This window comes from Strongylocentrotus purpuratus, unplaced genomic scaffold (genome assembly GCF_000002235.5).
Source record: "Strongylocentrotus purpuratus isolate Spur 01 unplaced genomic scaffold, Spur_5.0 spur5_scaffold_1, whole genome shotgun sequence".
Classification (NCBI taxonomy): Eukaryota; Metazoa; Echinodermata; class Echinoidea; order Camarodonta; family Strongylocentrotidae; genus Strongylocentrotus; species Strongylocentrotus purpuratus.
This window is the reverse complement of record NW_022145594.1, coordinates 44,365,797-44,509,975: the sequence shown is the minus strand read 5'-3', so window position 1 is coordinate 44,509,975 and position 144,179 is coordinate 44,365,797. Positions and strand designations below refer to the sequence as shown.

The 144,179-nt window shown below is 37.8% G+C and overlaps 7 protein-coding genes and 1 long non-coding RNA gene across 10 annotated transcripts in view; 2 read left to right on the top strand and 6 right to left on the bottom strand.

Annotated features, from left to right (window-relative positions):
- LOC105445209 (cell adhesion molecule 3-like) overlaps positions 1 to 314 on the bottom strand; it is a 32,841-nt gene extending 32,527 nt beyond the window's left edge. Inside the window, exon 1 of the mRNA XM_030978295.1 lies at positions 164 to 314. Within this exon, the coding sequence (XP_030834155.1) occupies positions 164 to 266 (103 nt within the window). The 5' untranslated portion in view covers positions 267 to 314. The remainder of the gene's footprint in view (positions 1 to 163) is intronic.
- Positions 315 to 11,150: 10,836 nt separating this feature from the next.
- LOC105445208 (proto-oncogene tyrosine-protein kinase LCK-like) lies at positions 11,151 to 12,794 on the bottom strand. The gene is made up of 3 exons (XM_030978999.1): positions 12,711 to 12,794; positions 12,122 to 12,221; positions 11,151 to 11,593 (listed from the first exon to the last, which is right to left on the bottom strand). The coding sequence occupies exons 1-3, from the start codon at positions 12,785 to 12,787 to the stop codon at positions 11,534 to 11,536; spliced, it is 237 nt and encodes a 78-aa protein (XP_030834859.1). The 5' UTR covers positions 12,788 to 12,794; the 3' UTR covers positions 11,151 to 11,533.
- Positions 12,795 to 15,160: 2,366 nt separating this feature from the next.
- LOC115921504 (receptor-like kinase LIP2) lies at positions 15,161 to 17,636 on the bottom strand. Its single transcript, XM_030978998.1, has 4 exons — positions 17,535 to 17,636; positions 17,057 to 17,227; positions 16,313 to 16,417; positions 15,161 to 15,519 (listed from the first exon to the last, which is right to left on the bottom strand). The coding sequence occupies exons 1-4, from the start codon at positions 17,566 to 17,568 to the stop codon at positions 15,329 to 15,331; spliced, it is 501 nt and encodes a 166-aa protein (XP_030834858.1). The 5' UTR covers positions 17,569 to 17,636; the 3' UTR covers positions 15,161 to 15,328.
- Positions 17,637 to 23,403: 5,767 nt separating this feature from the next.
- LOC105437365 (adhesion G-protein coupled receptor G6-like) lies at positions 23,404 to 36,617 on the top strand. Its single transcript, XM_030978818.1, has 12 exons — positions 23,404 to 23,473; positions 24,566 to 24,679; positions 25,196 to 25,323; positions 26,248 to 26,394; positions 27,174 to 27,549; positions 28,086 to 28,282; positions 31,176 to 31,340; positions 31,778 to 31,879; positions 32,736 to 32,845; positions 33,736 to 33,998; positions 35,576 to 35,645; positions 36,086 to 36,617. Exons 1-12 carry the CDS (start codon positions 23,404 to 23,406, stop codon positions 36,564 to 36,566), a joined length of 2,223 nt encoding a protein of 740 aa, XP_030834678.1. The 3' UTR covers positions 36,567 to 36,617.
- A 20,256-nt stretch (positions 36,618 to 56,873) lies between these two features.
- On the top strand, positions 56,874 to 60,162 carry LOC100892946. 2 transcript variants are annotated; one of them, XR_004062914.1, is made up of 3 exons: positions 56,874 to 56,943; positions 59,008 to 59,319; positions 59,860 to 60,162. It is a non-coding gene; the product is annotated as an uncharacterized LOC100892946 (long non-coding RNA). The 2 variants fall into 2 exon arrangements; XR_004062913.1 differs by lacking the exon at positions 56,874 to 56,943 and adding an exon at positions 57,847 to 57,903.
- A 10,720-nt stretch (positions 60,163 to 70,882) lies between these two features.
- Positions 70,883 to 77,125, bottom strand: LOC105438000. Of its 2 annotated transcripts, none has more exons than XM_011665263.2 (5): positions 76,963 to 77,125; positions 75,818 to 75,892; positions 75,109 to 75,433; positions 73,931 to 73,933; positions 70,883 to 72,599 (listed from the first exon to the last, which is right to left on the bottom strand). In XM_011665263.2, the coding sequence occupies exons 2-5, from the start codon at positions 75,869 to 75,871 to the stop codon at positions 72,496 to 72,498; spliced, it is 486 nt and encodes a 161-aa protein (XP_011663565.1). In that variant the 5' UTR covers positions 75,872 to 75,892; positions 76,963 to 77,125; the 3' UTR covers positions 70,883 to 72,495. The 2 variants fall into 2 exon arrangements, with proteins under 2 accessions (XP_011663565.1, XP_011663564.1); XM_011665262.2 differs by having other exon boundaries at positions 75,818 to 75,889; positions 76,963 to 77,124.
- A 3,499-nt stretch (positions 77,126 to 80,624) lies between these two features.
- LOC100887895 (zinc finger protein 91) lies at positions 80,625 to 91,975 on the bottom strand. The gene is made up of 3 exons (XM_011665264.2): positions 91,876 to 91,975; positions 85,227 to 85,530; positions 80,625 to 84,189 (listed from the first exon to the last, which is right to left on the bottom strand). Exon 3 carries the CDS (start codon positions 83,627 to 83,629, stop codon positions 81,161 to 81,163), a length of 2,469 nt encoding a protein of 822 aa, XP_011663566.2. The 5' UTR covers positions 83,630 to 84,189; positions 85,227 to 85,530; positions 91,876 to 91,975; the 3' UTR covers positions 80,625 to 81,160.
- Positions 91,976 to 95,035: 3,060 nt separating this feature from the next.
- On the bottom strand, positions 95,036 to 109,683 carry LOC588567 (RNA-binding protein 7). The gene is made up of 3 exons (XM_788244.5): positions 109,482 to 109,683; positions 97,386 to 97,869; positions 95,036 to 96,960 (listed from the first exon to the last, which is right to left on the bottom strand). The coding sequence occupies exons 1-3, from the start codon at positions 109,566 to 109,568 to the stop codon at positions 96,470 to 96,472; spliced, it is 1,062 nt and encodes a 353-aa protein (XP_793337.3). The 5' UTR covers positions 109,569 to 109,683; the 3' UTR covers positions 95,036 to 96,469.
- Positions 109,684 to 144,179: the final 34,496 nt, after the last annotated feature.

The window sequence follows — 144,179 nt, the reverse complement described above, 5'->3', positions numbered from 1 at the left end:
AGTCTAAAAATGCAATTTAAAATAGATCCCTTCTTGACATCTACTGTCCATGGATCCTCTTTTTAGGTACTGGTAAACAATACTAACTTTAATGAAAAGCTACAAAGGCAGGAACTACATTAACATTCAGTAAAATAGACTGTTCAAACTTTCTATGACCCACCTTCTACTGTTAGTTCTGCACCATCAATGTTTCCTGTTCCTACAGGAAGTTCAACACATTTATACTGCCCTTCATCTTCTACCAGAGTATTAGTGATTGTCATAGTGGATGTACCCTCATTTTCTGATACACCAAAGTTGACATATTTTGGATGAGTAGAGGGATTTGTAACCGCTTTTCCATTAATGAAGATATTAACAATTGGAATCACTGAAAGGTCTTCCCATATAAAGGTATATGGCGCTGCTCCTCCAGTACAGGTGTAAACTGTGTCAGTACCTTGCTGTATTAAGGAAGGACCTGTCAGAGTCACAGATTGGCCGTTTGAGAATTTCGTGATCTGAAGAAATAAAGATAGGTAGTTGAATCAATCGTTACAAAAAAAGCGATCTAAAGCAGCAAACCAATTTCAAATGCTGGTTTAGAAAAGCAAGGAAGATTTCAAATGACTTTTGCTCCGTCTGAATTTTCGATTTTGAATTAATACCAGAATAGTCTCTGATTTATTTTTTTATTTGCGAAAATGGAACTTAGTAGCTACTTACTCGTGCATGGATAATGTGAGCTGATATTATTATTTTCACTTTATATAACGCTTCTTCTTGTTTTTGCTAACGTCATTACAACTTTGTTTCTAAAGAACTAATCTATGAATATGTTAATTTAATATAGAAGACGTTGGCTTTAAAAAATCCATTCATTTACAAAGAGTCCATTAAATTCTGTTTCTACCCTTCTTAAAAACTATACCGAGCGACCTTCGAACAGAAAAATAACAGATATCTTGCAGTAGTGTATTCTTCATCCATGTTCTATCCAATGGGAATGGTGCCTCCTGCATGAATGTTCCAATTTGAGCTAAGAATAATATTAATAAAACCTACTTTATTATGGACTGTATAATTTTTCCTAATCAAAATACACTACATAAGATATTACCATTTCATTAATTTAGTGTGAACATCCCTGCCCGCCTAAGGACATTCGGGCGTCTTGTTGCCCGAATGTGAGTTGCCAGTTATATTACCCGCATATTGGTATTTTACAAACTAATATCCTCAGAACTGCCAGCACCCCTCCCCCATCAATGTTATTATAGGTAATACCAAGTTTTGGTATGAGGACATGACTTTGGTTCAAATGAACATATTGGAAGCATATGCGATCCTACAATATTCAGTGATCGTTGTCGCGGTTGAAATCGTGTCTAAAGATGAAATTGTTAATCATAAAATCTTTACGTTGTATAGCTCCCTCTCAAGATCAAGATATTAATGTAGCTTTAAACAATGTTTCTTGACTAAAAATCGACCGTTTTGCTATATCCCCGTTTGGAAATTATATATTACAACTCCACATTCTGAGATTTTCATGCTCGCAGCTACCATTGGATGGCCGTATAGGCACTCTTTTAAATTGATCACAATTTACCGGTAGCACCGATATTTTTTTTTATATTCAATTGTTTTTCGAGAGCAGAAGTGTTTTAGGGGCTAAATTTTCTAGTGCGTATTATACATCCTCGTGGGCATCCAAATATATCAACATTCTAAAGAATCGCTATCCGCATAATTTTCTAAATTTGAAAAAACTTTGTATTACCTTTAACTAACTCTATTTATCTATATTATGATTTTAAGACACTGGAAGACTTTAGGAGAAAAACAAAACACCCATTTAATGACAAGTGTTTTCTCCTAAATACTGTTTTCTTCTGTTTTATTATAAGCATTTTAAGAGTATTTTTGCCCTTGCATGTAATGTGTTTACTGTAACCGCTTTCAGCACCATCTGGGTGTATAATGTTAGACTCAAATCCTCAATTTCTAAAATGATAATTCCCAAGCGGAGATTTATTATCTACATTAATATTCCCATGTGTGTATGCACAATACGTTACGAAAATGTAGAAGTGTTGTTGTCTTGTGAACAAGTCTCCTGACTGTGAACCGCAGGGTACAGGGTTCGAGTCCCCGCCGAAGTACTTATGTTCTTTGGCAAGACATTTATCTATATTTTGCGCATTTTCCCCCAGGTGAAGCAAATTGTTACCTAGCAGAAATTAAAACATTTAAATGATTGAGCGCTGTAATGGCAGCCGTGTTTAAGCCGGTGTAATAACAATGCTGCGCCGTGATATTGCATTGTGCCAGACATGATCGCTATGTCCCCCACGTACTATATATGCATGTGCAATAGTTTGTATTGTTTTGCAATAACGAAGACAACTTACCAGTATTAACAATCCGATGAAGTGCAAAATGGCTCTCATATGTTGGATATCCATTTTAGAACTGGACAGTCGACTTCTGTATTAATAATCAATTTCACGATTTGTTTGTTAGCTGGTTAAAGACGATCTATGTAAACGCAGTGTTCATGCATTCCTTAGCCTATAAAGCTAAAGGGGGAAGTCCAATACAATCAACAACAACCTACGTAATATGATTGCACGCGAGATATACAGAGTGAGTCAGAAAAAATGTCCCACTTTTTAAAAGTTGAATTGTTTGAAGTATGGATATTTAATCATGGGTTTCATGATATGTCTTGATAGAGTTAACCTCCCAGTACATTTAGGTACCATTTTCGTTTGAATCTCTGCATGCATGACTGAACATCAGACAATCTTTACAAGACTGCCAGATCTCACTTGCGCCAAGTTGCTGGGTGAGGAATAAACTAGTGTTTTGAACAAAGACAGCCAGACAGATAAAAACATACACACACCCACAGGCACACACACACGCACATACACACAATTGGGGTAAAAACTATTATTCCACCTTAATGACCAAAAGAGAACAAAACTGTAGATTAGTGCATTAAAGTTGTAGTATTTACAAGAATACCAGTCATGTTTATTTCTTCCACATCTAGGTGAAATTTTCTTTGATCAACATTTCTGTTTCTGTTTACAAATAATCTCGCCCTTTTTGTACTTTGGTTTTGAAATCAGCAATAGTGTAATCCTTGAATGCAGGGGTGGTGATCCCGGGGGGACGGGGGGGGGGACACGTCCCCCCTCAACTTTTTTTTTAGAGGGGATCGTCCCCCCCCCCTCAACATTTGAAAAAGTTCACACAACATTTTATAGCTCTGGAGGGCCCAAGAGTGCAGCGTTTAGACAAATAAAAATGCAAAAATCTTCTTACTCGGTAGCTACGCCCCCTTGCATAATATCCTTCAAGATGTACAAGTAAATACCGAGAAAATCGAAGTGTGAAAAAAGTATCTGCTTTTTTTCATACTATAGTTTTGCTAAGGAATGTAATTTTGTAATACAACAAAACTTCAAAAACCTTTGAGGGGGTAGTCACTTCCGTCACCTTCACCCCTCTTATTCACTGTGCTCCCTCGCACCTGCGTACTGATGGGGGGGGGGGCTTTGGGGGCAGTTCTCCCTAAATTAAATTCAAGCGGGGTTTATTTCTAATTCGATACCAGTGATTTACAAATGTTGTTGAAATGGCATGATTTTCCCCTGAGCTTCCGAGGGCTCTGCCCCCTGGCTGCTCATCTGACCCTAATTAAATGCCTAAAACCCCTGGGCTTCTGAGGGCTCCGCCCCTGGACCCCACTCCAATAAGTGACCTGCATGCCAGTGTCACAAATAAGGTATCAAAATATGCTCATCTGACCGTAATTAAGTGCCTAAATCCCCTGAGCTTGATGAGGCTCCGCCCCTTGACACCCGCCGGGGCTTTGCCCCTTGACCCCACGCCAATTTACGCTCCACTTTGCTTTGCTTTGCTCTACCTGATCGTAAATACTTTAACCCCCCCCCCCCCCACTTTGAAAAACGTTCGAAGGGCCTGCGTAACATGTAAGAGTGGTGGTGATGCGGATTTTTTTCTGCCCCCCCCCAAACGTTTTTGCTCATTACGCCACTGCTTCCTCGTCCCTCACATTTCGTCCCCCCCCCCCCCCGGTCATGAAAAGAAATCGCCGCACATGCTTGAATGTTTAACTCTGAAAAATATGAATGAAGTGTAGAAGGCATGATAGTATTTTTTTTTTTATATACCTGGATATTTTTGTTTACATGTCTGCGTTCTCACTTTTATTCTTTTCGTGAAGAAATCTTGAATCTTGAAGCTTTATTTTGTATTGGTGCTTGTAATTTTGTTTGCACTATTACAAGGTATTTCAGAATAACATTTTTTGTTATGTTATGGTTTATTCAATTTGTGATTTTGACATCTCAGCTACTCTGTTGAAATAAAAAACGAGCGTCTATTGCATTTTGTACACGGCGCATTTGCATAAAGTAAGCAACCGTACGCAACTGTAAGCAGCCATACGCCTGGCCTATGCAAGCGTACGCAACCCTACGCCTGTCAAACGCAAGCGTGCACGTATGTACGCCAATTGCATACGCGTAGGTACGCGGTGCCTACGCACAGGGTACGTAACCATACGCCATCGTACGCCAGCCTATGCATACCCTACGCAGGGATTACGCCGAAGCATAATTTTGTTCATGAATACGCAGCCTAACTGCGGCGTACTCGGTACGCCACACTACGCAACTCTACGCAGATCCGGTGTAAAAGGGGCTTATTTGTACTACATAGCAATATACAGGAATATATGGCTACCAGAGTACAGGAGATACAACTAAATCCAAAAACTGATATAAAAACAACGCTTCATAAACTCCAACTTGTCTAGTAGTTTCCAGATTACTAAGTGTCTAAGAATAACGAGCAACCAGGAGCTCTTTTTGGAGAGCAAGCAAAATGCATGTGCAAATGCCTGTGTGCTCATCGAGTAAATATGTTTAATTTTCAATTGACCTATTTTCATTAAAAACTAACACATATTTACATGTGATATAGTACAGACAGTTCAAAATCTAGAAATCATGAGCATTGTGTAAAAGGGGGTGTAGCATGATGAGACTACGTGTCTTTCTGGTAGCCTAACTCGGGCCAATCGGGTATGACTACAGACGACGCGACCGCAGCTTTCACATGCGTGCAACATATGCGAAACCGAAGCGTGAGGAGAAGTTCGGTCTGTTTCGCGAACGCTTGCGCGCGCTGACCGTTAATCAAGTCCATTCGTGTACGTGCAGTTGTCCAAAAGAAGTCATGGATGATGTTAACCACTATTTGCCATGCTACACCCCCTTTAACTCTTATCATGCCACAGTGCTAATCCCCATTGTGCCAAGCCCCGAGCCACGGAGTGCCAAGTTTATATTGAGATAATCTGATTAACGCGATGGTTCTATGAATAGCTAGTGCAAAACATAGCACAGACCAATGAGCATGAACAATAACTGCTACTACAAAAGTGTGCACGCACGCACATGGCAGCGTAGCAATAGCTTGCTCGCTTGTACAAAGCACTATAACGATAGTGTGCATGCACCCTCATGGCAGGCTATGAGTTAAGTTAATTTACACAAACTGTGAGCACCTGTAGAAAGATTGTTTTACCTTGTTGATTCAGGCGTCCAAATGAACAAAATAATTACACAGATACGATAACATAATAATGAGTACAGCGCATGGATTCATCTACTCACCCCCTCCCCTCCTTAAGCTGTAATAAAGCCCCACTGCACTATGTGTAGCTATACTTGCGCCCTTTATACAGCCAACAATACCTATGTTCCCCATGATGCCCTCTTTCTTATGTTAATTGAGAGCTGATTTGATGAGATAACCACCTGCCAGTGACCTTGCAGAGAGGTCTAATCCCTCCATGCCAAACTTAAAGGGATAGTTGAGTTCTGTTTCCAGACCGCAAATGCCTTCAAAGTGGATGGTTATTGCTGTTATTCTTATCTGCGACATTTCTAGTGCCCTTTTAGAAGCTAAAAGTGCTATGAAGGTAATTTTAGACCCCAAAATGTGTAAAATTTAGCCAATACGATCATACCAATTCAGTTCCACCTTCAAAATAATATTGTGACCGTTAATTAATTATTTAATTAAAAATAACAATACATGGGCCGGCTGGTTGTGCGTACTATAAGCAACGCGAAAATGCCAACAAAATAGCCAACATCGACATTGGCTGAAATACGACGTAAAAGGCGTTATTCCTTTTTTTCAACCGTTTTTTTTTTTAATTTGTCAAAATATCTAATATTTGTGGTGGTACACAAGTTTTAGAAATCGCTATTTTTCAACCTTCTCTGAACCGATTCTAATCAAACAAAGATGATTTTGTCATTTAAATATTATGTTCTTTCATATTTGACACTCAGTTGTTCATTATCTCACAACAAAATTATTTTGTGTAGCGCCCTCTGCAACAAACTCAACTATCCCTTTAATACTCGGACGCAAGCATTTTGAAACGCAACGGTACATCTGCAGTACACGATTTTTTTTGCTTGCCGGTATATCGACTATTTTCTGCCGCGATTCACCGCAAAGTCATTGCATTTCAAGTTTAAATGTATATGTCGGCACCGCACTACGGTCGCGCCACAATCGTTGAGCAGCACGCGACGACGCAACGCATCGCAATGCTAATATTGTGCATAACTTCTGGTACAGCAACACTTAGCCGTTTGTGATAGCAGTGGTTTACCAGCGGGGGTGGGGGGGGGGGTTCCTATGACAAGCAGAGTTTGGCAATATCAAGGGGAAGGAGAGATTAGAGAAGAAAAGTGTAAACATCTGGCAAAATCGAGAAGGAAGTAGGAGGAACCGGAAAGAAAAATAAACACCGGGAAGTCCGTGGACTGCCCCGGCGGAAAGGTAGTGTACCTACGCATACGCCACTGGATGGTGGGCAATGCAGTAAAAACACTCTAACCCATACCTAGGATTTTTGTTTCAAGTAAATGTTTCCTCTTTTCTCTTTCTTTTTGCATTTTAGCCGCCAAAGGGGAGGAGCACGGGCCTGTATTGAGATTGCATGAACAGATCACAGCAATTTATGTTTAAAATTCACATTAGCAAAAAAAACCAGGCTTTACGGGAGATATAATGTTATGTTGTGGACAGTCAATTGACTTTTCTACCGATGCTGTTGACGGTACATGCTGCAGCAGTAGGCTTACATTGTTTGATGACGTATTACGACTGAGGGCAATATAAAGCTACTTGTCCAATAACTGCAAATTTGCTTGAATGATGGAAGGAATGAAGGAATGAATATATAGGCCTAATCTTGGCAATGCCGATGCGGCTATCCCGTGTAAATAAGACAATTCTATTCAATTAAATTCAATCAAGGTTTATTAAATACATGAATGACAGTCATATACTGAATTGTACATGCTTTTACAGTGCAGGTAAAAAACAATGTAAGTATAAAATAATAACATGAGATCAGGAAAAATGGAATTAAATGTGTACAAGCATAATTCTAAATTATTAGATATGATGTTAAGCAACAGTATTTATGAATATATGAATACTTGGACTTCGATTCATCGGGTCATCGCGTCGGGTCGGGTCTATTTGTAAATAAAAGGGGCCTATTTTACAACATAACGCCGATATTTCGTAAATAAAGGGGCATGTTTCCTGAAATTTCTACCTGATAACAAGTATATTAATAATAATACAAATAATAGTGGGTTCTTGTATAGCCCTTACTTCTGTCAGACATGACACACCTGGCGCTCCACAATTACTACTCTGGCTTTAGCATGGCTGCCATTATGGCGCTCTAGCATTTCAAGGGATGTATTCCTAACCGGTACCCATTTATCTCACCTGGGTTGAGGGTGGCACATTGAGACAAATGTCTTGCAAAAGGTAATAAGAGCCGCGTCGGGACTCGTACCACGAACCATGGGATTGGCAGTCCAGGGCCTTATCCACTACACCACGAAACCACTTCTGTTGCAATAGAATGCAATACAAATATGTCATGTTTAAAAAAACTGAACAACCTTCCTCATTGCTCATCTCTCTCGCTCTCTCTCTCTCTCTCTCTCTCTCGCTCTCTCTCTCTCTCTCTTGTTCATTCCGTTTATAACTTTGTTATGTTCCTCCTCCCAATATGTTTATGCCTCTGACTGAGTTTCAATTGTTTTACTTTGTAGTGCAATAGGGTCAGGGGTATTACGGAAAAAAACATTTGCCTTACATCATAAAGTTCCCACATAATTACAATATGCCCTCATTGCTATTGTGGTTATGCTTATAATATGAACTACAGAAACCCTATTTGTTTTATTAGAAACCTTTATTATTTTTCGTGCATATTTTGTTATGGTCTTCATAAAACAGAAATGTAATATCAGTGAATCCATTTTGAAGGCAGATAAAAATGAAACTAATACTAAATAAACTGCTTTTATCACATTTATTTAACTGTATTTTTGCAATATTTACATTTGGTAGCAGCAATATTTCCTCGATGTAATCAATGTTATAAACCCTTTAGAAAATATTGTAGACTTTAAATAAGCCTAGTCATTAAAGGTATACACCAGTTTTGGAAACGCCCCCCCTCTCAAAAAGCTCTCATTACCAATCATATAAAAGAATATGTGTTGACTTATACGTGATGATACAAATTCTGCCGGTAAACAGCCTACTAATTGATATATTTGGTAAATTATTATATCTATCCGGACTGGATAGATATCGCGTAGTCCAATATACATTTTTATATGTACAGTGCTTGTAACTTTACCAAGACTCGGTCAAATTTCTTATCATTATGATGGTTCTAGAACCTTGCAGTACACTCTAATACTTATATGCTAGATGATCAACCTTTTCTGGTCGATTCCACAACGTTTATTTTACAATGCAATCGCATGATCAAACCTGGTCCATACCTTTGATATAACATCATGATCATTTGTCAAATTATCGTTAGTTTGATTTAAATCATCAGTGTCAAAGGTAAATTAAAGTGTAATATTTCTAGAATAATAGTGCCTCAAGGGCAATATCAAATACAATCAAATTTCTTTACCAAATAAGCTTATAAACAAGAATATGTTGATTTCCTTTAATCCATTGCAATAGTATGCTCACACTTATGGGTTCGCGATATAAATGAAGAATAGATATTATATAAAAAACATAGGGAGAATATATTTCATATACATGTATATTTTACTAAAGGCGTCATTAGAGGGACATTTGGAGTGAAACAATGATTCATTAAGTAGACATTGTCATTAGCAGGAAATTTTGGTGTCCTCTTAACGGGTTGTATGTTTTATTTCTCATAGAAGGCCCAATTTTGTTATATTTATCCCTCTCTTTATATGTAATATTACTAAAGGTGTCATTGGAGGGATATTTGGAGTGAAAAATTAGTCATTAAGTAGACATTGTGGTAAGGGTTAGGGTTAGGGTTAGGGTTAATGTATAATGTAGGGTATTATATATATATATACATATATATATATATATATATATATATGAAACCCTACATGTTGTATTAACAGGACACCTATATCTAACCCTAAATGGTACGTTAACCGGACATCATAAAAACTGGTATATTACCCTAACCTTAACCCTAACACAAACCCTAACCCTAAAGTCAAAACAATATAACTAATCAAACTAATGACTAGTGATTAGACCTTTTGATTCTAGGCAGGTCTATAAGTTTGCTCTGCCTGCAAACGTACGTAGAGGGCAGTAATTCTATTGTTCAATCGTTAACAAGACACAAAAATGTATAATAACATTGACCATGATAATAATAACCATGTCTACTTAATGACTTGTTTGTCACTACATATTTCCGTCTAATGACGCTGTAAGATGAATATACAGTATAAGGCTACTTACTTCACATTTCAAATCATACAAATCAATAGAACATTAATCTTACAAACATCAAATTTAACTTACAGATATCACTCAACTTTTAAAAGTGTACTTACTTCATTGAGGTAAATCATCTTTTCGTTTTGTTTCTTTACTTTTCTTCCTGCTATTTTGTTTTCGTTTTCTTTTCTCTGATTTCGCTTTCAAACAAATGTTTCAATACAGATTCTCTTTTATTTTTTTACAATTTGTTTGCGTTGTAAAATAACTTAATGTACACTCCAGAATGATATGGTCAGAAATAAATTAGACTGGCAGTTACTTTATATTTTTAGTAAGTGCTAAGATTTGTATGAAAACACGTTGAATATGTAACACACTATACTCATTCTGTATGAAGAGAATGTGCAAATAAAGAAATAGGTGAATAATTCACACGAAACCTATTGACAAGTAGGCGACATTTTACCATCTTCAAACATTGGCATGACCTTAGCACATTTACTGTAAAATAGACCTTAACACATACCCTTCATATTTATAATTAACGCAAAATACACCTTCATACATGCACATGACTATACAAACACTGTTGCTCATGAAGTTTTGAATATATTTTATTACGTGTTTCCATGAAAAGATTGTAACAGTATATTTGTTTCTTGATAAATTCTCATAACTGTATTGATGGATCTTTATGAACCTTTAGATTAATCAATAAAGTTCTAAGAAGATATAAACTGTATCTATCAAGAATAAATGATACTATCACAATTATCTCATGAAAATAGGTAAGAAATGTTATTCCAACTGTGTAGGCATGATAAATATACATATGGGGTAAGGCCAGCTCAGCCTATGGCATCGCGAGGCTACTTAGTTTAAATCAAGAGTTAAAGTATAATGATAATAAATGTCTTGATTTTAAAGGAATATGCATTGCAGCCCGGTGGCTTAATTATAAAATATTTTTGCAAAAGTATTTACATGATAAATAATACACTAAGAAGAATCATAAAAACACATAAAAACAATCTATATCCAGTTGTAAAGCACTCATGAATGTAGTATATACAGGTGAGTCTACTATTAAAAGGGGAAAGAAAGGTAGAAGAGAAACAGAGGGAAAGAGAAGGATAGAGAGGGAAATGAGAGAGAGAGTGGGTGATGAACAGGAAGAAGAAAGAGGGTAGGTGGTCATCCACTTACAATACTATGAAATAACACAAACATTAACAAACGTAGCAAGGTGAATTAGAAGTAAGTTTTACACAGTATATACACACAACATAACCGACAAAAAAATCATGAGAATATGCTGTTGAATGTTTGAGATCGGCCGCTATAACCTTGATATTCACAAATTTCGTGTCTTCTAGAATATTTCGACCTCTTGACAGTGTAAACTTAACTTTTTAAAGTAACTTTTTTACACATTTTTACCAAATGATCTTAAAAATACAATTTTTTTCAAACAGACGTATACTTGATGCAAGATTCATACAAGTATTTGCGATCTAGTCTGATTCAGCATTCTTGGCTAAGTTTAACACAAGTTATTCCTTCTAAAGTCCCTATACTTATCCAACCAACGTACGGTTTACAAGATGTAGATGCGTTGTAGTACCGCTGCACATCCGAACACGGCTTAATTTCACATGTCGAGTGTAGACGCATACAATCCTTCATCCAAGTCATTGAGAGACAGATAATTCTGTGAAAATCAAAAGTAATTAAGATAATAATGATAATAATAACAGCATCTATATTCACCTCAGGAGACAATCATTGGAAGTACAAAGTAGTATTACGACATGAGATTTAGCCCAGCTGTTTTTAGGCGTTGAAAGCATTCAAGGAATAAACTCCAAGTATCACACTAACCCTCACTCTGTCAATTTTATGTTGAAAATAAGAAAGGAATTTCCCCTTTTTTTTCTTTCTTCAGAATTCTATTTAAATTTGAAAATATGAAGAAGAGAAACTTATATGATCATATATGAATATGAAACACACAAATATGTACGGTAGGATATAGTAAATGAATAAACTAAATGACGTAATAAATCATTCCATAAGGAAAAGAAGCTCCAAAGATCACTATTGGTTAAGGGTTAAGGTTATTTTCACGATTCCTTTAGAACTGAGGTTAATGCACTAACGGAATTGTAAAAATTGATATGTAATAAGGAAACTTAATTCTGCATTATACATGTTAGAAGGTAATTTGAGTCAATCTTACATGAGTCTTTTCTAGAATCCTTTCCAAACTCTTGAGGATATGATCAAAGTTACTCCGATTTGTAGCTTCCTTCTCCCAAGAACCAGTCATGACCGTATACCTGAAAGATACGAAACATACGATCCTTATCTAATAGAAATCTAATAGAACTACCGAATTGAATCTAATACAAATACAAATACAAAATTCCGACAAATCTAAAGTTCATGAGCAACAGCAGTTTTATCACTATTGTTTCATTATTTTATGTACGCACCCAGTCCGAATCATTTTACTACACCTTATTGTTTTATTATCATTCTATCAATTTCTGTCTTTGTCTTTCCCTATGTTATTCTTTGTTTTTCTTTTATGACCTTCTCTTATATTATTCATTGTTTTTATCATTCTATCATTTTCTCTGTTGAGTGTTTAGACGTATTATTTTCAGCTTCAGAATCATATTCTTAGGAAAGATTGCAAAATCAAGTGTAATCGTGTTTCTTGTTTTTTGGAAACATCATCATGACATCTAGGAAATACAAAAAAGCATCGAGTGAGTCAAATTATGACGTTTACAGAACAATTCGCATGAAAGAGTAATATTTACACTTCTTGTCCACAATGGCGAGGGCGTGGCATCTGATAACCATTGGCAACCTCCGTTTGAACAGTGTCAAAGGTCATTTTAGGGTATGGCCTTGCACCTTTAAGAAGCGAAGAAAAATAACACTGAAAACGTTTCTTTTCCAAAATACGAAAATGTGACATCCAAAGCTATGGAGAAAATTTAAATTATATCGCAAATATTATTGGTGGGTCTTATAGAGGGGAATAAGTGGCTTGAATTCTTCATCTTTAAAATGCTTCGAACTAGTATTAAACATGGTCTATTTTAATTATTTAAGTGCAAAGGTTTATTTCACTTTTCTTCATAACACCATATGATACACGTGAAGTGAAGGGGTCTTGGTATGGTGTCTAATTCTCTTGACTCTAAATCCGAGGTTCAAGGGTTCGAATCCCAACTCGACACTTACTTCCTTTGGCAAAACATTAATCCATATTCACCACTTTCCACCCACTCCACCAACCTGGCAAGGGTAATAATAATGGGAGGGCACTGATGAAGAACAGCTGTAACGCTTATAAGGCTTCCTATGTGAATGACTTTAGGGTCTTTACGATGGTACACAAAATTATATGTGATATTAACATTAATTTGTTCACCTAATGTCACAATTTCCCACAAGACGATACCAAAAGACCAGATATCTGCTTCTGTTGATGGGTCGCCAGTAACCATGGTTTCAGGCGAACTCCATCTTGTTGGTTTCTGAGATGTTGGAAAGTACAAAGAATGCTAAAAATCGTGTTAACTTTAAAGTTTAAAAGATGGAGAATTAGCGTCTTTCTTTGCATTTTTTTTTTATTCATTTTCATTAAACAATGGGTTAATACAAATCGTGAGTAACACCTGATGGCTGAACTGTTCATAATTTACACACGGCTTTGAATATTTATATTATAAGCAAATAACTACCGTTGGTGAAGGTGATGGGACAAACTATCACTTCCGAGGCGATCTGGAAGTAGCTATTTTCCGAAGCGAAGCTGAGGAATATAGCGTATACATTCAGATCGCCGAGGAAGTGATAGTTTGCCATCGTCTGAAACCAAAAGGTGATTATTTGCTTTATATTCAACATCGGAAACATTTCACTTCTTCCGTCATTTTAGAGCAACAAGTCATCAATTAACATCTAGCAAACGGTGTACGAAACGTACAGTGTATGCAGTATGGTGGTGTGACCATAGTTCGCGCGTGACAAAAGTTCGCGTACTAACACTAAAAGCGCTTGAAGCCAGAGGAGAGCAATACGCAGCGTATACAATTAAAGTGCATTGCACTGTGTAGATACTACTTCTATATTCAGTGAAAGTGCGTTGCACTGTGTAGATAGTACTACTATCTACACATTAGAACGAACTTTTCTTCTCCCATCAATGAAGGGCGAACTATCTTTCATCACGCGATTTATTTTTTACCAATCGTAGAGCAAGAGCACCGTTTGCTAGCTGTTAATTGATGACTTGTTGATCTGAAATGACGGAAGAAGTGAAATGTTTCCGATATGGAATATAAAGCAAATAATCACCTTTTGGTTTCGGGCGATGGCAAACTATCACTTCCTCGGCGATCTGAATGTATACGCTATCTTTCATCAGCTTCGCTCCGGAAAGATAGCTACATCCAAATCGCCTCGGAAGTAATAGTTTGTTCCATCACCTTCACCAACGGTAGTTATTTGCTTAATATTGCAAATGGCAAAACTATTCAAACACCACGGTCAATCAAATTAATGATTAAGTAGTTTAAGGGGAATTGAATAAACGTCATAAATCATAAACAAATATTCCATGGTCGCGATTTCCTAGTTTAAATTTGTTAGATATATTTCTTTTGAGAAAAAAATGTAGTCCTCATTATTGTATACGTGCCATATCTATGCTGATGATATATCATTAAATGTCAGCGATAATACTCACACCTCTGGCGCTAAATAGTGATGAAGATAGTCCATAATCTGATAGCTTGCATTGCTTTCTACCGCCTAGTAACACATTGTGAGCGCAGACAGTTCCATGGACGATCTTAGTACGAAAAAAAAAATTGAATAACCATAACAATAGTAGTAATAACAAATAAATAAATACATAAAAAACGATAATCTGGATGTCTCACCCTAGCTCATCATCACCATCTTCCAACTATACTCGCTTCCTTATCTCCTATTCTTCCACTTTCTACTTCTACTATTCTCAGTCTCATCCTCCTCGCACTTATCGTCGACCTCAACGTTCTTACTATCAACCCCCCCCCCCCCCCCCCCCCCCCACGGTCTCCTCTTCTCCGCTTTTCTAACATTCTTCATGCCATATACTCTTCGGTAACCTCGTCATCGATAACTCGATCCTATTGCGGCTTTCTCAATTGCTCCTTATTGTTCTCCTATTGTGTTTTTTTTTTTTAAATCTACAGGTTACCTTCATTGATTCAAGAAACTGTATCTCTCTGACGTATTTCCTAGCAAAGTTTAGTGGACTACTTTCATCTATGCAGCTCCTTTTCACCCATGCTTCCATTTTCCCATATTTTTCTCTCCTATCCCCTCCCATCGGTTCCCCTTTTCTTTAGTACCTTCTCTCTTATTGCAAGTCATTAAATCAGGTTACCTTCTTCGATGCAAGATACTGCATCCCTTTTGCGATTTGCCAAGCCAGGTTGAGTAGACTAGCTTCATCGATACGAACCCTCTTTGGTTTGAGATTGCTGTATGTGGGCTGGGATTGCACCCCTGTGGTCTGTAGATGGGTAAGTAGGGTACCCCCACAGATGAACTCATACATAATGCTACCTGCATCGTGGGGAATTCGTTAATTGAAAACAAAAATTAATGAAACTGACCGTAACATTATTGTAACGAACCAGTTCGCCACAATTGTAGTTATCTTGCAGAAAACGTAGAGGGCGCAGTAAGCTTTTGGGGCGTAAGGGCTCAGAGCGCGATTACGGACGCACCATGCATAAAGCAGCTCTCGGAGACTATAAATAGTGGTGTTGTGCGGGGAATTCGTTACTTCGACGCTGGCTCTCGTCGTTGTCAGATAGCGAACTCTCCGCTCCGCTCCAATGGAGCTAAAATAAGGAAAAGGATTGGAAACGAGAATGGAGTTCCTACAAAAGGCAATTCCTGCCTTTACTACTTGTTGAGATTTATCAAGGTAATCGGTGTCGGTGTTAAAAAAACCGCTCGCGTTAGTCAGGATGGCAAACTTTTCGTCGGATGACGGTGATAGAGGCAAGGGACAGGCCAGCCCTCCAGCATCCAGGACCCGTTCTAGGATGGAGGGCCGTAACATTATGTTTCATCAGACATCATGTTACAGTATAGGAAAATATCTTGCTTAATCTTTTAAATACTTTCCACTGTCTGTTATTCCAAGGTCCTCTTGTTTTACTGGTTCAATCGTTTTGGGTTCCGCGAAGCCTACTCAAATTGCTATGTACTTTCAGGGTTGCTAGAATCGATAAACTGAACTTTTGTCCTCCGAATTATCTGGAAAAGACGCTCATATTCCTAATAATATGTATAGAATTAAGCAGACCAAAACAAAACTTTTTGTAATTGCGAGAGGAGATGTTTTTACCTTGTTCTTGACAATATCCGAGGCACTTGACAACATTCGGTTGATCCGGTAGCTCAGAAAGGACCTTCACAGCTTCAAGAACGTTATTTGATTTGGTCACTTGATCTAAGGGAAGATACATCCTACATATAACTACCACATTTGCTTTCAATTTCGAAGGGAGTAGTGGGTTAAAGTCATTGCAGAACAAGTTAATCATTCATTTGTTATTAAGATCGAGTGAAAAACAGTGTAGACAAGTGAATACAATATATTTTTACTGCTACCTTGTTTGGCGTTCAACAATAAGGGATAGAGCAACGTCGATCTGGCGCTACTCAGCGGCTGCCGGGCTCACAATCAATTGGGCAAAAAGAATTTCCATTTTCGGTTTATCTTAATAAAATATGGAGTGGACTTTAAAAGATTATTATTATTATTTTATATTATTATTATATACAAATATATATTTATCAATTGAAAACCTAAATATGAATAAATATATATATATTTATTCATATATACACACATATATAAACATACATACATGGTGTACTTTTAAACCGATGTGTTACTTTGTACGCTTGTTTTGGTCCTACTGAAATAAAACTTTCTAGAAAGCTGAGAGCATCTCTGCTTATCAATAATAACACAACATCTGGTAAAGTTCCAAGTTATTTTAGGCTACATTGATATTTATTAAAGCGATTTGCCTGTCGGTCTTTTAAAATCATTTTTTATAGGGAGTTGTTGGCAAAACCCCACCTGGAATCTGCCTTATACCGACGTCTACTTGACTTTGATTCGAGCGGAGTTCTCCCTTCCATACCCCACCGAAGTCACCCCGTCCAATCGAACCGAGTCTGGTGAAGAACGTCAGGTTTTCAGGAGCAATGATGGGAGAGTGGGATGGACCGAGTTTGAGAGATGTGTATGCTATAAAAACATAAATAAATATTATAACGAGGCTTCTAATACTTGAATGATTAAACACGTATAATATTTCCCTGAATACTTTTCGCACATTCGGGGAACTGGGCTAAAGCCAGAGTAATATAGTACTGTGTAGGCGCTTTGAGCATCCCCTGGATAAAAACGTGCGTTCCTATGGTTATGAGAGCTTTTTCTATGTTTGTTTTAGTATCTTTGCTTATTTTTGTTAATTGTTGATTATTTGAATTTATGTTTTTCTTTGTAGCATTCTTCATTATAAACACTGTGATGACTTTACACATTTTCTCACCTCTATCTCCGTTCTGAATCATCTCAAACGCCATGTTGTCGTTTGCCTCATGAGATACATTTCTTCCTTTTCTGTGAAAAACAAATAGTGAGATGTTTCTTAATAAGGCATTTATATTGATAGTGTACTGTTTATTGTACAGCGCCATCTCATAGCCATCTCACAGTACTAATTTCCAAATAGTCGTAATCATCAGAGCAGTTTTGCTCGGTGTATGTGTTATAGTACATAGCTAATCATTTTCATTTGAAAGTTGTAATAGAAGTACAAACTCGAGTTTCACTTTATTTTTTAACATATTTAACATGTAAACACATAATAAATGATATCATCTATACATTTGGTGGTTTCTCATATTTCACTACATCCGAATATTGGTGTATGTGTGTGCGTGTGTGTGATGGTGGTGGGTGTTTGAATATATACCTGTGTGTACTGATGTGCACATTTGAGTCCTCGATTAAAACCAGAAATGTGTAGGTGTGTCAATGCGTGAGCGTGGGCGCCCACCCATACGCACTCATGTGTTTGTGTGATCGATATCAATATATACTGATCAATATTACGAACTGCTATGTACTAACCTTGAATTGGTTTTCTGTGACTCTTTAAAACATGTAAAAAGAAACAAAAAATGAAGAAGCAAATATAGAAATCTTGATAAATTTTCTACGCACAAAAGAGGTATATGGCACATTTATCAACAAGGAAGTAAACTTTAGTCTCAAGTAGATATGCATAATCCTGAGGTATTGATATGGTATGGGTCAATACATTCAGGAGATGATAGACGTTACGATAATCAAGAAAAAAAAAACTTCGCTATCAATTTTCAGTATCATGTTCAATACTAAGTCAATGAAGAGTAAATACAAACATATAACGTGAACCGGCTTTATACACTTACAAGCTATCAGTTTCGTCAGCTTGCTCAGGATATTCTGATAATTATTAGTTTATCATTGATGATTAAATTCCTCATACATTTTATAATCAGAATTTACTTCGTCGAATGTGTATGTGAACAGCCAAGAAACTGCCTTAAAAATCCTCCATATATATATATATATATATATATATATATATATAGTAGAATCAAATCATTACATTTCTATTCATGTTCATGAGAAAGTAATGCAGTAGCTATGACTATTACGCACCTCATTTTTTTTCCGAATGATATTCTGTGAAAGTATAAACAGCTTTCATTCCTATGAATTGTTTGTTAATACATTCTGGCGTTATTCATTATATAGAAAGCTAAGTAAATCAGTAATACAAGTTGAAGAACACACATCATTTACATGGAAATCTGATAAGTGATATTATTGATGTGCACCTATATTCAGGTTTCTAGAACATATCAATATAAGGTACGTTTTAGGGGTAAGTCTGCCAATCTTTCTTGAAGGGTAACCTTTCCATTAATAAATAAATAGATTTGTGGGTTTCAATTCTAGGACTAGTTCGAGGGCTATTCCCCACCCCCTACCAAACTCCACTCTTTTTAATTAAACCAAATTCATAATAAAAGGAAATGATGTCAACTTTATGAAAATATAGTTATAGCCATTGTTATCTCGAAGGTGGGATCTGGTTCAAACACAAGTCGAGCATGCGTGGGGTGGGGGGGGGGGGTAGCTTAGGTGTAAACCTGATGTTGTTGCTTGTCTTCTCCACACAATGACTTGAATGACGGTGATGATGATAGCTACAACTAACAGGGTGGCAAAGACAGCGATGCCTGCAGAGGCACCAGAACTCAGACCCTTACAGTCACACGGAACAGGAGCCGGCTCTGTTACAATTAGGAATATCAATTAAACATAATTAATAAGAATAATACAAAATAAAAATTAATACAAGAATAATAAAAACAGAAAGCAAACGAATCCTAACTGCCCTTTCAGTTCATGATATATTTTAACTCATCAGATAACCAGCAAAAAAGTTCCCTATTCGTATTAAATCAAATACAGTTTAACACATATAATACATTGTACCAAAAACGGGAAATCCCAAACCCAAAACCCAATTGAAAAAGGAACTTCGGGGGGGGGGGGGGGGGGGGAAGAATCAGACCCACTCGATACGTAGTTTATGACTCGATATTTGATAACTATTCAACCTTGCCACAATAGTATACATATTCTAGACTTTGGGAAATACACAAAAGAGTCTCCGAATCAATATTTACACACTGTGTATTCAGTTTCACGTGCAATACATACATGTACAAATCGGCGTTGGTAGAGCAATTTAACGAAATCGGAAAGGAAGCCTATAAAGGAAACCTATTGAATGCTTGTTAATATGCAGAATAGTTGTTTTTGACAACCTTATCCTCTTTAGTTTCAAAATCGAAATTTGTTTAGGGTCTTATATCACAACAAAAACTTAATCAGGTATTTGTTGAAATGTCTCATATCAAGAAACAAAAACAAACAGTTATTTTAGATTTTCAAAAACATATATTTGAATTACTACTTACGTTATCTTCCCTTATTATTCCACCACCACCACTACTACTAATACTACTGTTCCTTTTTACTACCTTTTCTCCTACTACTAATACTACCACTATTCCTACTACTACTACTAATCTTACTACTACTACTACTACTACTACTACTACTACTACTACTACTACTACAAACAAATCATAATGCTACTCCTCCTCCTCTTCCTACTACTACTACTACTACTACTACTACTACTACTACTACTACTACTACTACTACTACTAATACCACCACTACTAATACTACCACCACCACCACCACTACTACTACTAATACCACTGTTCCTTTTAACTACCTTTTCTCCTACTACTAATACTACCACTATTCATACTACTACTTCTACTACTACTACTACTAGTACTACTACTACTACTTCTACTACTCCTACTACAAACAAATCATACTGCTATTCCTCCTACTCTTCCTACTACTACTATTGCTACTACTACTACTATTACTACTACTACTACAACTACTACTACTACTACTACTACTACTACTACTACTACTACTTCTAGTGCTACTACTGCCACTAATACCACCACTACTAATACTACCACCACCACCACCACCACTACTACTACTAATACCACTGTTCCTTGTTACTACCTTTTCTCTTACGGTTCTAGGACAACTACCCCCTGGGCAATCACCCCCCGGAAAATTACCCCCCGGAAAACTACCCCCAAAGGACAATTACCCCCTGGAATATTACCCCCCGGAGAATCACCCCCCGAGGACAACTACCCCCCAAGGACAATTACCCCCCGGAAAATTACCCCCCGGAGAATTACCCCCCGAGGACAATTACCCCCGTAGACAACTACCCCCCGAGGACAATTACCCCCTAGGACAATTACCCCCGAGGACAATCACCCCCCGAGGACAATTACCCCCTAGGACAATTACCCCCCGAAGACAATTACCCCCCGATGACAACTACCCCCCCCCCCCCCCCCCCCGATGACAATTACCTTCAAGGACAATTACCCCCCGAGGACAACTACCCCCCGATGATAATTACCCCCCAATGACAACTACCCCCGTGGACAATCAGGATTCAATAGCAAAAGACGATCTGACACATTGAGAGATGGCTACGAGCCCATAAGATCCCCTGCATGACCCCATATTCTTTCAAATACTATAGCACGTTGTCTTCCTCATTACTACACATTTCCCTTTTATTATAATTTATGCAACGCCAGCGCGGTTGCTAATTTCCACGAAGGATGTAAGTTTTAGGTAATTGTCCAGCGCTTTTCAAAATACATAGAAATACATTTCTCTGGAGCAGCGTTATTTTAGCTTTTTGTTAGTCACGGTACCCTCTTAAGAAATGACAAGTTTCTCCCAAATCCCAAAGTCTTTACAGACTATTAATTTTGCATGACTCTGGCTCTCGTCAAGTACTATGCACACACGTATGGGCACATTTAAGAATAAAAAGACATTTTTAAACTGGTAAAAAAATAGTTTGTAATCCACACACTAGAAACTATTTAAAGTACTGTATGCGGGCACCTTGCCGCCGAATGTTCACAAATAAAAAGTGATATATTCGGTCATGACCTTGATACACTAATATGAGAATATTCGGGCCTCTCGTTGCCCTTATTTGCCTTGCTGTCAAAATATTGTCAGCGAGCGAGGAAGGAAGACACTTTAGTATCTTCCAAATTTTATTTTCTCTCGTAATTACATATTTTAACCGTTTCTGGTATTTGATTTTTTTTTACAAAATCAACGTTTTCCAAATCATTCTCTTGCGGCACCCCGGTTGAAAAACGCTGTGCTGGAGTTACAAAATCAAATGAGATGAATTACCAGAGAGCAGATATTTATTTTCTTTTGACATGGCAATTTCTATTTCAAAATAATTTAACGTACACGAAAACATATTACACTTCAACAGAAATAAATAAATAACGTGAAGAAAACCTTAATTATGGATCACGGCATGGATGAGGGCCCATTATACATACTAAGACAAATACACGATCAGCTGATGAGAAAGTTACAGAGGGTGCATAAAAGAAATCTTACATCCTAATTTCTTTGTTGTGCCATTGATGGTGAGAGAGGCTGTAACGCGTAATCATCTGCGCGCAATGTATTGTTTAATTTCTAAGAAATGTAATTTCTGTTCTTTACTCGGTAGCAAAACTACAGGGGAATTGGGCAACCTCAACAACCCCCCCCCCCCCCCCTAATTGAATTGAATAATTTGAAAAGACTGAAATGAACTTCATAAATCACAAAGAAAATGAAGGTTTATGCAATTTTCTGTAAATAGCAATTTGGAGAGAAGCTTGCGTTATACGTCACAGTCTTTAAATTCCTCGGGATTGATTGTCATTGGGGGTAGTTGTCCTTCAGGGGTTATTGTCCTGGGGGGGGGGAGTTGTCGTCGAAGGGGGAGGGGTAGTTGTCCTCGGGGGTAGTTGTCCTCGAGGGTAATAATAATAATAATAATAATAATAATAACGTTTTATTTACCCAGGGTAGCCACTTCAGTTATGAAACTGCTCTTCCAGCGGGCCCTGCATAACATAACATAATTATTACTACCCTTCTCCAATCTAATATGCTGAGCGCCTAGCTAGAAGGCAGAAGGTCCCATTGTTATAAGTCTTTGGTATGACTCGGCCGGGGTTCGAACCCACGACCTTCCGTACATGAGACGGGCGCTCTAACCACTGAGCCACTAGACCCAGTAGTGTCCATGGGGGGTAATTGTCCTTGGGGGGTAGTTGTCCTCGGGGGGTAATTGTCCTCGGGGGGTAATTGTCCTCGGGGGTAGTTGTCCTCGGGGGGTAGTTGTCCTCCGGGGTAGTTGTCCTCGGGGGGTAATTGTCCCCGGGGGGTAGTTGTCCTCGGGGGGTAATTCTCCGGGGGTTATTTTCCGGGGGGTAATTGTCCTTGGGGGGTAATTGTCCTCGGGGGGGTAATTCTCCGGGGAGTAATTTTCCGGGGGGTAATCATCCTATGGGGGTAGTTTTCCGGGGGGTAATTTTCCGGGGGGTGATTGCCCAGGGGGTAATTGTCCTGATACGGGACCAGTGGAAGACTGTCGTATATACTACCCCATCTAGCGGCGATAAAACATCAGTCTGATGGTGACTGCGGCAACGAGTAGGCGAAAGTCTTTGGTACCATTCACTCGGATTTGTTTTGGAACTTTGGCTGATCCTGCCATGACTTTAGCCTTCGTCATGTTTATTTGGAGACATGTTAGTCGGCTTCCATTGTCCCGTTCTTCCCGCATTATTTCGAGGTCGTTTAAGTTGTCAGATATGATGACAATAACGTCATCAAATCTTAAATCGCTCATGTTTTCCCCAATTATGTCGATTCCCTTTGATGACCAGTCTAATGTTTCGAAGATGCTCTGTAGGCACGTAGTGAAGAATTTTGGTGAGCCGGTGTCTCCCTGCCGAATTGTTAATATAGATATTAATATGGGTACTACTACTAATATTACTACTAGTAGTAGTACACGCAAAAAACAAATCTTCTTTTTTTATGTGTTTGTTTGTTATTTCTGTTCTCTCTGTTTTTCTTAACTAGCTTTTCTAATTTCTGCTAGGGACATACCGTCCCTAGCAAAAATTCCGACTATACCAGTCGGAATGTTTTTGATATATTTTCAAATATGTCTTTTATTGTTTCTGTAGTTTAATTTCAAATATTTTTTCACAGCCTGGATTGTATCAAGCTTTTATGCATTTAGAATAACATATTTGGTTACGATAGCTTGTCAAAAATGTGTATTAAACTTTAAAGTATACTATAGGCCTACAGTTACGCAAAATATTGGTATGGATTAATGTCTGTTTCTGAAAAAAGGACTCATGCTACCAGCACACCTCCGTGAGGAAATAACACCAGGAAGCAGGAGTTATATTATCATTATAAGTAGGATAATATCAATGATAGACGTCGGCTTCCATAACCTGACTGATATCACGAAACTATGGTTCTATTAACAGCTTGCCATGGTTTATATATTGTTTCAGACGGTTCGAGGAATCGCATTTTTTTTTACCGTGTAAAAGGGTATTTAACATTAAACTAAAATTAGCTTTCCTTGTATGTATCCTTTTCAAGTCATGATTTTCCTGAAAGGCGAAATCGATCACATGTTGTTCTTCAAATCGTCAACAATAACATTTCTTTTGTTTTGTATTAAGTCATATCCTGCCAAAAGCTTGCATGCACGCTACCGTTTTAATGCCCTTGTACACGCGAGCTAGCTATCGCTTCGTTGCATCTTGTACTAGTGGCAGATAATGACGCCATCAAAATGACACCTAGAGTGCAACGACTGTTGAAATAAGAGAACATGAACTAGTGTTGACACGCAGCTTACTCCCCAAATAACTGCTCCTGAATGTTCTTTTGAGTTATTCCAACGAATCAGTTTCATTAATTTACCTCAAGTAAATCTCATCAATTTGTTGTCCCAAGTAACTTAACCCATTCTCTTTTTCTGAATGACATGCTTAGCATCCTGCCTGGAATCGGTTGTCACGGGTACTTTTGGAACCCTGATATTTCCCCCTACACCTCTGGACCAGACCGCTGACAGCCAAGAACGGTGCAGTGAATACAGTAACAACAGTAAGTCGTCAATCAGTGATGTAGCACGTGTTAGCCATTGAGCGGGCACTTTTATAATGAGGGGGTGGCATCGATTGGCCTTACTTGGTGGATGGCCAATGCGATTTAACTAGGCATAGTAACAAGGCCATCCCTTTCTGTGACACCGTACCCTGTAGTTATATCCCTGATCACATCACATATAGTATCTAGGGAAATAATGAAATTTCTCATAATTAATTTTAATTAATTAATTTGAAGAAAACCTCAAGGCATAAGCAAATAAGGCAAACGAGGGGGGGGGCGCAGCCCCTTAGGAATTTTTAAAGGACTAATATTCGGGCAACGATGTGATGTCATGGTAGGGGGTGAGTCAATTAGTCTTCATAGGTGGTGCATATCATCTTCTTTACATTTTACTTTCCCTACGTTTCCTGTTCCTTTATTTTCTATCTCCCCCTTTCGTTGTCTCCCTTTCCTTATTTAATTAGGTAAATTAGTCACTTAAATATATTAGAACATATTTGTTAATTGCAGCCTCCCTAGCAAGAGCTAGACGGACATGTCGTGGGGATCTCTTGTCGTCAGCTGTCTGGGAAGATCCCGTGTTCCTCGACTGCTTTGTGGGAGAAGATATTAATGAGGTTCTGGACAACATTGCAAGGGTAAGAAATTAAGTCGTTATGTATTTCATACTCTTAAAGATGTAACGCTCTCAATGAATCCATTGACCGGGGTAATAGTATATTTGTAAAGCGCTAAGAGACATTTGTATATTAAAGCGCTATATAAAAATTAAATATTATTATTATTATTATTATTATTCTTATTATCATCATAGTATGCATAATGCCAGAGATAACTACTGAAATGCAGGGTAAGCCGGGGGAAGGGAGGTATACTACTAGTAGTAGTAGTAGTAGTAGTAGTAGTAGTAGTAGTAGTAGTAGTAGTATCAATATTAGTAGTATTAGTAGTAATAGTAGTAGTAGAAGTAGTAGTAGTAGAAGAAACAGAATAAGAAGGAAAAGAAGAAGTATAAAGAGGAGAAGGAGGAGAAGAAGAAGAAGAAGAAGAGAGAGAGAGAGGGGGGGGGTGTGAGAAAGCGAATGGGCGACAAAGATAAAAGGTATTGTTATACACCATCGGGTCAAAGCTAAACTTATATATAAACTATGTAATCAAATTGGTAAAGGTTTTTTCCTATAATATTCAATTTTTCTTCAAACTCTTGTAATGCGTTTATTCGGCTTAAAAATTACGCAGTGTATGCCTTCAGTCCCGACATCGAGCTGCTTACATCAAATCATCAAATCCCCAGCAAATGATTATTATTTTCATCATTGTTCATCGAAACTGAACTTAATCATCTGACTCACTTACGCGAATGTACTCCATGTAGTTAAAATGAATGGTAGGCAGCGGCAAATGAGAAGGGGGTTGGGACACACTTAGCCGATTGTACCCCCTTGCCCTGTGTCCAACTGTTGGCGTACCTTAAGTAAACAATAACAATTACTCCCCCTCCCCCACAATTTCTTTCTCGGAATTACATTCTTGAATATATGAATCCGTTTCTCCAATTACAGGGAGTTGTGACGTCAGAGAATGTAACCGAATATTCTTACGACGTTGCTGAAGCAACCGCAAATGTCGCCGATATCAATGCGAAAGGTCTTCGAGCCATCTCTGATGCTCTGGAAAAAATCGTCAACGTCGGGAACTCATCGATAAAGGTAATAACGCAGATTGTTCGTGATCTGACATAATATTTTTTGGCGAGATTAAATATTTTGGTTTTAGAGCTTGAATAGGGTACGATTAAAATTAGATTTGGCCAATGGTTAGTGTAAGCTAGGTTTTGTGTTTGATCCATGGTTGAAGTTAGGAACTTGATTATTAACTGTTCATTAATTTTCGCCGGAACACTATACTACACAATTATTATCATGATTAATATAAACTAGTTTTGTCATGACATTTACAGTATTAGTGACTATACTTCTGACGCCGAGTTCCTACAGAGGGGTACTTGCAAAGAGGAAAACTGGGGATAGTTTCCAGGAAAATGCCTCTTTCTGAGTGCGTAAACCATGTGAAAGCCATTCTTACGACTCTGTTCACCAATGTATATCTTTATATTATGTTTTGCGACACAACCCACGCCATTAAATACAAGTTTATCAATGGCTCTCAAAAGCACTTGAATATTTTAAAGCCCCATTGCACTACTTATAACTACTTGCGCCCTCTATATAGCAAACAATGTCTAATCGGTGACCATTGGTCCCCCATGATCCCCTATTTCTTATGTTTATTGAGAGCTGATTTGATGACATAAACACCTGTCAATTACCATGTTCGAAGGCCTAATCCCCCCTGGCCAAACTAGTGCAGAGGGGCTTTAAGATTATTGCCATGAGGGTTTCCAATCAGAGCTAGCGCCCTTTGTTGAGGTATTTATATTTATTCATTTCGGGTTAGGACAAATCAATCAATTAACTGTTTCTACCAGGTCACCAACAACACCCTCCAGATCGTCGACCACGCTCTCGGTGCTCCCGAAGAGGAGTTCGTAAACGCCGTCGAAGTCGAAACTCCGACGAGGATTCTCGATTTCCTGGAGCAACAGATCACCCTCTTCCAGACCCAGGGCGACGGCAATAACCTCACCATCGTCGGAAGGAGCGTAGCTGTGGTGGCCCTCCAGCTCCCGAAGGAAAGTTTGTTGGAAGGTTTAGGGTTCGCTACCCTGGCATCGCCTGACGGTGAAGAGAAAAGCAGCGTGCTCAACGAATTAAATGAAAACGAAATGATTATTTACTTCAATCCAGACAACGTCCCGGACACAACAATTGATGCAGCCATTCTTTTGCCACCATATGTATTAGGTGCGAAACACTTCATGTTTAAAACCCAAACATTAAATATAATTGCATAATGAGACTGTCCCCAAACTAGAGTGTAAACTAAAACCATGAACTTTAGATTATGTTTCCTTCAATTTGATCCAATAAACATTAATGAAATCTATTAGCAATCATTAAAAAAAATATGAGGCTCAGGTTGCAAGCGAGCAGTATTCAAAGCGTGAATCCATGAAGCAAGACGGGGTCATGTAATGTTAACCTGTATATTGATAATTAATAGTGATATTGCCAGGTCAACTGCCTGAACAACGACAACAACAACAATAAAACCCAACAACAATAACATTAACATAAATCGTACTATGGTGAGATTAAGAGAACTTTATATCAGACCGAAAAAAACGTTATTTTAATCAGTAATTTTAATATGTGAGAATACAGGGAAAAACGTAAAACCATTTGACCAATATAAAAATTCACTAGTAAGAATCACGCAAACATCCCCTTCTTGAAAATCCCTGAAAAGCAATTATTCTCCCATCTTCTCTTCCATGCAGAAAATGGAACTGTTCCAGTGACTTTCTTCCTATTCCAGACCAGTAAGCTCTTCTTAAGTCCAGAGCAAGCATACGATCTCGGCGGAGTTCGTCGACTAGCGGTCGGAACCCGGGTCATATCAGCGACCGTCGAGGGTGCGGTCATTCAAGGTTTGCCGCAGGGTGGTGAAGTGGAGACAACCTTCCTTGAACTGAATGTGAGTTATTTTGATTTATAAAAAGAGCAAAACTACGAACTTTTATCAATCTGACATGATTTATTTACTGTCAACAATGCTGTATACTCGAATTTTATGACAGCTAATGTGAAATATAATCTACAAATTTTCTTTCAAATATAAAACTCAAAGGGCTACGATATTACGTTCATGCAAATTACACACGGGGCGTCAATTCGATTACGTCATTACCTGAACTATTATCCCGTGCGTCTGGCAAATGACACCTTTTGTGCAACAGGTATTATGCCCATTGCACACACGGCATCATTTCATTAACGGAGGGGGAGGGGCAGAGCGTCTTCCATAGTTGGGGGCCAAATAGGGCACTATATAGAAGAAAAAAGGCATCTACATAGGATAATTTCAAAGCGAAAATATACATTTTGTTTAGTATTGGTATAACCTTTACATTGTGATTACATTATCAGGGATGATTTCAATATTTTTTTTCGCTTTACATGCCATACAACATATTGCTTAAGCATCATTATATTTTCTCTTATCCTCAAGTGAGGTTCTTATTTTCAGAAATTCAATACATATTTACATTAAAGGGATCCGGTAACTTTGTCTCAGATTCTGAAATTAAATTCTGGATTTAGCTCATGATGCAATGATAATTATAAACCTTTAGGTCAGTCAGGAACCCCATGACCTTTACAAGCCGATCGCCTGTCTGATTATCAAGATATTCATGATTGGAATTACAAATTTTGAAAACCGTTCGCCTGACGGTTTTCATAACACTACAGTCTATTAGGGTAAACGAGTATGGTAAAACCGGTCACTCAAAGATTTTTTACTTTTTGGAGGCACTTCTTCATCATTTTGAATCGCAATTTTTTTAGGGCTTCAATATTACACCATATCACAGACACTGATAACACGTAGGGTCGTGTATCTCAGATTTAACATTGTTAAACGATCCCTTTAATAATTTAATGAATGAGTGAGTGAAACATAACATAGGCTAAAAATTTAAGTATATTCAACAATTATTCCAGCTTAGTATTGTATTCTTTGCTAACAAATTCATATCTTAAAAATAATCTAAAGCAACGACTTGAATTTTAAAAAAACTAAGTGTGTGGGTAATAATCAGAACCCTTAAAAATCTTCTTAATGTAACATTTATAAATTGCATATTGTGCATAATTTTAAATAACGTTTAGGAGAGAATATTGTTTGTTTCCAATATCCTTACCTACAACTAATATCTTTTGGTCTATTTGTATTTTTGGGGGGAATAGGTTAAATATCATGTTATATATTATTTTCCAAAACAAAGTCAAATCCTTGCAATATAACATTAAGTAAAAAGTTGAGTCTACTTGTCCACAAGAGTTGCATAAATCATTATTCATAATTTGCCATTTATATCAGTTTTCTTTTGAGGCAATAAACCTATAAATCAACTTGAAATTAAATTAATAAAATCATTAACATGACTTAATCTATCTAACCAACACTGCGGAAATGTTTTCTTTAATTTTGTATTTTAAAATCAAATAAGAGCTGTTGTGCTTTCACTTTTAAATTTATTAATGTAGAGTCATGCCATACTTTGCTATTGGATGTGATGTTTATTTGCGAGAAAGCGAAGCGAGCGAGGACAAAAATTGAGATTTGTGAGAACGCAGTGCGAAAATTACATCTTATGAAGAGGAAAAACCCCAATCCTGATGGGGTTATAAGCACATTCTCAAGACAGAAGAATGAAAATACCTTTGATAAGTAACATAATTTTTTTAATATAAATGCGAGCACGAGCGAGCATTGGGTGAAATTGATCTTAGTCGCTTAAAATTAGAGACGCGTTTAATGATGAGAGAAAAAGCGGACACTTATCGAAAGGGATAAGACACTTATTAAAAAAGAAAAGGAGCACGTGTCAAAGTACAATAGGTAATTATCAGAGGTGAAAATGGGCACTTCTTACAGATTTCGATAGGGGCATTTATTAGAGGTGGAAATGGGCATGTATGAAAAGGGGATAGGTCCCTTTAATAAGAAAGGGAAAAGGCACATATCATTGTTAACAGGGAAATTATCAGATGTGAAAATGGGCACATATTGCACCTAGAAGGTAGCACTGACCAAATATGAATATCGACACTTATCTAAAATGACAATGAGTATTATCGTCCATCAAACTGGTCATTTACCAGAGATGAAAAGGGGCATTTATAAGAAGGGAAAAGTGCTCTTTTTAAAAATGGAAGCACTTATCATTAGGAAAAGGGACACATAGGAAAATATAAGGTGCGCTTATCCGAGTTACAAAGGGGGTAGTTACTAAAAGGGGAAAGGGCACTTCTTACAAAGGAAATTGGGAGCACTTATCAAAGTAAGATGGGCACCTCTCAGATTTTAATAAGGCTGACATCAGAAGTAAAGGGGGCACTTATCAAATAGTAATAAGGAGCACTTCTCGTACTAAAGATTAAAACGGGCACTTATGAGAATGGAAAATTGACATTTATTGCAAAGGAAAATGGAAACTTGTCAAAGGAAAAGGGGCACGACCCGTGTCAAAATAAAAAGGGGCACTTATCAGAGGTGAAAAGGAGAAGGGCGCGATTGACCCGTTCAGCGTCAAATTCTAAACAAAGTCTTAATTTTACTTTTGGCTTAACACCGGCTGGTCATGATCTGAATCTTACTTTTTGATTCACGCACCCATCTTATGTAAACTAATCAACGACGGCATGTTGCATGATGGTGGGTTTAGAGAACCATAAAGAAACCCAATAACAAAAGTGCCACATGAAATTATGGTATATTTTTAAAACATTTAACCCACTTTTATAAATATAAAAATCTTGACTCTGCCTCTGTATGTGTGTCTGCTTCATCCCGGTCCATACAGGTGACTCGAGACAATGAAACAGTAGATAGCAGGACATGTGTGTTCTGGGATAAGATTGATCAAGGTGGAAGATGGTCGTCAGAGGGATGTCGACGAGAAGACAACCCCGAAATCAATATGATACGATGTCTTTGTGATCACCTGACAAGCTTTGCCGTTTTGATGGTACATTATTATTTCTTTCGATGGTATTTAATTTCATTAGTAAAAAAAAACGCATAGGACATGTGGTAAATATTTGGTAAAAAATAGCCAACTTCCTAGAAGTGTCACTTTGGAAAATTTATCCATATTAAAACCGCTATCGTATATCATTCCGTAAAATATTGCGGTTATTACTATCTATTTTACGGTTGTTCATCTGTCTGCATAAATGGATTTGCAAGGTGGAAATTTCAGGGTCCTACAGCGGTATTGAATTTTACATTATCTCCACCAGAGTGTAATGTTCGGTCTAAAGACAGATCGAAGACGGAGGCGGCATAGCCAAATGGTTTAAACATTTGACTAGATATACGAATGTCGTGGATTGGAACCCTCCTGTGGCACTATTGTCCTTTTGCAATTTAGACATAAATCTTGTTTTGCCACTCTTCAACCAGGTGTTAAATGGGTGTCGGTTTGGGAAGCAATTCCTTGAACGCACCGGAATCGACGGGGTTCGCCTAGCTAGTTCGAGCTTGGGTAATATTGGAGTGGCTTGGGTACCCGGGGGTCTCAGTCATGTAGAAATACTATTTAATCTATTTTATATAAACTTTCTCTGAAAACAAGAATTATATTTTAGGTTTGGGTTGGTATCGTGTGCATGCACCTTAGCTACATATAAGATCGTTTCAAACAACGCGCGCTTATAGGTAGCTAAGTTGCATGCATAGAGATTTATAATATGACTCAATGGGTGCATGCGATATGCATGACATGCTACCGACTCATGCTGAATAAGCTACCTCTCGCGGCCATCGTCAACACTATGACCAAAGATGAGAGAGCACCGCACGTCTATCATCTTTGCTATAACTAGCAGGCGGCGGCCGGTAATCTCGCCAATAAGCAATTATTCCCCCCCCCCTTTTTTTTTCCCTCTGTCTGGCCCTGAGGGCTAGAAAATATCCCTTAACGCGTAAATCGGCGCGTACAGCAGGATTTTGAAGAATTTTGAAAAAAAGGGTACTCTTTTCATTGAAAATGTCCCAAAATTGACGTTTTTGAACCCCTTTAATGCGGCACCACGCTGACCGCGTCCGATCTTTATAATAACACCCCTTTGTACGCGTTTCCTTGGTCACGCGTTCTTACAATATTTATATTTGACTGAGATCCCGGGCTTGGGTACCGTAGGTTGTAGATGTGAGCGCTTTAGAATATTCAATATTAAATGGATCATTCATTTGGTATACCCATATACATGCTTTCACATTTTTAGATCATTAACTTTGTCTCTCTTCTGTTCCTTCCACCCTCCTTTCCTACCTCCCTCCCTTCTCCCATCCTCTCTCTCTCTCTCTCTCTTCCGCTCCCTCTCACCCTCTCTTGCAATGCTTCATTCGTTAATTAAAGGATGTATCGGGAGATGTGGGTCTCTCCGTTTTAGATGTGTTGGGTATGATCGGCTGTATCATCTCCATCATATGCCTCGTGATCACACTTGTTAATTTTATGAGCATGAAGTAAGTGATGTTTCCCTATATCCCTCACCAAACGTCAATATTTAACATGTTTGTGTAATCTTTGATTAATAAATTGGAGAGCCTGAGGACAGGTTAAAAAACGGGTTTGAAGCGGTATTTTGAACAATGTTCTCTAAATCAGAGCATTATTTATATCAAATATAAATGGATAGGAATGGATATAGCTATGGAAAAAGTTAGGCTATACTATTGCTCAGGAAATGTTGATACTTTTGTGTTTTTGTTATATGACTTATTAAATTGTGATTGATTTTTATTTAAAGCAGTACTATCGCAATAAAAAATGATGGTTATGGTGCAAACACAATTCGGCAGGAATTGACAAAACTACAAGAATTGTTATTTATAAATAGTGACAAAAAGAAGTAATAGTTGATAGTGCTGACAGAAAGGAGAACTTGTGCTCGTCGATTCTGGCCCCTTTGACGCTAAATATCATCCGACTTTCAAGTTGTATATAATACTTTGCGACTTTAAATGTGGCATTTGTAGGCCATAATCACTTGTGTGAAAACACATTCTACCATCTTATCAAAATGTCAAAAGAACAATTTATATGGGTGTAAGTCTGCATAATTGGAAGGATAATTGCTTGATAATTGTTTGATAATTATAATCTTTCGCATGTGAAACTTTTCGGAATTGAACAAAATATTGGAGCAGCTCCCTGAAATATTTGTTAAATTTCTGTGGAATTATTCCTAATCTCAAAAGCTTTACATTTTTTTCTTTTTGACATTACAATCCAGACATTACAAGAACGGACCCCTAAAAGACAAACTGTACGTGTCACATGTTCTTTTTTAAGTTCTACAAACTTTAAACAAATTTTGACAATCAAATTTGATCAACCTTTTCAATGCAATTAGGAAACTACGCTCGAAGCAACCTCAGCGGATCCTGATCAATCTTTGCTTCGCGCTCCTCGGGCTCTATCTCGTGTTCGTCGTGGGTATCGACCGCCGTTACCCGACCGCGGGTTGCGTGGTGGTCGGTTTTCTCATCCATTTCTTTCTGTTATCGTCGATGTCGTGGATGTTGGTGGAAGCTATCAATATGTACCTCCTCTTTGTCAGGGTCTTAAATGCCACCGTGTCTCATTTTATGCTCAAGGCCGCGCTTTTTGCTTATGGTGAGTGTCTTGGTCTACTAAGAAAATGATGTAGAGGTGTCGTGGTATAGAGGGTTTTTTATTTGACTCGGAATCGTAGGGTTTGGGATTCAAATCCTATCCCAGCATTATGGTCCTTTGGCAGGACATTAATCCACAATTGCCACTCTCCACCTAGGTGTTTTAATGGGTACCTGGCAGTTGTTGGGAAAAAAGCTTTAATGCTGATGTAACTTTCATATTTAAACAGAATTATTAGTATTATTATCAAATGCTAAAGAACATGTAACTTTAAGGTTACTGTCCCAGCGAAAATGAACACGCTCTAATTTGATTAGGGATGTCGGGTTAGGGTTAGAGTTGGAATAGGGTTTAAAGTTACGGTTAGGTTAAAGTGTTTGTTTTAAGGTTGAAGTTAGGAATTTGATGAGAGTCACCGAAGCATAGTCCTACGTCGAATTGTATCATACGTACTTCGATTTATTTTCCTGCATTGGGCAAATGCCTCCTCACCATATCCGGGAAGCGTGTTAAGATTGTCACAGTTTTAAAGAAGATATTCATTGATTTTGGAAAGTGTAAAACTAACTTTATTTTCATTATTGCAAAGTTGAAACTATGATTCGACAAGGTTATCAAAATTCAATGCTTGGAAACATTCGAAGTAATAATTATTATAAATTACAAAACGCTTAAATACAGCCCCAGCACAGCACCTGGAGAGCTCTCCGAACGCTGCTGAGATGTGTGAGATCACAGTATGGACATGATTTGCACAAGCAGACGATGTCCCATGACATCTCACACATTTTCAGTGCCTGTGTTTTCATCTTCTCTTGAGTTCTTTCTCTTACTTCGCTACCGTCAGGCTAAATATATAATCTGTTGCCTTACTCTAAATCCGCGCATGGTTTTATTTTGATGACAAATGCAGCGATACAAAAATAAAGGAAACTGTCGCTTGTAAACAAAATAAGACGCCATTGTATATTCAGCTGCACACACCGGGGTATGTTCGGCGTTTCAAGAGGGAACAAATGCCGTCCTTAATATCACGATTCAGGGTTTTTTCAATTTGAAAGTCTGGTTTCTTTGATTGTTAATTAACCCCTATCCTGTGTATTTACAAGCAAAATATTCTAGTTATCAGAATCGGGTCATATCCCCTTTTGAATGGTTTGACATGCCATTACATTTATGTCGTCTGCTTGGGCAGTATTGGTCCATATAGTGACGTCATTAAAAGATCGTTATTTTTCGGTGAATCTCTCGTATATCCCAGCTGCTATGATGGTGGTTGTATTTGTATTTTTTATAAATCACCCGATATGTAGTTGACCTAAAACGTGTACGATGGCCATCTGTTAGCTTATCAGTTTCTAGTGATACATTAGTTGACATATTTGTGATTTTCTTTGAATTTCACCTTTAAGAGCTCGCACAATTTAGAAAACTGGAGACAAACAATTACCTTCAGGCAACGAGAAGTCAATCGTCCTGAGGAAATTGGACCCTTTTACCTATATTGATTTTTACACATTTGGTCATAGAGTGTTAGACATTTTTAAGTCTTTCTGATATTATATATTTGTTTACAGGTTTGCCTCTTCTCGTGTGTATCGTAACTGTAGCAGTCGATAGATCCCTCTATTTGGGAGACGGGAATTAGTAAGTTAAATCTTTAAATTTTCTCATAAATCGCCATCTTGTTTTAAAGGCATACTAATATTTATGAGAACGTATGTTGAAGGTCGCCATTTTGTATCATTCATGGAAACTGTGTCGGCCCGTGTAGTTACATTGTATATTGAATTAATGATGAGTTGCTTTTGGTTTTCTGAAAACCCATGTCGACAAGGTCGTCACTTTGCGTCTTTTAATGGAAACTGAGTAGGCCCGTTAATCATGTAATTATTTCAAATTAATGATGAATTGTGATTTATCTGCTTCATGTTGAGGATTCACTATCACTTTCATTATATATGAATTCTTTTTTATTATCAGTATTGAGGCGTCAATATTTTGTTAAAGCGAGTAATACCTTGGTAAAATGGTCTCTCTGTTCTCGAACTTAAGTACGATGTGATTTTTTTCTCTTCGCTTAACAGTTGCTTTGTCAGACCGGGTCCAGCCCTGTATTACGGCGTCTTACTCATCGTTGCTCTCTTACTTGCCACCAACTTCATCATCTTTGGTCTCGTTATGCAAAGCTTGTCACGCCGCGAGTCCATCGCTACCCATAAGACCAACCAAACCAACAGCGGTGAGATGCGACGACGGGTCCAGAACGCCTTCGCCATCTCTGTCTTGCTCGGTCTGACATGGTTGTTCGGTTTCCTCGCCATCGGTGGTGCCCGTCTTGTCGTCAACATCCTCTTCCTCATCTTAAACTCCCTCCAGGGGTTCTTCGTCTTCCTCATGTTCTGCGTCCGACAGAAGGAGATCCGTGAGCAGTGGGTGCGATGGATGCACTGCAACTTTGCCGAGCTCAAGCCGGGGCAGCGTCGCAGCAACGATCTCGTCAGGGAGAAATGCAAGAAGACGGGGTTTTCCTTGGCGACGTCAATCAGTCAGAGTAGTCAACTGTGAAGTAGAGTGACTAGTTTGCAGGCACAAACCCTGGTCAGTCGTATTAGAGAGTGTGCACTATAAGACTACCATAGGTCATGTACTGTAGCTGCTCCTGACATTGACACAACCAGTATGTAGCTAGGCTAGGCTTCTCTCAAGGGACAATTACTTTTTGATAAAGTGTCAAATTAGGGTCTGTGCTTGCAGACTATAGAGGGACAGTCAGCAACAATACTACATAGTGACTTCCATGATACTAATACATTTGGTTTGAATAGATTGCTAGACCAGCTGAACAGTGAAAATCATGAGAATAAAATGGAATAGTAGTATCCTTATATGAGCTCTTTTAATTCCACTAACAAAAGTAATACCAACAGTCCTTTTCAGGACTCCCCAATCTTCCCCTCTCACATGGTGCAACCGTAAGCCTACTGTAAATGATTCCATAATTATTTTATTAGTGATTAACATCATTTAATTATACAATGTTGCATATCGAGACGGAAACATTATGTAAAAACTTAAATCTATCTTAAAGCCTATTATTCAGACATAAGATACAAATTAATCTAAATGTTGACATGAAAGTTAACAAACATGAATCTTGCCAGAAACTTAACCGCCATCATTTTCATTTGTTTAGTTGCATCAATGTTAGGAATTTTGGTTTGTGCATTCAGAATAATGAAAATCAAACTAAGAAATAGCTTTGTTTACAAATAACAAACAGGATGAATGAAAAATATATTCTGCTTTAGCACTAATTACTAAGAAAAGGAAGCAAATACACATCAGGGATTGGTTGCTGGTAAAAATGTAGTTTGTAGAAGTGTCAAACATAATTACAGTGTTTATAGCTATCTTTGAATCTTTGAGTATCTATAGGACACTATATGACATGTTTAATGCTGCGTTGATATTGATGAACTAATACATTTACGTCTATATTCAATTCAATTCAATTTATTTCGCAATAAAAAAATCAAAGTATACAAGGTATTTACAAAGGTTATATGCGGGGCTTTCCATGGAGGTTGCGAAAACACATTACAATAAATTAAGTAAAATAAGCAAAGTACATACACTTCAACTATCTATCAGATGGGAGAAAGTGAAATAGAAAAATATATATATGGGGGGGGGGAAGAAAACAACAATACTAACATAATTGTTTTGGCGGAGAACCGAGAACCAGAAGGACGTATAGGTCTAGTGTCGTATTTAAAATTGATACACGTGGGGCGGAATCCACTCCAAACAGTGAGCCACTATATTTAGTTAGTTATTTTGTTATTAATGTATTATTTAGTTATTTATTAAAACATATTTTAACAGGATAACATTGATCAGCTCGCAGCTGTTTTACATATTATGATCCTGCATAAGGATGGAAAATACAAATTCAAGTACTGACAGTAAGAGTAGTTACAAACAAAAAAACAGTTTTATATAAATGGCAAAAATCGAAAACAACACAAATCGGAAAAATAAGATCAAGGAAAAACGAAAAGAGGAGGAAAACAAGATAAAATAATGCAATATGACATTTACATTATGACATTTTACATTAGAATTATATATAACAATTAAGTTAATAAATATTTCATGTGGAGATTAAGCCCAATGAATTGTGAATATGGTTTGTATTGCATAATTATAAAAAATAAATATCAAATTTAAGACATGATGTAGGTATATGAAATTTATAGGTAATTGGGTTAGCAATCATTTTAGTTATTGCATATAGTGTTGTAGTAATGAGGAGAAACGTCAGTGAACACATTTCATCCACTGAATTGGCATTTTGGATATCATTGGGAAGCTTATTCCAATTAACCGCTCCAGCAACTTAAAAAATGGTTTGAATAAGGTCACGTTGGGTTTTGGCAATACTACATCAAGAGAGTTTGCATTTCCACCTCGTTTATCAAACGAAATAGAAATGTATTTCGACCGCCATGGCCTAAATACATTTCTATTTCGTTTGATAAACGAGGTGGATTTCATTACATTTAATATTACAGCTCTGGTCTTTAGACGTTGACACTCCAGAAATCTCATTCAATTCTGCCCATAATTTCTTCAAATTATTCTTGTTTATTATGTACATCCCGGAAATATTCCTGTTTTTTTCTTCGTATGACACAGATAATGTGTTTTTTGAAGTTTTGTATACTTTTATCAAAATCAGTACGAATTTCTTGTTCAGGAGAAGACACGGACTTTCTTTTAAGAAAATCTCTGGTGTACCTAAGTTTTACAATTTCCGGAGTCATCCCGGGACAAAATCTTTCTTTTACCCTAGTTGTTTTGATAGGTGCATGTTCGTTACTTATTTTTAAGAAATGTTTCTTTCCAAGCATTTCATGTTACTTCAATTGGACCATCTTTAGTTAATTGAAATATTCCAGCAACTTAAAAAATGGTTTGAAAAAGGTCACGTTGGGTTTTGGCAATACTACATCAAGAGAGTTTGCATTTCCACCTCGTTTATCAAACGAAATAGAAATGTATTTCGACCGCCATGGCCTAAATACATTTCTATTTCGTTTGAATAACGAGGTGGATTTCATTACATTTAATATTACAGCTCTGGTCCTTAGACTTTGACACTCAAGAAATCTCATTCAATTCTGCCCATAATTTCTTCAAATTATTCTTATGTTTATTATGTACATCCCGGAAATATTCCTGTTTTTTTTTTCTTCGTATGACACAGATAATGTGTTTTTTGAAGTTTTGTATACTTTTATCAAAATCAGTACGAATTTCTTGTTCAGGAGAAGACACGGACTTTCTTTTAAGAAAATTTCTGGTGTACCTAAGTTTTACAATTTCCGGAGTCATCCCGGGACAAAATCTTTCTTTTACCCTAGTTGTTTTGATAGGTGCATGTTCGTTACTTATTTTCAGAAATGTTTCTTTCCAAGCATTTCATGTTACTTCAATTGGACCATCGTTAGTTAATTGAAATATTTCAGCTGATTTTATAGAAGCAATAATGATTAATATACTTTGTATAAAAGCTGCGCTATATGAATTTATAATAATTATTATTATTAATAAATGATTTATAATCACGAAAACGACGAATTATACTTTTATCAAAATCAGTACGAATTTCTTGTTCAGGAGAAGACACGGACTTTCTTTTATGAAAATCTCTGGTGTACCTAAGTTTTACAATTTCCGGAGTCATCCCGGGACAACATCTTTTTTTTTCACCCTAGTTGTTTTGATAGGTGCATGTTCGTTACTTATTTTCAGAAATGTTTCTTTCCAAGCATTTCATGTTACTTCAATTGGACAATCGTTAGTTAATTGAAATATTTCAGCTGATTTTATAGAAGCAATAATGATTAATATACTTTGTATAAAAGCTGCGCTATATAAATTCATAATAATTATTATTATTAATAAATGATTTATAATCACGAAAACGACGAATTGTATGTTGCTTCCTTTCCATGATAGTGTCAATACAAGTATAAATCATATAATGGTCACTCCTGGACATTTTTGCAACATCACATATAATGTGCTTCTGGGGAATTGAACTTAACAAATGGTCTATACAAGTTGATGATGAAGTAGTTACTTTAGTTGGCTTATTTATCATTTTTGTTAGAAGGAATAGGTTTTCTATGAGATTAATTTGGTTTTCATGGAGTGGTTCGTCCATTTTATAATCAATATTAAAGTCCCCTAATATCATCAGATCAGATGGTTCATCAGTTGCTTTTTCAAATGCATCTAGCACGAAACTATATGGGGGAAAACCCTGCGTGTATCTGAAGTCTATAAACAGCCCCCCCCCCCCTTCCACTGTCACTATGAAGATGAGGAGAGAGTGTGTTGATTTGATTTGATTTGATTTATTTGTTTCTGCATCTTTTTTTTTTTTAATCATACATTTTCATGAACATATTATGGTGTGTGTGCGGGTATGTTTGTGTTGATTATAATGTCTAGTTCACAATAACTATGCTAAGGTTATGTCAATATTGTTTAGATGGTAAAATGTCACCGTATGGATCTACTTTTTTCCTCTCTGCAATGCATCGCTTAATTGCCAACAAGTTCCATGTGATGGATTTGTTTTATTAAACAAAAAATTCAAATAGCATTATTGAGACAAAGAACAAATAAGAATAATAATACAAGGTTAACGTTAACTGTAAAAATGTTCACTCCAATCTCTCTCAGCTAATTCCTGCGAATTAACAGTGGAATCAATTAAGTGAAATCATCTGTGAAATGAACTACATCTTTCATCATTGAGTCCCTAAATCGTAAATTGCTATTCCATGTCATAATAATAAAGATATAATAATTATACTACTACTGCTACTAGTGATAACCATGTGACGCTACATAAACTCGTATCATAAAATTGTTTCTTGTTGTAAAGAAAAGTTTGGCATGCACACAGTAGATTAAGATCGCGTTCTCCTTCTTGTAATTGAAAGCAAATCAGAAGTAAATGTTGCAACCAGTGGGATCTACTGAGTTCAAGCCAAAAATTTCATAAGAACAATTGAAACTCATACCAGGAGTCCTGACATTTACACTTTGTTAATTCAAATGAATTGTAGAGACCATGAACAAATGAGAAAAATAATACATTGTCAGGCCTGTGCAAACTAGGGGTAAGCGGGTTTCGCGCGAGCCCCCCCCCCCCCCACCCCACCTAAGCAAAAAATATATTAAACTTCAAAAACATTTGTTTTGAAAATCATTTCAGAAATGTATCTAAAATGACATCCTTTTGCACATAATGATACAATTTAAGTGAAATCTTGCCATCAAATTTGTTTGCGCACCACGGCCTAGAATGTCGGTATGGCATGACATGTACCAAATTGCATCATTGTAAGTCCAAAAATGCAAAAGCTCCCTAACATAAACAAATCCTATGGACGGCCATGCATTATGGCTCAGGGCATGGGCACACAGAGGATTTTTTTTATGTTGGGAACCGGGGTAAAATGCAATAAATTATTGAAAATTTATTGCATTTTCTTTGTTTTGATATATTTATGGAAACTGCCCTCTACCCTAGCCCCCACTGCGTACAGTCATGGTTCAGTGACAAAGCAATGGCCTCGTAACTGTGAGGTCCCATGATCAAAACCGTGTCGATGTGCTATATTAGTACCCTTTTGTGGGGCATTAATCCTCATTACTGTCATTTATGACTTAAGGTCGAAGGTCCCCTAGTTGATAAGCATTGTATTGTATTGTATTGGTTTATTGAGATAAAAATCATTGGACATGCAGCTAAAAGCTAAAATTGTTCAATTTACAGAGTAAAAAGTACATGGCATAACATTGCATTGATAACACATTAAAATATATAGAACACTTAACAAATATTGTGTATATTTAAATACGATTCACAGTTTCATTGATGATATAAGATTGTTATTGGTTTTACATGAGATAGAAAGTTGATAATTAACAATTTACAGGTTTATTGCAACAGTGATACGTAGGTGGGATAATATTAAGATGTTTATACAGAAAAAATACGATAAAAAATAAAATATTAAAGCTAAGTTTCAATATTGGTTAAACAAGGTGATGTTCCGGAATTAAGTGAAATTGGCAAATTAATATTACATCAGAGAGTATAAAGTGAAAAAAACCTTTAAATGAATTAAATATAGTGATGATGAAGATGTAATGTTGACATCGACAAAGATAAATAGTAACAAGGTGATTGTCCTGAATTCAGCGAAATTGGCAAATTAATATTACATCAGAGAGTATAATATAAAGTGAAGAAACCTTGAACGAATTAAATATAGTAATAATAAAGATGTAATGTTGACATCGACAAAGATAAATATTAACAAGTAAATAGGCTACTTCACATTGATTGACAAATGTTCAAGTTCTGTTATTAATTGATATTGCACATAGAAGAAGAGATACGAAAGTAGCAATCAGTAGATGAAAATGCATGTGGGAATATAATCAAATACATTTTTTTTGTTGACTCGATCTTTGTTAGTTTTAGTTCAAAGATTCAAGGTGAATTAAGCAGTCTAACAATAGGTATCGTTGAGGAATAATACCGGGTAGTCCGACAGAGGGGGGTATTGAGAAGATGTGAAGAGCGTAGGCGACGAGAGGACATATCACTACGTAAGGGAGGGAGAAGATCACGATGCCGGGGAGATTTCAACAGACTAGAGCAAAGGAATCCAGTAGTTGTTCATGACGCTCCGACATACGACAGATGGAGAGGTGCTCTAGAGCATGGTCGTAAGTAGCCTATAATCTAGGCGGAGTGCCGAGCTTTTTTCTTTGCTGCTAGACTTAACCCTTAGCAGAACGTCTGATACGGCGAGACTACGAACCGTGAGTCGCGAAGCGGCTCACCGCCTATAATCACTGGTCTAGCTAATCAATATTCATATATATTCAAAATGGCGGATCTATGAATCATTCAACAGCCCTACCAAATAAGGTACACCTATGTTACGTTCGACCAATCAGATATAAGAAACCGACTCGAGTCATCATGATCATAGAATCCGTGGTCGCGTAGAAAATCACAGCACAAGGGGATTGCTTGGTATATTGCGCTCTTTCCAAAACCAGTAGGTAATGCAACAAAAATATCCCTGCCGGCTTCAATAACGCTACGAATAGCGGATTCCTGCAGTTCTCTGAATTTTCCATTAGGAATGCCTAGTTTGTTGACCGCATATGATAAACTTTCTCGCAGAAGATCGTCGTCGCATGAACTACCCGCCATCTTGGATGAAGAAAATGACGTAATGTCACGTGATTTATAATATGCATATGCATAGACTCTTCTCCATACGTGTTTCTGATTGGTTGAGTTCATTTCGTATTCATGAGGTTTTTTCGTACGAAAAACTGCCACGGATTCATGGTCGATAATAAAAAAAAACAACGACTAAAGCTAGACCAGTGATTAGGCGGTGAGCCGCTTCGCGGCTCACGGTTCGTAGTCTCGCCGTATCAGACGTTCTGCTTAAGGTTAGTCTAGCAGCAAAGAAAAAAGGTCGGCACTCCGCCTAGATTATAGGCTAGGTCGTAAGAGACATACTGGTCCTTCATAATGATGCGGCAGACACGTTTCTGGATTTTCTCAATATCATTGTACTGATTTGCAGTGATGCTTGGGGACCAAAGGGGAGATGAATACTCCAAAAGAGGACGTATGTAGGATGAGTAGATGTTGACTAGGTCACAACTTGGGATGGATGCCTTTCGAAGACGACTTATCATAAATACTCGCTTTCCCGCTCTTGATACCATATCACCAACTTGTTTGTCCCACTTGAGATTGGATTGTAAGTGCACGCCCAGTATTTTCTGGGATTCCGTTGTTTTCAGAGGCTCATCATTGAGACGCAAACAAGGAGTGTTGATGGTATGTTTCGTGAAGTTGACAGACATGGCATTGCTCTTGGTGGTATTGAATTTCATGTCATTGTTTTTACTCCAATTTTCTAATTCGTCAAGATGGTCCTGTAGTTTCGGTGCCGATGTCGTGCGAATCTCGAGAAGGCTTAGGTCGTCAACATATTTCCAATGATGCTCGATATCATGTGCGGCATCATTCACCAGAGCTAGGAACATCAACGGGCCTAGTTTTGTTCCCTGCGGAACTCTTCATCATTTTGAGCCCACCCTGCTGATAGTCTAAAATCATTGTACTTCTTTTAATTTTATCTTTACCTCTCCACAAGAAATCAAAACATATTACTTCCATTTCTTTGTTTACCCACTCTGGAACTGGCATTAGTGATGTTACATATGTCAATTTATAATATCCATATACTTTCATCAATTGAATTTTACCCATTAAAGTTAGGTCACGCTGTTTCCACCATGTCAGTAGTTTTTTTAATTTTGCTCAATATTTCCTTATAATTCATTTTTTTCCTTGATATCTACATGTACTGAAAAATAAACACCTAATATTTTAACAGCATCTACAAGCTTCCCAAACGGAAATGTATGATCAGACACCTGTAGGCCCAGGGGCAGAATATATGTCTTATCTTTGTTTAACTTAAATCCTGATATTTTATTTTTTTTAAAAACCTTCTAAAACATGTTTTATTTCCTCAACTGAACTCATATCTTTGATGAAGAGTGTTATATCATCAGCATACAATACTTGCTTTATTTCTGTATTTCCAAAACAAATTCCTTTTACAAATTGATTATTTCTAATCATATGAGCTAAAATTTCAATGCATAAAATAAAAAAGTATGGAGATAATGGGTCTCCTTGTCTAATTCCTCTTTCAACCTTAAAATAACCTGTTGATGTGTTTCCATTCATAACACAACTTTCAGTATTAGTATAAAGTGTATTCACCCATTTACAAAACAATGGTCCAAACCCAAATGAATTTAAGACTTTGTATAGAAAAAAGAAGAGAAACGGAGTCAAATGCCTTTTCAAAATCTAAAGCCATCAAAAAAGCATTTTCCCTATAAAAAAAAGTATGAAAAATCATGTCATCTATTATTCTTATGGCTTCTCCAATGTTTCTATTCTTAACATAGCCAAGTTGATCAGAAGATACAATATCAGGTAAAATTTCTTGCAATCTCTTTGAAAGTATCTTTGTTAAAAATTGTATAATCCACATTTAAAGCTTATCTGCCGTAGTTTACAGGAGGGATTAGAGCACCCTGCAAGGTCACTGGACAGGTGGTTATCTCACCAACTCAGCTCTCAGTTAACATAAGAAAAAGAGGATCATGGGGGACCAATGGTCACCGATTAGGCATTGTTTGTTATATAGAGGGCGCAAGTAGCTACAAGTAGTGTAGTGGGCCTTTAAAAGAGAAATCGGTCTGTAATTCTTAATAAAGTCTGAATCTTTGTCTTGTTTATGTATCAAGGTGATAACTGCTTGTCTCTGAGAGGCTGATAGTCCTCGATGTTTAAAGGCTTCATTAAAAGATGCAAGGACTAGATCTTCAATTACCGGCCAAAATTTAAGATAAAACTTTACACTTAAGCCATCATTTCCTGGTGATTTATTTAATTTCATATTTTTTAATATTTCTATACATTCCCTTTCTACTATCTTTTCTTCACCTTAACCCCTTAAGGTCTCGTTCAATTTTGGCAGGTTACTAGGGAAAAATCTAAACATCCATCTAGTACAACTTCTATTTTTTTATACAATTTCTTTTTCCTCAGTAACAATCTTTCCGTTTACGTTTAATTTCTGTATAATACAGAAATTACACTTTTCTTTCTTTTTGCTTCCATGAGCTGTTTAACAAATGCTGTATTCTTCTCTCCACATTCATACCATGAGGCCCTTGATCGTATTTTCAAACCTTCATTAATATAGTCATAAAATACTCTTAGTTGTTGTTTCTTAATTTTCAATTGTTCAAGGAATCTTTATAACGTACATTATTAAATGATAGTAAATTCTCTTGCTAGTCTTCAATTTCTCTTTTTAACTTTTCCACCCTTTCCTTCCTTTCCCTTGCCCTTTTCTTTGAAAATTTAGTTGTAAACCTGCGTATTTCCATTTTGATATAGTTCCATAATACTCTCTTGTCTTTTATCTCAGATAACATTTGTTCTTTAAAGTCTGTATTTTCTTCCTTCATCTTTAAAACATAGTCTCTATCATTTACCAAGCTATTATTGAACTTCCAATAACCTCTTCAATTGCCAAAAAGGCTAATTCTCGCTTAAAATTTTTGTATAGATACCAAACTTGTATGAACATGAAGTCGAGACGTATTTTGTGTTTTGCTTTGATACAATGTTTATTTGATTATGCTAATGCTGCTTGGTACAGTAGTCTGGGCAAGATGGATAAGAAAAAGTTAAGAATAATTCAGAATAAGATGGTAAGATTTATTAATTGCTTAGGCCCAAGAACACACGTCGGGAAAATGAACTTGAAGAAGCAGGTATACTCTATGTAGGTCAAAGGTCTAAACAACTCGTGTTACACCATGTCCATAAAATATACTACTCAGATGTAGATCATTATATTACTAATAATTTTACTCGTGTCTCAAATATCCATGGATACGATACAAGAAATAGTCATTTTAATTTTGTTTTACCCAAGCGAAAAGGACAAATTGGAAACTCTTTTTATGTTAATGGTATCCAATTTTGGAATTCTCTCCCAAAACATGTCAAAATAGTTAAGAATTGTTTACACTTTAAAAGTGTATTAAAACAATACCTAAAACATGAATCCCTTAAAAAACAGTAATATCAGTTATCTTAAATCACAGTTCATTATGTGTAGCGCATGTTTTTAAGTTTAATCTTGCATAATATACCGTAGATCATTGTTTGCTATAAGTTCTAGAAATTTTTGTTGTTGTTTATGTTATATTATTTATTCGTAATATTCGTAGTAGTTATTAGTTGTGATATTTTATTCTCATGCCGTACTGTACACGTACTTTATAGGACCCCGTTGGAAATAAGCCTTTTCCGGCTTTCATGGGTTATCCTGTCAATGTATCTTCTCGTTTCTTTTTGCTTTATGTAAGCATTCAATGTACTATACTTGACGAATAAAATCAATCAATCAATCAATTTTACGCTGAAATTGTTCAGACGTTCTATCATGCAGAACCAAATTAACAGCTGAATGGTCAGGTGCTATGGAGGGAATAATGTCACATTTAGATGTTATCTGTTTTAAATTCTTTGATATAATGAAATAATCCAAACGGCTTTGCATAAATGGATTCCCTTGTCTATATGTATATTGTTGTTTATCTTTATTTTTATTTCTCCATACATCTCTTAATTTAAATTCATCCATGAATTCTTCTAATTTGCTACTGAATATTGATTGCTTCTTTAAAACTTGTCCAAAATAATCTAAGTTCTTGTCTCTAATAACATTAAAATTACCTCCAAGAACTACTGGGTTCCCTTTTGGATTGTTTCTACACAACAACTTACTTTAATCCATTAAACATTTTATTTGCTCCCCTTCGTTATTTCCAGTAGGAAAATAAACATTTCCTAGCAACATCTTCTGACCTTGTATACTACATATAATCAATACATATCTTCCATTTATGTCTGCACAAGTGTCACTAATTTCAATGTCTAACTTACTATTTATTAATACCAGAACTCCTCTACTGTGGCTTGTATCATGACTAAAGATACATTTCCCGCCCTACTCCAAGTGCCATTTATTTTCGATATCAGGTGTACTATATGTTTCTTGTAAGTATATTATATCTATAGACTTTATCCTAAACTAATTAAACATCTATATTTGAGCAGGGACACTCTATAAATTCCGACCTAAGAAATTTAGATATCGATCGCAGAAATATCGATGATCGGTGGAAAAGTGGATTCCGGAATGTACCCTCTCAAATTTATAGTCAAACTATACATTTTTCGTGCTCTGTACAATCGCAATGCAAAAAACTATACATGAGGGATATAATTGTTGTTATATACCTCACTTAAGAAATCCAGCCATCTGATTGGTCGAATTGCATTCATAAACTTCAACTGTTCCTGTAAAATTCCCGGTAACCATGCTTAAAACATTTCAATATTTTTAATAACCATGGTTATTAAAAAAATAGGTCAGCCTCCATGGTTACCCCATAGGTTTACATGTTAAAAAATGGTTTGAGCGATGGAGGATACCGTATGTGTGCGAAGGATTGGTCGGTAATTTCAATACAATTGAATCTCGATCGATCTTACCGACAATTTTATCTTGCATTGTTGACATGAAGACGAAAATAAACTTCCAAAAACAAAAAAACAACATCTGCCGATAGATCTTGATCTAAGTTCGTGCCAATATGCATTGCAAAAGTAAAAGAAGAGTCCGTATATGGAGCTTTTGCGAAGCATTCATCACACGCGAAGCCGGTTTCAATCCATTTTAATGTATATATTGTACAAAACTGCTAAGCATGTGAATAGCGCGCGATGGCCGAGAGGTCTGAGGCGCTGACTTTAGATACCTCACCTTTTGTACGCAAGAGTTCGAATCTCATCTTCGACCAAAAAAAAAAGTATTTTTTATTTTTTATTTTTTAGTCTATTTTTTTTCGGCATATAAAAGTATTAATGACTGCTTAAATATTCGAGAAATAGTTGTTTTCATACGCTCTCGGGAAGGTTACAATTGGGCTATTCCCCTCGGCAAGCCTCGGGGAATAGCACAATTCTAACCTTCCCTTGAGCGTAATAACAACTATTTCTCTCAAAGCAGTCATTAATACTATATTATAATATCCCTTATCGTAAAATTGTTGCATTAGGAGTGCACACAACAAGAAATGAATAGTTTTACTATAAAAGACTTTACCTGCCGACTACATCGGAATAGTTCATTTTTGTATTGCTGACGTCACGCATAAGGGAAAAGATGAACTATGCGCCACCCCCTCCCCCTTATTTGAAATGCTTGCGCATGAACTCGCGCAGTATCACGGCGCTCAAGCCATGCAATTTACGCTGTGAGTATACGGTACATGTTACAGAAACAGTAGCGTACGCAGGATTTTTTGAAGGTGGGGGGGGAGTAGAGTAAGAGCACATTTTTTATTTTTTTTTGGTGTTCCAAAATTTGGCCGATCGATATTTTTTTTTTTAATTTATTTATTGTTTTTTTTTTTTTTTGGGGGGGGGGGTAAGGTCGGTTCTTTTGGGTCATCAATTACCGCAATTTTATTTTTGTTACATTATAAAAAAATATATATATATAAACAAGGGGGGAGTTTTCTGGCATCCTGTTTCTGCAAGCATTGCGACAATGCAAAGTGAGAAAACGAAATTGACACTCCTACAATGCCCCGTCCATTATTGATGTTATTAAGTTGTTATCAGAGAAGGTAATCCCCCGGGAGGGGGGAGGCCATGGCCCAATTTTTGTAGTACCCAAAACTGGGAAAAATGACCCCTTTAACTTGTGGTAAGTGCCTCCGTTTTTTTCCATAAGAGCCCATTCCCTTTTCTTATAGATGCTCCTTTTCACCTCTGATAAAAGCGCAATTAAAATACAATAGGTGCCCCCTTTCCTTTAACAAGTGCCCCTTTTCATTTGCATTAAGTTTCCCCTTTCCATTCACATGTTTAGTGTCCTATTTCAAATATTATAAGTTCCCCCTTCCCCTCTGATAATTTACCCTATTCAAAATATTAGAGGTTTCCGTTATATTTTGATAAGTGCCCCTTCCCCTTCTGCCAATTGTTCCTTTTTACCCCTTGATAAGTGCTCTATTCTTTCTTTGACCCGTGCTCCTTTTTTTTCTAAAAAGTGTACTTTTCCTTTCTGATAAGTGCCCCTTTTCCTTTCCCCATAACATGTGCTCCGGCCTAATTTAAAGCGACTTAGAGCCATTTTTTTAATTTACCTAAAAGCTCACGCACTGTGGTCGCTCGCATTCATATTAGATATAACTATGTTACCTATAAAAGGTTTTTTCAGTCTTTCATTATAAGATTGTTCTTTAAACCCATCAGCATTTAATTTTTCCCCTCTTTATAAACTTTATTTTTTTCGCCCTGTTTGGGAATACAGCGCAAATTAATTTAGTGCCGCATATTTTGTAGTCTACAATTCGGGCACTCCATTACTGTACGCCCGCAAAGGTAGACTCTTGTTGGGTACATATACAAGGAGGTCATGAATATGCATGTTAATGACGTCGTTGTCAGTTTCCTGTATATTTTTGTTCTTGACATGTGCAGATCAGGGAGATGACATGGCTTGCCTTGTCACCTACCTGTGCAGATTGAGGTCATGTATGAAGGTGGAACCTGCAGCACAGTGGCGCAGTTAAATCAGGGCCCAAATTTGACCATAACATACAGGTGCATTGTTTGTGGACATGCTGTAGTAGCAAGCTTTTTTGAGGGTTATGCATATTTATTGAGTTTTTATTTAAATAACGTGTTTATACGAATTTTGCGATTCTTATTGTCATTTCTCCAACGAGCACGTGGTTAACTCGGTCGCAGATCAAACCATCTCCCTGCAGGTGTGCCTGTCTGCTTACCTCTATACATGTGCCCGAGGAGAGGTGAAGGTAATAAGGCATATAGCTAGAATTGAATATAGAATATCCGAGAGATAGAGGATGAAATAAAGCTTCCTAAGAGATACAAGTTAGTTTCACAAATATCAATTCAACTTCTTTTCATTGATTTTCTGTGGAGTATGTTTAAGTGTTTTACGTGGTCAAAACATCACCTCTCTGTAAATGTGCATATACCTCTACAACCTGACATGCAGATAGCATCTTGTAATGAGCTTACAAATTGGCATAGGGTAGGTGTGGGGGAATTGGAGACCCTTATAAGTACATTTGCATAATTTACATAAACATGAAAAATGTTACACATACAGAAAGTTTTGTATTCTCTTCAGTAACTTCTTCTCTTTAGTTGGTAACAAAATTGCGGTCATGATGTAACTGATTAATAAGATAACAATGATTAATGACGTCATCACCAAAGGTCTCTCATTACCTACATGTGTAGGTAGTAAGGGGCATTTACAAATCAAGACATTTTAATTACAATTTGAATGATAATGGCATTTTTATAGTTAGTTCAAACACTTTTGAAAGAGATAAATGCAGCCAATGAACTTACTGTAATTTTGAAACGATTTTAAAACAATGTGACCCAAAATATTTCAGTAGTTTTTTGTTCAAAGTAATAAAGGCGCTTTAAATTATGTTTAAATACTTTCACAATAATGTTCTGGCAATGTGACTTTGACATTGATCAAACTCACAGCATAGAGACAACTTCTTAAAATAAAATGTATTCATATTAGAATGGTGACACGAACAACCGAATATGTTTCATGATAGTGCCTTTCAACATGAAATGAACAACTGGGGGAAAGTAGGCCCCCATCTTGGACCTGGTGTCCCCCATTGCCTACACACATTTCTGAGCAGACACCATTCGAAATGTGCATTGCAACACCCATTCACAACACACAATGGCCATTTTTCTGTGATGGTTGGCACACTTCATAAACTTCCCTTTAAACTACGTTTTAAGAGCCACCCCTAAATATCTGCATACACCACAACATTCAGTGAAAATTGTGCTTTTACGATCAAAAAAATTACTTTTTTTGGTCAATTTTGCCAGTTTTCTCGGAGAAAGAACGCATTGTAGTCTTCGAAATAAATTGGATATATGCTGTAGTGTTGTTAATGGTAACATATGGCCCTAAAGCAATGTTAGAGCCAATACGGACAGACAGTGACAGACAGTGATGGGTTCAAGCTTGGTGGTCTCCAATTCCCTACGGTCTTCCCTACTCCTACCCTATCTCAAACGGTTCAGTGAATTATTGCCAATCAAACATTTGTATTTTCACATTTTCATACACTGTACAACATAAAGGACACATTCATTTGGGCCGTGCACAAATTGGGTATCAAAAGACTGATGTGTATTAAAGACTGTAATGTATCGAGTTAAACAAGGTTAAAGTATTATGTATATCATATATTTATCCTCACGCGTATTCCGACAAGCGTACAGGGGGGTCCCCCACCCCCGCCTTTTTTAAAAGACTTTTTGAAGTTAGGAGTAAAATGTTTACCAGTTTCATTAATATTCTTGCTACATTTGCGAAAGTGGCCTCCAGAGGCAACTTCTATAGGAAGAAATATGACTGAGTATTCGTTGGTCTGCATGTTGAAAAAACTAGTGAGGTATTTTTTTATTTGATTTATATTCAGGCATTTTGGGTAAGTTCGAGTCGAAAGGAATTGACAATTTAAGTATAAGAAGTTTCTTTTAAGTTTTTCCAAAAGACACAGATGTCTGCAATTAGGTTAGCTTGGGTGCACTTAATGGGAACAGTGGAAATAATTTCCTTTATCCATCGATCAAGAGTCAAGTCTGTATACATAATAGCAGTTTGTCCCTCTGGGAAGCGATACCTTTTTGAGTAGTTTTAGCAAGATACTATAGTATGTTGTCATGTCACCAGGTAAAACATCCCTCTTTGAGAGATTTACTGTCAACAAGTTCCATGTGAAGGAATCGCTTTTTTTTTCTTTCTTTCTTTCTTTTTTTCTTTTTTTAACCAGAATTTAATTGAAACTAATTTATTTTCTACTGCAAAACATATAAATCAAAATTACATTTCAACGATACAACATATACAAAATATAACAATTTCGGGGAACGTATATATATATATATATATACACAATATAATCATAATAGAAATGTTGGCATTAAAACAAAATATAATCGCACTATCAAGAATTATTCGATAATAAATCTGCAGAAGAAGAAGGGCTATCACAACAATCGTTTGCTTGATAATGTGATAGCCCGCGGGCGGGGTGGATATTTTAAAGAATTTTAGAAAATTATGGTGATGATTATGATGAAGGTGATGATGTTGATGATAATGATGATGAGAATGAAAAAGAAAATATGTTGATGTCAATATGTCCGACACAGAAAATGTTTAGTTTACAAGAATTATGAAATAAAGTGATGTTTTATACCGAAAGCCCAAAAATGAAAAAGTTAAATTCCAACGGCATTTGAGATTACTTGTAGAGATAATCCCGATGGCAGCTATCATACAGCTAAACTGGGATGTCCGTGCAACGTGCTGGCATAGTGACAGTGCATGAAGTAATATGAGATAATACTAATTTAGAACTTCCCTAAAAAAAGGGGGGCTTGAAAATAACGACCATTATTTGAAGAGTTTCATTCCAAAAGGAGCTAAATCCACTTTGGGTACTTCTGAGTAAATCGACTTTTTTTTTATTTCTCCACTTTCCCTTTAGCCATGTACCTTAATGTTGTTATATATGTTAAAGGTGTCACCCTGGACCAATAATATATGATAAGAAAAAAATCTACCACTTTTTCCTGATTTTTAATAAATTTTTAGATTTTTTTTTCTCGTGGATTTAGCTCCTTTTGGAATGAAACATGATATTGTATCTGAAAAATTTCATATTTTCTCAATAAAGTCACTGAAATTTATTCAAATTTAGTAGCAACCCTTTCCTTTTAAATAATAATAGTGAAATCACAACTAAAAAAAACCTTTGAAAAGAAAGTAAACAACATATCACAATTTTCATTCCAAAAGGAGCTAAATCCATTTTTCATTCAAAAAGGAGCTAAATCCACAAAATCTAAAAAAATAAGTAAAAATCAGAAATAACTGGTAGATTTTTTTCTTATCATAATTGGTCCAGGGTGACACGTTTAACATAAATAACAACATGAAGGTACATGGCTAAAGGGAAAGTGGAGAAATAAAAAGGGGGATTTACTCAGAAGTACCCAAAGTGGATTAAGCTCCTTTTGGAATGAAACCGATTTGGATTTAGCTCCTTTTGGAATGAAACATGATATTTTATATAAATATTTTCATACTTCCTGATGAAATTTTTGAATGTTATATAGTGCATTTTGCCCCCATGTAGGAAATCAGTATTTTAAAACAATTAACTCGATTTTGATAAAATAAGGATTTAGCTCCTTTTGGAATCAAGCTCTTCATTTGTCGAATCGACTTAAGTGCTACCAAGTCAATAAGTAATAGTCTGATTTTGAGACCATTGTACCGAATGGTCGTACGTATTGTGCTGCGCAAGGATTCAATTCAGTTTAATTTTGGTCATTACAAGAATTGGGTTATTGACAAATGTTCATGTACCCTGTACAGCTCATTTCATGTATGTTATTACCAAAGAAGAAATAAAGGCAGTCAGTCACTCAATAGTGACAGTGAAGTCTAGCAAGTAAACGGGTTTTCTTGCATAATTTGAATATTAGGACACTGCTAACGTTTAAATTTCACAAATAGGGCATACATGACATATTCATAATTCCTGCAAAGTTCTTCAGGATTTGATGTTGGCTGCAAAAGGGACATAGTATCTTTAAAGGTATATAATATTGATACAATCGAAGAGATACTGCTGATGCCAAACGTAGATATTGCAAATATAGAGTAAACATAAATGTGATAAATACAAATGTCTCATTTCCAGTTTCAGTTAGAGTACTATGAAAGTAATCAAAATTCTTTTGGATAACACTACACAAATGCGCAACAATTAATAAAAGTTAATAATGAGATATTTTATATTATATTTGCATAACCGTAGTTACAGGGAGGGCATGCTGTAATCATGTGGGAGCTTGATAAAAAAAAAAATTAAAAGCTTGTATATCATAAGACCCCGCCTCCCCTACAGGCTATTGCACTATACTACAAAGCAGAAAACACGAGTAAAGGCGTAAAGTGGATAAAAAAAAATATATATATTAACGGAGAGAGAGAGAGACAGACGGAGGGAGGGAGAAACAGCGAACGAGAGAGAGAGAGAGAGAGAGAGAGAGAGAGATGAGATGAACGATGGGAAGTATACATTGCGTATTAACATAGAATGCATTAATTGTATTCTAATTTAATTTCGATTTTGAATATAGGTGATTGCTATTTTAAAGTAATACACCTTTTAGCAGGTAACATTTTCAGGGTGCTGTTTAATAAAAGTAATTCTCAAGTTGACTTTTTCAATTTTTAAATGAACCATACAGACTTTATGGCAAACAAATAGTCCTTGCAACTCCATTTGAAGGAAAAAAACAACGAGGGGTTGTTTTCTGTTCCATGGCAGGGTGAAAATCAAGAAAGGGGGCGTAGAATTTGTTTTCCAAACAACTGTGGAAGAAGACAATACGACCCCTTTAAACCACACCTTCCCCTCATGGCCATATGACCCCAATGACCTAGTTTTATTTACGTTTCATCCAACAACCGGAGTGCTTCCCCCTCCCCCATCTCTCATGACACTAGCCTCATATACTGCCCTCTTTGTTGCATTTGTGTTGGTGGCATGTACAATTATATACACATATATAAGTAGTTGGTTATTGAGATCAACAGTATGATGTGCATATCATAGATATTATTCAAAAACTCATTACCGCCCTCTGTGTTAAATCTGTCTTAAAATGTATAACAGTTTGCTGAAGATTCTAAGAGAACATTCTTTGGTCTGATCTGGCCGCATCAGTTTGCGACAAACCACTAAAGCTCCTGACCTTGTCAAATCCAATCACTGTGGACTTATATTTCTGGTAAGATTGATAAATCGATTTTATTTATTCTACTTTATTCTATTCCTGTTTGATTCTCTTTTGTTCTTCGTCATGTTAACCCTTTATTTGCGTCCACGGTCTCAATTCTCCCTACGGCTTATCTGAATTCATAACAGCCATTCCTCTCAAAGCATCACACTGAACCATCAAGCTCCCTAGATGCTACCTACACTTGGTGACAGAGCCTTCACAACTGCTGCTCCCAAACTGTGGAATAACCTACCCATATCTCTTTGTAACCAACAGTCTGTCAATACCTTCATAAATAATCTAAAAACTTACCTCTTTTGTTAACAACAATATAACTGTAAAGAGCTTTTGAACACGAATATGAGAAATGCGCTATAATAATCGTTATCATCATTTACTAGTTTAAAACATGTAAATATTAAAATTTAAAATTTAATCAAACGGGACGAGCTCTAAATACAAAGACATTATTATTAAGTATTTAGCCTCGCCTGTATAGCGCTTTGAGAGGGCCTTCCGTCCTGAAAAGCGCTGTATAAGATCTAGCTATTATTATTATTATTGTGCCTTTCGAAAATAACGATAGACAAAAAAAGTGGAATATATAATCAGACTCTTAGAAATAGGCCTGTGGTTTGATTGGTTTTTCGAATTTGGCCTTAATTTTATATAAAAGGTATTAAAGAAATATAGGCGTTTGAGTGCTAGTGACCGACAACGATGTTTTTAGTACTTTATATGTACTTATAACATATTTAACCGACGCTTCAAGTCTTGGATATGTTTTCTCTTTTCATGCTAATAATCATTATAATAATAAAAAATAATAGCTCACATTATTTTAATATGCATCTAACACTTTGTTTCTAGGCGCAGCACTTATTATTAACCAGGTCATCGGATTCAGGCCTAACCGCAACACAATGTATGCACATTTTCCACTCCCTGTGGAGCATTCCAGCCAGTCTTCATTTAACAACCACATTAACTTTCGCATCCTACCGGGTACCAATTTAACACCTGAGTGGAGAGTGGCAAATGTAGATCAACGTCTTGCCAAATCACATTAGTGTCGTGGCGGGACTTGAGCCGCGGACCTTGTGATCCACAGGCCGGTGACGTATCCGAACTTTAATCACTTTCCCCAAAAACGTCAAAAAATGATTCCATGTTCTATTTTTCTTGTAGGAATCCTACATGACTGTCAACAGCTTGACGATGAATCCGCGAGAAACAAGCAGATGGTTGATAGCGCTAACCGTGGTAAGTCGTAGACTGTTCTTAGTTTTATCTTGACCTTACTCCTACGATGAATCCGCGACCGCTAACAGAAACAAGCAGATGGTTGATAGCGCTAACCGTGGTAAGTCGTAGGCTGTTCTTAGTTTTATCTTGATCTTACTCCTACGATGAATTCGCGACCGCTAACGGAAACAAGCAGATGGTTGATATCGCTAACCGTGGTAAGTCGTAGACTGTTCGTAGTTTTATCTTGATCTTACTCTTACGATGAATCCGCGACCGCTAACAGAAACAAGCAGATGGTTGATAGCGCTAACCGTGGTAAGTCGTAGACTGTTCGTAGTTTTATCTTAATCTTACTCCTACGACGAATCAGCAGATGGTTGATAGCGCTAACCGTGGTAAGTCCTAGACTATTCGTAGTTTTATCTTGACCTCACTCTTACGATGAATCCGTGACCGATAATAGAAACAAGCAGATGGTTGATAGCGCTAACCGTGGTAATTCCTAGACTATTCGTAGTTTTATCTTGATCTTACTCCTACGATGAATCCGCGACCGATAATAGAAACAAGCAGATGGTTGATAGCGCTAACCGTGGTAAGTCGTAGACTGTTCGTAGTTTTATCTTGATCTTACTCTTACGATGAATCCGCGACCGCTAACAGAAACAAGCAGATGGTTGATAGCGCTAACCGTGGTAAGTCGTAGACTGTTCGTAGTTTTATCTTAATCTTACTCCTACGACGAATCAGCAGATGGTTGATAGCGCTAACCGTGGTAAGTCCTAGACTATTCGTAGTTTTATCTTGACCTCACTCTTACGATGAATCCGTGACCGATAATAGAAACAAGCAGATGGTTGATAGCGCTAACCGTGGTAAGTCCTAGACTATTCGTAGTTTTATCTTGATCTTACTCCTACGATGAATCCGCGACCGATAATAGAAACAAGCAGATGGTTGATAGCGCTAACCGTGGTAAGTCGTATACTGTTCGTAGTTTTATCTTGATCTTACTCATACGATGAATCCGCGACCGCTAACAGAAACCAGCAAATGGTTAAAAGCGCTAACCGTGGTAAGTCGTAGACTGTTAGTAGTTTTATTATATCATTATTATTTGTAAATATATATTTGATGTTTGTCTATTCATATCCTTATTGTTAGCAACAATATATTTAATTCAAACCTATTCATATCGTTATTATTAGCAACAATATATAGCAACGGTTGAACACAGGCAAATGTTGTTAATAGCAAGAACAATATAATAGTACGAGTGAGAATGGTAACAATTATGCGCTCATCAAACTTATTCAGGCAAAGTGTACACCTTTCCAACTCCTTTAGCACATTGCATTGAGGATGTACTTGAAGTATCCACACAAAAAATTCTTCACATAATCAGAAATTTGCTCCTGTGGCAATTGTAGTGTCCCGGACTTTATTTTATCAAAGGTTTACCATTGGCTTATAGTTCAGTTTTTTTATTTTTTATAAAAGATTTAGGGAAATATGGTTAGTTTATTGTATGTCTACTGTCGGAAGGCAAGAATACGTTTGGTGTGAAAAAAAATTGACGCAAGGGTCGTCAGAAGGGTTGTAGTTTAGATTTATTCTTAATTTATTAACCCCCCCCCCCCCCTCCCTCCGAAAAAAAAATAAAAGAGTCTTCATTGTAAAGGGTGCATAAAGAAAGTTAATGATATATTTTTATTTGGCAAACGAGTGTCATTTTTGCCACGTCTATTATTGCTGTGCCATAGCTTTATAAATGTTTAACTGTTCTGTATAAACGTCATGCTTTTTGATATAAATATGTTCATGTTGTTTATTCAGGGCCCCATGGAAGACCGCTACTTATTGGTGAATGGGCTTCCCTGACAACAGATAAGAAATAAATAAATTAATTAATTAATTAATTAATTAATTAATTAATTAATTAATAAATAAATAAATAAATAAATAAATAAATAAATAAAATAATAAATGCAAGAACTCCGAAGCCCAGATGACCCCCAAAACCCCCTCAAAATGAAGAGCCGCGTTTAAGTATTTTATGACCAATTTCCATTGCCACAGATGGTGGGAATCACCAACGGTCAATCTGTGAACCTTGTTGGGCCATCTGGGGTGCAACAAGGGGATGATGCGGTCTTCATCTGTACCACATCAGGTTTAAGCTCACCCACCATCCTGTGGCGCGACGGAGCTACGATCGTCTTCCTCGGGCCGAACTTTTCAGTCGGGAAGCCAAACACAGCAACTTTAAAGTGTCCTCCGATGCCGTTTCCTCCAACCTGACTATACAGGGAGCAGCATTTGAAGATGATGGATCCTACAGCTGTAGTGCGGCGGGTCTCGATAGCGACACGATTGATCTCAAAGTGGAAGGTAAGTCCTCGGTCACAAATGCCCTTACGAACTGCTACGAACGCCGTGCGAACGATTTTCAGACAATGGAAATTCGGGAACACAATGAAAAAAACAGGGAGATTCGTACGAGATTATCGTTCGTACTAATCTTTGTGACCGTGGCATAAGGAAAAAATATGGATGTGTCGTGGTCTAGTGGTTAGGCAATGAAGTACATAGTTCGGGGTTCGAATACCTACCATTGCTACTAATGTAGGAGGAAAGGAGATAAGGAGGATGTAGTGTATTAGGGCTCATCAGTGTCAAGATTGATCTTGTTGTTCAAGGTATGAAAACATCTGAAGGTGTCCTGGTCAAGTGGGTAAGTTAGTATTAGATGTGTTATCACAGTATTTAACTAGTGATGGAGCCACCCTACTAAAAAAAGACTAATAAATAAATAAATAAATAAATCACAATCATAATCATCATTATCACTATTTATATGGCACCTCGTTAATTTACTTTTTGATTAATTTCTCGGTTTTGTCTGCTGTGGATTTTTAAAATCTACCACAGTGAAATCAAATGTGTCGCTGGCGGTGATTACTACGACGATCAACAATACAATTGTGTACCAAGCAGCTTGCGAGGCTATCGGCGCTAGACCAGAGGAAAACGTAACCTGGACCTTAGGAAATATCACCCAGACTTTAGGCATAGTGGAAACGGACCCCGATGTTTCCCATCACACCCTGTGGGACAAAAGAAGCGTGTTCACCTTCCCTGCAAACAAGGAGAACTACAACCAGATGTTGACATGCCAAGTCAACGGTCATGAGGTTTCTGAACTCAACTGGCAGAAGTCAATCCAACTGAATTTCCATGGTTAGTTAAATGTAATTTTTAGTTATCATTTTTTAATTGTTTTTCGAACGGCATTGACGGGTAAGCTATTATCATTTGAAGAAGGGTTTTGGTAGGAAATGAATCTCACCTTCGGCAGAATTCAATTAATTGCAGTATTTCTAATTTCTGCAATTTTGCTAATCCTCAGTCTTATTCACCGATCCGCCCACTGATATGCACTGATATGATAAAAAACATCAATTCGGAGAATTAATTATTGAGGCTTGTGAGATTTTAAATTCATTCTCATTCGAAGAAATACTCGGTATAGACATGACATAACTAAGCTATATTTTGTTGTTCCATTAGTAGGCCTTGTAAAGTGTTTTGTATGTGATGTTGTTGTCATCGTCGTCTTTGTTGTTACAAATATTTAAAACAATGGTCGTTCATACCGATTACGATCGCGAAGACTCTCAAGAAACCAAATCAAGGGCTATATCAATACCCTATTATATTGCTGTTTTTTTAATTAATAATTAATCATTGATTTATTGAATGCCATATCATCTTTTCAAACATACATGTCAGGATTATGTAAGGCCTAATGTGTGCCCATTTCAAGAGAATATGAAAAGGCTATTGAAATTGTCCTAAGTTGATTTTGATGGTCTTTGCGAACTTGTTACGGACCAAAAGTGAAAAAGTGAATATTTAGTAACCCTAAATTAGCGATATATTGAGCCAATCTGTGAAATAATTTAAAAGAAGCTAATTTCAACTGATTTGGGTAGGTATGGGTATGGACAACTACCAAAAAAAGAGGAAGGAGGGATGGGGGTTAGGGAGATTTTTTTTATTAGAGGTCAAAGGTCATTGACCCCCGTGATTATACCTCTTTCATTGTTGTATTCAGAACCCCCTTCCCCTGATAACATCATGACCACCTTCATCATCGCGGACTCAAGCCTAACCGTGTCATGTGACCTTGATGCCTCAAAAGGTCAACCGTGTCCGGCCATCACGAACTATTACATCTTTTCCAATGGCGTACTCATACATGAATCTACACAAGGGGAGAATACTGTCAGTGTCTCCTTACCCAACGTGGTTGTGGAATTTACGTGTATGGCGGGAAATGTGTTTGGAAACGCTACGGATGCGATAACCTATGAACCTGGTGAGTTTATGTCATCTTTACAATGATATATCTCCCTTACTGTTATTCTATTTATTTATCTATTAATGCATATATTTAATACTTCATTATATATTCATTCATTTATTAATTCCTTTTCAATGATGATGGTGATGCGTGAGTGCGTGTATGTGCGTGTGAACCTGGTGAGTTAATGTCAATCTTTAAAATGATATATCTCCCTACCGTTATTCTTTTTATTTATCTATTAATGCATATATTTAATACTTCATTCCTTCATATTTATTTTTTCATTCATTTATTTATTCCTTTTCTGATAACGAATTGTTAGAAGGTAGAAACAAATTAAGACAAATAAAATGAATGCCAAGGATAATAGTGATAAGCTTTTTCCGCAATTTATAGTGATGATGATGATGGTGATGCGTGTTTGTGCGTGTTTGTGCGTGTGTTTGTGTGCGTGTGTGTGTTTGTGTGCGAGTGCGTGTGTATGTGTGTAACTTGGGTTTTAACAGACGTGAATCAATTATATATAATTATTTACTTCTGGGGACCGAACTTTAACTTCGCCCTTCGAAAGACGTGGCTCAGTCTCGAACCCAGATCCGCTGATATGAGTCAGTTTGTAGGCGAAGACAGGGAGCTGACCGTACCATGGACATTACCACTAAACCAAATCACATTTCCCCACATCTCTGTGATGAATATTAAAGTGACTCGGTAAAATTGTTGAAGATTGATTACAAAATTGCGTAATTTTTGTATGAAATGTTACTTATTATCTTCCTTTTAATTTACTAACCCTCTAACATGCAAAATATCCTGAAAAAATTCTCAAATCACAAAGATATTAATGGTTTTCTAAGATGGCGTCACTGTGCAACACCCTCTAACAGTGATTAACAGTAAATTCTCGCAACCGTTTTTCCATCAAAATAAGACAAAAGACAGGCTTTTAAAATAATCTGTCAACACTTAAATGTCTAGAATGGTATGTAGAGCCGATTCATTACTTTGTGACGATTTACATGTACCTAAAATGTAATTAAATCGTAATAATATAGTTGGGAGAATTAAGGTATCGATTAGATCAGTTTTTCCCAATTTGTATCGTTAATAATGGTCTGTTTTCACTCAAACTTTCAGATTATCTTTAATTGTACATCTAGTATTAAAGTCACTACCATAGCACCGTTTTCTCTCATGTGTACATTGTTACAAAGTCCCTTTAATAGTATTCATATTGCGCCATATATCTCTTTAGAAACATTCACATAAAGCCTTTTACGTCTTCTTCCTTTTCATCCATCAGCTGGAGATTTCTTGGATGAGATTATGGATTTTATGGACGGTATGTCGTCATCTCTTTTTCTTTCCTTACTTCCTCAAACACGATCGCAAAGTCTTTCGAGAAATAAATTCTCGGCAAGGACAATTTCAATGAAACTGATCGTACTGCTTAGCTGTAAAGGAATTGTTTTGGGGGAAATGTATCATTATCATTTTCATATTTGCATATTTCGGAATTGATGCATGGCTAGTGAAATTAATAATAATAATAACAATAATAATATTTAGCTTTTATAAAGCGCTTAATACAAATGTCTCTAAGCGCTTTACAAATATATTACTGTCCTAGCTTGGTTTCTTGAAAGTCGTTGCGATCGTGTAATGAATGTTTGCAGAAAATATAAATCGTTTAATGTTTTATTCGATCAATTAACCAGGTCTCTTGAATTATTTAATCATTGGTTAATTTGCCCTAATAAAGTAGCGAAGTAGGACGTCATACTGGTCAAGTTGTCAAGGTTGCTGGTTCCAAACAAACTTGCGCTAAACAGTCCCAGACACTGAATTTGCCCTGTTCCAGCCCGTTGCTCGCGGTGAACCTCAAGCACAGGCTCTGTTGTTTAGAACCAGTTACACCTGGACGACGAGCAAATATGACATTTTTAGCACTTCGGTAGGCCTACTCTTTACTACATGTAATTATCGGGGGGGGGGGGGTTGTGAAGCGCTTTGTAACTGCAAGGAAAAGGCGTTTCATAAAATACTCTGTAAATTAGATTGCATTGGATGTACAAAGAAATCATTGTCCATATTTTTAGATCAAACTTTTCCTGAAGGCAGTGGTCAATTGGTATGTTTACTTTAAACTCTTCCACTGAAATCAAGAGGAAATGATTTCACAATACCCTCGGATTCTAAGTACGATTTATAGATAAGTACTTCAAGTCTTTCAAATTCCTAAATCCGCCTTTTCTTAAGATTTATTGTAAATGTTTTTAAAATTGTTGTTAAAGGTTTCCTTGATAATCCTAGATATCATGTAACAATTATTTTGTTTTGTCATATCAACTATATAGCCCGATACATATAAACAAAGTTGTATCATTCGAAAAGTCCGACTACGCTATTAAGCCACTAAGATCATTGAAAGAAGGCTGGAAAAGGTTGTTATAATTACGAATATCTTGCCTCATCGGTCTAACTTTAAGTACTCAATTAATTAGTTTATTAATCTATTACCTAATATATTGACCTACTCATACTGCTACTACAGTGCTACTACTACTGCTGCTGCTACTACTGTTACTACTACTACTACTACTTCTACTACTACTACATCATCATCATCAACAAAATTAGAAATACAGACATCATTGATATTGTAAACTTTTGGAAAACGTTCAAAGACTTTCTATAAACAAACTTATTTATATTTTTTATTAAAGGATTGCCGATGGCTTCGTTCCTGGGTATCATAATAGTCATTACGATCGTCATGCTCCTATCTATCATCATAAACATCGCTCAATGGTACACGAAATAGATTACATAATTAATTGTATTTTAGAACCATCTTATTAAAGGTTAGTACTAAATAAGGATTCTGCATTGCTATTATTATCTTTTGTTTGATTACCCTTTTCAGTTATCACAGGAACGCTCATAAATCTTAAATAACAGATTACAGAACTTTGCCGTCTTTCGTTTTTTGGGCCGTTTTTAAATAGGCCGCCATTTTTTTCTTAATGTGACCTTTAAGATGTCTAATGATCAATGCAGCAACAACATATTTTGTCTGTGTAAACGTCGGAGATTGTTTCTGTCGAGAAAGACTATAAGAGAGCAACAAAACGTTTCCACCATAAAGCATAATAAAAATGATAACCTTGTAATATTCTTTTACAAACTACAAGTTCCAATTTCATAATAATCTCTCTCTCCCTCCCTTTCTCTCCCCCTGCTCTCAATCTCTCTCTCTCTCTCTCTCCCTCTCATCTCTTTCTCTCCCTCTTTTTTTCTCTCTCTCTCCGTCTATTTCTCCCTCTCTCTCCCTCTCATCTATCTCGCTTCCCCTCTATCCCTCTCCCTCTCTCTCTCTCTCCCTCTCTCATCTAATTCTCTCTCATACACACACACACACCTCTCTCTCTCCCTCTCATCTCTCTCGCTTCCCCTCTTTCCCTCCCCCATGCTCTCTCTCTCTATCTCTCCCTCTCCCTCTCTCATCTAATTCTCTCTCACACACACACTCACACACACACACCCCCTCCCCCCTCTCTCTCTCTCTCTCTCTCTCTCTAATCTCTCTTTCTCTCTGTCTTTGCTAACATAATGGACTATCTATACATTTCTATCACGATGCATGTCTAATGAATGTAAAGAATGATGTTATACGAATTTATTATGGATGCTACACAATATGTTTAAAATATGTGCCATTTGTTGAGGTTTTCATGATGTAATTAGATTAGTGATAAACTTTGCTTTTAAATGCCTGTTTTTAAGCTATTTGGTATATTATGTGTAACCTTTTATATGTTTTAAGACAAGAATATTAATATTTATCAATGATAAAATACAATACATTACCATTCATGATTTCAAAGCAGTATATAACTCCTATATATTCCAATATTCATATGAATCGTTTGAATGCATGACGATGCACGTGTGTGTGCACGTAGCTATCTGAATTTCAAACTGTGACACTATCAGGAGTACGTCGGAAGCAATAGCAACTTTTCAAGTACAGACATGTATCATTTTCTGCACGAAAGTAACCAGACTTTTACAATAATATTTTTCCTTACTATGTATATTTCTTTCTGTCTTTTTTTTGTTTTTTTTTGCTGTCTTCTTTCTTTCTTTCTTTCTTCTTCTTTCTTTCTTCTTCTTTTTTTCTTTCTTCTTTTTTTATTTTGTTTTCTTTGTTTTTTCTTTCTAATTAATGTAATTCTCTCTTTTTTATTTGTGAAATGCAGAATTTAATTGATTTATGTAGAAACGATGGTATATAATCCTGAGTGTTATGTCAAAATTATTCAATTTATTAGAATCAAATAGAGAAAGGTGGTGAATCAACTTAAGACACATTCATACAACATTTACTTTTTATACGACTTTATTTATGGTAGGACAAACATTTCGATCGAAAAATAAAATAAAAATCATGTATATTTCACATTGGTTACAAATTGATATTATGTGTGATTAATTACAAGGCATTATTTGGTACTACAGTTTGTCTCTCTCTCTTGTTTTTAATGTCATATCATTTCATCATGGGAAGATACATCGTGCAGGATCATCATCCAAAAGTCATTCTTTCGTGTTTTCTTTCGTTTTGTACTCAAATTACTAAAATCTCTGTTTTACTCAAAACAAATGGCAATTTTATATTAACAATGAAACTTGTATATCGCACGTTAATGTATACACAAAACATGTTAAGTTTTCAATATCTTTAAATGTATCATCAATGTACTTTCATGCCATGTACCTTTTACTCTGTAAATTGAGCAATTTTAGCTCTTAGCTGCATGTTCGATGATTGTTTTTTGTTTAATCTCAATAAACAAACCAATACGATGCAATACTAAAAGTATCGGAATTTTTCATTCTTAACTTGCAGCGTTGAACAAATTATAATTTCAGGGAATGACATAAAAAATATATGATTCGAGGTATGTTGTAGGAGGTTTCTCGCTCCTTTGAATACAAAAGTAGGAAAATGATTGTGAGAAGTTTAGTACGCAATGAACAGAAAAGCAATCGAAAAATGACGTCACATATGACGAACACATTTCGAATTATGACGGGAGCTCCAAATAAAACGCTATCGTAACTTTTAAAAATTCAAAGTTACCATAAGCTTTGTCTCATATACTTTGTACGTTTTATTCCCCTCTTCTCCCAATGTTCAGCTTCAACTCAGTTTATCTTTAAATATGCAATGACATTGGAAACAAATGTTGATTAAAAAATTGAATGTCACTTGAAATGGGTCAGCGAGAAGTCATTTTTATGAAATCTTAATGTACACAAGTTCACCTCTATTCAGGGATAACAAATATAACATTTCTTCTTAGCATCCGCCCCTAATAAGTACATGTACTTTGAAAAGCGGTATCTGTATTAATTACTCACTTCACTTTACATCTTCAATTCATATCTTTCCGATACAATGATGATGTTTTTATAGTTTTCAGTCAGGAAAACAGGTTCATACTTGAAGTTAGACCAGGAAATAATTAGGATTTATTTGATATTAATACTCCGAGTAGTAATTATTTTAAGTACCCTAAGTTCTTTCCAAAATAATTGTACTCGGGGCGGCAGTATCAAGTAAATTTTAACGATTTTGTTTTCCTTTGTTTTTTCATTCGACTCATCCCATAAGCTTGAAACTCAAGAATATTTAAGAGGCTGGACATTCATACTGTGGTATATATTAATTCCTGTTTGTTCTTGAGGTCTCTAAAGTGGTGATTGTGAAAAGAAACATTTGACACACTTAAATATTTAAAAACTTACAACTGGTATTAAACAAAATTTTGCTCATTGTATAGCATCTGGAAATGATATTTTTTCAAAACTAAGTTCGTGTCACATTTTTAAATTTAGCGGTAGATGTTGTATTGGATTTATCAATAGATTATTAATCAAGGGCGTAAGATTTTTTTCTTTCAGTCAGTAATAACTTTGATAATAAAACAAAAATACGTAGAGACTACTTGACATCTTTATAAACAATATTTACAAAAGTCATATATCTAACTCACTCGAGACCACTTTGCTCTTGTCTTTTTATATTAAATACACGAGTTTAATAGCGGAAATAGACTGGTGACATCGGAAAACAATCAATTAATAAACTAACATAGCAAGCAATAAAATGAGAAAAGCAAGCAGTTCATATTGTTAGGAGTCCGTTGCTCATGCAGGCCATCCGCAATCAAACTTTTTGAAAATGTTTTTTTGTTTTAAATAACCGCTAACTAACGTGAGTGGAGAAAATTAATGTGTATATGTTTGTGCAAGGTATTTGTCTAATCACATAAGGTGGTATTCCGGTAGCGTGTACTAAGTTAGTCCACACTTTTATGGCGTGCCTGTTTTATTTACCCTTTACAGATTATTTTAATGAACTACAATGAACTACAATGATATATTAATCCATTTCCCTCGTCTATCTCTACCTTTCCCTACCAGCCAACTTCTTTCTTGTTTTGTACCCCCCCCCCCTCCCTCCATTACATTATTCATTAGAGTAGGTGGGAGCACAATACATTAGTGTGGTACGGTATGTCACTGAAACAGCTCCCGTATGATTTTTGTGCCAAAGTTGATTTTTTTTTTTCTTTCTTTTTTTGCATTTTTGTATTCTTGTGGTCCATGCTATCAGAAATTGATGGGGTTCAAATTTTCTCGAAGATACCAAATTTCCCTATTGCGCGTTATATAAGCCATTTTGAGGCCCGATAAGGAACCCCCCCCCCCCCCAGGAAATTAAGGAGGGGTCTGAAAATTTGAACCCCATCATTTTCGGTCAATTTGGACCTTTTTGAAGCCAAAACAGCAACAACAACAACAAAAATCAACTTTTGCAAAAAAAATCCTACGGGATTACATACCTTACCGCATTACATCGGTGTTGCCTCTTGGCTGTCATACGAAAGATCCCAGGTTCAAGCCTTGCTTGGTCCTCACATTCTTGGAGAGAAAAAATGCCTATAATTATGTTGTCCCTCTCGTCCCAGCTGTACGAAATGGATACCTGGCAATGCCGGGGGAACAATACTTGTCAGTGGCCGCAGGATCGGAGAGCATTAATTACAGGCCCTACTATTAAATGTAGTTTCCCCTTTAAAGGGCTACTCTAACCCAAACAACATAGCCTTTCAAAACAGGAATACACCTCTACTTATTATTATTCAAGTCTCTGATTTTTCAGAAAATCTCTAAATTGACAAAACAAATTATAACCATCCATTTTTCACAGTTCTCACGCTTGCTGGGCTACGCCCCTCGAAAAAAAGGTAACACGGTCACGTGACCTTGATGATGCATTTGACGTCATTGCGGGCATGTTCGATTTGACCTACAACTAAGGATCTTACATTAGAAATGACGTAATTGCCAGAAAGGTACCGGGAATATCAAGTACATGTTATTTTTCGGATACATGTCTTTTTTGTTCCAATTAATATCATAGTTTGCCTTTTTAAAGACATATTAGTGCCTAAATCACCCTCCTTTTCACAGAAGAGGCGCCTGCAGTGACGTAATAAACAGTTGCGCAATACAGCTCCGAAACTGGCTTTCTCTGAGCGTTCTGACTCATCATTTTTTAAGCTAGATGTCAGAGTTATTGATGATTTCTAAGAAAAATCATTGTCATGTTCGGAATCTCCGTCAAAAATTATTCTACATGTCTTTTTTTTTCATTTTTAGCCCGTTTTGGTTAGAGTGGCCCTTTAAAGACCAATTACTATTATTAAAAGAAGTATCACCTTGACAAACTATGAAGGGTATATTTTACTACTGTCTTCATAACCAAACATCCATAATGGAATCTCAATAGGAACTATTCATTCTTTGAGTGTTGATCAGGAAAACGTACTTGAATATATCTCTCTTGGCTGTTTACACAAAGGATCTTATTTCATATGTCTTCCAATTAAATAAATCAATTTAAAAACGAAATTGAGATTGTTGTTATTAGATTAAGACACTCGGAGTGTGTCATCTTTTTATCCCGTCATCATCTGCATTATTTTGTTTTACCACGACAACTAGACATTACCATGGAAATGCAGACAGGGGCATAGACGGGATCCACCCTTAATGGTCGGGTGACATCCAAATATAAGTTGATTCCTATTGATGTTCAGAGCTGCATACAACTCATATTTTGTTATTCAAACATATAAATATATTTCATAGATTTTTGAATATTTCTTAAAATAATTTTCTCAGACCTGCTAAGCTCCACCCTACAAAATTGCTCCAGATTCATTCATCTTGTGACGTCATCTGTCAATCATTAGTGCGCTAATAAGAGAAAGTGGTATTATATGTCACTTCCCCCAGCTCAGCACATGCTCACAAAGGAATTGCATTCTTTCATACAATGCCTCCATAATACCTTTCTTTTCCTGAGGGGAGGGGCGTTAATGTGACATAAAGGAGTGTATATTACCTACTTCGTTTTGAGGGAGGTAATTGTCCAGAGGGTAATTGTCTTGCTACGATGAAGGGGGCTCTTCCTGAAATATAACAAACCTATATAGTGTCACCTCCCTCCCCCTCCCCCCCCCCCCCCCCCTCTCTCTCTCTCTCTCTCTCTCTCGCTCTCTCTCTCTTTCTCTCTCTCTCCCGCTTTCTCTCTCATTTTTCTCCCCCCCCTCTCTCTCTCTCTCTCTCTCTTCTCCCTCCCCCTCCCCCTCTCTCTCACTCTCTCTCTCTCTCTCTCTCGCTCTCTCTCTCCCTCACTTTCTCTTCCTCTCTTTCTCTCTCTCTCTCTCTCTCTCTCCCTCTCTCTCTCTCTCTCCCTCTCTCTCTCTCTCTCCCCCTCTCTCTCTTCCCCCTCTCTCTCTCTCTCCCTCTCTTTCTCTCCCTCTCTTTCTCTCTCTCTCTCGCTCTCTCTCTCTCTCTCCCTCTCTCTCTCTCCCCGTCTCTCTCTCTCCCTCTCATTCTCTCCCTCTCTCTTTCCCTCTCTTTCTCTCTCTCTCGCTCTCACCCGCTCTCTTCCCCTCTCTCTCTTCCCCCTCTCTCTCCCACTCTCTCTCTCTCTTTTCTTCCCCTCTCCATCTCCCCTCTCGACTTCTCATGTTCTGTACTTTCCCCCTCTCTGTCTCTTGCTCTATGAATATTCGATTAAATATAATCAGGGTTAAAAATATTTCAATTTTATTTCCACATCCGCGCTATTTGTATTTAATTAATGACCGCTTTTTTTTTCTTCTACTCCCCCCTCCCCCCCCCCCTTTTTTTTTCTAAAACTGTAATATATGTTACGATACCATCGTGGAGATATATCCATGATACCACGTACCATTGCTGGTGGATATACATGGATATACATTTCCTGTTTGTACTCTTGTCATCTGCGTTCTGTGTAGCTGGGGTCTTGGAAACACAGCAGAACACAATTAAAAACAAAAGTGCAATTTCCTTACATTTTATTTTCAAAGGCTCAAAATCATTAGACACAACAATGTGATAACCTTATCATGAATATAATCACCAGGCTTAAATATAAACAATGCTTAAGACAGAGTAGTAGAGATTAAAAAAAAATTATCGTTGGTACACATTTTAATTATACGGAATCAAACTGGTAAATTATTTGGTTTTATATCCAAGCATCATAAGGAAAAGAGATAAGTGGACACTTTAATTTCATTAAACATAATCGACATAAATTACTCTTAAATTTAGCAGCAAAGAAAAAGAAAATCTTCTATACAATTTTTCTACTATAACTGTTGAACAGTTATGGAGATGACAACGAAATATCAGTAACCATTGATTTATTGATATGTTCCTTGATGAAAAAGCTATGTCGACTCGAACTTGCCTTAAATAATTAGGAATAACACTTACGGCATCAATAGGCATTAAACATACAAAATCATATTAGGCCTATATAAACTTGATTATGTTTTTCTACACAATTCTAACCATGGTCGTCACTTAAAACCAGAGATCCATTTTATCTGTGACAACTGAAAACAATTTCTACATACAACTGAGAAACATATTTCACTAAATAGTATTACAGTCCCATGCTGAACAGCTGATGTAGTCTAAGTGGATAAAAAGCACATTATTGTTATAAATAAAAAAATCATATCAAATTTCTCGATTATGACAATTCAGTTCATACACCAATACCCTTTTATTGATTTGCATCCATATTGCAGTCTGTCCAAAGCTATCGTACAACTGCGTAGGGCCTAGTACAGCAAATCATTTATTTGAAGTTTTGATTTTATACAAACCCGGGTGCCTACATTCGGCCCTGGATGCAACTATCCCAGGGTAGTACATGTATCCCTCATGACAATAAACCTCCAACCAAAAGGAAATTTCGAAAGCAAATCCTCATGAAAAATGTACCCAAACACGAACTAAAATACATCTACCAGTCGACAAAAATATCACTAATATAATAATAGCCCCAAGCCCCCAACGCCATATTTTGATAACTTCATTTGCTGCCGAGTATTATCACAAGTTCAGAAGAATGTTTATTTGACGGCTAAATTAAGTAAGCCACATTCTCCTATTTCATTCCATTATCAATATTCATGTATAAGAGAATCAAACCATGCACGGCTGAATACCTGATCTAAATATTTTGTTGTGGTATGATAGAACAATTGAGAAGGAAATGTCCACTTGTTACACAAAATTAATCAGTCATTTAGACCTCATACTTATCTCTGTCATCTTGGAAAATTGATGCTACGACAACTACCCCTTGGACCCCACTCCCCTAACTTTGGACAAATTTCCTTTAAAAAGGAATACACATCCGGACGATGATACTTAGGACAATTACCATCGGATAAGTGAGTATGCCAACTCTTATAAACAACTTTATAATTTTGGACATTTCATATATGTTGATATGTAAATGATTACAGAAGCTACCAGAAAAATTACGAGTGTCAAACTACCAAAGAAATTAAGACAAAAAACACCCCAGGACAAACAACAACCGAAGAATTAGACCTATACCCTTGTTACTGATAATCATGTTATGTCATGTATTGTAAGATGTTAATGATTACAGAAGCTATAAGAAAAATTGCGAGGGTCAAACTATCCAAGAGAATTATGACGGAACACCACACCAGCAAATTAACATCCGGACAATTAGACCTGTACCCTTAGAATTAATAATCATTTTATTTGATATATTGTGAGATGTTAATGATTATTGAAGCTACCAGAAGAATGGCGAGAGCCGCTATGACGATAAAACTTCGAGGATGGCCAAACCATGGTGAATCTAGAAAATGAGTAAATAAACATGATCACTAGATAAAAAGAGAGAGATAAAGTCAATTGATGCACAAATTGAATTCTAATGTTGGAGGCACCTTTATCAATAAAACCAGAAACAAAAGCTATAACATAAAAATACAAATCCTATAAGCATATTCAATGATATATCAGCGTACCCCACTCCCGGACCCCACTCAACTCCAAAATAAGAAAAAACAGTCTGCAATGTATTCATAACGTGTCAACATAGTAGAATACGCAGAGCTGTCAATGCCCCCACCCCCACACACACACCCCTCCCTCCCTCCCTCCCTCCCTCCCTCCCCTCCCTCTCCCTCCCTCTTCCCCCCCCCCCCCCCCCCCCCCCCCCCTCCCGTATAGAGAAGTCTTTGATACGCCACGTACGTCTGCAGTGGTGTCCTTTTCCGGATGTTTGTGACCAATCAGAATACCTTCTGTGTTCTCGCTACAATCAGGTAATAGATACGCTTCGGAAAACAATCGAGTAAGTATTGTAATTGTAAAGCATTTCCGTGTTTCCATCCCATCAGTTCGAAAGACTTAAAGAGGAGATTGACTATTGATCATTTGATTACATTTTTATAAAAAATAAAAAAAAACCTCCCTAGAAGGCCTCGCTCGTACATTGGCATCAGTGTTTACAATGATGAGGCATTGGGATCATGATCATGATGAAAACCTTCTTAATATTGATTTAAAAAAGAAAGATATAATTTAGAGAGAATAGCACTCCACGCAGAAATTGGTACTTGAGCGGGCAAATAATTTAGGCTGACGTTTGTTTAAACGTTTTAATTGATTCTAGTTTCCCTTTAGTTAATGAAAAGGGCATTTAGAGAAACTGCAGTTTATTATGCGCTTTATAAACATTGCATTATTATTATTATTATTATTATTATTTGAAGAACACGCTTTTCATAAGATTTTTCTACCGTTTTTTTTTCTTCCAAACTGACATATAAAGAATGAGAATCAGCTCACAATTTACTTTTCATCTTTACCGGAACTCCCAGTTCTCTTTAGCGCGAAATTCATAAACCCTGATTTTAAAAAGTTGTTTACGCTAAAATGGTATTTAGGATTCAAGAGGCATTCAAGCGACCCAATATTATGTTGCAAAGAACAAAGAATAACAAGGAAATGGATTGGCAAAAATAATAATTATGAAGACATATATGACCGGGGATTGTGTTTCAGTGTTTTTCTTTTAATCAAGCGGGAATAAACCACAAAATATCCATTTTCAATCTCAAATATATTGTGTCCGCAATTAACAGATAAACATTTTTTAATAATAAAAAAAATAAGTCTTACCTTCTAATAATTGTCCAATAAAATGATGAGGTTGAGGAGAAGCATGCATGGTGAAAGAAAAATGATTAGAAAGTTGAAGAATAAAGAAATTAGCAAAATGAGTGATGCCCAACATAAAAGGGAAACACCTACATTCTTTAGAAGGCATACATTTTAATTACAAAATACGCATCAGTTTTTGTCTGCTCCTCCTTCTTCTTCTTCCTCTTCTTCTTTTTTTCTTTCTTCTTCTTCTTCTTCTTCTTCTTCTTCTTCTTCTTCTTTTTCTTTCTTTTTATTCTTTTCATCCCTCTTCTTCTCCTCTTCTTCTCTTCTTCTTCTCTTTTCTTCTTCCCCCACCTCCTCCTCTTTTTTATTACATGTTCCTGTAAAGCTTTAGTGGGGTCCACTCTCAATTTTGACTTTCGGGTGGATCATTATAACATTTTGGAGTATATTCAACTTAAATCAAAGTGAACTCTAATATTACTTCTTACAGAGTGATTTCTTGTTCTCTCTAAGCTCTATACTATAGAAACGGCAAAGAAACTTTTGCTCATGGAGGCCTTTCGTTGTAAAATGCTCTCCCTCGAGAGATTCGTAATAGCAGATCAGTTGAAATGTGGTAACAAATCTTAAAACGCATCTGTAAATCCGACATTTAAATAATATTGTTCTGTCATTAATGTATGTTCTGTCTTAATCCTGTTCCTTTGTTTATAATGCAGATGTATTAATATGATCTCTTTTTCTTTTCTTTTTTCACAAGAGAGCCTTGAGCATTCGATTTCAATTGGATTCGGCGCTTTACGAATCTCATAGTATTAATATCGTTATTATTATTATTAATTGAGTAGAATAAAAGACGAGTGGTAGGATGTTGGCTTATATGTATGCACTTTCATAGAGCGCTCAAGACTGTGGGTGGAAGACACAATGATATATCTAAAGATTCAAGATAATTTATTGTCATGTAAAAAATACATAAAGTTTGCCTTCGGACATTTAAAGGTGCTATACATGTACATAAATACATAAATATGTAAAATACGGACAAAATAATTACATTTCAACATAACATTTAACATTTAACAATCATCAATAAAATCATTTTTCCAACCACCTCACACCTAATTCATGAATTACAATGCAATAGAACATGACTATTATAAACGAATCTTGATTAGAAGTACTATTACCATCTATGGTGAATTTGATAGTCGCACTATTGACTCCAGAGGCAACGCAGACGAAGCTTCCTGCGTCTTCAAAATCAGCTTCGCGGATGGTCATGATGGTGGAGTTGCCCGACTGCGAGAGCTTGAAGTTGTCGTATTTGGGCTTCTCGCTGAACGACCCAAAGTTGACGAAGATCTGTTGGCTCGGAGTGACGGAGACGTCGTTCCAGACGAAAGTCGGGAACAGAATCCCGGTGACGTTGCAGGTAAAGATAGCGTCTCGCCCTTCGACAACGGATGCAGGACCGGTCAGGTTTACGGTCTGACCATAGCTCATTCCGATCACCTTGGAGAAGATGTTTGATTCCTTATTAATTTTGTATTTATTCATTTATTTGTTTATCTATTTATTTATGTATTTATTTATATCATCTATTCATAAATGTATCTATTCACATGTTTTCTTATTACATTCATGCATCAATATTATCTATTTGTCATTTAATTTGACAAGTTAGCCCTTTCGATCAAATTAACGATTAGACCAAGGGCAAAATAATAATAAATCATGACATATGAAATAAACGAATATGATCATTAAAGTGTAAGTGTAGAGTTCGGAAATGGGGAAGGTGAATATTTGAAAGAATAAGAACAACAAGAACAAGAACAAGAAAAAACAAGAAGAAAAGATGAATGAAAGTAATTAATAAATCTAACTTCTTCTTACCATTGAAATAATGGTTAACCAAAGTGACCTCTGATTTTTCTTCCACGATTCCATTTTGTTGCGATGACGTTTCTACTTCCAAATGAAAACCATCAACAAATATATTTATAAATTTCGGGGCATCAAATCTTACGTTTATAGAATTATAGATTAGAACACGGGTTACATGATGAAACTTACATACAATTTAGAACTACTGCTATTTTTTTATTCGTTTCCTCATCTTTTTTTTCTCTGTACCTCTTCAGAGAGACTTTATAAATTTCAATATATATATATATATAAAGACTATTCACAAAACAAGTAAAACAAAATATATGAATTACATACATTAACATAATTTCTTAAAAGGATCATTATAACATTTTGTATTACTTTCTTTACTTCTTCATTATCAAAGTATTTTATACTTTTCTTTGTATTTCAAATACGATTTCAATGATGAAATGAAATTATTTATAACCTGTTTGGATGGGTTTCCTTTTCCTTAATTAAGCCCATGTTATTTGTCACTCCGCAATAGTAAATTTAAGACAAAAAAGATTAAGATTTTACATTTTATTGCATTCTTTTAAAACGTAAACAAGACCCTTCATCATCAGTAGGTGATCCTAGGTGTTAAAATAATGATCTAAACGGTGACCTAATTTCCTATCCAATAAGTTGAACCTGGCAAATGTGTGTCCTTTAAATATAAATGTGATATAATTTCCTGTTGATATTATTTGTTTGACCCTTGGCGAGCAACCCATCAACCCATTGCAATCTACGTTCTTTCACTTCGATTTGCGTTATTTAAAACAATATTTACAATTTTGTGCCGCCGATTAAACCAGTCTTAGTTCATAAAACAGCATTTCAAAATCGAAGTTGTTTGCCCTATCCCGGTCAAGTTTGACAATATTATTCCATATATTGCCCCGTGATTTTCTGCTTCATAGATTTATTTTAGTTTTGAGGCATTATAAAGCTCCGGAACTGATCCCCCCCCCCCCCACCCATCCACGCACACAGGCGCGGATCCACGGGGGATGTAAAATCATGTGATTGCAATATTCTAAAAAGAACCAAACATAGTAATGCGTGGTAAAGTGTACAGGGAAAGGGAAATCAAATGCCCTCATATCAAGCAAAGTGATACTTACCGAAAAAACTTGAAGATCCACTTTTGAAACGAGTCCTTAACGAATGTTCAAAAGATACGCAGTAGTGGTGCGTTGTCAAGAACACGGATGTGGTTCTTCATCAGAATGATATGAAATAGATGATGTGCTAAAAGCCAGTCTAGATGTGTTTGATAATTGTTACTCCAAAAAAAAAAAATTGTCAAAGTATTTCCGTCTAGTATTTTGGTATGTGACAACGGATGTTATTTATTTGTTCATCACTTAACGCTGATACCATTTCATTTCATTTCTGTGATTGTATTGTACATCATAGAGTGGAATAACATGAGTCCACCCATTGATGGCGGCCCTGAAACAATGGGGGTGGGCAGGGGCGTACGCAGGATTTTTTTAAGGGGGGGGGGGGGTTTAAAATCGGGCCCAAAATATTTTGCTCCCAAAAAAATTTAAAATCGCGCCGGCCGAAAAGTCGCTCAGAAAATTTGACATTTTTCTTCGTTGGGGGGGGGGGGGGGGTAAGGTCACCTTTTTTAGGTTAGCCGTGGGCATATTTTTTTTTTAAATAATAAAAAAAAAATTTAAAAAAAATCCAAAGGGGGGGGGTTAAACCCATAAAAATACAAAAGGGGGGTTTGAACCCCCAACCCCCCCCCCTGCGTACGCCCCTGGGGGTGAGGGCTCCGTTCTAACTTGGAAAATAAAATGCTAGGCGTCTTCTTTTCTCGTCTTTTTCCGATTTTCTCTTTCCCATGCTCTCTAGCTTTTCGCATGCTCTATATTCTCGTTTTTTTGTTGTTGCTTTTTATTGCTTTTGTTTCGATTGGGGGAGGAGCACGTGCCCCCGTGCCCCTGTAGCTCCGCCTCTGCTATCATATAGACTATTGAGAATGTTTGGGATGACTGCATGGGAGATGGAAGTCATGGAAGACTTTTAAAAAAAGGGACAAGCCCCCCCCCCCCCCCCCCCCCCCCTCGAGGATGCAATACTAACAACGATCATTTTCACACTATATTTTCTTTAATTTTCTTTAAGTCCTCTAAAAGTTCAATTTTTTTCATTTGCGTTAGACATAAAAGGACAGAAGTGGCAGTTACCTTCCACGACCATGATGGTTCTGTTTGAAATCCCATTGTTTATGTCTTTGTCAAATTAAAGTCCAATTTATTTCGAAAAAATAGGAAATGTAAAACTTATTAGATTACCACTGCATCCATAATGAAGAAAAAAAACCTAACTTTAATAATATTTTGTTTGTTTCTTCTTCTTCTTCTTCTTCTTTTTTTTTTTTTTTTTTTTTTTGGGGGGGGGGGGGGGGTTGTATTTAGGCCTACTCGTTTTTGCTTTGCTTTTATTATTTTCAGTACGTGCTTGGTGAGCGTTCATTAAAAAGTATTGCTGGCCAAGACCCTGAAGCAGAGGGAGAGCCAGGAGTTTGTAAAAGGGGGCACACACAACATTCCTTAATTTGCTGACAAGCAAACAGAAAAGAAAAGAAGAAGACAAAAAGGAGATAAAGAGAGAAGAAGAAACCAAAAGAATAAGCTGAAGGTTGTCACCTTACCGGGCGGCACAATTTAGGACCTATGTAAGGAAAGTCTGTCACTAAGGTTTTTAAAGGAGAGGCCACGAACTGGTTGTGTCTTCCCGCCCGTACAACCCCCCCCCCCCTCCCTTACTGTCCGCACGAACAGAATCTAAGGTGTCCCAGTTTCTGTATATATATATATATATATATATATATATATGTATATATATATATATATATATATATCTGCCTCAGTCATGCAACCACGTAGGCTTACCAGTCAGCCAAGATTTAATGATTACCAATATATACCCAGACGCGGATCCACGGGGGAGGGGGGCTCCCCCCCCCCCCCTCTGGCCTTATTTTTAAAATTACAAAATGTTTTATATGTATTTATTTAGTTGGTGCTCACACTACCCCCCCCCCCCCCCCCCCACTGAGCGAAATTAACGGTCTTCGTGATTCTCAAATTTTCGTGGGCAAAAAAAGAAAAAGAAAATATGCTTACTACCCCCCCCCCCCCCCCCCTATATCGGCAAATCCTGGATCCGCCACTGTATATACCACATATATTGATGGCCGCCTCATCTTTCATTTTTAACAATTTTTAAGCTAATTTCTTAGCTTACAGCCAGGCTGGATGTGTCTAATTGTTACTCGTAAAAAAATAGATATCTCTCAGAATACTTCCGTCTAGTATTTCGGTGTGTGATAACGGATGTTATTTATTTGTTCATCACTTAACGTTGATACCATTTCATTTCATTTCTGTGATTGTATTGTATATCATAGAGTGGAGTAACACGAGTTTACCCATTAATGGCGGCCCTGAAACTATGGGGGTGGGGGCTCCGTTCTAACTCGGAAAATGAAAGGCACATTTATGAGGCTACTGATTAGGTTGGGGTGTTGGAGATGAGCGAGTCGCCTTCTTTTCCCCATTCTCCATTTTAGATTCTCTCTTTTCCCATTCTCTAATTTCTCTTCTTTTTTTTTGGTTTGGGGGGGGGGGGGGGCACGTGCCCCTGTAGCTCCGCCACTTCTATTATATATTGTGAATGATTTGAATGACTGCATGGGTGATTGATCAAATGGGATTCGGCCCTCTTCAAATATCGAAGTTCCCCAAAACGATAATTTTCACCAGGGGCGTATCTAGCATTTTGCTAAGGGGGTGGGGTGTTTAACCTAATGACGATGAGGAGTCCACGAGCCAATGGGGGGGGGGGGGGTGAAGGGTGACCCCCTTGAGCAAAAAAGAAAAAGTTAAATTTCTGATCACAATTTTTTTTTTGGCGGGGGGGGGGTGGGGGTCCGCTCGGCCCCCTCCCATAATCAAAGGTGTCCCAAATATACTATATAGCCAATTTTAACGATTTAATTACAACTCATACAAGATACAAAATATGTAGTGTACATTCAAAGCCGCCTCCTCGTTCACTTTTAACCCCGCCTCCACCAATTCGCACTCTCTCTTTTTCTCCAAGGCTTCCTCTTCTCTCGGTGGTCTTTCGCGCTCTGTTCATGTTGGCCTTTATACCAGTCATGCAATGATTTTTCCCTCTCTCCCTCTCCCTTCTCTTTCACTCACTCTCTCTCTCTCTCTCTCTCTTTCTTTCACCTGGCCATCCCTATCTCTTTCTCTCTCTGTCGCACACTGTTTCTCTCTTAATCAATTCATATTCTAACCCTCATTTTGAATCTTCTTAAAGACATCATTTAACAATGTTAAATCTAAGACGCATGGCCCTGCGTGTTATCAGTGTCTGTGATATGGTGTTATGTTGAAGCCCTGAAAGAATTGCGCTTCAAAATGACCAGGAAGTGCCCCAAAAATTGAAAATCTTTGACTGACCTTTTTTTTTTACCATACTCATTTTCCCCAATGGACAGTAGAGTTATGAAAACTGTTAGGAAAACGCAAAATGAAATTTCGATTTTCAATCATATATATCTCGATAAAAGTCATGGGATCCCTGAATGACTTAAAGGTTTATAATTATGAATGCAGCATGAGCTAAATCAAGGATTTTGTTACAGGATCTGAGACAAAGTTACCGGATCCCTTTAAGTCACATCTTATCTTTCATCCTCATTCCAAGCTATTCTTCTATCTGAAACACACAAACACGACAGTCAGACAAAATTGAATATAGGGTATATCATAATTTTACTCAGAATAATTTAGATGGAAAGCAAAGCTTTGAAAGCTGGGATAACCTTTGACCTCAAATGTTTGATAATACAATCCATGGATATTGAAAGTCATGATATACTATAGCTCACATTCCTTCAAGTGAATACATAAACCCTTTCCATACACTTCAATGCACTAGTGCACAAATGAAAAGATTCTGAATGAATTAAAGTTGAGACTTTTGACAGCTGCCAATGCCACATTACTAACAGAGTCGGCAGTATGCGCACATGAACATGGTTGGATTGGCATGTGTGCACTTGAATAGTTGGAATACTCCCCAGGGAGCGGAGGGTGGGCACTATCAAGTGCTGATAACCAATTGAATCCAATGGCCGAGTTAATAATAATGTGAAGCACTTAGAAATGTAGTATAAAGGGCTATACAAATGTGATTATTATCATTACTAGTGGATACACTTTTTATATTCCTGGCATTCTTTTGATGAGTCAGGAGACCAGACATTTGACAGCTCCCGATGCCGTAATACTAACAGCAGATGGGTATCTTGTTGCTACAGTGCGTCGTCTCATGGGAGTAGCGACTGCCCCTTTGATTGAACCAAGTGTCACAGAACTTACATTTGTAGGGTTTGGTACCAGTGTGGATAAACATATGGGTTCGAAGGCTGTCACTCCTACTGAAGTTTTTCTTGCAAATCAGACAGGCAAATGGCTTTTCTCCAGTGTGCTTTCGGACATGGTGTCTAAGGGCTGTAGACTGCCTGAATGACTTCTCACAGAACTTGCACTTGTGAGGGCGTTTTGGGTTGTGAGTCCTCAGATGTGCTGTGTAGCTGTGTCTCTTCTTGAACACCTTTCCACATTCCAAACACACAAATATTTGAGCCTGAGTTGGGGCTTTCTCTCCTGTTTCTCTGTCTAATGACTGCAGACACACATCTAGATGTGACTGTGTGAAAGAACTACAATTTTCTTCAAGGTCTTTGCCCGACTCGCACAAAGTGACGCCATTTTCACTGTGTGCTTTCTCATGCACAGCGCGACTGCTCCTCTGATCGAACCACTCCTCGCAGAACATACATTTGTATGGTTTGGAACCAGTGTGAATCAACATGTGATTTCTAAGTCCATCACTCCGAATGAAACATTTATTACAGACTTCACAAATGAAGGGTTTTTCACCCGTGTGTTTTCGAACATGGTGAGTCAGCGTCAAGGCCTGCTTGAATCCCATCCCGCAGAACTCGCACTTGTGCGGACGTTCTGACCTGTGTGTCCTCTGATGTGCCGTGTAGCTCCGTCTTTTCCCAAAAGACTTGCCACAATCTGAGCACACAAATGCTTTCTCTTCCACATTTTCTCTTACGTTGGTATTCACTACAGCGGAAGATCTATTCTGTAAGTGAAGGTCAAATGCAGGACTTTGGTTAGACAACGATCCAGGATGAGGATGCAAAGGAATTACAGGTGCTTTTGAGGATGATTGGAGACTTTGGTCATTACTAATATTAATGTCACATGAAGTAGTCCATGAAGTGTGCTGTTGCTCCTCATTAGTCAATGTCCCATTATTAGAATAAAGTTCTGTCTGCCCATGCACGTTATTATTTCTGTTCACTAAATCTGCAATTGTGAGAGCAGCAGAGACTTCTGCGACTTCAGTGCTACTAGTCTCACCATCGGTAAGATTCGATGGACAGAGAGAACCGTTGCACAACATAGCATGTAAGGGTGTATGCCTCAGGAGATTTCTCTTTGCCTTGAAGACCATGTCACAGTGACTGCATTGAAACACCTTCTTCTTAGAATGTCTAAGTCGGTGAGTCTTCCAGTCCTCAATGCTGCTGAAGTTCTGCTCACAAACATCACATGTGAAAGAATTCCTGTAGATCTTGGAGCATTCATGACTGCCCAAATCTTGAAGGTTATCAAATGTCCTTGCACACCGCTTGCATACAAACACAGTCTGGTTACTACTGCTGCAGGGACAATGCTTTCCAAGTTTTCTCTCTGTAGCAAATGAAGTCCCACATTCATCACAAGAGTACAGCTTTTTGTTGTGAACTTGTTGCCTATGCACCCTGAGTGTACAAAGGTTAGGACAAGCTTTACCACATTCTGTGCACTTCCTGTTCACCACACTTGCTCTTTGGTGATTCTGCAACCCAAACTTCTGCCTGAATTTCATTCCACACTCATCGCATGTGAACGTTTCGTCGTTTTTGTGGACTTTCTCATGCAGGATACGACCGTTCCTCTGGTTGAACCTGCGGTCACAGAAGGAACACTTATAGGGTGTCTCACCCGTGTGGGTGCGGATATGGGTCTTCAAGGTGTCTCTTCTCCCAAATGTTTTCTTACAAATCCGACAACTGTATCGTTTTTCTCTTGTGTGAACACGCTCGTGAACGTACAGGGCATTGCTTCGTCGGAAACTCTTCCCGCAGTATTTGCACTCAAGAGGGCGCTCTCCTGTATGGATGCGACAGTGTTCTCGGTAGAACCGTTGATGGTTGAACTCCTTGCCACACTCTCTGCAGAGGAACTTGACATCAGTCTGAGACTTCTCTTCATCACAGGAAGGTGCGGATACAGTATTCACACCACTTGCCCTAGGAGCAGAACTATGACCGAGAATGGTTGGCTTTGAGGATGTATCGCTGAAACAGCTACTTTGAATACCATCTGGTTCGTTGCTCAACAGATTCCCAAAATGACTAACTTCATCATGAGCTGGACTCTCTTGGCCAACTTCATCATAGTCTGTGTTGTCCAATACAAGCATTCTGTCTCTGCCCAAGTGGGAGGCCTCTATACCACCAAGTGGGGTCTGATAGTTGCGGTTCTGTGGTTGTGATGCCTCATGCTGGGCCACATGTGATGATCCTTCAAACAGAGTCTGCTGTCTTCCCTCTTCAATATCACTGAGCAGGGCCGAGCACATGGAAAGGAGCGAGTGGGATAGATCAGAGTACACAGCCTCATTTGAAGCCATGATCAATCACAGACCTTCCAATGAAACATTCAAGGATTCAAATCCTAAGAACTGGTATTTGGTGAGGGGATCACTGGGCAGGTTCGTGAGTTGATATATTCATGTAAGGGCACAACCACTACCAATTATATACTTTTCAATAATTATCATTCTATTTCCATGGCCCATGAACTCATTACCAAGTATCACAATATAAGAATTATTTCGGGAGAAATAAATGAAATAATCTAATAAAGTGCCTCATTACGATCAGTGTGATGTCAAACTGCGCCACCTGACCCAGTGATAGCTCGTGTTATAATGTATAGTCACCATTTGCGACATGCGATGGTGATTACTTTAGTGAATTATACATGGGACATTACTCGCTGGAAATAATTATTCTTGCATGTTGTTAACATCGCAATCAATGAGTGATTCCTGAAAATAAAATTCCCTCAAAAATAACTGCTAATACAGTATTCAGTAGATGAAGCAGATACTGTGTGCACGCCAAAAATCCACAGGCAGGGTTTCCAAATAGGTCCGATACAGCTTCATCAAAGATCCTATGACAGCATCTGAAAGGTGATATGAAAAAGATAAACTTCCTAGGAATCAAAAGTTCACAACAAACAGATGACATTCACAGGAGCGAGAAATGGGGAAAGATCATTCAAAAGTTCATATTATGTTTTTTTAAATTCACAACAAGTAGGGAAAATGTTTTAAAAACATATCAGGGGCGAAGGATCTAGTTGACGGTAAACATGTTTACTCAAATGCTTCGTCTGCTAGAAAAAGATATCAGGGGGGTGTTTCACAAAGATACTAAGTAGAACTTAACTCTAAGTTGGACTTAAAAATTCTGGAGAGCCATTTGTAGCCTTTATACACTGTATGAAATATATTCAAAAGCAAAAATTCAATACTTTTAGACTTTTCATGTAACCTCCTTGGTAATAGAAAATATGAATGATTTGAATCAACATTTTATGCCCTTTAAGATAACTTTTACGAAATATTTTCAAAGAAGCTTACAGCTTTCCATAATTGTTAAGTCCAACTTAGAAATAAGTTGACTAAGAATCTTTGTGAAACACCCCCCTGGAATGTATTAAAGGGCAAGTCTGCCCTGATATTAAGATGGTTTTAATACAAGCAGAACATTATGTGAAACACATTATAAAAGTTTGAGCAATATCTGAGTTAAAAATAGGAGGGTTATGAAATTTCTAAATTTGTAAGCAGTGAAACACAAATTGGCAACACTGTGACAAATCTTGTGAGGTCCTCTCCAAGTTGCTCTGTACAGAAAATTTCATAAACCTTCATTTTCTGATTCATTGACATTATGGATTTCATACTTTTCTAATTTTGATATAGTACAGTGAAAATGGGAGGGAAGTGGGGACCTCACAATGTTGCCAATTTGTGCTTGATTGATTGCATCTTCTAAAATTCATAACTTCCCTATTTTTAATCGAATTTTGCTCAATCTTAATCCTATATGCTATGGGTCAGTATGCCCTCTATACATTCTCATCCTCGTTTAGTCATTGTGCATATTGAGAAACAGGGCATGCCACTAAACATCTCATGAATCAAAGAGCTTTACCTGAAAAACAGAAGACCAGATGGTGGGGGTTATGTTAGATGACATCTATGTCCCATAGCTTGGAGGTCGTTGGGGCGATGATGAAATTGACCTTGAGACACAGGTTCTCCAAAACTTCCTGTCTTCAGCTGTTCTAGTTAGCTGCTAAAATAACGTTTCCATCCACTGCTTATGTTATCAATCTACATGTATGTTCTAGTTGGCCTGCCCCTCTTTCTTCTCCCATCAGTTCTTCCTTGCAAGATGGTGTTTTTTGTTACATCACATCAAGCCAAATGACAGCAAAGCAACCATGATTTCTATCCTGAAAGTGAAGAAAAAATAATAATAGAAAAGAAACAAAAATATTAATTCTTAGAACACAAAAGGTGGAGGATTCTGGTGTGTTGCATTACATGACATCAAACCAAATGAGGTTGAAGCGACCGCAATCACCTTCTGCTGTTGAATTCTATCCCAGAAATGAAAATATAATGGAAGAGAATTCTTTCATGATCATGACATGGACAAACAAAAGTGAATTATATCCGCATACAGCCACTATAGGTGATGCAAATTTAGGTAATGGTTTCCAAATACTCATTATTTTGATACAACTGCTCATCTTGAAAGTCAGGGCCCCCGTCACAAAAAATTTACCATTGATAGTAACTTAATTATAATCAATATTAACTTATAAGTATTTCATGGCAACATAACTCAACAGCCAATACAATCAAAACTTCCATGGAACTTGGAAGTTGCGAATATAAATGGCAAAGTTACCATCAATAGTAAGTTTCATGCAATGGGCCCTGGAGTCCTGGAGTCTGTCTTCTCATTTTGCTAGTTTGTTAATTCAATCTTTATTTTTATTTTTCAGTCAAGTTCTCCAGCACTGAGACTAGAACTAAATTGCAATAATTGATTACATCAGGCATGTTTTGGAGGAGCATTTGCACTTTGCAGCTCATCATTCAATTTTTAAAGTAATCATGATCGATTTTTCTAAAAACTAGCATTGACAAATTAAGTTACAAAGGAAGGTTATTCCTACATGTATGAGTACATAATTATATTATGAAAAGATCTACCCCTACTGGCAATTTTAATTTGTACATGTGGGCAGGCGCGGATCCAGGATTTCTTAGGGGGAGGCCCGAATTTGAAATAAATTTGAAATTTAGTATGCTGAAATTTGAAAAATCGTGCCGGTCGATATTTTGCTCAACACCCCCCCCCCCCCCCCTTCCCTGGATTCGCACCTGCATGTGGGGTGTACTTTACTTTAGATGGAGTCTGTCTTATTTTCTTAAAAATTACTTAAATCTATGCAAATACAGCAACAATCAGTGTTAACTCACTGGGAGCAAATTTAGAATCCCGCCACAAAAATAAATTAGGCAACAGGACCCAGACGTTCGTAGGTTAACCAACGTTTCACCAATGAAACTAACTCTGAAGTCTGAAGTTTCTTAGGTGACACAGAACCATCCATTATTTCAGATTACTCAACATTAATCTATGCAACCACTCCTTCAATCAACCTCCCGATGTCAGGGGCAGATCTAGCTTTTTCCCAAGGGGGGGGGGGGGGTTGACCAAGTGGCGGATCAAGGATTCTCCAAAAATTGTGCTGTTTTACTGTTGTTTTTTTCCCCTTCTTTTTTTTTCTTTTTTTTTCTTCCCACTTGGCCGCCCAAGGGGGGGGGGGGGTTAAACCACTGAACCTCCCCCCCTAGATCTGCCCCTGCATGTCAGCCGAGCTAGCCCCTTCCAATTCAGTCAAACTTTAACTAAGTCTAAGTCTTCACCAAAGAAAAATTCATCAACTTCGAGTTTAGTCCAGCAATCAATTTTCACATAAAATCTACACCAGTTTTCTTCTAATGTTAAAACGAAAAAAATCAACATGGAAAAGAGCATCATTGCATTGACAAATTAAGCAACGGTAGCTAGCCTATTATTGTTATGTTGATTGGTCGCGCGATTGATTGATGCCCAGTGACCAAAATTTGAGTCTATTTATTGTTTGGATTGATCGCGTACATGAATATTTATATGCGCGCATGATTATTCATGCTGGGATTGATCCTAGCCTAAAAGCGAATTGGTGAACCAGTCAGGTAGAATCGATTTTAAGCTGAGATTGAAATCAATCCCCAAAATTGCTCTTAGGAACGATATCGTTCCCAGTCCCAGAGACAGCGTAATTCAGAAATTGTCAGTACAAATATACAGCGTGCGATAATGGTAAATGCAGTGCACGTGAGTATTCTTTAGATTGGTGCCGCCTCTGTGTATCAGACTCTTGCAGCGAGTTCACAGTGCGCACCATCTGAAGAAACCGAGCATACACTGCATTTATATTACGCACAACAGGGTCAAGTGCGTTATTTGTTTTATAAAATAGCAACACATGAAAATAAATAGAATCTAGGAGAGTTATGTTGGTTCAAGAAATTTAAAAAAGATAAGACCTTGCTACTTGCTCTACACATACGCTGCGCTGAATATCGATCTTGGACCGTGCAATGATTCTTTTGAGCAGTAGGGGCGCTGGTCCGAGAATGAGGATCGTCCTCTTAAACAAGGATATCCTCATAAACGAGGACAAAATGCGTCCTCAAAAATAAGGGTTGTCTGCATTTTCGAGGACGTTTTTTTTCATCAGGGCTCTGGTTTCATGTTACAGAACCGCCCGCTGGCGATGCCAAAAATGGATTCCCCAAGGGAAAATAACCCTAGTTCACCGCTACTTTTATGGGTTGTCCGTCTTCCCAAGGATTTATTGCTTATAATGTGAAGGTCTCTGTACAATGTCAATGTAAAATGCATCAAGAAAATCATTGCAGAATTCGGTTTTTGCATCGCCAATGCGCCGATCAAAAATATGAAACGTCTGCAAAAATGCAGACGGTACCTAGTTTTGAGGACGCATCGGTCTGTGTTTACGAAGACGATCCTTGTTTATGAAGACGATCCTTATTCTCGGACTGTTGAGTTGACTGCGCTTTTTCATTTTTGGCACGATCATGCATATCCCATGCACACAAAAAAGGTGCATGTCGTGTGACACGTTTTGACCAATCACGATGATTAAAATACTAGAGCTTTTTAAAAGTAGCAATAATCTAATCGCAGTAGACGGGAATTCGAATGCCCGACTGTAAATTAAACTTCATACATTCGCATAGACCGAAAGCTTCAGTCTCTATAATCGTCGGTTGTTCCACTGAGACTACGTCTGGCTCCACTAGACCACTAGACGGATTGTGAAGAATAGACTCCAATGGTATGTAGAAAAGAACAATATACTTCCTCCCCTCATGACTGGCTTTCGTAGTAAACGTGGGGTCACGGATAACATTGTACTTTTAGAGAATGCCATCCAAAGAAGCATTAATGTTGGTGAATATACTTTAGCAATCTTTCTCGATATTGAAAAGGCATATGACAGACTTTGTATCAAAGGCCTTATTTACAAACTATCAGTACATGGTATTACAGGTAATATGCTCGAGTTTCTCTATAACTATCTGAAAGAGCGGACTTTCCAAGTAAAGATTGGTAAAGAAGAATCAAAATTATATGAAATGTACAACAGCCTCCCCCAGGGGAGTGTCTTAAGTCCTATATTGTATAATATCATGATGAGTGATATTCCAACAGATGAATTAATCACCACATCTATTTATGCTGATGACTGTGTCATCTGGATGTCAGGTAATAACATAGAAATTATTTCAAACAGAATACAGTGCTATCTGAACACATTGAGTGAATGGTTTACTAAATGGGGCTTTCGCCTTTCACAGAGTAAATCCTTTCCAGTGTTATTTACTAAAAACAATAAAGCAAAATACCCAGAACTGAAATTAAACAACGACGCACTTTTATTCCAATCAAAGAAGCATTTCCTAGGACTTATATTTGACAAAAGACTTTCATGGAAGACGCACATAGATGCCGTAGTCCTTAGATGTAAAAAGAAACTGAACATTCTTAGGTGCCTTACTGGGACTACATGGGGAAGCTCCTCGAAATCCCTGCTAATGGTATATAGAGCATTGATAAGATCGTTATTAGATTTTGGTTGTGAAGCCTATGACAGTGCGGCTCAAAGTATAAAGAAATCACTTGACTCCATTCAATATCAAGCCTTGAGAATTTGTGCGGGAGCTCTTCCTCTTACATCATTAGATTCACTACAAGTTGAACTAGGTGAAATGCCCTTAGACTTAAGAAGACAGATGCTGGCGGACAGATTCAGACAAAAGATTGAAATGCATCGAGATCACCCTGTCATATTAAACGTTAAGCCCAGCTGGCAAATGGAACTTTTGAAGCTCCAAAAGAATAACAAGCCATTTGGATGCAGAACAGAACTAATGAAACATTGTACTATCGAACCTTACACTATACCTAGTTTCCCCCCTTGGAAAATTAATGCTCCAAAAGTGTCGATAGAATTAAGCGAAATAGTGAACAAACATGAAAACCCATCTTATTTACGTCAACGCAGTTTAGAATTGATCAGTACCAAATGGCCAATACAACTACACATCTATACAGATGGGTCAAAGGTTCCAAGTTTTGGAATAAGTTCTGCTTCTTTTTATGTACCAGCATTCTCCTTTCAACAAGCCAAACGATTGGCGGATCACACCTCATCTTTCAGAGCCGAATTGGCTGCAATTGTCCTTGCGCTTAATTGGCTAGAGAACATTAATGTGTATGTTGGCATTGTTATTTTTTGTGATTCCGTAAGCGCCCTGCTCGCCATAAAGGATGAAAAAGATATTACATTTGTAACTGAAATTATTACATTAAGTACAAAATTATCGTATCAAGGAAAACACATACACTTAGAATGGATTCCTAGCCATTGTGGTGTACACGGAAATGAAATGGCAGATTTTTATGCAAAATCTGCTTTACAAAATAACATTGAAATTTGTAATAAATTATCCTTTTCTGAAATAAAGAGTATTATTACCAGCAAGTATATAAAACTCTGGCAAGACAGATGGAATAATTCTGATAGATCTCTTAGACATATACTGCCTACAGTAAATCAACCATATGAATGTAAGTTGAACAGATTTGAAGAAAGTATTCTCCATAGATTAAGAATAGGAGTGATAGGTTTGAACTTAGATCTCTTCAGATTGAATATACACTCGACAGGCCATTGCAATAACTGCATAGGACGTACTGAAACTGTAAACCACTTTCTCACTGAATGCCCAAAGTACATAATAGAAAGAGCTATGTTACTCGTAGAAACTGATTTATCACATCCACAGGAAATCATGACACTACTTAAACTTTCAGAAATAGTTAAACAAAAAGCAATAGTTCGCTTCGTTTTAAGAACAAAGCGGCTGTATCCAAACAATTAAATTGTTGTTGAGTTTTTTTTTTTTTTTTTTTTTTTTTTTTTTCTTCTTATCTTCTCTTTTCCTTTTTCTTGCACCAATAAAGCCCACAATACTTGTAACTAATTTGACCATTTACTTTTCTAACAATTCGGTGATCACCTCCAACATCACATGCTAGCTGGCACCCCCTCACCTATGCCGGAGTGACCTAGGTTAAAACCGAAAGTCTGCGAAATATACCTCAAAGACTGGTAAGATGGCATTTTGAAAAGGGTGGGGGTAAGTGCGAAGTACACATGTGCATACGTGAGGTGATATTTGAACGCGCACGTGCGCGTAAACACAAGTACGTACGTTTAGTTTTAGTTTATAGGCGTTTTTTTTTATTCAAAACTTGCTAGGCCGTCGTCTCTTTCCAAAATTATTAATTTATTGAATTTTCTCTCTAAAAAAAGTTATAGAGTCTAAAAAGAAAAAAAGAGGAAGGAAAGAGGATGGAAGGAGAAAGAATCCTAAAAATAGTCATTTATGACATGAAATTGTACATATATGTATATATATAAATAATTCATAAAATAGTGTGTGGCAAAAATAGTCAACTGTGACTGATTGCCAAACAAAAACAAATCAAGAAGAAGAAGAAGAAGACGGCAGCGAGAGTTTAACACGGCTTGCAAGATTTTCAACATGGATGTCGATTTTGACCGATAATTTCCTTAAAAGGGACCATTAAACGGATTATATCAATCAAGTTAGTAAGTGGAACCGATGTATTATAGCCTAGGCCTAATTTAAAATTGGAAATGAACGAGGTAAAATGACATTTTGGGGGATTTGGGGGGCATAACAATACGGCCGTGGCAAGTTTGTGGGAGGGGCCTAGCGGCTAAAATCTAGCGGAATAAGTTCAACACAGGCTGGCATAGGCAGTCGTTCTGTCTCTATAACCGGAGGTCTAGTGGAGCCAGACGTAGTCTCAGTGGAACAACCGACGATTATAGAGACTGAAGCTTTCGGTCTAACATTCGCACTGCCTCATGCATGCATACACTAACTACGCAACACTACACACGTTCCACGGACGCCGCCTGGTTGCCCATGAAAACCCAGCCCTGCAGCCATGGCTAGGCTAGCCTCTGTTGTCCGGCTGAGAGGACGGGCATTCTTGAAAAACGCAAGACTGATCAATGACAGGCCTCATTTTTTTTAATAAACACTATTACAATAGATGTATAATTAGCCCATAATTCTAAGCCATTAATTCAATTGGATTTTTTAGAAATTACCTTCAGAAGCCAGTTTTTCTACTTTTCTTCGTTCTTCCACAAAATGTCTGTTCTGCTTCAATCACTTTGTTGATATCCAGTGCGCCCTCTTTTGGCAGTTGTATGAGTAGATCATTTCTATCAAGGTGTACATTTATACATGATGAATGCTCAGCGCATCATAATTATTCCCAACACTTTTGAAAGGCTTATAAAGCTTGAAACATTCAGATTTAATATGAGGAATTAATGCAGAGATGGCGGAGCACCTTCCAAATTGGGGGGGGGGGGGGGTCGCATCAACAAAAAAGGGCACCTCCAAAAGAAAATCTCAAAGCGAAATATACCATTTTTTTAGACATTGGTATATCCCTTAAATTGTGATTAAATTATCAGGGATGATTTCAATATTGTTTCTCTTTATACATCATACAAAATATCACAGCATCATACTTTGCAGTTAGGTGTGATTGTCTGAATATTCATTTGCGAGCGCCGCCTTTATAATGTTATAGGCAGTTTTTTTTTTTATTAGAAACAAAAATCTTTCTTTTTTTTCTTCGTCCTCTCTCCTTGCATCCCGGCCTTGCATCTTCTTCTTCTGTTTCTTGTTCTCGTCCTTCTTCTTCATCTTCGTGTAAGTTCTTGTTCTTGTTTTTCTTTTTCTTTTTCTTCATGTTCTTCTTATTCTTGTTTTTCTTCTTGTTTTTAATAATAATAATAATAATTAGGCCTAGATATTATCTCAAATCATCTAGACTGGATTAAAGTGACATTATATATTTTTTCTTAGTAACCTTAGTTTAATCTGATTATATTTTCGTAGGCAGATACAAAATACTTCCCAAGATAAATATTCCTGTAAAGTCTCAGCTAGAAAAAGACATTTATAAAGTCCTGATATTAGTATGCGCATTATTAATTGGCTGCTCTAAGTCATTTTTTCTTCTTCAAATTTAGCATGTTTTTGTTTTAGGGCGCATTATTTATTTTGCACCCCAAAGATTAATTTTTTAATGCTCATTCCTTTGTTTTAAATCTTCTTCTTTTTTAAGTAAAACTTCTGAATATATTTTGCAACTTAACGAGCTTTTATCATATGATCATGAGTCAGAGAAGCTTAGAAGAAGAAGAAAGAAGAAAGAAGAAGAAGAAGAAGAAAACAAAATGATAGAAAATAACCCACGGAAGAACATGTTCCCCCATTATCCCCCCCCCCCCCCAGGTCCCCAATTAGTGCTCATTTTGCTTATGATTGATAATATACTAATGTTGTAAAGTTATTATTAGTTTTATTACTGTGAGGTATAGGGTATGGCAGGGGGTGACTGAAGGGGGTATTGTTGCTTACCAATAGTATTGGATATTTTTATGTCACAGACTTTGATTCCTTCATTGTAATCTAATTCAAATTTATTTTCTCCCTGTTGTATAATGAACTCAATAGGAAATTAATTGGTTCATTTGTATGATTTAACTGATTCTATCACTGGCAATTACATTAATGTTAATTTTTGAACTCATACTTTTATCTGAATATACATGTACTTTTCATCCTGACTAACTTTTATTGATTTTGTGTCTTGGGATTCAGGATTTGCAAATGATTACATGAAGCTTGTAGTGTCTGTCTCTTATAATTTCAATAAATTAATTGCATTTTCTTTAGAAAATCATATCCAGATAATGTAATACAATATGTACATCATATGCAAGTTGTGCACATTTCAAAGTTAATGATAAGTTTAAAAATTGTCAAAGAACAATTTCTTGAAATTATTACAATATTTACAATCATGTTTAAATAGAGGAAAAGTCTCAGAAAAGATGAATTGCTTCAAGTAACACTGGATAAGTTTTCTTTCCTTTTATTATCAATATCATCAATATCAAAACATTTTCTGATCTTCAAATGGAATGCTATGATAAACAGGAAAACATAACAAGGCCTATTACAATAAATGTTTTTTTCTCAAATTTCATTTTCAAGCTCAGTAATACATGTACAGTTAACAACTAAATTATTCATACCCTTACCAAGTCTTGTGAACAAAATCAAGTATGTGAAATATTGATTTGTCCAGATTTACATTTCTTGAAAATGTGTCATATTAAAGTTAACAGTAAAAGAGTATTCTAAAAAGGCCGTAAGTCAACCAGCCCACCTTTCATTCTTCAGCCACCCCAAAAAAAAAAAAAAAATAAATAAAAATCAAATTTACAAGGGGTATGAATAATTCAGTCGTTAACTGTACATGTATGTGGCATTCTGATTTACTGATAGCCCTGTTATTGAATCTGGACATGTTGATACAACAGGTCCATACATGCCAACATTTGAAAATCAGAAATCTGTACAAATTATGCTATTTTCAAAAAAAAGAGGAACAATCCTAACTCTCCTATTCAATACTACAGACAAATTTGTACAGGAAGTGGAACACCTGCATTAAAATGATAATTATCTTCTCCCAAAAAGAGGAATGTTCCTCTTTAATCTGAACAGTTGGCATGTCTGCAGGTCTCAATACTCATATAACATGGCGGGGGGGGGGGGGGGGGGGGGGGGAGAAACCACATCACTGTTCAGTTTTGATATAATTTGTTAAGAGACAGAAGGGCATTAATCCTGTATGAAAATATATGAGTTATGGCTTCAAACAGATATTTTCTTTACAAAAGTCAAGGGGTGACATGTATTTGCAATAGCCTTACTATTTACTTAGAACTCAATGGGCTTACAACCCACATGAGCACAGAACTGGATTAAAAACAACTTATCTCTTGAAAACCAGATGAGCACGGAGGCATATCCCTCAATAACTAAATAAGACTAAATTTTCAATTTAAGAAATTACGTTGAAAAATCTTGGTTAGAACAATGTACGCTAGTGGCTTTTATAACGCTTTCATCCTCGAAATGCATAGCTAAGTTCATGTACATGTATGGGACTTACGCCATTGACTCACTGGTTGCTTACCTACATGTTTAAGTATATCACTTTTGAGAGCTAGAAGTATTACCGGTAACTCTTCCTTCAAGTACCAAGTACAGGATTTAACGCTGTTCTGGCTTTAAACAGACTAAAGGTACTTACTTTCTCAGAGAAAGGATGAAATAAATCGATCGCAAAATCATAAGTTGAGTCAGACTTTGTTCAGTGTTGTGAGCTACTGTATAGTAAGACTTTTAGGGGCTCACAAACTCTATTGAAAAATCCTTAGCTATTGAAACATTTCCCATAAAGCCGCTAGGTAAAAGATTTAAAGCATCATCTATCGATACAACCTTGCAAAACGAACAGTATTTTATGATTCGGCGTCTAGTTTCAACAAATGACAATACATGGATTGCTTATTCACAATGTCAGAATATTTAAGGAATTAATGACCCTGTATTTGATTACAATTACGCTGGATTGTGAGTCGACTGCTCTTACTGTACAGTGTGAACCATCTTGCCAAGCAAAGGAACGTACATGTAGAGTGGCCTCTTACACAGTATTGGCAGTAACAAAAATTAATATGAAGAGATTAATCAGAGTCAGACAAAGTCAATGTGTAAGAACACATATTATACTGGAGGGATGCCAGTCAGTTCTACTCACTGGGCCTGAAAAGAAGCCAGAACACGTTAAAGCCCCATATGAACTGTACAATATCACGCCTGAAAAAGCCTGAAATGGGAAGTTGTCAGGGCCTGAAATCAGGTAAAAGCCTGAAGACTGGCATCTCTGATACTGATGGATTTTTACTGAAGAAAGTGCTAGAATGTAAAATGGGTTTACAAAAAAACTTGATTAAAATTTAGTAAAAAGTGAGCACGTTCTAATAGCCTGCTAAAAATATTCTGTACAAGTCATGGAAACTATTGCATAACGATAAAACAATAGGCATGCTCTGCATACATGTATCACTGTTGTCAATAAAGGTTCAATATAGGATGAGAGGAACGGCTGCAAAAAGTGACTGTAAAACAGCCTAAATTCTTTTCTTCATGAAAAGAAAGGGTTTTGATCATCAAAAAAACAGTATAACAGTGACTGAACCATTGCAGAGATCTGGGGAGTGTATAGGTTCGTCACAATTTGTTTCTAGATGGTAATATCACATATGCAGCTTCCTCAGAGTATTCCTCAAAACAAAATCTTAAGTGATAAATACCAAAACTGAGTGGGTTTTCTGTCTGAACTAAAAACTTGAAGAAAACTTGCAATAAAGAATGAATACTCAATTACTCATAAATAAAATTTTACTTATAACACATAGGTTATTGAAGTACCGGTAACTGACTTGAGCCTCATTTAGGTAAGTATTACGCGGTAAAGCATGCTAATTTTGTTATACACTAGACATATCTATATGTTATAAAAAAAGAGCTCCGTAGATACGAGCAGGACCATTGCTGCATGCAGTTGACATGTTATAAACACAAATATGGTACAGCCTAATATCTGAACAATCCTTTAGTGTTGCATGTAAGATTGTCAGATCATACTCACCAAAATGAAAACGATCTTACTTGATTTACATCTATTTAAAACCCAATTCTAATATTTCAAATCTATAAAACATGGAAGGTCTACAAACTAATTCCTAAAAATAATGGCAAGAGTTATCTCCCTGAATGGTAGTTTCTTCTGTGCGAGTGTCCATCATCAAATCCTCTCCTGCCCTCACTCCTGTCATCTGACCTATCACGATACCGATCTCTTCCTTGCCTATCCTGATCATAATCTCTACGCCCATCAAGGTCTGGTACTCTACTCTCGTCATTGTACCTTCCCCTATCTCTGGATCTTTGGTCTAACGAACTGTCCCTTCCACGAAAATCAGAACCATCGTCGCGCCCGTAACTCCTCTGTCGGTTGAAATCGTGACTTTCCTTGTTATCAAAACGCGAACTGTAGTCCCTTTCTGGCCTCGCTCGATTGTCGTCACTGTATCGGTCAGTAGTGCGGTTGGGAGGACCTCGACTATCAGAGCCTCTTCTCTCTGGAGAGTCATAGCTGTGTCTGGGAGAGCCTGGTTGGTGTGTAGGGCTTTGATCTCTCCGGTTTGATAAGGGCATCCCTTGCATGGCAGCTCCTTGAGAAAATGGTGTACCTGATTTGGGAAAGCAAGACCAAAATCTAGAACATTAAGTACGAATCATAATCATAGCAACATGTAGGAATTTAATCATATACAAAGAATCTATTTAAACAAAAAACAAAAATATTAGAGAGAAATCATTCTACACAAAGCGTCAAATTTATTTTGTAATCTAAATACTGCCAAATCAATGACTTATTTTTGATGTATCTGGACTGGCATTACAGTATATGCTGTACATTCCTCTATTAATCTAATACACAGGTATTCCAGGAATTCTTCTATCAACCAAAGCTATTAAAAACTGACAAGGAATGCTCAAAACCTATAATTAGCTACATGTACATCAACCCATCATATCAAAATATACATTTAGTGTTAAACCAAGGATTTTTGAAAATAAATTTGTGAGAAGAAAATTTTGTAACTGGAATTACCAGGTGGAAGACCCATGCTTTGCATCTGTACATTGCCTGGTGGTGGATGTCCCATAGGTGATCCCATAGAATGATGAGTCCCCATGAGAGGAACACCACCACCTCCTTGAAAGACCTGCCCCATCTTAGCCATACTGCCTGGTGCTGAGGTGGACCGATGGATGGGAGGTGGTAGCCTGCCCCCTGCTCCCCCGCCCTGCATGGGAGGCGCCCCAAGCAGACCCATCCCACCGCTGCCACCACCACCTGTAAAGCCTGGGTGTGGCATTGGGGGTGTGGCTGGCATCATGGGCTGCTGGGGCGTCGACTGGTGCTTGCTGCCGCTTCGGAACTGCAGGCGAAGGCCTCGGTTGAAGAGGGCAAGTCCCCCCATGAGCTGCATGGAGTAGGGTACAGAGACGTCGTGCTTGAATTCCACAAAGGCGAAGTTCCTCTGATTGCCTTCTTTGTCCTTTGCAATGTTGACATGTTGAAGAGGGCCAGCCTAGAAAAACACAAAATAGATCTATGTTCAATCTAAATGTATGAGCACTAATAATAATATAGTCCAACCTAACAAGGTTGTATTCTAAAACATGCCTTAGATCTATCTCTGATACAATTGAAATCTCAGATTTCAAGTCAGTGAAGAAAGAATCCTTACAGATCCTTACGTGATTACTGGTAGAGTCTAGACTGGAAACTAGACACTAGTTTTATCTCAAAACCATTTTTCATCAAGATCCCATCTCATGATCTATTCAATATTCAATTAACAATATGGAAACGTTTAATGACAATATTTCTAATCGGGTTTTGTCAATAGAATTACCCTAAGCTAGTCAATGGCACAGTGCAGTTTGCAATGGAGTTTGTATTTGTGTGTGATTGCTGAACTCATCACAGGGTGTTCAAGAAATCGAGACACGATTAAATGAAAGTTAAGCCTTTTATACAACACCTACATGTACATGTAAGTAGATCCTTGTCATTTGATTGGAAGTTTGTTGGTCACATGATATTCAATCAATAATCTTAGAACGACTAAGTCATTGAGGGTGCATTTTATGTTATATTTGCTGTGCATTTTTCTACTATCCAGCGTGCAATATTGGTTATATTTAGACTGCGTTCCTCTCTGCCCTGCACGTATCCCATTGTTTTCATTGTCTTAGCTGCGCACATCTCACATGAAGGCAATCTGAATGTAATGAAAAAGGCTCGACTCCAAATTGAATTTATTATTAGTCTAATACAAATTATTATAAGGCGCAAAGCATCATTCTTTGAAAGATTAACGTTCGGGGGGGCCGTTTCTCGAAACTGTCATAACTACAAGATCAACGACATCTCGCCACTGTCACGCAACTTGTCAGCTAAGTGTTTCACGAAGCCGTCTTTGCCAAGATGAGCGACAACTTCCGCGACAAGCGAGTTGTCACTGCTCCGAACCTGTCATATCTTTGCTGTAAAGCGCCATCACAAGTCAGTTTGTTGCCATTCCATGGGCCGCGAAAGGGACGATTAGTTTCACTATCATTTTGAGAAAAATATAGACGAGCTCGGTACGTAATTCTTTGGGATGCGAAATGTAAATGTACAAAAGTGAGAATACAAATTATACAGAAACTTTAAAAAGCTGAATATAAACATTAAATCAAAAATCATTAAACTATAACATATAAATAAAAGAGGTAAGAATATTACACACCGTTTTCCATAGTCGATCCATAGTCTTTTCTTAGGATACCGTCATACCTTTGGGGCCTATGTGCATTATTATTCCCTCTCTAATTACTTCTTCCAAATTATATTTTCAATATCAAATCAATTATATAACGAGTATTTATGAGACTCTAGAGTAAAAACTGGCTGAGAAAATACATTTTGCCTAAAATTCCTCGTCACAATAAACAAATAAGTACGTATTGATAAACTATCACATTACGGTATCCTTCAACTAACTTTTGATTCGACTGTCGAAAAAAAAACACTCACCGGTTTTTCTTCAATTTAAGAATCTTTACGGAAATATGCAAATCGTTTGATGATGTAAATATATGATAATGACACTATTTATTATTTATTTTAGGAGAATTTATATGTATATATTTCTTTTTGAACAATTTCAGCCCCAAAACTTGTTTTGGGTTATTCTTGATAAATCAAGTGGATCGTGACAAAGACTATGTTCTTGAGCTGCTAGTATCGCGATATATCGATATCATGTCTGTCATGGCTTTGTGAAACGGTTTATCCGCTTCATGACATCTCCGTAGGTCGCCGACAAAGATATGACTGTCATGGAGTTGGTTTCGAGAAACGGCCCCCTGTACTTTTGTAGCTACTTACACATGATGTACATGTATAGTCTATATTAAACAAATAGACCTGGATCTAATGAATGTTTTTCATTCTATCAACAGTGTCAATATTATTATTAATTAATTTTTTCACAAGATTTTGATGAATCCCCCCCCCTTGTGCGAGTGACAAGGCTTACTATCAAAGGCACATTCATTGGGCACTAGAGGGCGCTTTGCGCGCGTACAGAAATCTGAATGGCCTTCCTGCGGTGGGTCAGCAATAATCAGCCCAAAACTTGGATATGGCAGGGTGGAAGGATATATATCTTTTTTATGTTATCCGGTCTTACCCCGAACCAACCTATGTTTAATCTAAGTAGAAATAACATGTGAGTACGAGAAGAGAAACATCGGGCCCATATCCATTACTGATGCAACTTTTCAAATATTAGCCTAGAAATGACCACCAAACAGAAAAAAATTGACATTTTTTTCCGACAAATCTTCATAAAACCTGAGTTATAAACAAATCACAACTAGGTACAGTAATACAAATACGATTTACTGAAAATTCAGGTGTGATTTTTAAAGTTTCTTTCAAGTATATTTCTGCACATCGCAGCGCCAATTTTCATCACTGCTTCAAAATCACCCTTGAATTTTTGTTTGCAACAAATTTGATACAAGGTCCGCGAGTGTTCCCCGTTCCTTGCGTGTGAAAGTTTGGTAATACATAGTTTGCATTGATTCGCGCACGAAAAAATGGCTTGAAAACAAAATGTCAAATGAAGAAATAAACAGGTGTCTGATCGCGCACCCGATGTTGTGTGCTAAAATTCTTCCCATAGAGATTACACGCATCCCTATGCAGTCTACGTGCATTGCGCGACCATGCAAAAGAAGTCAATTTTTTTTTTTCAATTCGAGATTCAAACCTTTATCTGTTGTGATCCTGAAGGTGATAATCAATAAATGAGGTGTCATATGAAAGAGCAGGTGAATTCCAATATTTCCAAAGGGGCGTAGCCCCCGAATTTCTAAAAATATCTTGGTCAAAACAGCAATTTAAACATTGTGTCCTGGCTAACTCTGAGGTTTGTCACTTTTGAGATATGACGCCCCAATCGATAAGTAGTCCCAGTCATAAGGAACAATTCTATGTGCTTATATTTTCGCTAGCCCCCAGGGATCACAACTGATAACAGTTTAAAAATACCCTTCTCGCTATTTGGTGGATCAGCTAATTAGGGGGCGTGCGCTCCGCTCAGTCCAAACCATGGTTACATCGCGTAACATCTCCGCGTACGCACGAAACCCCAAATTCAATTACACATTATAGTGAATGAAATTATGGTTGGCCATTCGCGCGATAAACCCGGAAGTGAATACACGTTGTAGTCAATGGCAATATTGTCTCCGCGATATTGCCATTGACTACAACGTGTATTCACTTCCGGGTTCTACGGCGCGAATGGCCACCCATACTAGTCAATGGCACATATCGCGGAGACAGCGTGGCTCAAGCTGCAAGTCGCGCATTGGCTTAGCAACATGCGTACTAAATGCATACGCTTGCATATCGCGCGATACAGCTGTTTGTCTGAATTTAGCAAAACAACATCACTCTGCGTGGACGTCTTTTTCGTCGATTTTGACCAAAATGATATGAATATACCAGCGTTTTGGAGGGGCTGTAACTTTTGATAGAAACATCGGTTAGACTTGAAATTTGAAATGTATTATTCTGATAACATTTTTTATTCAAATATCAAACAAAAATGGTGAAAAACGATCCCAAATTGAAAATTGAAAAATCGTTCAGACACCCTAATAAGAGATCTACCGAGGTTTTTTGTCGATTTAATTTATTATTTAGTCTCAATTGGAATTCAGAATTATCTCACTGAAAAGTTAAGAAACCAACTATGTTCTCGATTGTAGTTATTTTCATTTTGCCAGCAGCCGATCTAGCGTTGTTTTGGCAAAAAGCTAGCCCGCCACCTTCCCACCATGAACCTTTCGAGTTCCGCTAAAATTGCGCGCTGCGGAGCTCCGAAGGTGCATTGGTCTCATTGGTAAACTCCCAGCCCGCTAGCTTCCCACGACTAACCATTTTGGTTTCGAGAACGCACGTAACGCAACCGTGCGCGTCATTTTCAGCTGTCGAATGTTCAAGGACATTTTAACATGTAGACTCTATCTACGATTTTTAGTTCTAATAGGCCTAGCCTACTTGGTAGAGTAAAGGAGCCTGTTTTCGGCCACTTAAGACAAAATCCTTTTTTTAGGACCCTTTACTTCCTATTTATTATCATTTTTTGTTCAAATCATGAAGCAAATATTATTATTATTTAAACAAAATAAGAATCCCAGAAAAAAATCACGAATTGCCATGACAATATTCATTTCAATTTTCACTGTTTTGGAGCCAGTTATCGGCCGAGCGTTTCAGTTTACGGCCGCATGTACAAAGTCAATAGGAAGCGCTCGCGTGCGCCGTGCGTTTCCGCGCTGATGTACAGCACAAGCGGGCGGAGCAGGTATCCCAAGCCGGAGCTCCCGAGTGCTCGCCTGGCCGAAGACAGGCACAGCGGTGATCGGAAGTTGGAATCTGAATTAGACAGAGATATCGTGTGTGCGTTGCGGTGTGCGGCTGCATTGATTTAATACATGCGATGAGATACTTTTGAGCTTGCGACTAGCACAAAATCGGGCTCTAAATCTGAAAAATACTTGAAATAAAGCTCATTTTATGGTACCCATATTTCTTACAGACACACGTAAAATACTCGATTTTTCAGATTCGGGTAGCGGGACCGCCGATTACATCGCTAAAATGTGATATTTTAGGATATATTTTTCATTGCAAATGTGGTTCTTCAGTGACACTGGCATGGTATGGTATGTGTGGGATATGTGTTATGCTATTATGCGATGTATTTTAGAGTGATTTTACCTTGCATCCAACCAATCGGCCGAAAACTGGAGCTGGCCGATTACCGGCTCCTTTACTCTAGATCTAATTCTTCTTCTTAGTAGGGAGGCCAATGCCCAAATCTAACTTTTTAATTACTAATTTGTTTATACTAAAACTAAGATTAAAAGAAAGCATTTACTTTCACTAAGAAAATCCACCCATCTGCCGACTCCAGAAGTTCCATCAAATAGGAGATATCCAGCTCTTTTTATCCAGCTTCCTTCTACGCCTTTCCGTACGTAAGAGCCTTGAAACAATTATATTTCATGTCGCAAAGTTACGTTCATAATTAGACAGGCCCGAGGGACAAAGTTCATGATGAAGTTTAAAACTTCGCGCGAAAGTGCAATCACTCAACAGCGGCTAGCCTTGAATCGGTCGCACACGTACACACCTTCTTCTTCTTAGTTGATCCCTCCACCGACACAGACAAGCCCCGATGCAGGCTGAAGTCCAGCCATCAATGTGCGAACGATTACATCTTCTACTACTACGAGCCGAAGACGATGGTTCAAAAAAGGAAAGAAATATATATAATTCATTGATATTTACCTTAGATGTGTATTCCAATAATTTGATTTCCTCATGAGTATTCCTTATTATCAAGGATCGAGAAGTTACGAATACGAGGTCCAATTAAAATCCATCTTGCAGCGAACACAATCATAGCGCACATCCATGCATGCAACGTACGTGTAGTCGTGTACTAATATTTCTCTCTCTCTCTCTCTCTCTCTCTCCCTTTCGCTATACGTAACATACACACTCACTAACCATGTATCATACAACACACACCTTCAAATCATGGCTTTCATTTCAATTCTCAATTGGAGTATAGACTGCTCACGTAGACTTTTTTTTTTACTGAAATATCTTTTTTAACACTTCTCATACATTACTGCACGACACTCGTATCTAGTGCTGTGAGAATAAGGTACTAGGGTCTATAAATAAGACTACGCTTTGCACACGATCTGACCGGAGCTCAGATTATGTCGCAATACCCTTTATTTTTGGCGCGAACAATGACGTCACTGTTCACTGTTTTCCTTCTCATTTTGAGATGGATGTAGCTATAGGGCTCAAACCAACGCAAGATTGACAGAAACATCGTACTCTATCTACTTTCGAATGTTCAGTTTGTAAAAATCTGTATTTAAAAAGATATAATCTTTTTTCTTTATATTTTCTAGTTGTTAGAAGTGGCAATTGTGAACATCTGAAATGTTGATCTCTATCAAAAGTTCTTTACTCAAAACGGATCCCATATTTTTAGGGTCTACCTTCTGCCAATGAGAAGGTTTTTAGTGAGCAAACCTCTACGCCCTCTAGGATTTTCTTAGTCGGTGGTGCGAGTGCGTCAAGGTCGTCTGCAACCACAATTATTGGATTAAAAAACGTCAAAATCTGCAAGATTGTCAACAAATGGTGAAAGACTGTTACAGATCCGTGATTATACTTTATAGGTATGTTGTGAAATGTATAATTGTATTTTCTTTTCTTATTTTCTTCAATTTTTATTTTTACATCATTTTTTTCCCTTTGCTAATTTTTTGAAGTGGGCGACGAGCGCACAAATCGTAGGTGTAGAAGCCTTACGCCCGGGCATTGGCCTCCCTATTCTTAGCCTTAGGTCTAGAGTAGAGTCTCCGGTTTGCGGCATCGCCCGGTTTGCGGCCAGGGGTATTTGTTATAAAAATAAAATGAATATGACTCGATAATAATCATTGAAACCTACCGTGGATTCCACGGTAAGTTCTGCTTTGCCGAAAACGTCCGTAGTAGGTGCTCCTGTCGGTACGGAGTATCCGTCAGCGATGTCGGAAATCTACGGCACCAGTCGCCGATGAAAATTCCAGCAGGTGCTAACTTTTAAGTTAAGAAATCGAGGCATGACTAGATCAATATTGTAGCTCTATTTGTCCGATATTTGTCCGATTGGAGGTGAAATTTGATGTTTTTGTGGAAGTATGATGGCTGTGGTCTGTCTCCTATCGCAGATATTTTGATTGTGCCACCGCATGGCCAGTTGCATGGGGTGGCCGCAAACCGGCACGTAATTACGTGTTTTTTCTGGTTTGCGGCGGGGGGTGTTAATACACACATAACATGCGGGATCGTGTATGATGGTATGTGTGCTGATGTGTGTACCCGCTATGACCTGATAGTTTCTAGTAGTACTTACCCCCGGATGGGATGATCCATTCGAGGAAAAGGTGAAATTGTTTAAAACTTGACAAATTTACCGTAGCAACAGATAAACATGAGAATTTGGGTTACCCGTAGTAATTTGGTACATGCTTTCATCGTGACGTAGCGCATAAAGCTTTGTGACGTACGCGTGCCGCAAACCGGTAATGCGTGCCCGCAAACCGGGGAACTCGAAGCATTTCGAAACGTGGTCAATGCTGACCATGCTGTGGGTCAGTTAGGTTATTTGTGACTTCTATTTAATAAGTAAGTATATGGACTCTTTATTGAGGGTATTGAAGTATTCTGTGAGTATTCCAATAAAAATAGAATCGGCAGTTCCCGCCGATCGGCCGCAGACCAGAGCCACTACTCTATATCTTTGGTTGTAGACTTTACAACAATTAAAAATATAATTTCTTCAAATTTGCTCAGGACCGACTCGGTTCAGACTAGACTCTAGATCTAGATTTAATTGTCTAACGTGTTTTCAAGTCAATTTTTTAAATATATTTTTTTGAAATTTTTTGAATTTGTGTGTGGCTGGGGAAGGATGACAAATGTCAGTTTTATAACAGAGTTCCCATAACAGACAGTTATTTCTGTCTACACTAGTTCCATACATGTTACAATACCAGGCACTGCATTGCACTAGTAGTACTAGATCTAACAGTTACTAGGAAGTAGTGGTAACACACGCGGTTCCATGTCAGCTCGCCTAATGTCAGCCCGCCCCCTTACAAAGTCGCCCTCAATTGGTCATGTCGCCTCCCGATTTTGTTTGCCGATTTTGGGATTCTTGGTCAGCTCGCCCCCAGTTTTTTGGTCAGCTCGCCCCCTAATTTGTTGTTTCAATTTGATGTCTTTTACAAGTTCAAAGTCAAGCCATTTTTAGTTCCTGGCATCTCAGTTCTATGATATTACTAAATATTGACAATTTTCCTCGAGTTTTCCATTGTAACGCATATTTTCGAGGATATTTGCATCTAAGTTTCCACCAGCTTACGTACTAACACATCGATCACTCTCTCAATATTATTGTCTCCTCTCTGTCAGTGCTGTGCTGCGGAGCGGGGAGACCCTCTTCATGGCTTTCTGGCTAGCTCACTGTCTTGTTACTCTCACTCTTTGTCCCCCCCCCCCCCCCCCCCTCTCTCTCTCTCTCTCTTTCTCTCTCTATCTCTCTCTCCTCTCTCTCTCCCTCTATCTCTCCCTATCTCTCTCCCACCCCCTCTCTCTCCCTATTCTCACTCTCCTTCTTTCTCTCTCTCTCTCTCTTTCTCTGGTATAAGTTCTTAAATAAAAGGGTGACATGTGAATGCATTTTTTAATAATGTTACTAGGGTTAGAATATAGAATTTTACTTTTTTTTTAAAACTAAATCAGTTTTAATTGTATAAAATCCTGTTTGACTTTTAACAATTCCCAAGATGATGCACACTATATATCGAATATTACAATGGCAAACTTTTACCTATGTTTTTTATGCGAAACTTATCTTATTTAAGTTATTTTTATGCAATATCATATTCTACATGTACCTTTTAGTAAATTGGCCCAAATACAAAATGTTCTGCATTTTGCCTACAATGTATAATTTGTTTAAATCATTGTAGCATCTATTTGATTTTATAATTCCTGGATTCGGTTTCTGTTGTTGTCTTTGTTTCTGTTATTATACCATAGTAACCATACCCATCTGGCTATGCATTTTCCAACTAAAACATTTAATTCTTTTGAATATCAAAAATGTATCACTATTCATAATTATATTGTATAAGTTCAGTATATAATTTAATTGCAAATATGGTAATACAATTCAGATTTCTGTATATGTACACTCTAAAAACTGAAATGTTAAATGTAAATTTAAAAGGGCCGAGGAGTGACCACTCTTTTAAAATGTCAGATTGTTTCTTTTAACCTGCTAGATTCGACCTTTATAGTGTTGGATCCAGCATGTTCAAAGTGTTAATCTACCATTTTGAAAGAGTGGTCACTCCTCGGCCCTTTTAAATGGTGATTTAACATTTCAGTTTTCAGAGTGTACCAAGCAATTTGCCAAGGTCGTTGAAGCACAATTATGTTCAAAAGAATTGCAATTTTACTACCATTATGCTACCATGCATAATTTTTATGTGTAATTTTACTTTGTCACTGATGTATACGTTGTAAAAGAAACTGATTCGGCTCTCGGGCCGCGAATGTTTTTTAATGAAATAAACCATTTAAAATAAATAAATAAATAAATCGTTCTGGCTGGCTTAGTGACGGAACTTAAGGGAGTATCCACAGGCTATAGAGATAATAAGGATTTAATAGATTGGCTTTCTTAGCTTTTCTCAAGTATAATTTTGTACACTCAAGCAAATTAGAGCATTTTCAGATCCCTTTTTAATCCCATATAGTTTGTGTTCACTACTTACAAGACCCATACTAGAACGTGTCGTCATGAGATAGTTGTAAAAGTTTAAAAATAGAAATAGAAGAGAATGTCTCTACATGACTTTTATAAGTTTATTATGAAGCAAATAGATCGAAATAGACCCAAATGAACGAAACGTTATCTAATTTTACTCTCAATTCATTATATAATAAGTGCGTGATTTTGTTTAATGAATATTGTAAGGGACGACCATGCGTGACCAACATGAACATCTGCTCATCTTTTCAAGTATTCGAAAGCACTAGTAGGTTCCAACCTTAACCTGTCTAATAATAATAATAATTTGTGTTGATTTTGTGTATAGATGTCACTTCTTTTAATCTGTGCACAAATAAAAAGCAGTTATTCTTCCAAATACATACCTTATTACTATGTCGCGGCGCTTTTGTCCTTCATTATTATAAAGCGCGCGGAGGATAACGCTGAAACAATAATAATAACAAAGAAACATTTTTGATAATTCAAACAATGATGAAGAGTCGGTACAACGAATCGTCTTTTTTGTTCTTTCTCTAATAATTTAATGAAACGTCAAAGCTTCCGCGCTTCATGCGGAAGGGGGGGGGACTTAATTCAGACAAGGATTAAGAGTCGAAAACCATTTTCTAATAATTTAATGAAACGTCAGCGCGGTGAGGGAAAACTGAATTCAGACAAGGATTAAGAGAAAAATATCATAATGATAAATACAGTACAGACTACGTCCAACTTTCTATCTCCCGCCAACCCACTCTCCCCCCCCCCTCTCTCCCTCTCTCTGTCTATGTCCATCTTCATCTTCCATAATGTTGTCTATTCTGCCATTTGCTTGTATCCCGGCATCATCCCTTCCTTGAGATTAATTATTATAACATATTCCTGATGGTATACGTCTGACATTATACTTTAGCGAAAAGATATAATCACACCAAAAGAGAAAAAACTAAAGAACAAAATCAGAGCCGGAAGGGAGTGATTGGAGGAGGAGAGACAAATATCATAACAATGAATACAGTATACAGGCTACGTCCAACTTTCTATCCCTTCCCCCTCTCACATGTTATACCTTATATCTAGTTTAGGGAACAAAATAGAGAACGAGGGGCTGATAATATCGAAATGAGAAGAATATTACTGTAAATCTCTGTTAATTCAAACTGATAAATAAAATAAAAAATTATTATGCTATATTGACGGTATATACGTCGGTTAAGCCAAACGATATATTACAAACAAAAAAGAGAAAAACTAAAGAAAAAAATATGAGCTGGGGGGGGGGGGGGGAGTCGGTGAGACAATTATCATAATAATAAATACAGTACAGACTACGTCCAACTTTCTATCTCCCGCCACCCCCTCTCTCTCCCTCTCTCTCTCTCTATGTCCATCTTCATCTTCCATAATGTTGTCTATTCCGCCATTTGCTTGTATCCCGGCATCATCCCTTCCTTGAGATTAATTATTATAACATATTCCTGATGGTATACGTCGGACATTATACTTTAGCGAAAAGATAATCACACCAAAAGAGACAAACTAAAGAACAAAATCAGAGCCGGAAGGGAGTGATTGGAGGAGGAGAGACAAATATCATAACAATGAATACAGTACGGTCTATACAGGCTACGTCCAACTTTCTAACCCCCCCCCCCCCCCCAGGCCCCCCTCTCACATATACCTTTTCTTTAGTTTAGGGAATGTAACAGAGAACCAGTGGCTGATAATGTCGAAATGAGAAGAATATTACTGTACAATAATAAAAAGTAAAACCTTTGAATGTAAATCTCTGTTGCATCAAAATAAAATGAAACGTTTATCACATTATACTTTAGCACAAAATAGTTATCTAGAAGAAGGTGGACATCATTATATATTAAATAACCTGCTTAGGTTATGCGCTAGCGTACTGCCTTTGTACGTAGGGGGCGACTGTGTATATAGGGGGCGACTGTGTATAGGAGGCGACTGTGTATAGGAGGCGACTCGACCACACAATTTGGGGGCGACTACGTTAGGAGGCGACTGCGTATAGGAGGCGACTGCGTATAGGAGGCGACCGGCTTGGGGGCGACCTGACCAGACACCACACACGCGCTCCATGGCCCGCTAGAGGCGGCGTGGGTGCGGGTTATTGTCCGCTGAACATCTAAAACGCATTCATCCACATACAAATTACAATCACAGTCGGCACACTCACACTAGTCATCAAGATTACCCACCTGTAAGAACAGCTCAAAGAGTATTTCATCAGTCACTCTTGGGTCAAGATTCCCAACCCATAATGTTCTATCTGCCTGGTCATTCATTTCAGTCTTCGAGGCAAAGATTATACTGAATTTTACAATTTTTAAGAACAAGGATTTGAAGGAGCTTGCACCAAGTGAAAGCTAGCAGCACATCTCGTTTTCAAGTATAGCAGCGCTAGCTGCCAAATTAATCACGGGTCTACTGTTGAGTAATTTTGATTCTAGAATGAAAAAAATTATAAAAGTCAGTAATATAAGATACTTTTATAATCTTGAATAATTCAAAAATGTTTATTAAAATAATGTGTTATAGCTTTATTATCTTTTTATGAGGGCCTTTGTTGTCATTTGCAACTGGTAATTAAATTGGCTATGCAAGTTTACACAACTTACAACCTTACGAAATATTCAGTTAAGCGTCCGTAGCAGCAGCAATTTCAATTTGTATTGAAACAACGGATTGAATGGAAGTTGGCCGGATTCCAGCCGGAAAACCAATTTGAAGAATGTAAAAAGTATAAGGGTCTTAAATTAAAATTTCATTAATGCAACTAAATAAATTATTTATTAACCTGATTTTAAACAAAAACGAATAGTTTGCAAAAATAATAAATTATATTATTTTTTATATCAAACTAGAAAAATTAAGGTTAAAATAGACGGTCATTTTGGGTCATTATGGAAAATTTGGAGGGGGGGGGGGGTAACTTTGGATCGGTCCGCTAGCGCTCAGAGAAAATACGTATTAAAGAGATTAATGGAAGTTTAAGAACAAGGTCTAATCTTTCGAAAAAATGCTATTTTATCAAAAGTTAGATGGTTCTTCGATAGCGGACTAGTCTTCCTGCAGACAGTCATTTCCTAACTCTAAGTGTACAACATATGGAAAATTGGAAGGGGATGGGGGGATAACTTTGGATCGGTCAGCTAGCGCTCAGAGAAAATACGTATTAAAGAGATTAATGGAAGTTCAAGATTAAGGTCTCATCTTTCGAAAAAATGCTATTTTATTAAAAGTTAGATGGTTCTTCGATAGCGAACTAGCCTTCCTGCAGACAGTCATTTTCGTAACTCTAAGTGTACAACATATGGAAAATTTGAGGGGGGGGGGGTAACTTTGGATCGGTCAGCTAGCGCTCAGAGAAAATACATATTAAAGAGATTAATGGAGGTTCAAGAACAAGGTCTAATCTTTCGAAAAAATGCTATTTTATCAAAAGTTAGATGGTTCTTCGATAGCGGACTAGTCTTCCTGCAGACAGTCATTTTCCTATCTCTAAGTGTACAACATATGGAAAATTGGAAGGGGATGGGGGGATAACTTTGGATCGGGCCGCTAGCGCTCAGAGAAAATACATATTAAAGAGATTAATGGAAGTTCAAGATTAAGGTCTCATCTTTCGAAAAAATGCTATTTTATCAAAAGTTAGATGGTTCTTCGATAGCGAAGTAGTCTTCCTGCAGACAGTCATTTTCATAAGTCTACGTCTACAACATTATGGAAAATTGGAAGGGGGTGGGGGGTAACTTTGGATCGGTCCGCTAGTGCTCAGAGAAAATACGTATTAAAGAGATTAATGGAAGTTCAAGATTAAGGTCTGATCTTTCGAAAAATTGCTATTTTATCAAAAGTTAAATGGTTCTTCGATAGCGAACTAGTCTTCCTGCAGACAGTCATTTTCCTAACTCTAAGTGTACAACATATGGAAAATTGGAGGGGGGGGGGGTAACTTTGGATCGGTCCGCTAGCGCTCAGAGAAAATACGTACTAAAGGGATTAATGGAAGTTCAAGAACAAGGTCTAATCTTTCAAAAAAATGCTATTTTATCAAAAGTTAGATGGTTCTTCGATAGCGGACTAGTCTTCCTGCAGACAGTCATTTTCCTAACTCTAAGTGTACAACATATGGAAAATTGGAAGGGGATGGGGGATAACTTTGGATGGGTCCGCTAGCGCTCAGAGAAAATACGTATTAAAGAGATTAATGGAGGTTCAAGATTAAGGTCTCATCTTTCGAAAAAATACTATTTTATCAAAAGTTAGATGGTTCTTCGATAGCGAACTAGTCTTCCTGCAGACAGTCATTTTCATAATTCTTCGTGTATAACATATGGAAAATTGGAGGGGGGGGGGGGTAACTTTGGATCGGTCCGCTAGTGCTCAGAGAAAATACATTTAAAGAGATTAATGGAAGTTCAAGATTAAGGTCTCATCTTTCGAAAAAATGCTATTTTATTAAAAGTTAGATGGTTCTTCGATAGCGAACTAGCCTTCCTGCAGACAGTCATTTTCGTAACTCTAAGTGTACAACATATGGAAAATTTGAGGGGGGGGGGGTAACTTTGGATCGGTCAGCTAGCGCTCAGAGAAAATACATATTAAAGAGATTAATGGAGGTTCAAGAACAAGGTCTAATCTTTCGAAAAAATGCTATTTTATCAAAAGTTAGATGGTTCTTCGATAGCGGACTAGTCTTCCTGCAGACAGTCATTTTCCTAACTCTAAGTGTACAACATATGGAAAATTGGAAGGGGATGGGGGGATAACTTTGGATCGGTCTGCTAGCGCTCAGAGAAAATACATATTAAAGAGATTAATGGAGGTTCAAGAACAAGGTCTGATCTTTCGAAAAAATACTATTTTATCAAAAGTTAGATGGTTCTTCGATAGCGAACTAGTCTTCCTGCAGACAGTCATTTTCATAAGTCTACGTGTACAACATATGGAAAATTGGAAGGGGATGGGGGGATAACTTTGGATCGGTCCGCTAGCGCTCAGAGAAAATACGTATTAAAGAGATTAATGGAAGTTCAAGATTAAGGTCTCATCTTTCGAAAAAATGCTATTTTATTAAAAGTTAGATGGTTCTTCGATAGCGGACAAGTCTTCCTGCAAACAGTCATTTTCCTAACTCTACGTGTACAACATATGGAAAATTGGAGGGGGGGGGGGGGTAACTTTGGATCGGTCCGCTAGCGCTCAGAGAAAATACGTATTAAAGAGATTAATGGAAGTTCAAGATTAAGGTCTCATCTTTCGAAAAAATGCTATTTTATCAAAAGTTAGATGGTTCTTCGATAGCGAACTAGTCTTCCTGCAGACAGTCATTTTCATAAGTCTACGTCTACAACATATGGAAAATTGGAAGGGGGTGGGGGTAACTTTGGATCGGTCCGCTAGTGCTCAGAGAAAATACGTATTAAAGAGATTAATGGAAGTTCAAGATTAAGGTCTGATCTTTCGAAAAAATGCTATTTTATCAAAAGTTAAATGGTTCTTCGATAGCGAACTAGTCTTCCTGCAGACAGTCATTTTCCTAACTCTAAGTGTACAACATATGGAAAATTGGAGGGGGGGGGGGTAACTTTGGATCGGTCCGCTAGCGCTCAGAGAAAATACGTACTAAAGAGATTAATGGAAGTTCAAGAACAAGGTCTAATCTTTCAAAAAAATGCTATTTTATCAAAAGTTAGATGGTTCTTCGATAGCGGACTAGTCTTCCTGCAGACAGTCATTTTCCTAACTCTAAGTGTACAACATATGGAAAATTGGAAGGGGATGGGGGGATAACTTTGGATCGGTCCGCTAGCGCTCAGAGAAAATACGTATTAAAGAGATTAATGGAAGTTCAAGATTAAGGTCTCATCTTTCGAAAAAATGTTATTTTATCAAAAGTTAGATGGTTCTTCGATAGCGAACTAGTCTTCCTGCAGACAGTCATTTTCCTAACTCTACGTGTACAACATACGGAAAATTGGAAGGGGGGGGGGGTAACTTTGGATCGGTCCGCTAGCGCTCAGAAAAAATACGTATTAAAGAGATTAATGGAGGTTCAAGATTAAGGTCTGATCTTTCGAAAAAATAATATTTTATCAAAAGTTAGATGGTTTTTCGATAGCGAACTAGTCTTCCTGCAGACAGTCATTTTCATAAGTCTACGTGTACAACATATGGAAAATTTGAGGGGGGGGGGGATAACTTTGGATCGGTCCGCTAGCGCTCAGAGAAAATACATATTAAAGAGATTAATGGAGGTTCAAGAACAAGGTCTGATCTTTCGAAAAAATACTATTTTATCAAAAGTTAGATGGTTCTTCGATAGCGAACTAGTCTTCCTGCAGACAGTCATTTTCATAAGTCTACGTGTACAACATATGGAAAATTGGAAGGGGATGGGGGGATAACTTTGGATCGGTCCGCTAGCGCTCAGAGAAAATACGTATTAAAGAGATTAATGGAAGTTCAAGATTAAGGTCTCATCTTTCGAAAAAATGCTATTTTATCAAAAGTTAGATGGTTCTTCGATAGCGGACTAGTCTTCCTGCAAACAGTCATTTTCCTAACTCTACGTGTACAACATATGGAAAATTGGAGGGGGGGGGGTAACTTTGGATCGGTCCGCTAGCGCTCAGAGAAAATACGTATTAAAGAGATTAATGGAAGTTCAAGATTAAGGTCTCATCTTTCGAAAAAATGCTATTTTATCAAAAGTTAGATGGTTCTTCGATAGCGAACTAGTCTTCCTGCAGACAGTCATTTTCATAAGTCTACGTGTACAACATATGGAAAATTGGAAGGGGGTGGGGGTAACTTTGGATCGGTCCGCTAGTGCTCAGAGAAAATACGTATTAAAGAGATTAATGGAAGTTCAAGATTAAGGTCTGATCTTTCGAAAAATTGCTATTTTATCAAAAGTTAAATGGTTCTTCGATAGCGAACTAGTCTTCCTGCAGACAGTCATTTTCCTAACTCTAAGTGTACAACATATGGAAAATTGGAGGGGGGGGGGGGTAACTTTGGATCGGTCCGCTAGCGCTCAGAGAAAATACGTATTAAAGAGATTAATGGAAGTTCAAGAACAAGGTCTAATCTTTCAAAAAAATGCTATTTTATCAAAAGTTAGATGGTTCTTCGATAGCGGACTAGTCTTCCTGCAGACAGTCATTTTCCTAACTCTAAGTGTACAACATATGGAAAATTGGAAGGGGATGGGGGGATAACTTTGGATCGGTCCGCTAGCGCTCAGAGAAAATACGTATTAAAGAGATTAATGGAAGTTCAAGATTAAGGTCTCATCTTTCGAAAAAATGTTATTTTATCAAAAGTTAGATGGTTCTTCGATAGCGAACTAGTCTTCCTGCAGACAGTCATTTTCCTAACTCTACGTGTACAACATATGGAAAATTGGAAGGGGGGGGGGGTAACTTTGGATCGGTCCGCTAGCGCTCAGAAAAAATACGTATTAAAGAGATTAATGGAGGTTCAAGATTAAGGTCTGATCTTTCGAAAAAATAATATTTTATCAAAAGTTAGATGGTTTTCGATAGCGAACTAGTCTTCCTGCAGACAGTCATTTTCCTAACTCTACGTGTACAACATATGGAAAATTTGAGGGGGGGGGGGGTAACTTTGGATCGGTCCGCTAGCGCTCAGAGAAAATACATATTAAAGAGATTAATGGAGGTTCAAGAACAAGGTCTGATCTTTCGAAAAAATACTATTTTATCAAAAGTTAGATGGTTCTTCGATAGCGAACTAGTCTTCCTGCAGACAGTCATTTTCATAAGTCTACGTGTACAACATATGGAAAATTGGAAGGGGATGGGGGGATAACTTTGGATCGGTCCGCTAGCGCTCAGAGAAAATACGTATTAAAGAGATTAATGGAAGTTCAAGATTAAGGTCTCATCTTTCGAAAAAATGCTATTTTATTAAAAGTTAGATGGTTCTTCGATAGCGGACTAGTCTTCCTGCAAACAGTCATTTTCCTAACTCTACGTGTACAACATATGGAAAATTGGAGGGGGGGGGGGGTAACTTTGGATCGGTCCGCTAGCGCTCAGAGAAAATACGTATTAAAGAGATTAATGGAAGTTCAAGATTAAGGTCTCATCTTTCGAAAAAATGCTATTTTATCAAAAGTTAGATGGTTCTTCGATAGCGAACTAGTCTTCCTGCAGACAGTCATTTTCATAAGTCTACGTGTACAACATATGGAAAATTGGAAGGGGGGGGGGGTAACTTTGGATCGGTCCGCTAGTGCTCAGAGAAAATACGTATTAAAGAGATTAATGGAAGTTCAAGATTAAGGTCTGATCTTTCGAAAAATTCTATTTTATCAAAAGTTAATGGTTCTTCGATAGCGAACTAGTCTTCCTGCAGACAGTCATTTTCCTAACTCTAAGTGTACAACATATGGAAAATTGGAGGGGGGGGGTAACTTTGGATCGGTCCGCTAGCGCTCAGAGAAAATACGTATTAAAGGGATTAATGGAAGTTCAAGAACAAGGTCTAATCTTTCAAAAAAATGCTATTTTATCAAAAGTTAGATGGTTCTTCGATAGCGGACTAGTCTTCCTGCAGACAGTCATTTTCCTAACTCTAAGTGTACAACATATGGAAAATTGGAAGGGGGTGGGGGGATAACTTTGGATCGGTCCGCTAGCGCTCAGAGAAAATACGTATTAAAGAGATTAATGGAAGTTCAAGATTAAGGTCTCATCTTTCGAAAAAATGATATTTTATCAAAAGTTAGATGGTTCTTCGATAGCGAACTAGTCTTCCTGCAGACAGTCATTTTCCTAACTCTACGTGTACAACATACGGAAAATTGGAAGGGGGGGGGGGGTAACTTTGGATCGGTCCGCTAGCGCTCAGAAAAAATACGTATTAAAGAGATTAATGGAAGTTCAAGATTAAGGTCTGATCTTTCGAAAAAATAATATTTTATCAAAAGTTAGATGGTTCTTCGATAGCGAACTAGTCTTCCTGCAGACAGTCATTTTCATAAGTCTACGTGTACAACATATGGAAAATTTGAGGGGGGGGGGGATAACTTTGGATCGGTCCGCTAGCGCTCAGAGAAAATACGTATTAAAGAGATTAATGGAGGTTCAAGATTAAGGTCTGATCTTTCGAAAAAATACTATTTTATCAAAAGTTAGATGGTTCTTCGATAGCGAACTAGTCTTCCTGCAGACAGTCATTTTCATAACTCTACGTGTACAACATATGGAAAATTGGAGGGGGGGGGGATAACTTTGGATCGGTCCGCTAGCGCTCAGAGAAAATACATATTAAAGAGATTAATGGAGGTTCAAGAAAAAGGTCTAATCTTTCGAAAAAATACTATTTTATCAAAAGTTAGATGGTTCTTCGATAGCGAACTAGTCTTCCTGCAGACAGTCATTTTCCTAACTCTACGTGTACAACATATGGAAAATTGGAGGGGGGGGGGTAACTTTGGATCGGTCCGCTAGCGCTCAGAGAAAATACGTATTAAAGAGATTAATGGAAGTTCAAGAACAAGGTCTAATCTTTCGAAAAAATGCTATTTTATCAAAAGTTAGATGGTTCTTCGATAGCGGACTAGTCTTCCTGCAGACAGTCATTTTCCTAACTCTAAGTGTACAACATATGGAAAATTGGAAGGGGATGGGGGGATAACTTTGGATCGGTCCGCTAGCGCTCAGAGAAAATACATATTAAAGAGATTAATGGAAGTTCAAGATTAAGGTCTCATCTTTCGAAAAAATGCTATTTCATCAAAAGTTAGATGGTTCTTCGATAGCGGACTAGTCTTCCTGCAGACAGTCATTTTCCTAACTCTAAGTGTACAACATATGGAAAATTGGAAGGGGATGGGGGGATAACTTTGGATCGGTCGCTAGCGCTCAGAGAAAATACATATTAAAGAGATTAATGGAGGTTCAAGAACAAGGTCTGATCTTTCGAAAAAATACTATTTTATCAAAAGTTAGATGGTTCTTCGATAGCGAACTAGTCTTCCTGCAGACAGTCATTTTCATAAGTCTACGTGTACAACATATGGAAAATTGGAAGGGGATGGGGGGATAACTTTGGATCGGTCCGCTAGCGCTCAGAGAAAATACGTATTAAAGAGATTAATGGAAGTTCAAGATTAAGGTCTCATCTTTCGAAAAAATGCTATTTTATCAAAAGTTAGATGGTTCTTCGATAGCGGACTAGTCTTCCTGCAGACAGTCATTTTCCTAACTCTACGTGTACAACATATGGAAAATTGGAGGGGGGGGGGGTAACTTTGGATCGGTCCGCTAGCGCTCAGAGAAAATACGTATTAAAGAGATTAATGGAAGTTCAAGATTAAGGTCTTATCTTTCGAAAAAATGCTATTTTATCAAAAGTTAGATGGTTCTTCGATAGCGAACTAGTCTTCCTGCAGACAGTCATTTTCATAAGTCTACGTCTACAACATATGGAAAATTGGAAGGGGGGGGGGGTAACTTTGGATCGGTCCGCTAGTGCTCAGAGAAAATACGTATTAAAGAGATTAATGGAAGTTCAAGATTAAGGTCTGATCTTTCGAAAAATGCTATTTTATCAAAAGTTAAATGGTTCTTCGATAGCGAACTAGTCTTCCTGCAGACAGTCATTTTCCTAACTCTAAGTGTACAACATATGGAAAATTGGGGGGGGGGGGTAACTTTGGATCGGTCCGCTAGCGCTCAGAGAAAATACGTATTAAAGAGATTAATGGAAGTTCAAGAACAAGGTCTAATCTTTCAAAAAAATGCTATTTTATCAAAAGTTAGATGGTTCTTCGATAGCGGACTAGTCTTCCTGCAGACAGTCATTTTCCTAACTCTAAGTGTACAACATATGGAAAATTGGAAGGGGATGGGGGGATAACTTTGGATCGGTCCGCTAGCGCTCAGAGAAAATACGTATTAAAGAGATTAATGGAAGTTCAAGATTAAGGTCTCATCTTTCGAAAAAATGTTATTTTATCAAAAGTTAGATGGTTCTTCGATAGCGAACTAGTCTTCCTGCAGACAGTCATTTTCCTAACTCTACGTGTACAACATATGGAAAATTGGAAGGGGGGGGGGGGTAACTTTGGATCGGTCCGCTAGCGCTCAGAAAAAATACGTATTAAAGAGATTAATGGAGGTTCAAGATTAAGGTCTGATCTTTCGAAAAAATAATATTTTATCAAAAGTTAGATGGTTCTTCGATAGCGAACTAGTCTTCCTGCAGACAGTCATTTTCATAAGTCTACGTGTACAACATATGGAAAATTTGAGGGGGGGGGGGATAACTTTGGATCGGTCCGCTAGCGCTCAGAGAAAATACGTATTAAAGAGATTAATGGAAGTTCAAGATTAAGGTCTCATCTTTCGAAAAAATGCTATTTTATCAAAAGTTAGATGGTTCTTCGATAGCGAACTAGTCTTCCTGCAGACAGTCATTTTCCTAACTCTAAGTGTACAACATATGGAAAATTTGAGGGGGGGGGGTAACTTTGGATCGGTCCGCTAGCGCTCAGAGAAAATACGTATTAAAGAGATTAATGGAAGTTCAAGAACAAGGTCTAATCTTTCGAAAAAATGCTATTTTATCAAAAGTTAGATGGTTCTTCGATAGCGGACTAGTCTTCCTGCAGACAGTCATTTTCCTAACTCTAAGTGTACAACATATGGAAAATTGGAAGGGGGGGGGGATAACTTTGGATCGGTCCGCTAGCGCTCAGAGAAAATACATATTAAAGAGATTAATGGAAGTTCAAGATTAAGGTCTCATCTTTCGAAAAAATGCTATTTTATCAAAAGTTAGATGGTTCTTCGATAGCGAACTAGTCTTCCTGCAGACAGTCATTTTCATAACTCTACGTGTACAACATATGGAAAATTGGAAGGGGGGGGGGGTAACTTTGGATCGGTCCGCTAGCGCTCAGAGAAAATACGTATTAAAGAGATTAATGGAAGTTCAAGATTAAGGTCTGATCTTTCGAAAAAATGCTATTTTATCAAAAGTTAGATGGTTCTTCGATAGCGAACTAGTCTTCCTGCAGACAGTCATTTTCCTAACTCTAAGTGTACAACATATGGAAAATTGGAGGGGGGGGGGGGTAACTTTGGATCGGTCCGCTAGCGCTCAGAGAAAATACGTATTAAAGAGATTAATGGAAGTTCAAGAACAAGGTCTAATCTTTCAAAAAAATGCTATTTTATCAAAAGTTAGATGGTTCTTCGATAGCGGACTAGTCTTCCTGCAGACAGTCATTTTCCTAACTCTAAGTGTACAACATATGGAAAATTGGAAGGGGATGGGGGGATAACTTTGGATCGGTCCGCTAGCGCTCAGAGAAAATACGTATTAAAGAGATTAATGGAAGTTCAAGATTAAGGTCTCATCTTTCGAAAAAATGCTATTTTATCAAAAGTTAGATGGTTCTTCGATAGCGAACTAGTCTTCCTGCAGACAGTCATTTTCCTAACTCTACGTGTACAACATATGGAAAATTGGAGGGGGGGGGTAACTTTGGATCGGTCCGCTAGCGCTCAGAGAAAATACATTTAAAGAGATTAATGGAAGTTCAAGATTAAGGTCTCATCTTTCGAAAAAATGCTATTTTATCAAAAGTTAGATGGTTCTTCGATAGCGAACTAGTCTTCCTGCAGACAGTCATTTTCTAACTCTAAGTGTACAACATATGGAAAATTGGAGGGGGGGGGGTAACTTTGGATCGGTCCGCTAGCGCTCAGAGAAAATACGTATTAAAGAGATTAATGGAGGTTCAAGAACAAGGTCTAATCTTTCGAAAAAATGCTATTTTATCAAAAGTTAGATGGTTCTTCGATAGCGGACTAGTCTTCCTGCAGACAGTCATTTTCCTAACTCTAAGTGTACAACATATGGAAAATTGGAAGGGGATGGGGGGATAACTTTGGATCGGTCCGCTAGCGCTCAGAGAAAATACATATTAAAGAGATTAATGGAGGTTCAAGAACAAGGTCTGATCTTTCGAAAAAATACTATTTTATCAAAAGTTAGATGGTTCTTCGATAGCGAACTAGTCTTCCTGCAGACAGTCATTTTCATAAGTCTACGTGTACAACATATGGAAAATTGGAAGGGGATGGGGGGGTAACTTTGGATCGGTCCGCTAGCGCTCAGAGAAAATACGTATTAAAGAGATTAATGGAAGTTCAAGATTAAGGTCTCATCTTTCGAAAAAATGCTATTTTATCAAAAGTTAGATGGTTCTTCGATAGCGGACTAGTCTTCCTGCAGACAGTCATTTTCCTAACTCTACGTGTACAACATATGGAAAATTGGAGGGGGGGGGGGTAACTTTGGATCGGTCCGCTAGCGCTCAGAGAAAATACGTATTAAAGAGATTAATGGAAGTTCAAGATTAAGGTCTCATCTTTCGAAAAAATGCTATTTTATCAAAAGTTAGATGGTTCTTCGATAGCGAACTAGTCTTCCTGCAGACAGTCATTTTCCTAACTCTACGTGTACAACATATGGAAAATTGGAAGGGGGGGGGGTAACTTTGGATCGGTCCGCTAGTGCTCAGAGAAAATACGTATTAAAGAGATTAATGGAAGTTCAAGATTAAGGTCTGATCTTTCGAAAAAATGCTATTTTATCAAAAGTTAGATGGTTCTTCGATAGCGAACTAGTCTTCCTGCAGACAGTCATTTTCCTAACTCTAAGTGTACAACATATGGAAAATTGGAGGGGGGGGGGGGGTAACTTTGGATCGGTCCGCTAGCGCTCAGAGAAAATACGTATTAAAGAGATTAATGGAAGTTCAAGAACAAGGTCTAATCTTTCAAAAAAATGCTATTTTATCAAAAGTTAGATGGTTCTTCGATAGCGGACTAGTCTTCCTGCAGACAGTCATTTTCCTAACTCTAAGTGTACAACATATGGAAAATTGGAAGGGGGGGGGGATAACTTTGGATCGGTCCGCTAGCGCTCAGAGAAAATACGTATTAAAGAGATTAATGGAAGTTCAAGATTAAGGTCTCATCTTTCGAAAAAATGTTATTTTATCAAAAGTTAGATGGTTCTTCGATAGCGAACTAGTCTTCCTGCAGACAGTCATTTTCCTAACTCTACGTGTACAACATATGGAAAATTGGAAGGGGGGGGGGGTAACTTTGGATCGGTCCGCTAGCGCTCAGAAAAAATACGTATTAAAGAGATTAATGGAGGTTCAAGATTAAGGTCTGATCTTTCGAAAAAATAATATTTTATCAAAAGTTAGATGGTTCTTCGATAGCGAACTAGTCTTCCTGCAGACAGTCATTTTCATAACTCTACGTGTACAACATATGGAAAATTTGAGGGGGGGGGGGGATAACTTTGGATCGGTCCGCTAGCGCTCAGAGAAAATACGTATTAAAGAGATTAATGGAGGTTCAAGAACAAGGTCTGATCTTTCGAAAAAATACTATTTTATCAAAAGTTAGATGGTTCTTCGATAGCGAACTAGTCTTCCTGCAGACAGTCATTTTCATAAGTCTACGTGTACAACATATGGAAAATTGGAAGGGGATGGGGGGATAACTTTGGATCGGTCCGCTAGCGCTCAGAGAAAATACGTATTAAAGAGATTAATGGAAGTTCAAGATTAAGGTCTCATCTTTCGAAAAAATGCTATTTTATCAAAAGTTAGATGGTTCTTCGATAGCGGACTAGTCTTCCTGCAGACAGTCATTTTCCTAACTCTACGTGTACAACATATGGAAAATTGGAGGGGGGGGGGGTAACTTGGATCGGTCCGCTAGCGCTCAGAGAAAATACGTATTAAAGAGATTAATGGAAGTTCAAGATTAAGGTCTCATCTTTCGAAAAAATGCTATTTTATCAAAAGTTAGATGGTTCTTCGATAGCGAACTAGTCTTCCTGCAGACAGTCATTTTCATAACTCTACGTGTACAACATATGGAAAATTGGAAGGGGGGGGGGGTAACTTTGGATCGGTCCGCTAGTGCTCAGAGAAAATACGTATTAAAGAGATTAATGGAAGTTCAAGATTAAGGTCTGATCTTTCGAAAAAATGCTATTTTATCAAAAGTTAGATGGTTCTTCGATAGCGAACTAGTCTTCCTGCAGACAGTCATTTTCCTAACTCTAAGTGTACAACATATGGAAAATTGGAGGGGGGGGGGGGGTAACTTTGGATCGGTCCGCTAGCGCTCAGAGAAAATACGTATTAAAGAGATTAATGGAAGTTCAAGAACAAGGTCTAATCTTTCAAAAAAATGCTATTTTATCAAAAGTTAGATGGTTCTTCGATAGCGGACTAGTCTTCCTGCAGACAGTCATTTTCCTAACTCTAAGTGTACAACATATGGAAAATTGGAAGGGGATGGGGGGATAACTTTGGATCGGTCCGCTAGCGCTCAGAGAAAATACGTATTAAAGAGATTAATGGAAGTTCAAGATTAAGGTCTCATCTTTCGAAAAAATGCTATTTTATCAAAAGTTAGATGGTTCTTCGATAGCGAACTAGTCTTCCTGCAGACAGTCATTTTCCTAACTCTACGTGTACAACATATGGAAAATTGGAAGGGGGGGGGGGTAACTTTGGATCGGTCCGCTAGCGCTCAGAGAAAATACGTATTAAAGAGATTAATGGAAGTTCAAGATTAAGGTCTGATCTTTCGAAAAAATGATATTTTATCAAAAGTTAGATGGTTCTTCGATAGCGAACTAGTCTTCCTGCAGACAGTCATTTTCTAACTCTACGTGTACAACATATGGAAAATTGGAGGGGGGGGGATAACTTTGGATCGGTCCGCTAGCGCTCAGAGAAAATACATATTAAAGAGATTAATGGAAGTTCAAGAACAAGGTCTGATCTTTCGAAAAAATGCTATTTTATCAAAAGTTAGATGGTTCTTCGATAGCGAACTAGTCTTCCTGCAGACAGTCATTTTCCTAACTCTACGTGTACAACATATGGAAAATTGGAAGGGGATGGGGGGATAACTTTGGATCGGTCCGCTAGCGCTCAGAGAAAATACGTATTAAAGAGATTAATGGAAGTTCAAGATTAAGGTCTCATCTTTCGAAAAAATGCTATTTTATCAAAAGTTAGATGGTTCTTCGATAGCGGACTAGTCTTCCTGCAGACAGTCATTTTCCTAACTCTACGTGTACAACATATGGAAAATTGGAGGGGGGGGGGGGGTAACTTTGGATCGGTCCGCTAGCGCTCAGAGAAAATACGTATTAAAGAGATTAATGGAAGTTCAAGATTAAGGTCTCATCTTTCGAAAAAATGCTATTTTATCAAAAGTTAGATGGTTCTTCGATAGCGAACTAGTCTTCCTGCAGACAGTCATTTTCCTAAGTCTACGTGTACAACATATGGAAAATTGGAAGGGGGGGGGGGTAACTTTGGATCGGTCCGCTAGTGCTCAGAGAAAATACGTATTAAAGAGATTAATGGAAGTTCAAGATTAAGGTCTGATCTTTCGAAAAAATGCTATTTTATCAAAAGTTAGATGGTTCTTCGATAGCGAACTAGTCTTCCTGCAGACAGTCATTTTCCTAACTCTAAGTGTACAACATATGGAAAATTGGAGGGGGGGGGGGGTAACTTTGGATCGGTCCGCTAGCGCTCAGAGAAAATACGTATTAAAGAGATTAATGGAAGTTCAAGAACAAGGTCTAATCTTTCGAAAAAATGCTATTTTATCAAAAGTTAGATGGTTCTTCGATAGCGGACTAGTCTTCCTGCAGACAGTCATTTTCCTAACTCTAAGTGTACAACATATGGAAAATTGGAAGGGGGGGGGGGATAACTTTGGATCGGTCCGCTAGCGCTCAGAGAAAATACGTATTAAAGAGATTAATGGAAGTTCAAGATTAAGGTCTCATCTTTCGAAAAAATGTTATTTTATCAAAAGTTAGATGGTTCTTCGATAGCGAACTAGTCTTCCTGCAGACAGTCATTTTCCTAACTCTACGTGTACAACATATGGAAAATTGGAAGGGGGGGGGGGTAACTTTGGATCGGTCCGCTAGCGCTCAGAGAAAATACGTATTAAAGAGATTAATGGAAGTTCAAGATTAAGGTCTGATCTTTCGAAAAAATAATATTTTATCAAAAGTTAGATGGTTCTTCGATAGCGAACTAGTCTTCCTGCAGACAGTCATTTCCTAAGTCTACGTGTACAACATATGGAAAATTTGAGGGGGGGGGGGGGATAACTTTGGATCGGTCCGCTAGCGCTCAGAGAAAATACGTATTAAAGAGATTAATGGAAGTTCAAGATTAAGGTCTGATCTTTCGAAAAAATACTATTTTATCAAAAGTTAGATGGTTCTTCGATAGCGAACTAGTCTTCCTGCAGACAGTCATTTTCTAAGTCTACGTGTACAACATATGGAAAATTGGAGGGGGGGGGGGATAACTTTGGATCGGTCCGCTAGCGCTCAGAGAAAATACGTATTAAAGAGATTAATGGAAGTTCAAGAAAAAGGTCTAATCTTTCGAAAAAATACTATTTTATCAAAAGTTAGATGGTTCTTCGATAGCGAACTAGTCTTCCTGCAGACAGTCATTTTCCTAACTCTACGTGTACAACATATGGAAAATTGGAGGGGGGGGGGGGTAACTTTGGATCGGTCCGCTAGCGCTCAGAGAAAATACGTATTAAAGAGATTAATGGAAGTTCAAGAACAAGGTCTCTAATCTTTCGAAAAAATGCTATTTTATCAAAAGTTAGATGGTTCTTCGATAGCGGACTAGTCTTCCTGCAGACAGTCATTTTCCTAACTCTAAGTGTACAACATATGGAAAATTGGAAGGGGGGGGGGGATAACTTTGGATCGGTCCGCTAGCGCTCAGAGAAAATACGTATTAAAGAGATTAATGGAAGTTCAAGATTAAGGTCTCATCTTTCGAAAAAATGCTATTTTATCAAAAGTTAGATGGTTCTTCGATAGCGGACTAGTCTTCCTGCAGACAGTCATTTTCCTAACTCTAAGTGTACAACATATGGAAAATTGGAAGGGGATGGGGGGATAACTTTGGATCGGTCCGCTAGCGCTCAGAGAAAATACATATTAAAGAGATTAATGGAAGTTCAAGAACAAGGTCTGATCTTTCGAAAAAATGCTATTTTATCAAAAGTTAGATGGTTCTTCGATAGCGAACTAGTCTTCCTGCAGACAGTCATTTTCTAACTCTACGTGTACAACATATGGAAAATTGGAAGGGGGGGGGGATAACTTTGGATCGGTCCGCTAGCGCTCAGAGAAAATACGTATTAAAGAGATTAATGGAAGTTCAAGATTAAGGTCTCATCTTTCGAAAAAATGCTATTTTATCAAAAGTTAGATGGTTCTTCGATAGCGGACTAGTCTTCCTGCAGACAGTCATTTTCCTAACTCTACGTGTACAACATATGGAAAATTGGAGGGGGGGGGGGGGTAACTTTGGATCGGTCCGCTAGCGCTCAGAGAAAATACGTATTAAAGAGATTAATGGAAGTTCAAGATTAAGGTCTTATCTTTCGAAAAAATGCTATTTTATCAAAAGTTAGATGGTTCTTCGATAGCGAACTAGTCTTCCTGCAGACAGTCATTTTCCTAACTCTACGTGTACAACATATGGAAAATTGGAAGGGGGTGGGGGTAACTTTGGATCGGTCCGCTAGCGCTCAGAGAAAATACGTATTAAAGAGATTAATGGAAGTTCAAGATTAAGGTCTCATCTTTCGAAAAAATGCTATTTTATCAAAAGTTAGATGGTTCTTCGATAGCGAACTAGTCTTCCTGCAGACAGTCATTTTCCTAACTCTAAGTGTACAACATATGGAAAATTGGAGGGGGGGGGGGTAACTTTGGATCGGTCCGCTAGCGCTCAGAGAAAATACGTATTAAAGAGATTAATGGAAGTTCAAGAACAAGGTCTAATCTTTCGAAAAAATGCTATTTTATCAAAAGTTAGATGGTTCTTCGATAGCGACTAGTCTTCCTGCAGACAGTCATTTTCCTAACTCTAAGTGTACAACATATGGAAAATTGGAAGGGATGGGGGGATAACTTTGGATCGGTCCGCTAGCGCTCAGAGAAAATACGTATTAAAGAGATTAATGGAAGTTCAAGATTAAGGTCTCATCTTTCGAAAAAATGCTATTTTATCAAAAGTTAGATGGTTCTTCGATAGCGAACTAGTCTTCCTGCAGACAGTCATTTTCCTAACTCTACGTGTACAACATATGGAAAATTGGAAGGGGGGGGGGGGTAACTTTGGATCGGTCCGCTAGCGCTCAGAGAAAATACGTATTAAAGAGATTAATGGAAGTTCAAGATTAAGGTCTCATCTTTCGAAAAAATGATATTTTATCAAAAGTTAGATGGTTCTTCGATAGCGAACTAGTCTTCCTGCAGACAGTCATTTTCCTAACTCTACGTGTACAACATATGGAAAATTTGAAGGGGGGGGGGGGGATAACTTTGGATCGGTCCGCTAGCGCTCAGAGAAAATACGTATTAAAGAGATTAATGGAAGTTCAAGATTAAGGTCTCATCTTTCGAAAAAAATGCTATTTTATCAAAAGTTAGATGGTTCTTCGATAGCGAACTAGTCTTCCTGCAGACAGTCATTTTCCTAACTCTACGTGTACAACATATGGAAAATGGAAGGGGATGGGGGGATAACTTTGGATCGGTCCGCTAGCGCTCAGAGAAAATACGTATTAAAGAGATTAATGGAAGTTCAAGATTAAGGTCTCATCTTTCGAAAAAATGCTATTTTATCAAAAGTTAGATGGTTCTTCGATAGCGAACTAGTCTTCCTGCAGACAGTCATTTTCCTAACTCTACGTGTACAACATATGGAAAATTGGAAGGGGGGGGGGGTAACTTTGGATCGGTCCGCTAGCGCTCAGAGAAAATACGTATTAAAGAGATTAATGGAAGTTCAAGATTAAGGTCTCATCTTTCGAAAAAATGATATTTTATCAAAAGTTAGATGGTTCTTCGATAGCGAACTAGTCTTCCTGCAGACAGTCATTTTCCTAACTCTAAGTGTACAACATATGGAAAATTGGAAGGGGGGGGGGATAACTTTGGATCGGTCCGCTAGCGCTCAGAGAAAATACGTATTAAAGAGATTAATGGAAGTTCAAGATTAAGGTCTTATCTTTCGAAAAAATGCTATTTTATCAAAAGTTAGATGGTTTCTTCTTGAGGGGGGGGGGTTGGTCTAGTTGTTCTTCGATAGGCGCGAGTAGTCTTTTGCAGACAGTCATTTTCATAAGTCTACGTGTACAACATATGGAAAATTGGAGGGGGGGGGGGGGTAACTTTGGATCGGTCCGCTAGCGCTCAGAGAAAATACGTATTAAAGAGATTAATGGAAGTTCAAGATTAAGGTCTCATCTTTCGAAAAAATGCTATTTATCAAAAGTTAGATGGTTCTTCGATAGCGGACTAGTCTTCCTGCAGACAGTCATTTCCTAACTCTAAGTGTACAACATATGGAAAATTGGAAGGGGATGGGGGGATAACTTTGGATCGGTCCGCTAGCGCTCAGAGAAAATACGTATAAAGAGATTAATGGAAGTTCAAGATTAAGGTCTAATCTTTCGAAAAAATGCTATTTTATCAAAAGTTAGATGGTTCTTCGATAGCGGACTAGTCTTCCTGCAGACAGTCATTTTCCTAACTCTAAGTGTACAACATATGGAAAATTGGAAGGGATGGGGGGATAACTTTGGATCGGTCCGCTAGCGCTCAGAGAAAATACGTATTAAAGAGATTAATGGAAGTTCAAGAACAAGGTCTAATCTTTCGAAAAAAATGCTATTTTATCAAAAGTTAGATGGTTCTTCGATAGCGAACTAGTCTTCCTGCAGACAGTCATTTTCCTAACTCTACGTGTACAACATATGGAAAATTGGAAGGGGATGGGGGGATAACTTTGGATCGGTCCGCTAGCGCTCAGAGAAAATACGTATTAAAGAGATTAATGGAAGTTCAAGATTAAGGTCTCATCTTTCGAAAAAATGCTATTTTATCAAAAGTTAGATGGTTCTTCGATAGCGGACTAGTCTTCCTGCAGACAGTCATTTTCCTAACTCTACGTGTACAACATATGGAAAATTGGAGGGGGGGGGGGTAACTTTGGATCGGTCCGCTAGCGCTCAGAGAAAATACGTATTAAAGAGATTAATGGAAGTTCAAGATTAAGGTCTAATCTTTCGAAAAAATGCTATTTTATCAAAAGTTAGATGGTTCTTCGATAGCGAATAGTCTTCCTGCAGACAGTCATTTTCCTAACTCTACGTGTACAACATATGGAAAATTGGAAGGGGGGGGGGGTAACTTTGGATCGGTCCGCTAGTGCTCAGAGAAAATACGTATTAAAGAGATTAATGGAAGTTCAAGATTAAGGTCTAATCTTTCGAAAAAATGCTATTTTATCAAAAGTTAGATGGTTCTTCGATAGCGAACTAGTCTTCCTGCAGACAGTCATTTTCCTAACTCTAGTGTACAACATATGGAAAATTGGAAGGGGGGGGGGGTAACTTTGGATCGGTCCGCTAGCGCTCAGAGAAAATACGTATTAAAGAGATTAATGGAAGTTCAAGAACAAGGTCTATCTTTCGAAAAAATGCTATTTTATCAAAAGTTAGATGGTTCTTCGATAGCGGACTAGTCTTCCTGCAGACAGTCATTTTCCTAACTCTACGTGTACAACATATGGAAAATTGGAAGGGGGGGGGGATAACTTTGGATCGGTCCGCTAGCGCTCAGAGAAAATACGTATTAAAGAGATTAATGGAAGTTCAAGATTAAGGTCTCATCTTTCGAAAAAATGTATTTTATCAAAAGTTAGATGGTTCTTCGATAGCGAACTAGTCTTCCTGCAGACAGTCATTTTCCTAACTCTACGTGTACAACATATGGAAAATTGGAAGGGGGGGGGGGTAACTTTGGATCGGTCCGCTAGCGCTCAGAGAAAATACGTATTAAAGAGATTAATGGAAGGTTCAAGATTAAGGTCTGATCTTTCGAAAAAAATGATATTTATCAAAAGTTAGATGGTTCTTCGATAGCGAACTAGTCTTCCTGCAGACAGTCATTTTCCTAACTCTACGTGTACAACATATGGAAAATTGGAGGGGGGGGGGGGGTAACTTTGGATCGGTCCGCTAGCGCTCAGAGAAAATACATATTAAAGAGATTAATGGAAGTTCAAGAACAAGGTCTCATCTTTCGAAAAAATACTATTTTATCAAAAGTTAGATGGTTCTTCGATAGCGGAACTAGTCTTCCTGCAGACAGTCATTTTCTAACTCTACGTGTACAACATATGGAAAATTGGAAGGGGGGGGGGGATAACTTTGGATCGGTCCGCTAGCGCTCAGAGAAAATACGTATTAAAGAGATTAATGGAAGTTCAAGATTAAGGTCTCATCTTTCGAAAAAATGCTATTTTATCAAAAGTTAGATGGTTCTTCGATAGCGGACTAGTCTTCCTGCAGACAGTCATTTTCCTAACTCTACGTGTACAACATATGGAAAATTGGAGGGGGGGGGGGTAACTTTGGATCGGTCCGCTAGCGCTCAGAGAAAATACGTATTAAAGAGATTAATGGAAGTTCAAGATTAAGGTCTCATCTTTCGAAAAAATGCTATTTTATCAAAAGTTAGATGGTTCTTCGATAGCGAACTAGTCTTCCTGCAGACAGTCATTTTCCTAACTCTACGTGTACAACATATGGAAAATTGGAAGGGGGGGGGGGGTAACTTTGGATCGGTCCGCTAGCGCTCAGAGAAAATACGTATTAAAGAGATTAATGGAAGTTCAAGATTAAGGTCTATCTTTCGAAAAAATGCTATTTTATCAAAAGTTAGATGGTTCTTCGATAGCGAACTAGTCTTCTGCAGACAGTCATTTTCCTAACTCTACGTGTACAACATATGGAAAATTGGAGGGGGGGGGGGGTAACTTTGGATCGGTCCGCTAGCGCTCAGAGAAAATACGTATTAAAGAGATTAATGGAAGTTCAAGACAAGGTCTCATCTTTCGAAAAAATGATATTTTATCAAAAGTTAGATGGTTCTTCGATAGCGAACTAGTCTTCCTGCAGACAGTCATTTTCCTAACTCTACGTGTACAACATATGGAAAATTGGAAGGGGGTGGGGGGTAACTTTGGATCGGTCCGCTAGCGCTCAGAGAAAATACGTATTAAAGAGATTAATGGAAGTTCAAGATTAAGGTCTCATCTTTCGAAAAAATGATATTTTATCAAAAGTTAGATGGTTCTTCGATATAGCGGACTAGTCTTCCTGCAGACAGTCATTTTCCTAACTCTACGTGTACAACATATGGAAAATTGGAAGGGGGGGGGGGTAACTTTGGATCGGTCCGCTAGCGCTCAGAGAAAATACGTATTAAAGAGATTAATGGAAGTTCAAGATTAAGGTCTCATCTTTCGAAAAAATGATATTTTATCAAAAGTTAGATGGTTCTTCGATAGCGAACTAGTCTTCCTGCAGACAGTCATTTTCCTAACTCTACGTGTACAACATATGGAAAATTGGAAGGGGGGGGGTAACTTTGGATCGGTCCGCTAGCGCTCAGAGAAAATACGTATTAAAGAGATTAATGGAAGTTCAAGATTAAGGTCTGATCTTTCGAAAAAATATATTTTATCAAAAGTTAGATGGTTCTTCGATAGCGAACTAGTCTTCCTGCAGACAGTCATTTTCATAACTCTACGTGTACAACATATGGAAAATTGGAGGGGGGGGGGGGTAACTTTGGATCGGTCCGCTAGCGCTCAGAGAAAATACGTATTAAAGAGATTAATGGAGGTTCAAGATTAAGGTCTGATCTTTCGAAAAAATACTATTTTATCAAAAGTTAGATGGTTCTTCGATAGCGAACTAGTCTTCCTGCAGACAGTCATTTTCCTAACTCTACGTGTACAACATATGGAAAATTGGAGGGGGGGGGGGTAACTTTGGATCGGTCCGCTAGCGCTCAGAGAAAATACGTATTAAAGAGATTAATGGAAGTTCAAGAAAAAGGTCTAATCTTTCGAAAAAATGCTATTTTATCAAAAGTTAGATGGTTCTTCGATAGCGGACTAGTCTTCCTGCAGACAGTCATTTTCCTAACTCTACGTGTACAACATATGGAAAATTGGAGGGGGGGGGGGGGTAACTTTGGATCGGTCCGCTAGCGCTCAGAGAAAATACGTATTAAAGAGATTAATGGAAGTTCAAGAACAAGGTCTAATCTTTCGAAAAAATGCTATTTTATCAAAAGTTAGATGGTTCTTCGATAGCGGACTAGTCTTCCTGCAGACAGTCATTTTCCTAACTCTAAGTGTACAACATATGGAAAATTGGAAGGGGATGGGGGATAACTTTGGATCGGTCCGCTAGCGCTCAGAGAAAATACGTATTAAAGAGATTAATGGAAGTTCAAGATTAAGGTCTTATCTTTCGAAAAAATGCTATTTTATCAAAAGTTAGATGGTTCTTCGATAGCGAACTAGTCTTCCTGCAGACAGTCATTTTCCTAACTCTAAGTGTACAACATATGGAAAATTGGAAGGGGGGGGGGTAACTTTGGATCGGTCCGCTAGCGCTCAGAGAAAATACGTATTAAAGAGATTAATGGAAGTTCAAGATTAAGGTCTCATCTTTCGAAAAAATGCTATTTTATCAAAAGTTAGATGGTTCTTCGATAGCGAACTAGTCTTCCTGCAGACAGTCATTTTCATAAGTCTACGTGTACAACATATGGAAAATTGGAGGGGGGGGGGGGTAACTTTGGATCGGTCCGCTAGCGCTCAGAGAAAATACGTATTAAAGAGATTAATGGAAGTTCAAGATTAAGGTCTCATCTTTCGAAAAAATGCTATTTTATCAAAAGTTAGATGGTTCTTCGATAGCGGAACTAGTCTTCCTGCAGACAGTCATTTTCCTAACTCTACGTGTACAACATATGGAAAATTGGAAGGGGGGGGGGGTAACTTTGGATCGGTCCGCTAGCGCTCAGAGAAAATACGTATTAAAGAGATTAATGGAAGTTCAAGATTAAGGTCTCATCTTTCGAAAAAATGCTATTTTATCAAAAGTTAGATGGTTCTTCGATAGCGGACTAGTCTTCCTGCAGACAGTCATTTTCCTAACTCTAACGTGTACAACATATGGAAAATTGGAAGGGGGGGGGGTAACTTTGGATCGGTCCGCTAGCGCTCAGAGAAAATACGTATTAAAGAGATTAATGGAAGTTCAAGATTAAGGTCTCATCTTTCGAAAAAATGATATTTTATCAAAAGTTAGATGGTTCTTCGATAGCGAACTAGTCTTCCTGCAGACAGTCATTTTCCTAACTCTACGTGTACAACATATGGAAATTGGAGGGGGGGGGGTAACTTTGGATCGGTCCGCTAGCGCTCAGAGAAAATACGTATTAAAGAGATTAATGGAAGTTCAAGATTAAGGTCTCATCTTTCGAAAAAATGCTATTTTATCAAAAGTTAGATGGTTCTTCGATAGCGAACTAGTCTTCCTGCAGACAGTCATTTTCTAACTCTACGTGTACAACATATGGAAAATTGGAGGGGGGGGGGGTAACTTTGGATCGGTCCGCTAGCGCTCAGAGAAAATACATATTAAAGAGATTAATGGAGGTTCAAGAACAAGGTCTAATCTTTCGAAAAAATGCTATTTTATCAAAAGTTAGATGGTTCTTCGATAGCGGACTAGTCTTCCTGCAGACAGTCATTTTCCTAACTCTACGTGTACAACATATGGAAAATTGGAAGGGGGGGGGGGGTAACTTTGGATCGGTCCGCTAGCGCTCAGAGAAAATACGTATTAAAGAGATTAATGGAAGTTCAAGAACAAGGTCTCATCTTTCGAAAAAATGCTATTTTATCAAAAGTTAGATGGTTCTTCGATAGCGGACTAGTCTTCCTGCAGACAGTCATTTTCCTAACTCTAAGTGTACAACATATGGAAAATTGGAAGGGGGGGGGGTAACTTTGGATCGGTCCGCTAGCGCTCAGAGAAAATACGTATTAAAGAGATTAATGGAAGTTCAAGAACAAGGTCTGATCTTTCGAAAAAATGCTATTTTATCAAAAGTTAGATGGTTCTTCGATAGCGAACTAGTCTTCCTGCAGACAGTCATTTTCCTAACTCTACGTGTACAACATATGGAAAATTGGAAGGGGGGGGGGGTAACTTTGGATCGGTCCGCTAGCGCTCAGAGAAAATACGTATTAAAGAGATTAATGGAAGTTCAAGATTAAGGTCTCATCTTTCGAAAAAATGCTATTTTATCAAAAGTTAGATGGTTCTTCGATAGCGGACTAGTCTTCCTGCAGACAGTCATTTTCCTAACTCTACGTGTAAAACATATGGAAAATTGGAGGGGGGGGGGGGTAACTTTGGATCGGTCCGCTAGCGCTCAGAGAAAATACGTATTAAAGAGATTAATGGAAGTTCAAGATTAAGGTCATCTTTCGAAAAAATGCTATTTTATCAAAAGTTAGATGGTTCTTCGATAGCGAACTAGTCTTCCTGCAGACAGTCATTTTCCTAACTCTACGTGTACAACATATGGAAAATTGGAAGGGGGGGGGGGTAACTTTGGATCGGTCCGCTAGCGCTCAGAGAAAATACGTATATTAAAGAGATTAATGGAAGTTCAAGATTAAGGTCTAATCTTTCGAAAAAATGCTATTTTATCAAAAGTTAGATGGTTCTTCGATAGCGACTAGTCTTCCTGCAGACAGTCATTTTCCTAACTCTACGTGTACAACATATGGAAAATTGGAAGGGGGGGGGGATAACTTTGGATCGGTCCGCTAGCGCTCAGAGAAAATACGTATTAAAGAGATTAATGGAAGTTCAAGATTAAGGTCTCATCTTTCGAAAAAATGCTATTTTATCAAAAGTTAGATGGTTCTTCGATAGCGAACTAGTCTTCCTGCAGACAGTCATTTTCCTAACTCTACGTGTACAACATATGGAAAATTGGAAGGGGGGGGGGGTAACTTTGGATCGGTCCGCTAGCGCTCAGAGAAAATACGTATTAAAGAGATTAATGGAAGTTCAAGATTAAGGTCTCATCTTTCGAAAAAATGCTATTTTATCAAAAGTTAGATGGTTCTTCGATAGCGAATAGTCTTCCTGCAGACAGTCATTTTCCTAACTCTAAGTGTACAACATATGGAAAATGGAAGGGGGGGGGGGATAACTTTGGATCGGTCCGCTAGCGCTCAGAGAAAATACGTATTAAAGAGATTAATGGAAGTTCAAGATTAAGGTCTCATCTTTCGAAAAAATGCTATTTTATCAAAAGTTAGATGGTTCTTCGATAGCGAACTAGTCTTCCTGCAGACAGTCATTTTCCTAACTCTACGTGTACAACATATGGAAAATTGGGGGGGGGGGATAACTTTGGATCGGTCCGCTAGCGCTCAGAGAAAATACGTATTAAAGAGATTAATGGAAGTTCAAGATTAAGGTCTCATCTTTCGAAAAAAATACTATTTTATCAAAAGTTAGATGGTTCTTCGATAGCGAACTAGTCTTCCTGCAGACAGTCATTTTCCTAACTCTACGTGTACAACATATGGAAAATTGGAGAGGGGGGGGGGGGTAACTTTGGATCGGTCCGCTAGCGCTCAGAGAAAATACGTATTAAAGAGATTAATGGAAGTTCAAGAACAAGGTCTAATCTTTCGAAAAAATGCTATTTATCAAAAGTTAGATGGTTCTTCGATAGCGGACTAGTCTTCCTGCAGACAGTCATTTTCCTAACTCTACGTGTACAACATATGGAAAATTGGAGGGGGGGGGGGATAACTTTGGATCGGTCCGCTAGCGCTCAGAGAAAATACGTATTAAAGAGATTAATGGAAGTTCAAGATTAAGGTCTATCTTTCGAAAAAAATGCTATTTTATCAAAAGTTAGATGGTTCTTCGATAGCGAACTAGTCTTCCTGCAGACAGTCATTTTCCTAACTCTAAGTGTACAACATATGGAAAATTGGAAGGGATGGGGGGGATAACTTTGGATCGGTCCGCTAGCGCTCAGAGAAAATACGTATTAAAGAGATTAATGGAAGTTCAAGATTAAGGTCTGATCTTTCGAAAAAATGCTATTTTATCAAAAGTTAGATGGTTCTTCGATAGCGAACTAGTCTTCCTGCAGACAGTCATTTTCCTAACTCTAAGTGTACAACATATGGAAAATTGGAGGGGGGGGGGGATAACTTTGGATCGGTCCGCTAGCGCTCAGAGAAAATACGTATTAAAGAGATTAATGGAAGTTCAAGATTAAGGTCTTATCTTTCGAAAAAATGCTATTTTATCAAAAGTTAGATGGTTCTTCGATAGCGAACTAGTCTTCCTGCAGACAGTCATTTTCCTAACTCTAACGTGTACAACATATGGAAAATTGGAGGGGGGGGGGGGATAACTTTGGATCGGTCCGCTAGCGCTCAGAGAAAATACGTATTAAAGAGATTAATGGAAGTTCAAGATTAAGGTCTAATCTTTCGAAAAAATGCATATTTATCAAAAGTTAGATGGTTCTTCGATAGCGAACTAGTCTTTCTGCAGACAGTCATTTTCATAACTCTACGTGTACAACTATGGAAAATTGGAGGGGGGGGGGGGTAACTTTGGATCGGTCCGCTAGCGCTCAGAGAAAATACGTATTAAAGAGATTAATGGAAGTTCAAGATTAAGGTCTCATCTTTCGAAAAAATGCTATTTTATCAAAAGTTAGATGGTTCTTCGATAGCGGACTAGTCTTCCTGCAGACAGTCATTTTCCTAACTCTACGTGTACAACATACGGAAAATTGGAAGGGGGTGGGGGGTAACTTTGGATCGGTCCGCTAGTGCTCAGAGAAAATACGTATTAAAGAGATTAATGGAAGTTCAAGATTAAGGTCTGATCTTTCGAAAAAATGCTATTTTATCAAAAGTTAGATGGTTCTTCGATAGCGGACTAGTCTTCCTGCAGACAGTCATTTTCCTAACTCTAAGTGTACAACATATGGAAAATTGGAAGGGGATGGGGGGATAACTTTGGATCGGTCCGCTAGCGCTCAGAGAAAATACGTATTAAAGAGATTAATGGAAGTTCAAGATTAAGGTCTCATCTTTCGAAAAAATGTTATTTTATCAAAAGTTAGATGGTTCTTCGATAGCGAACTAGTCTTCCTGCAGACAGTCATTTTCTAACTCTACGTGTACAACATATGGAAAATTGGAGGGGGGGGGGTAACTTTGGATCGGTCCGCTAGCGCTCAGAGAAAATACGTATTAAAGAGATTAATGGAGGTTCAAGATTAAGGTCTGATCTTTCGAAAAAATGCTATTTTATCAAAAGTTAGATGGTTCTTCGATAGCGAACTAGTCTTCCTGCAGACAGTCATTTTCATAAGTCTACGTGTACAACATATGGAAAATTTGAGGGGGGGGGGGGATAACTTTGGATCGGTCCGCTAGCGCTCAGAGAAAATACGTATTAAAGAGATTAATGGAGGTTCAAGATTAAGGTCTCATCTTTCGAAAAAATACTATTTTATCAAAAGTTAGATGGTCTTCGATAGCGAACTAGTCTTCCTGCAGACAGTCATTTTCATAAGTCTACGTGTACAACATATGGAAAATTGGAGGGGGGGGGGATAACTTTGGATCGGTCCGCTAGCGCTCAGAGAAAATACATATTAAAGAGATTAATGGAGGTTCAAGAAAAAGGTCTAATCTTTCGAAAAAATACTATTTTATCAAAAGTTAGATGGTTCTTCGATAGCGAACTAGTCTTCCTGCAGACAGTCATTTTCCTAACTCTACGTGTACAACATATGGAAAATTGGGGGGGGGGGGGTAACTTTGGATCGGTCCGCTAGCGCTCAGAGAAAATACGTATTAAAGAGATTAATGGAAGTTCAAGAACAAGGTCTAATCTTTCGAAAAAATGCTATTTTATCAAAAGTTAGATGGTTCTTCGATAGCGGACTAGTCTTCCTGCAGACAGTCATTTTCCTAACTCTAAGTGTACAACATATGGAAAATTGGAAGGGGATGGGGGGATAACTTTGGATCGGTCCGCTAGCGCTCAGAGAAAATACGTATTAAAGAGATTAATGGAAGTTCAAGATTAAGGTCTTATCTTTCGAAAAAATGCTATTTTATCAAAAGTTAGATGGTTCTTCGATAGCGAACTAGTCTTCCTGCAGACAGTCATTTTCCTAACTCTAAGTGTACAACATATGGAAAATTGGAAGGGGATGGGGGATAACTTTGGATCGGTCCGCTAGCGCTCAGAGAAAATACGTATTAAAGAGATTAATGGAAGTTCAAGATTAAGGTCTTATCTTTCGAAAAAATGCTATTTTATCAAAAGTTAGATGGTTCTTCGATAGCGAACTAGTCTTTCTGCAGACAGTCATTTTCATAAGTCTACGTGTACAACGTATGGAAAATTGGAGGGGGGGGGGGATAACTTTGGATCGGTCCGCTAGCGCTCAGAGAAAATAAATATTAAAGAGATTAATGGAAGTTCAAGATTAAGGTCTCATCTTTCGAAAAAATGCTATTTTATCAAAAGTTAGATGGTTCTTCGATAGCGAACTAGTCTTCCTGCAGACAGTCATTTTCCTAACTCTAAGTGTACAACATATGGAAAATTATGGATTTGTCTTTGGGCTTTTCTTCGAAAAAAATCACCCAAATGACCCTTAAATGGGAAGGGGTTTCGAGGCTAATATGAGTACACCCCCCCCCCCCCCCCTCTAAAGGAGTAAAAATTGTTTGTATTTTTTAACCAAAAAAAAAAAAAAATAATAATAATACCTGAATTTAATCATATAAAAGTTATATTCCATTCAAAGAAAAGGAAAGTAAACAGGAATTAAAAAAAATTCAAAGCATTCCGCATTCCCCTTTATTTATAAATGAAGGACTATATATATCGTGGAAATATTGTGAGAGGATGGGAAAGCGTGCGTATTTTTTCATTAAAGGGTCGATAAGACATGAGGCCCTATGCACTGGTGTACTGATTTTTCTCATTTTGGGGGTAAATTATGCGTTTTTATGCTTCTGTTTGAAAATTTCAAATTGCCTAACATACAGTCAGGAAAAAAATATGCCTATCGAGAAGCCTACATGTCAGGGACTGCAGAACGGGGGGCTCGGGGCTCGAGCCCCCCCCCCCCCAACCCCCACACTTAAACAAAAGTATGTTAAAAAGAAAAAGAAACAAAGAGAGAAACTAAGAATAAATGACCTGCCAGTGTCACAAAAAACCCTGAGCTTACGGGGGCTCGGCCCCCTGGACCCTACCAAGGGACTGAGGCGGGCCCCTGGATGCTCATCTGACCGTAATAATAGTACCTAAAGCCTCTGAGCTTCCGGGAGCTCTGCCCCTGGAGGAGGGACCCGGATGCTCATCTGATCGTCATTAAAATAATGCCTAAAATCCCTGAGCTTCATGGGGCTCGGCCCCCTGGACTACCCGCCATTAAGTGACCTGCCAGTGTCACAAAATATGGTATCTGAATATGCTTTACTGACCGTAATGTTATGCCTAAAAACCCTGAGCTTCCGGTGGATCCGTCCCCTGACCCTCGCCAGAGCGAGGCCACAAGCCTATGCAGGCTCGGGTCATTTCGCTCGCTACGCTCTACCGGATCATTAATACTCCACTCTGAAAAACGTTCCGCGTGGCCTGCATGTAACATGTAAGAGTGGTGGTGATGCATATTTTCTTCTGCCCCCTAACGTTTTCGCTCATTACGCCTGGAAGGTGAGCCCCCCCCCCTGGAATATTTGCCCCCCCCCCCCAATCCCAAAGTTCTTCCGGCGCGCCCGGCCATGCCCGCAAACTCAAGGGTATAAGACTTTAAATTACGGTCAGATGGGCAAATTTCTACCACTGTCAGGTCAATAGTTGGCGTGGAGTCCAGGGGGCAGAGCCTCTAGAAGCTCAGGGGTTTTAGGCATAAAATTATGGTCAGTTGAGCATATTTTGATACTTCATTTGTGATATTGGCAGGTCACCTTTCTTTCTTTCTATTTTCTTTAACATACTTTTTCAAAACAGTGAGGGGGGGGGGGGGGCTCGAGTCCCCAGGCACCGCTGTTCTGCGGACCCTGACATGTAGGCTTCGAAATAAGCATACTTTGGGCCTGACTGTACATTTGGGAATTTGTCATTTTCAAACAAACGCATAGAAAGTTTCGGCAACATTAATATTGTAAATCACTATAGTATAAATTGAAAATAAACCTCGATTGAATTTTATTTGAGACAACTGCCCTGAGGCCTCCTCCCCCCCCCACCCATCAGTACCCATCAGTACGCAAGTGTATGCTTGTATATTTCGTTTCTTCCAAAATACAGACCAGGGGCCCCGTCTTATTGAGAGTTGTGATTATTTAAATCAATCGCAAGTCCTCCAAACAATCGCAATTTCAACCACTCTTCTGCAAGGTTCTAGATTGCATAAAAGTCAAGAGGTTATTGGTGTCTATTACCTGTAAATCCTGGCAAAGGCTATGCCCCTTATTCCCGTCATATAAGGTCTATGACGGGAATAAGGGGCATAGCCTTTGCCGGGATTTAGGCCCCTGGACCCTACCCGTTAGATTACAAGTGGTTCCCAAGACAACCCTTTATCCTATACAATTATCTTCATGAGAGCATAATTATGGTTGTAAGAGAGAGCGAGAGAGAAAAATAATCCGGTAGGGCCAGTGCAAATGTTGATGGATAGATTTCTATCGCTCAAGACGACTATCTTAAAGGTTCTGAATTGCTAATACTCAAGAGCAATAGCGGCACCGCCCGAAGACCCCTCCCGGAAAGGTTTTAGAGTACCTTGAGATCACACATCTTTGTCCCGTTAGGGATGGGTTAAGCAATTATTTTTTTTAATTTCGAAATGGGAAGGGAGATTTTCTAAATTTTCCTGGGAGAGCCGCCCCCAATTTCACTTGAACCGAAAACCCTGCATTTTGTTGCAAAACCTAGACGCTCTATTGGCAATCTATACCACTCGTGACGGCTATCGGGAAAGGTTATGAATTGTTATAACAGGGGCTTCGCTCTCGGACCCCAGAAGGGGCTGCAACTCTCCATGGGGCTGCAGGTGGGCCCGCGAAACCCAAGACACTCAAGACAGCTATCATGAAGGTTCTGAATTGCTAAAAATCAAGAGCTTCAGGGGGCTCCATCCACTGGAGCTCCGGAATTGACTCTTCCCCTAATATAGACATGGGTAATAAACTTCTTTTTGGGGGGGGGGGTGGGGGTGGGGGAAATGTTAAGCATTATCCAGGGGGAGCCGCCCTCCGTCCCCTTGAATGAATGCTTTATGAAGTTTTTGAAACCGAGAAAAGAGCCATTCCTTCCTTCTTCTTTTCTCCAGTTTTCTTTTCGTTTCTTCTAATTTTCTTTCCTTTTCCTCTCTCCTTTTTCTACCTTTTGTGTGTGTTGTGTGTGTTGTAAAGTTTGAGGGCAGTACGCAAGTTTTACAATTACCATAAACAGTTGGGAAGACCCTAAACCTACGCCCCCACCTCCAACAACCATGGCTTTGTTTCAAAAGAGCCGAACCATCAACAAGGAGAATAAAAAACAGTCCCTTATAGGTATATAGTGAGAGTTTTTTGTTTAAAGGGTTTTAGTATGAGTTTAAAAAACAAATGGCTTAATAAATCAAAGCAAACGAAGTGGAAGAGGGGGTAACCTCGCTATTCGTAAGGACCGCTATTCAAAATATAGGTTTTCGCGTTATGTATAGCGTACAAAGAGGTAATGCGATCCGAATATGAACCAAACATTTACATCCTTTTTGTTGGGATGTGGTTGGGGGTAGTGGACGTGTGGTCAGGGGCGTCGCTAAAAGGGGTGTGAGACACCCCCCTCCCCCTCCCCCCACTTGTCAAGATATTGTCGGTAAAATCGCGCTGCTGTCGGGAAAAATGAGAAAAGGGTAGGGGGAAATGAGAGGGAAAGGGAAAGAAAAGAAAAGAAAAAAAAAGGAAAAGAAAGAAAGGAAGAGAAGAGAAGAATGAAAGAGAAAATAAAACAAGTGGAAGGAGAGAAAACAAAGGAAAAGAAAGAAAAGAAAGAAAAGGAGAAAGGGAAAAAAGAGAAGAAAACAAACGGGGGATGAAAGAGAGGAGAGAGAGAGGAGGGGTGGAAGTAAGAGAGAGAGGGGATGTTTGGTGGAGTCGCCACGTCCAGAGATCAAGAATGATGCATACGCATAGATATGTTGCTGTGTGGGGTCCGCTGTTTCGGTATTAGGGACTTTTAGATTTGCGTGGACTAATACGTGTGACGTCCATTCAAGGCAGTGCTAAATAAGGACGTCGAGCGTAGCATAGACCTATTGTCTTCGTGCGAATCTAAAAGTCCCTATTCTTGCTCGATCCTCGTGTACTATATCAATGCAGAAGTTAATTCGGTGGGATGTATTATGTCGGTCGGCCGGCATTTTTTCCCCCTACGAACTGTGACTTTTCATCGGACAAAGAAACATTTTTGAAAATTCAGACAATGATTAAGAGTCGTGCAACGAATCGTCTTCTTTCTAAAATAATTTAATGAAACGTTAAAGCTTCCGCGCTTTGCGCGGGAGGGGGCAACCGAATTAAGACTAGGATTAGAAGTCGAGAACGGTACAACCAATCGTCTTCTTTCTCAATGATTTAATGAAGCGGCAAAACTTCCGCGCCTCGCGCCGTAGGGGGGAAACTGAATTCAGACAAGGATTAAGAATCGAAAACATTATAACGAATCCTCTTCTTTCTCTAATAATTTAGATAAGATAAGATAAGATAAGATTTTATTCGTCTTTCTTTCAAATGACATACAGAGCATAACATTGGAACATAACACATTTACAATGCAAAATAACAAATTATGGCAATGATAAAAACAAAGTTAACTAAAAGAAAGGCGAGGAGACCCTGGTAAAAGCAGAGCTTGTAATTATTAGGGTCCCCTCTGAGCCGGATAAAACATGATGAATAGATATTTGTGACTACCTAAGAATACAATAGGGAAAAGGGGGTATAACAAAACAAGAAGTGTACACACACACAACAACAACAACAAAACGAGAGACGAGACTAGACAAGACGGGAGAAAATAGAAAATATGAGAAATAATAGAAGACTACAGGACATCGACAATAGGCACAGCACACAACGGGCACAAGACAACAGGGGGAGGGAATAAGAGGTTGACAATCTGAAAATATTCAGTTAGACACATATTAATATCAAGAAGAAAATTTACATTTATAGTAATACATAATATATCTTGGCACCATAATAACTACAAAAATTAAATGAACTACTCTATGAGTCACAGTATTTATCGAGAAGATAAACCTTAAGTTTACACTTAAATGAAGAGAGACTAACAGATTGCTTAACGCTAGAGCCTAGAGAGTTCCAAAATTTAGGTCCAGTAAAAACCAAAGTATTAAAAGTTACTTTGTCCTTACTTGGGGTAAGTGAAACGCAGAGGCATTTCGTGTAGCATGGTCATGAACTTGACTATTTTTCTTAAAAATGCTGACTAGAGCCTGTGGAAGGACACCAGAATCGAAGTCGTACATTAAAGAACCCAGTTGAATTTAATGAAATGTCAAAGCTTCGCTCAGGAGGGGGGCAACTGAATTCATGCAGACTAGGATTAAGAGTCGAGAACGGTACAACGAATCGTCTTCTTTCTCTAATAATTTAATGAAATGTCAAAGCTTCAGCGCTTCGTGCGGGAGGGGGGAACTGAATTCAGTCTAGGATTAAGAATCAAGAACGGTACAACGAATCGTCTTCTTTCTCTAATAAATAAAAAAAAACGGCAAGGCGGAAGAGGCCGGGAACTGAATTCAGACAAGGATTAGGAATGGAAAACTGTACAACGAATCGTCTTCTCTTTCTAATAATTTAATGAACTGTCAAAGCTTCAGCGCTTCGCGCGGGAGAGGAGGGGGGGGGGGGGTGAATTGAATTCAGACTAGGATTAAGAGTCGAGAACGCTACAACGAATCGTCTTCTTTCTCTAATAATTAAAAAAAGGCAAAGCGGAAGAGGCCGGGAACTGCGATTGAGAATTTCTTTCTCTAATAATTTAATGAAATGTCAAAGCTTCAGCGCTCCGCGTGGGAGGGGGAAAACTAAATTCAGAATAGGATTACGAGTCGGGAAAGGTATAACGAATCGTCTTCTTTCTTTAACAATTTAATGAAATGTCAAAGCTTTCGCACTGAAAAAAAAAAGTAATGCGCACATATCCACCCCAAGAGAGACTCAAGGCGCCTAACAAGGTAAGTACATTGAACGAAAATAATTTAACATAATCAAATATAATTCAACAACGTTAATTACATCATATTTTGAAATACACTACGTCTTAACTAAGGAACTCAGACATTAGATAGGTTTTCAATTGTTTTTGGAACACATTTTGATTGGCTGACATTTTGATTGAATGGGGTAGGGAGTTCCATAACCGGGGTGCAGCAGCTGTAAAAGCTCTGTCTCCCCAACTCCTCTTTGTTCTTAATTGTGTTAAATTTGTTGAATTAGAGGAACGAATACCTGCACGAGAACTTAAAGAGATATTAAAAAGAGAGAAAATATATTCAGGGACTGATCCATTTAGTGAACGGTAGGTGAGTAGTAGAATTTTATATTTGATACGCTGTTCTATTGGAAGCCAGTGAAGTTTCTTGAGTATTTGAGTAGTATGGGTCGATCGTTTAGATTTAGTGACAAGGCGGGCAGCTGCGTTTTGAACCTTTTGTAGTTTGTGAATTTGGTATTTAGGAAGTCCATAAAGGAGAGAGTTACAGTT

Coding starts and splice junctions, on each gene's coding strand:
- LOC105445208 (XM_030978999.1), bottom strand. CDS start 12,787: ATGACCTTTGACACTGTTCAAACGGAGGTTGCCAATGGTTATCAGATG. Junction 12,222..12,710: donor CGCCATTGTGGACAAGAAGT/GTAAATATTACT, acceptor CGTATCTTTCAG/GTATACGGTCATGACTGGTT. Junction 11,594..12,121: donor GGATTCTAGAAAAGACTCAT/GTAAGATTGACT, acceptor TGATTTTCACAG/AATTATCTGTCTCTCAATGA.
- LOC100887895 (XM_011665264.2), bottom strand. CDS start 83,629: ATGGCTTCAAATGAGGCTGTGTACTCTGATCTATCCCACTCGCTCCTT.
- LOC115921504 (XM_030978998.1), bottom strand. CDS start 17,568: ATGGCGTTTGAGATGATTCAGAACGGAGATAGAG. Junction 16,418..17,056: donor CGGTATAAGGCAGATTCCAG/GTGGGGTTTTGC, acceptor ATCTTCCCTTAG/ATCAAGTGACCAAATCAAAT. Junction 15,520..16,312: donor CGGATATTGTCAAGAACAAG/GTAAAAACATCT, acceptor CCCACGATGCAG/GTAGCATTATGTATGAGTTC.
- LOC105438000 (XM_011665263.2), bottom strand. CDS start 75,871: ATGGAATCGTGGAAGAAAAATCAGAGGTCACTTTGGTTAACCATTATT. Junction 75,434..75,817: donor GGTTAACCATTATTTCAATG/GTAAGAAGAAGT, acceptor ATCTTCTCCAAG/GTGATCGGAATGAGCTATGG.
- LOC105437365 (XM_030978818.1), top strand. CDS start 23,404: ATGTCGATTCCCTTTGATGACCAGTCTAATGTTTCGAAGATGCTCTGT. Junction 24,680..25,195: donor CAGTGAATACAGTAACAACA/GTAAGTCGTCAA, acceptor TGTTAATTGCAG/CCTCCCTAGCAAGAGCTAGA. Junction 25,324..26,247: donor TTCTGGACAACATTGCAAGG/GTAAGAAATTAA, acceptor CTCCAATTACAG/GGAGTTGTGACGTCAGAGAA.
- LOC588567 (XM_788244.5), bottom strand. CDS start 109,568: ATGAATGACCAGGCAGATAGAACATTATGGGTTGGGAATCTTGACCCA. Junction 97,870..109,481: donor TCTTTGAGCTGTTCTTACAG/GTGGGTAATCTT, acceptor GTGTTTTTCTAG/GCTGGCCCTCTTCAACATGT. Junction 96,961..97,385: donor AAGCATGGGTCTTCCACCTG/GTAATTCCAGTT, acceptor TTCCCAAATCAG/GTACACCATTTTCTCAAGGA.